The 129645-nt window shown below is 38.9% G+C and overlaps 5 protein-coding genes across 5 annotated transcripts; 2 read left to right on the top strand and 3 right to left on the bottom strand.

The window, feature by feature from the left end:
- Positions 1–28390: 28390 nt before the first annotated feature.
- On the bottom strand, positions 28391–51703 carry LOC132136092 (cytosolic phospholipase A2 zeta-like). The gene is made up of 15 exons (XM_059547219.1): positions 51492–51703; positions 50295–50412; positions 49709–49734; positions 46876–46987; positions 42053–42195; positions 41769–41970; positions 41433–41538; positions 41217–41387; positions 40932–40997; positions 40788–40841; positions 37575–37700; positions 31189–31332; positions 29788–29865; positions 29560–29714; positions 28391–29137 (listed from the first exon to the last, which is right to left on the bottom strand). Exons 3-15 carry the CDS (start codon positions 49732–49734, stop codon positions 28955–28957), a joined length of 1566 nt encoding a protein of 521 aa, XP_059403202.1. The 5' UTR covers positions 50295–50412; positions 51492–51703; the 3' UTR covers positions 28391–28954.
- Positions 51704–57757: 6054 nt separating this feature from the next.
- LOC132136075 (cytosolic phospholipase A2 gamma-like) lies at positions 57758–69437 on the bottom strand. Its single transcript, XM_059547218.1, has 14 exons — positions 69283–69437; positions 68741–68766; positions 67131–67242; positions 66406–66548; positions 66122–66323; positions 65743–65848; positions 65512–65661; positions 65152–65278; positions 64631–64677; positions 59128–59214; positions 58867–58944; positions 58639–58793; positions 58042–58207; positions 57758–57967 (listed from the first exon to the last, which is right to left on the bottom strand). The coding sequence occupies exons 2-14, from the start codon at positions 68764–68766 to the stop codon at positions 57804–57806; spliced, it is 1563 nt and encodes a 520-aa protein (XP_059403201.1). The 5' UTR covers positions 69283–69437; the 3' UTR covers positions 57758–57803.
- Positions 69438–77543: 8106 nt separating this feature from the next.
- LOC132136059 (cytosolic phospholipase A2 gamma-like) lies at positions 77544–82975 on the top strand. The gene is made up of 10 exons (XM_059547217.1): positions 77544–77556; positions 77673–77807; positions 78115–78168; positions 78244–78291; positions 79818–79943; positions 80431–80589; positions 80875–80952; positions 81030–81184; positions 81680–81767; positions 82794–82975. The coding sequence occupies exons 1-10, from the start codon at positions 77544–77546 to the stop codon at positions 82973–82975; spliced, it is 1038 nt and encodes a 345-aa protein (XP_059403200.1).
- Positions 82976–96596: 13621 nt separating this feature from the next.
- Positions 96597–101065, bottom strand: LOC132140091 (large ribosomal subunit protein uL10). The gene is made up of 7 exons (XM_059548904.1): positions 100931–101065; positions 99870–100045; positions 98703–98790; positions 98468–98614; positions 97788–97973; positions 96925–97065; positions 96597–96803 (listed from the first exon to the last, which is right to left on the bottom strand). The coding sequence occupies exons 1-7, from the start codon at positions 100982–100984 to the stop codon at positions 96645–96647; spliced, it is 951 nt and encodes a 316-aa protein (XP_059404887.1). The 5' UTR covers positions 100985–101065; the 3' UTR covers positions 96597–96644.
- Positions 101066–109137: 8072 nt separating this feature from the next.
- LOC132140089 (vitamin K epoxide reductase complex subunit 1-like protein 1) lies at positions 109138–127827 on the top strand. The gene is made up of 3 exons (XM_059548903.1): positions 109138–109414; positions 116239–116348; positions 127012–127827. The coding sequence occupies exons 1-3, from the start codon at positions 109224–109226 to the stop codon at positions 127236–127238; spliced, it is 528 nt and encodes a 175-aa protein (XP_059404886.1). The 5' UTR covers positions 109138–109223; the 3' UTR covers positions 127239–127827.
- The last annotated feature ends 1818 nt before the right edge of the window (positions 127828–129645 follow it).

The following is a 129645-nucleotide window of genomic DNA, read 5'->3' as shown; positions in this document are numbered from 1 at the left end:
TGCCACATACAGTACATAGGGCATGTAGCATAAAGCTAATGTAGTTTGCAGCACTCTTCCCTGGTTAGGCTTTTCTTAAAACCAAAACAAGTACAAGTACACGTGTGATGAATGTGTAAAGAAATATCACTCCAGTAAAAGTAGATGAACTGGTTTTAAATATTTTCTTGAGTAATAGTACATAAATACTTCATTTTCTGTACTTATACTAAAAGCAATGCTCAATGAACCTCAACTTAGAAATGTTTATGCAATTTAATATTTAAATCCTACTGCTCAAAATTGCTATTAAGGACAGATGGGTCTAATGTTTGACCTTATGTATGAGCTCAGTCTTATAATTATTAAATATCAGAGAAAGAGAGGGAGAGAGAGAAAGAGAGAGAGAGAGAGAGAGAGAGAGAGAGACATGAGAACATGTCCAAATTCTATGGGCCTACACAGCTTAACATTTCACAGCAGGGTAGTGGAGTAAAGAGTGTAATATTATGCTTTGTTATGTAGTGAAGTAGGTTTCTCAAAATAAAAAGTACAGATACTTGAAAAATGTACTTAAGAACAGCTAGTACAATGCTGCAAAGTCCAGAAAATAAATGTGGTTTTCCCTGGCTGCTAGGATCCTCAACTGAAAAGTCATGTTACTTACACAAACTGCAACAGTACTGTTTGTTATACAAATACAGAACATACAGCATAGTATAACTCAGTGGGTACCTAATTAAATTGGTGGACAGCAACTTTTTTGAAAATTTCCAATTTCATCACTGCATTCCAGAGAAACGAATGTCTTATGGCTAAAAATCAATGACTTCCATCACATCGTTTCATATTACTGTACATTCTTCAGGAGAGGATAACAGGAGATTTTGTTTTATTTTAATTTATTTATAATTATCTTGCTGCTTTTTTTCTTGTGACCACCAGAGGTTACACTAACTTCAAAAAACATTGACAGATAATTACAAAAACTGTAAACAGATAAGAAGCTAGAAAGAAATCCAATTAAACACAAGTGCAAATGCTTTCATTTAAACAATAAACATCTAGAGAACTTGGAGAAAGCATCCAATAGCTTTCCTATTTATCTCACACTGACAATTTCAGTAAAAAAAATAAAATAAAATAAATAAAAAATAAAAAATTCAAATGAAATGGCTTTTTTTTTTGCCTTTTTAATGAAGTGATACTGCTAAACTACTAAACCAAATCACTTCTAAATGTTCAAAGGCACAAACACTCCAACCGTGATTCACATGCCTCTGTTTAATGTTTCCAACTGTGGAGGCAAGTTCAGATTGTCTAGTTAAATGAAACTAAAATATTACCTATGTTCTCATTTAAGTGTTTAGGTTCATTTTAGTTTTTTAACTAACACTAAACTAAACTCATTTAAGTGTGCTACTCTTTCTTTTCTTTCTTATCTTATGGAGGTCGCTGGAAAAAACATCTTAAACAACAGAGAGAAATTGCTGGAGCAGACTGATGCAGTCATTGACAAAAAAGACAACTGATGACAATCTGAATACCAGTGGCATGTAGCACTCTGGAATCAAGTCCTTGTTTGTATTTAGTTCCCTGTCAAGAGAACTTCGAACTGCGTCCTCTCAGGGGACACTATGGGGAACACCTCGTCGTGACCCGTGTCTGAAGCATACTTTGAAAAACGCCAATGTGTTGGCCGGCGACAGCCTCTGACGTCACTACCAGCATGACTATAAATACGCGCCCGTAGGACCCGTCACTTATCTTCATCGTCTTCATTGACTGTTTTGTTTGAAGCGTGCATCTGAGAAACGACCAAAATGGTAAGAGCGATCTATTATTGTTATCATGGCATCCACTAGCAAGGCGTTTAAACAGTATGTGCATCCGTGTCAGCGTTATTTGACACCTGATGACACACACACTCTTTGCATCTATTGTTTGGGCAAAGAGCACACGCACGATGTCCTCGAGGGGGCAATCTGCGTGCACTGTGAGCGTTTTTCTGTGAAAAAGCTCCGCTCTCGTTTGTCCCTCTTTTCGAGGAAAGAGGGACAGCCATCTGGATCCCGCGGCTCAGGACCCGCCGTTGCCGAGGCACGGAGGAGAATGAGCTCGTGGGTATCACAGGTGGATCTCGCTGAGGAGTGTAGAGAGGGACTTTTCCTTTCACACTCTCTGGCGGCAAACGAGAGTGAACTTCAGGAGGAAGATGCGTTGTCATTAATCCATTCTGACACTGAAGTTAGTGCTTTGCTGGGTTTTACCCATAAAGAGCAGGAGATGCCTGAGAGTGGCGAAAAAGCTGAGGCTGAGCCTTCTCAATCCTCCTGCCCTGCGTATGGGGAGCTGTTAGAGGTTATGGATCGCGTCACGGCAAAATTAGACTTGCCATGGAAGCGTGCCAGAAAGGTAACGTCGCGAGATCGCCTCGATGAGCGTTATTTGTCTGACCATAGCCCTCCAGCCCAGGTGAGCCTTCCATTCTTGCCTGACTTACATGCAGAAGTCGAAAAGGAATGGAAGAGGCCGTTTTCCTCTCGCATCCATCGGTTTCAGCATACGAGTTATGTTAATGTCAAGGGCATGCACAAAAACGGCTATGAGAGGATGCCCCCTGTAGAAGAGACACTGGCTATCTATCTCTCTGTGGGGGAAACGTCCTCTCTTAAATCTCCCTCTTTGCCATCTAAGCCCCTCCAGGATACATCACGCTTAAATGGCGAATCATACGTTGCAGCAGGTCAGGCTGTGGCTTCGTTGCACATGATGGCAGTGCTTCAGGCTTACCAGGCTGACCTGCTGAAGGACCTGGATACAGACGAGGGCCTTTCAGCTGACCAGGTAGCCGAGCTGCGCCGCACCACAGACCTCTCTCTCCGGGCTACCAAGCAGGCCGGCTCCGCCATGGGTAGGTCTATGGCGGCCATGGTGGTAACGGAGAGACATCTGTGGGTGAACCTGGCAGACATCGGGAGGGAAGAAAGGGGTTTTCTTCTCGATGCTCCGGTCTCGCCTTCTGAGCTTTTTGGTACCTCCGTCGAGATGGTGGTCGAAAAGTTCAGGGAGGCAAGGGCACGCTCAGCTGCCTTTAAATCCTTCATTCCACGAAGGTCCAGGTCCGAGCCCGAACAACAAAGGGGTCCTGGCCCATCTCGATCTGAGGATCGGAGACGGGCGCAGAAGGCTAGTGTTGCGGCTCGCGCTCCTCCCCCGCCTAAGGGCAGGGGCAAGAGGAATCGCGGGTCACGAAGAGGTAAGCAGGGTCTGAGGGATGTGATTCAGACGAGGCAGCGTCCTCGTCCGGATTGGAGCGATACCTAGTAGCTCTGGATGTTTTTAACTTCTGTTTTAACTTCTGTTTTTATCCTCCCCTGCCTAATTCCCCTGTAGCCACCAGCTCTCCACCTGATCGAGGTTAGGTGGAAAGTTTCTCACATAACAGTCTCCTTTCCTGGACCTATGAGGTTTTGGTCGGTTCTATGTTCCTAGTAACCACCTTACTGACGGTCCGGACCAGAAGGGGGCGCCCCGTAAGCGGGACTCCAGTACAGGAGGGTGGGTGAGTACGTAACCCTTTCTTTACCTGCTTATGGGTGTTATGTTGCTGGTGGTTATTTGTCTACTAACATACTCTGTGAGTTTCCTTTACGACACCCACCGTGGAGTGAGACCTACGCGTGGGAAGCAAGCGCTCTGCGGTTGTCCATCCCACACCCACCTCCCGAGGAGCCTGGCTGATCGTCAGAACTGGCACATCACTGCAGGGAATTTCATGGATGTCCGGCCAGGTCACCCTGAAGGGCCGCCTGGCTGCTTGGCGCATCCGGGAAGGTGGAAGTTACGGAATTCTTCTGTATGTACTGCCTCAGGTAATGCTCCCCTCGCTTGAGGGTTGGAGCTCACCTCTCCCATGCGATCCAGCGCCTCTGCGATGCTTAGGAACCTTTCTGTACACACGCTAAGCCTGTGTACTTTCTCAAAACCACATGGTAGTCAGTGTGCATGTGAACACTTTGCGCACTGTCTAAAATCCACATAAGTGGTAAGTGTGCACGCAAGACTCTGCGCACTTTCTGAAATCCACATAAGTTGTAAGTGTACACGCAAGATTTTGCACACTTTCTGAAATCCTGTTCGGTAGGGGTTACGCGCTCCGCTTCGTTCCCTTTCTTAAGATGATTAGCCCTGGGTTCCATGGGCTTCATTCAACCAGTGTGTATTTGTTATACACCTCAAGCATCGCTTCCCTCAACACGAGGGGCTGTGTGGACGTACTGTGGTTATCAGCTAGTAGGCCTCAGCAGGCCTCCCTGGAGGTGAGTTCCAAATTACTTTCAGTTTCCACTTAAGGTGGTTATCTGGTAACAGGTAGTAGGCCTCTCTAGGCCTCTCTGTAGGTGAACTCCCACATATTTTGGTTATCAGATAGTAGGCTTCACCAGGCCTCTCTGATGGTGAGCTCCCACATACTGTGGTTGTCAGGTAGTAGGCCTCACCAGGCCTCCCTGGACGTTTATCTCCCACATACTGTGCGTTTCCACTAAATAGCATATTGTGTTTATCAGATAGTAGGCTTCACCAGGCCTCTCTGAAGGCGAGCTCCCACATACTGTGGTTGTCAGGTAGTAGGCCTCACCAGGCCTCCCTGGAGGTTTAGCTCCCACATACTGTGCGTTTCCACTAAAAAGCGAGCTCCCATGGTTTGTGGTTGTCAGGTAGTAGGCCTCACCAGGCCTCCCTGGAGTTGAGTTCCAAATAACTTTCAGTTTCCACTTAAGGTGGTTATCTGGTAACAGGTAGTAGGCCTCTCTAGGCCTCTCTGTAGGTGAACTCCCACATATTGTGGTTATCAGGTAGTAGGCTTCACAGGCCTCTCTGAAGGTGAGCTTCCACATACTGTTGTTGTCAGGTAACCTTTCAGTACACACGCTAAGCCTGTGTACTTTCTCAAAACCACATGGTGGTCAGTGTGCACGTGAACACTTTGCACACTTTCTGAAATCCTGTACGGTAGGGGTTACGCGCTCCGCTTCATTCCCTTTCTTAAGATGGTTAGCCCTGGGTTCCTTGGGCTTCATTCAACCAGTGTGTATTTGTTATACACCTCGAGCATCGCTTCCCTCAACATGAGGGGCAGTGTGGGCAATTCTCGTGGTAGTTTAGCAGCGCCTCCCTTTTTTCTAAAGAAAAGGGTCGCCTATGAGCATGCTGCTCGGAGCTCGGAGTCCTCCTCTCATAAGGAGACTGAATTCTCGTTTTTTTCATTAGAGCGCTCCAGTACTACATACTGTTTTGAGACGCACTGTGAGAGCAGACATCCTGCTGAGGCAGGGGCTGAGGCTCGGGGAATGGCGCCTTCGCACCAAGGTGTTGAAGAAGAGTTAGGAGAGGTTGGCCAGATTTGGGTGGATCGGTTTTTGCGGCTCGAGAGAGCATCGCATTATCCCCTCTGGCTTCCTCTGACTCATCCAGCTCCATTGGGGCTGGACGCCATGGTACAGACGTGGCCGAGGCTTCATCTGTACATTCCTTCCTCCAATTGCTCTGCTCCCGGGCCATTCCATCTACGAGCTGCTCTATCAGAGTGCCACGAGAGCCCCTCCTTAGAACAGTATTTGTAAATCCATGTTATGGTAAGTGTGCATGTGAAGTCTTTGCACACTTTCTGAAATCCACACTGTGATAAGTTCGCACGGTAGTATTCTGCGTTCTTTCTAAAATCCTATATGGTAAGGGCTTCGCACGGCTGCTTCGTGCCCTTTCTTGAGTTGGTTTAAGCCCCATTCATCTTGGGCGCCACTCCACCCAGGTATCCTCTGATACCTATCTAGAACAGGGCGCCGCTACTAGAGTACGGTTGGGACAGCTCTTTCGGCAAGTTTTGCGAAAGCTAGCAGTAGCCCCTGTGTGACAGGCAAGACTTGGTAGAAGAATTTGCTAGGTTCTTAGCCGTATCCCTTTAAAGGAATCTTTTGTGATTCCAAGCCTTCAGCTCTACCCCGGGCCAAGGCCCTACAGGTAAGTTGGGTATGTAGCCTAGGCTTTTGGCCATAAGGGATAATGTCATAGACAGCCATCGAAACCATCCCAGGGGCAACTCCCTGTGAAATGGTAGAGTTGGTACTTAGTGTTTGCCATGATTCTGGCCTGCACTCCCCTCAGCATGGCGGCGTGGGTATACTGTTCCCCATAGTGTCCCCTCAGAGGATGCAGATCGAAGTTCCCTTGACAGGGAACTTCTCAGGTTATGAATGTAACCATGGTTCCCTGAGAGGGAACGAGACACTGCGTCCTCTACCTCCCTGCCATGCTTCGGACACAAGCTTCAGGAAGAAGATAAGTGACGGGTCCTACGGGCGCGTATTTATAGTCGCGCTGGTAGTGACGTCAGAGGCTGTCGCCGGCCAACACGTTGGCGTTTTTCAAAGTATGATTTAGACACGGGTCACGACGAGGTGTTCCCCATAGTGTCCCCTCAGAGTGTCTCGTTCCCTCTCAGGGAACCATGGTTACATTCGTAACCTGAGACGTTTTTTCATGTTCCAGTTACACTTAATATTGACAAATTTTTCAGGTTAAATAAACATGTCTTATACTATCAGAAAAAAACAACAATTATTAACTATATAATTGGTCTGTTTATTAAAACGAAGGATACATTTCAAGTTAGTGATTTTTAAGCATTTATACATTTATTCAAAAATAAACAACTATAAGAAATTTCATGTTAATTAAGCTGTTCTTTGTAATAGTCAACTTATTTTTGGACTATATACCTTTATTTCACCAAGCTGATTGATTTCTCACTAAAAACAATCTCACAGATTATGTTTCCTTTCAAGGGAACTTCGAACTGCGTCCTCTAGGGGTCGCTATGGGGAACACCTCGTCGTTACCCGTGTATGAAGCATACATTGAAAAACCTGACGCCACTACCAGCACGACTACGGATAAATAGGTGCCAGGAGAACACGTCATTTTCTTCTTTGTCTTCACTGACTGTTCTGTTTGAAGCATGCATCTGAAAGAAATGGTAAGAGCAATCTTTCCCTGTTTATCATGGCGACTACTAGCAAGCGTTTAGACAGTGTGTGCATCAGTGGCAGCATTATCTGACACCCGATGACACACACAATCTTTGCATCATTTGTTTGGGTAAAGAGCACGCACGCAATGTCTTTGAGGAAGCAATCTGTGTGCATTGTGAGCGTTTTTTCAATGAAAAAGCTCCGCTCTCATTCGTCTCTTTCTGAAAAAAAATAAATAAATAAAGAGGACAGCCATCTGCTTCCTGCGGGTTCAGAACCCGCCGCTGCTGAGGCACAGAGGAGAATGAGCTCATGGGGATTACAGGTGGATCTGGCTGAGGAGTTTTAGAGAGGGACTTTTCCTTTCTTGCTCTTTGGACTTGCCATGGAGGTGCACCAGCATGGTGACGCCGCGAGGTGCGCTAGCAAGGTGAGATCGTTATCGAGAAGTTCGAGTTCATTTGAGCTTGAACTTTCCCTAGGTGTTTGCAAACAGTGATGAAAGTTTTCGTGGGCGGAGCCTATCTGGTGGCAGAAAATGAAAGTAGCGGTCTAAGGAAGCCATGGAATATAAGAACAAGAAAAGGGAAATTTTGAGTATTTATTTTAAGATTTAGACTTTTACTCACATTTCCTAGATTATATTTCACAATTCTGATAAGAAAAATCCAGTCGCTGTTCTCTCTTTTCCCCCTCGGCTCAGAATCATAAGGTTATAATCCTACACCTCTGGCTTTTCCCCCTCAAAATTGACAAACTTGCAATTGTTGAGTTAATTTAAGTTATAGAGTCCACACTAGGAGATATAAACTTGCATTTGGGAGAAAAAAAAGTCAGACATGTGAGATAAAATAGGTAAATGTTACAGGTTTAAATAGCAGGGCTAATAAAAAGTGTCCCCTATGAACTGCATATGAGAAAATTATGTAGACCTATTGTTTAAATCAAATTTATGCTTTAAAAGTAGGGTAAATCATAGAAAGTTTCATCCATGGTCTGTCTGTTTAAACATCTGCGTTTAGCTTAAAATGGTGTCTTTGACGAGGGTATTTTATAAAAATTATTTGCATTCAGATTCTGACATTCAAAGCACAGCAATACATTTTTTCGTTTATTCCATGGATTTTACCCATTTACATCCACTTATTCCCAGTGTTTTTCACCCACAACAATGCGTGCGCAGCTGCAAGTGACGTAATTGTGATGTATACTCCAGATTAGTCTATTCATTGATTACAGGTACATCTCAATGAATTAGAATGTTGTGGAAAAGTTAATTTATTTCTGTAATTCAACTCAAATTGTGAAACTTGTGTATTAAATAAATTCAATGCACACAGACTGAAGTAGTTTAAGTCTTTGGTTCTTTTAATTGTGATGATTTTAGCACACATTAAAAAAAACACCCATTCACTCGTCTTAACAAATTAGAATATGGTGACATGCCATTTAGCTAATCAACTCAAAACACCTCCAAAGGTTTCCTGAGCCTTCAAAATGGTCTCTCAGCTTGGTTCACTAGGCTACACAATCATGGGGAAGACTGCTGATCTAACAGTTTTCCAAAAAGCCATTAATTGACACCATTCACAAGGAGGGTAAGCCACAAAAATTCATTGCCAAAGAAGCTGGCTGTTCATAGAGTGCTGTATCCAAGCATGTTAACAGAAAGTTGAGTGGAAGGAAAAAGTGTGGAAGAAAAAGATGCACAACAAACCTAGAGAACCACACCATTATGAGGATCGTCAAGCTAAATCGATCCCCTGAGGAGCAGTTCCACTCATTCTCTACTATAGGAGAGGAAGAATTGTATAAACTTATTAAATCATCTAAACAAACAACATGTATGTTAGACTCTATTCCATCTAGGCTCCTAAAAGAGGTGCTTACAGAATTCATAGATCCTCTTCTGACTATTATTAATTCATCATTGTCATTAGGATATGTCCCCAAAACCTTCAAACTGGCTGTTATTAAGCCTATCATCGGAACCACAACTAGACCCCAAAGAACTAGTTAATTATAGACCGATCTCGAATTTCCCTTTTCTGTCAAAGATACTAGAAAAGGTGGTATCCTCACAATTATATTCCTTCTTAGAGAAAATGGTATCTGTGAGGATTTCCAGTCAGGATTTAGACCGTATCATAGTACTGGGACTGCTCTCCATAGAGATACAAATGACCTGCTCATACCATCTGATCGTGGTTGCATTTCTCTATTAGTGCTATTGGATCTTAGTGCTGCGTTGAATAGACTAGAAAACTTTCTTGGAATTAATGGAAGTGTATAAGAATGGTTAAAATCATACTTATATGACCACCATCAATTCGTAGCAGTGAATGAAGAGGTATCATATAGATCAAAAGTGCAGTATGGAGAACCTCAAGGCTCAGTACTAGGGCCATTACTCTTAACGTTTTACATGTTAACCTTGGGAGATATCATCAGGAAACACGGTGTTAGCTTTCACTGTTATGCTGATGATACTCAGCTCTGTATTTCTACACAGCCCGGCGAAACATGCCAATTTGAAAAACTAACGGAATGCATAGTCGATATAAAATAAAACTGGATGATGTTTAATTTCTTACTGCTCAATTCTGAAAAAAATATATATGATTATAATGTGATGAAAAGCATTTTCTTGGTGCACTTGTCACTTATCCCTATCAAATAAACTGCACTTATCCCCATCAAATAAACTGCAAATAATATGTATAATTGATAAACTAAACCACTAATTTTACATTAAAACACCAGTTTTTTAACTTAACTGAAGTGCCTTATGGTGGGATAAGATATAATGCTGAAACAATTTACCCCACAGCCTTTGGCTCACTTAGCCCCATAGCTGCCATTTTGGAAAGAAAAATGCTACTGTATCTTACCAGTTCAGGCTAATATTTAGATAAATGATTTGCATGGTTTTATATGTTGCTAAATCACCTATATGTATCAGCTATTCAGTAGTCACTTGTATTATGAGAAATATTGAAAATCTTTGTTGAATTGTGTTCTGCTGAGGAAGTGGTGTATCCCATTTTAGGGCCACAAGAACCAAAAGTCTTTAAACTTGTAAAACTGATTTGAAGATTTCTTTGTTTCTGGTCTGAGTATATAAGGGAAGACACAAAACATTACTTTGGGGAATGTGTAGTCAGAAAAACCTCCATGCAGTGTGTGAGAGTCTTTGGTCCAGAACTTTCACTGATGTGTGTCTCTCGGCTGTCAGGTATGATTCAAAAATGTAATTGTGGTAAACACATTGTGCCCACAGAGCACACTGTATAGTTGTTTGTGCTACTACATGTGCACATAGGCTAGTTAAGTTTGCTGTAAGTGTTCTTTGAGATACTTAGGTAAAAGTTGTTGATGCTATGCATTTTACACCATGTGTCTTGACTATGTTAAATTTGTTTGTCTCCTGTGTGGAACACTTGGCTATTTTTCATATAGTTTGTGGCGGGGTGGAAGGAATACGCAGGAGTAAACTCAAGTGTAAAGCCCCGGAGGGTGGATTTTATTATACAGTGAAGCGTTGCGGGGGTGATGGCTGTGATTTGGCGTGCATAGGTGCTCTCACTCGGGTCCAGGTGCAGGTGAGTCGGTGGAGTGCTCGTGGCAATGTCTTCCAGTCACAGGCTGCTTTCTGGAAGGCAGAGAGAGGAGACTCAGTGTGCTAGCTCGTGGAGAGGCTTCTCACCCTTTTCCTGTGTGCATGATGTTTATATGAGGCCCGGCTGATAAGAGGCAGGTGCAGGTGATCAGCCTGTGATGAGCCTTGAGCCGGTGCTCCTCGTGAATTACCAGGGCGACGCTGATGTCAAATCGGGACGCTCGTCACAGCCTCCCCCCTCCCCCCCGCCAAGTGTTGTTCTGATCTGGTGGAGAAATATTTTGTTATAACTCTTTTTGTAATAACCTAGAACGATGTCTAAGACTTGATGGCTGCTCTGTCATCACTTAGGAACCTAGGTGTGCTATTTGATAGCAATCTTTCGTTAGAAAGCCACGTTTCTAGCATTTGTAAAACTGAATTTTTTTATCTCAAAAATATATCTAAATTACGACCTATGCTCTCAATGTCAAATGCAGAAATGTTAATCCATTCGTTTATGACCTAAAGGTTAGATTATTGTAATGCTTTATTGGTTAGTTGTTCTGCACGCTTAATAAACAAACTCCAGCTAGTCCAAAATGCAGGAGCTAGAGTCCTAACTAAAACCAAGAAGTATGACCATATTACCCGGTTCTGTCAACACTGCACTGGCTGGCTCCCTATTAAAGATTGTATATATTTTAAAATCTTGCTTATTACTTATAAAAACCTGAATGATTTAGCACCTCAGTATTTGAACAAGATCTTATTACATTATGGTCCTCCATGTCCGCTGTATTCTCAAAACTCTGGCAACTTGATTATACCTAGAATATCAAAGGCAAATGTGGGCAGCAGATCCTTTTCCTATTTAGCGCCTAAACTCTGGAATAACCTACCTAACATTGTTCGGGAGGCAGACACACTCTTGCAGTTCAAAGCTAGATTAAAAACCCATCTTTTTAACCTGGCTTACACATAACACACTAATACGCTTCTAATATCCAAATCCATTAAAGGATTTTTAAGCTGCATTAATTAGGTAAACTAGAATCGGGAAAACTTCCCATAACACCAGATGTACTTGCTACAATGTTAGAAGAATGGCATCTATGCTAATATTACTCTGTTTCTCTCTTATTCCGAGGTCACCATAGCCACCAGATCCAGTCTGTATCCAGATCAGATGGTCACTGCAGTCACCTGGATCCAGTACGTATCCAGCCCAGATGGTGGATCAGCACCTAAAAAGGACCTCTAAAGCCCTGAAGGACAGTGGAGACCAGGACAACTAGATGAGCCCCAGATACAGATCCCCTGAAAAAAGATATTGTCTCAGGCGACGACCGGGACAAGAACACAGGAAACAGATGATTCTTCTGCACAATCTGACTTTTCTTCAGCCTGGGACTGAACTGCTGGTTTTGTCTGGTCAGGGGAGAACTGGCCCCCATAATGAGACTGGTTTCTCCCAAGGTTTTTTCTCCATTCTGTCACTGATGGAATTTTGGTTCCTTGCTGCTGTTGCCTCTTGCTTGCTTAGTTGGGACACTTCATTTATAGCGATATTGCTGACATGATTGCACAGATACTATTTATATATATTGTTCACAGAAACATGGCTCAGCAACAGCGTTCCAGATGGTGCTATTCAGCTCGATCAGCTGACATGCTATCGAGCGGACAGAGCTCTCGTTGAGGGAGGTAAAACCCGCAGTGACGGGCTTTGTGTTTACATCAATAATGCATGGTGCCGCGATGCTGTTGTGGTCTGCAAACACTGCTCAACCCTGGTGGAGATTATGATTATTAAGTGCCGGCCTTTCTTTATGCCGAGGGAATATACTGCCATACTGCTCATTTCGGTTTACATCCCCCCGAACAACAACAACTGCAACAGGAACGGTGCACTAAATGAACTGTACCAGCACATCAGTGAGCAGCAGACAGCCCACCCTGATGTTTTTCTCATCATAGCTTGGGATTTCAATCGTGCTGACTTAAAGAGTGTGTTTCCAAAAATACACCAACACATTAACTGTCCAACATGAGGTAATAACACTATAGACTTTGTTTACACCACACAGAGAGGAGCTTACAAAGCCCTCCCTCTCCCCCACCTCGGAGCCTCAGACCACATGACTGTCATGCTAATACCTGCATACAGACCGCTCATTAAAGTTGTCAAACCAGTTTAAAAACAGATTCAAGTGTGGCCGGAAGGATCATCAGAGGCTTTTCGAGACTGCTTTGACACAACTGTCTGGAATATGTTTAAGAAGGCTGCCGCATTCAATAACACCACTGACCTCAGAGACTCAGAGACTGTCACTGCCTACTTCAACAAGTGTATTGAGGATGTTACAGTCACAAAAACCATCACTGTCCAGGCCAACCAGAAGCCGTGGATGACAGGGAAGGTCTACAGACTCCTGAAGATGCGTAACGTTGCCTTCAGATCTGGAGGTGAAGTGGGCCTGAGTACAGCCATTACTCAGTACTCACTTAGTCAAGCTGTTGTTCCCACATGTTTCAAAACTATCACCATCATTCCAGTCTCGAAGAAACCGTCTCCATCCTGCTTCAATGAATACTGTCCTGTTGCACTTACTCCCATCCTCATGAAGTGCTTTGAACGGCTAATCATGCCCCACATAAATCTATCCTCCCCCCTCCCTGGACCCCTTACAGTTTGCATATCGGTCCAACCAGTCGAATGATGATGCCATCGCCACTGCTGTCCACTCAGCACTCACACATCTGGACAAAAAGGACTCATACATTAGAACAATGTTCAAAGACTTCAGTTCAGCATTCAACACAATCATACCTCAACAGCTCATTCACAAAATGGTCCAGCTGGGGCCCAACACTTCGCTGTGCAACTGGCTGTTGGACTTTCTGACTGGAAGACCTCAGGCAGAACAGGTCGGCAGCAACACATCCAGCACCATCACACTGAACACTGGGGCCCCCCAAGGATGTGTGCTGAGCCCCCTTCTCTTCACTCTGCTGACCCACGATTACACAGGAGTGAGGTGAGACGCCTTGCCGGATGGTACAGTGGCAACAATCTCTCTCTGAACGTGGAGAAGATGAAGGAGATTGTTGTTGACTTCAGGAGAGTGCACACTCAGCATACCCCTTTAACCATCAACGGTGCGACTGTGGAGAGAGTGAGCAGCACCAAGTTCCTGGGTGTGCACATCAAAGAGGACCTCTCCTGGACAGACAATACCGCAGCACTGGCCAAGAAATCACAACAGCGTCTCTACTTCCTCCGCAAACTGAAGAGAGCCAAAGCCCCATCCCCCATCATGTACATCTTCTACAGAGCCACCATCAAGAGCATCCTGACGAGCTGCATCACTGTGTGGTATGGAGCCTGCAACACATCCTGCCGGAAGACTCTACAATGCATAGTGAGAGCAGCTGAGAAGATCATTGGTGTCTCTCTACCCTCCCTCCAGGAAATTTACGGAAACCGTCTCACTCATAAAGCCCTCTGCATCACAGGTGATCCCACCCACCCGTCACACAGCTTTTTCAGTCTGCTGCCATCAGGAAGGAGACTGCGGAGTTTCCAGGCCAGAACCAGCAGACTGAAGGATAGCTACATCCATCAGGCTGTCAGGAAGCTGAACTCACTCCCGAACTAGCCCCTCCCCCTTCCCTCTTCAGCCCCAGGCACCACTGAACTATGAACACCCCCCCCCCCCCCCCAGATCCCACATCCATCATCCCCAGGTCCTTCCACTCCCCCTTCCCACTAACATACAAAGACATGCACCAGTCACTTTGTGCAGCATGGGTCTGCTTACTACCTCATTCAGCATGGAACTGATGTCATTCTACCACCTCATCAGTCAGTTGAAATAAAATAACTGCCCTTTGTCACTTTAATCAGACTGAATAACCCTTTTTGCACTAAAAATCTTTTTATCTGCACTGTTTGTTCACTTCACTGGTTTGCACTCTATCGGCTATGTGCCCTTGTGCTGCTTTATTTGACTTTATTATTATTTTTATTATATGTCTTTTTACATGCCATTATTGTATAATTGTATCTTATATTCTATATTTGATCAATATTTTTATGCTCTACTGTAAGTGTTATCTGTATGCACCGAGGGTCTGAGAGTAATGCAATTTCGATTCTCAATATGTACGTACTGTACATGTGGAAGAATTGACAAAAGCAGACTTGACTTGACTTGACTTAAACTGAACTGAGCTGCATGATGACATCACTGAATTCAATGATGGATTGCCTTTAACTATCATTTTGCATTATTGACACATCGTCTTGTTTAAAGCAATATATAAATAAAGGTGACTTGACTTGACATGAGAGCAAGTTTTGTATTTCATTTGTAAACCAAGGTCCTAGAGTCTGGAGGAAGGGTGGAAAAGCTCATAGCCCAAGTTGCTTGAAGTCCAGTGCTAAATTTCCACAGTCTGTGATGATTTGGGATGCAATGTCATCTGCTGGTGTTGGTCCATTGTGTTTTTTTGAAAACCAAAGTCACTGCACAACAAGCGCTACTCTACATCTACTACTCTACAATCATCAGTGGCAAATCTTTTAAATATAAAAAACGTACTTACAGTCTGTGAGTCAGAATCAGATCAGGAAACAGTCCTCCATAAAATGCATTGCACACATCTGAATATTTGGGTTGAAATGTTCTGGAACAGTGTTGTAAATACAACTTAACCACTGATTTCTGTGTCCTCTTTTGGAAGGCCAAACAAAGTACTAAGTTGTACAAAGTACAACAATACTGCAACAAGAATAAAAGTTAAGTCTTCTTTCTTTGCGTGAACATTTTGGCGGCAATATGCCACAAATCTTCCCACATAGTGATGGAGAGATGGGGGGGGCTTGTTTAAACGAGGCATTTTAGGAGGGTGTGGTTGACCCTTAACTTTTATAAAAAAATATCTCTTTGGGTTTGAGACTTTAGTCTTTGCAAATCTTCTTTATACACCAAGAGCGTGTAACATTTCAAAGAGAAAGGAAAAATATAAATTGCATCAATTGACGACTTTAATGCAGCCTCCTCATCTACATAATCTCATATAAAAATGCGTTTTTGTTATATTTACCATGTCTGCATGACGAAAATTAAAGTGGTCAGGTGAGAAAAAATAATCGTTTCCATTTTCATTAAGATTATGTTTCTTACCCCGCTGGCAATTAATTTAACTTGTTTACTGCAGGAAACAAAACTAAATATTGCATATATTTTTTCTTATAGAAAGTACATCATGATTTAAGAATTTTTAGACATTTGTATTTGAAATAGGGCCAAAATCTCAGCAATAAAAGCCTTTTTTTTTTTTTTGCAGCATGAATGAATGAATTAGGTATTTAAATACTGCTTAAGCTTTAAAAAGGGGTAGGAGACTGAAATAAACTCTTGGTTTACCGAAGAAAACCTGCTCCCCACCAGGTTACTATGGTAACTCATCGAGAGGTTTAGTTTTGTCTTTTATTGGAACAGAAAACACTGAGTTTCCCTCTTCTGGGGTTAACACACTCTTGGGTTTCCAACAAAACCCACTTTCTGGAATACACCTCACCTGTCATGTGTGTTGTTCTGATATAAATGCACGAGTTGTCCACTCTCTGAAAGTGCAGTGTGGTATATGGTGGAATACTCCTGCTCTTAAATAAAAGAGCCAATCTTTAACTGGCTGGTAAAGTCATGCGCTTAGGCCTGCATGGGCGCAAAAGGTTTTTAACTTTTTTTTTTACTTTTTTTTTTTTAAAAGCTATATGAGCATTAGAAACAAACTTTATGAGACAGTTGTCAGATATAAATGTATGCTTATATAAATGCTTTTTGAAATCAAATGACCAGGACAAATTTTAGGACAAAATTTTCCACGACAAAACCATATTTTTAGAGAGCAGTTTATTACAGTAGGTGGCCAGCCTATCTGGGCCTTACCGCCGTGCGTACGCCGTAACTGTAATTCAATCGCGTGTTAAAATCAATCGCGAAACTACCGCCAGGTGGTGCAAAGGGACGGATTGCGAAATGAATGTAATTGTAAAATGAGATAAAAGAAGGAAGTAAAACAACAATAACATTATGATATAACATTGTAACATGTAAAAAAAACATAATTTTCTTTACAATTTGTTAATTTATAAAATGTAGGATAGTCTTAGGCTACAGTCTACTAAACAAAAATTAAAAGAAGACCTTAAAACAAAGGATCATATGCATGCTATTTTTATTAAACAGTTAATAAATATAAGGCCTATATATATATATACATAAGCTAAATGTTTTAATTTCATTTTCATTTCGGTTCATTCTTGGTTTAAAAAAATCTTCAGGTTCCATATGCAGAGCGAAATGGGAACGGTCCAGCATTTAGCAATAATTAGTATTAACTCTGTTATTATTCTTGATTTTTCAAACTACCAGCATTTTTTAATTATGCCTTATGTGTGACCAAAAATTAAGTATTATTTGTTTCAGCTGTTTGATCGTGCTGGTGCCTCGTGCACATATTCACTGGAAACAGCAGTCGTTCACCAGACATTCGGCATGAGCACTTTGACATATTGTTAATTATGTTTTTTTTTTCTCGATACTGAAACGTACACAGCCTATTTACCTCATGAATAATAGTTAAGCTTCAAATGGGCAACATCACAAATATGGAAACGTTTGATTTCTCCCGATTGAGAAAGCCCAACCTTACCTTGTGCTTGGCTTTAAATTATTATTATTATTTATTATGTTATTATTACTAAGCCTATATTATTATATACTGCAATTATATTTATCCATTAGAATTATATATTTTTAATTATTGTTTTGTTCTGATAAATTATTTTTTTCATCTCACAAACTCTAATTTATTTTTTAGCGTGTTTAAAAAAAAACATGCAGCAAACGAAAATAGGTGATTGATCCGTTAAAATGAAACCTATACACGACTCATATTTTTTTCCTCTGACAAACTTTTTTTTTAGCGTGTTTAAAAAATAAAAAATAAAGAAAACATTCAGCAAATGAAAATAGGCGATTAATCCGTTAAAATGTGTTACTCTTGGTTAACAGTAATTATAATTATTTTACTTCAGAACAGAGCCTGGGGCTAATCTAGGTTATCCATGTTTTTTTTTATTTTTTTTATTGCACCTGAAAATGACTTTGTTCATTACATTCACTTCACGCGATCTGGCGCAGATCAGCCTCCCGCAAAGCTCAGCTGTGGATTATTTAAAAATGTTTGATATAAAGCAGTGGTTCTCAACCCGTGGCCCGTCACGAATTCAAATAAGGCCTGCACCACCTGCTCTTCTCAAACAGCCACACGCTGTGGCCAACAGACCGTGCAAAGCCCCGAGCTCGCCTCGCTCGACACCACCAGAGAAGTAATGGGGCCGCGCCCCAGATCTCACCGAAGCAAAGCCTCACTCATTCCTGCCGCGGCTCAGCCCTTCACCGTGGCCTTTCCGGCCGCAACGCAGTTCGAGGCTGCCTCCACTAGTAGCGCAGACGGTGCGTTGCAAATTAATATTTTCAGGTGAAGCTGCTAAAATGCAGGTGAAGCTGCTAAAGTTTGTTAAACGATGTTATGACGTAATTCTGTCCGATGTGGATGCCATTTTTATCCATGAAGCCAACAAGGCATTTTTTCAGAGTTGTTATCCACACCGAAATGTCTGAACCCATTAACGTTACACCTGCCTTACTGTGCATGTCCAAACCTCACTCAGATGATACAGACATAAGTTTCATTAAATTTTCTGGCAGGATCAATTTATTTATGGAAATATTTCACCATTTACTGGCGCGATCACTCAGAATTGATCTAAAACACAACTGCCCTCGTGTTTTCCGCAGGACAGCAATCGTGAGTAAATTTTCTGTTGTCTTTTAGGACTGTAATATGAAAAGCATGCAAAATAATTTTTAGAAACCATGTGAAAGTGAATAGCACATAACTGCAAGTTAACTGCTATAAACATGTTTATTGGTAGAATGTGTTACAAGACTAAACATGCTTCATTTTCAAAGCCTCTGTTTCTACAGTCCATACTACAACGTGAAAACAGCATCTTCAGATTTATCCACTCTGGAGAGCGTTCAAAGGCTGGAAGGCCAAAACGAGAGGAAAAGATGTTTTTCAACAGGAACATATTAATGTGGACAAGGCTCGAGGAATTGTCTAATGTTTCTAACCCCTCTACTTTCCCGCAGCCAACATCTACAGCAGCCGAAGCAAGCATAAGCTGCTTTTACTTGCAACACTGGCCCGAACATCCCAGTATTTGCATCCTGGTACTTCTAACCCCCCCTTTTTTCTTTTTTAGTGTCCTCCAGCTCAAGTAGCAGACATTAGCATAAGGCTGCCACTGCTAGCAGTGCAGGCTACTCAGGTTAAAGACATCACACACTCCAACCCCTTCGCATAGCCTACAGCTACAGCAGCTGAAGCAAACGTGAGGCTGCCTCCATTTGTAAAAATGCCCACAACTCTTCCGCTCCCTCATGCTATTAATAAACCATTTTCTGTTCAGCGGCCTCCAGCTCCCGTAGTAAACACTAGCGTGAATGCTGCCTCCGGTAGTAGTGCAGGTTGCACATAGGTTCTTCAGGATTCCCTTCCTGTGACCAACAACACGTGAAGCAAGTGCGAAGCTGCTTCCACTTGCAACCCAAACCCTTACTTTCTTCCTGCTGCTACTTACCTCCTTTTTCCTTTTCAGTGGCCTCCAGCTCCCGTAACAGACGCTAACGCGAGCATGCCTCCGATAACAGTGCAGACCCATCCACAACCCCTTTTCCGACAACCCTCTCCCCTACTCATGGCCTGCATATTGGCGCAGGCCCCTATACCTGCCGTTCACCTCCTCTTTCCCCCTCTTTTCATCCACTTCCGAAGCCGTCCCAAGCGTGAGCACGTCTCCGCAGGCGGCTCCAGCAGCTATCTTTCCTCCTCCTCTCTTGCTCCCCCTTCCGTCTCTATGTTCCGCCCTACCCATCCCTCCAACCACCCTTGGCTCAGGCCCCGTTGTCTGCCATTCCCCTCCTTTCCCCTCTCTCTTCCACTCCCAGAGCTGTCCCAAGTGTGAGCATTCCTCCGCTAATGGAGCAGGCCCCAATGCCCGCCATTTACCCTCTCTTTATTCCACTACCAGAACCGTCCCAAGCGTAAGCACATCTCCGCAGGCGGCTCCAGCAGCTATCTTTCCTCCTCCTCTCATGCTCCTCATTACTTCTCTGTTCCGCCATACCCTAATGTCTCCATATAAAAGAAGATCACCGAACCCTCATCAGCCAACCCCCTTAACGCCAGTCCATCCCTGTTCACTCAAACTCGTGACCCACCATAACTAACCCTCTTTAAACATCCCCTTATCCATCCATAATAGCCCATCCTCACTCCAGCATCCCAGCAGTGCCTGCTCCTGCAGGAGCCTCTATCTGTATTTCTCCACTGCCACAGCAGTGTCTGCTCCAGCAGGAGCGTCCATCTGTATTTCCCCGCTCCCGCAGGATCCTTTTTTCCATATTTCCTCAGTGCCGCAGCAGTTCTCGCTCCCGCTAAAGTTGGGCGATATGGTCATTTTTCAAATCGTCAGTCTGTAAGATCGACAATGCACGATATTATCATGCATGGGTGGAGCTAAACCCTTTGTTCTTGACAAATCATAACTATTGGATGTTTTAAACCGCGCAGGTGCGTGAGAGAGAGCCTATGGAATCACCAATAATCAAAAGCCGCCGCCCCCTCCATCGGTTTCGGAGGATTTCACCAAAATCACTGGTCCGCTTCTACATGGCCCTCCCAGCCGTTAGATTTTCCCCAGCCATTAATATACTCACCCCTTTTCGCGCTATATCATCTTGTCCTGGCAGCCTTTCTGTGGGAAAAAGAATGGTCCAGCATCGTTATTCACTGCGATAACGAGGCTACTGTACATTGAATTAATAATGGCCTTTCTCATTCACCCACCTTAATGCCCTTTCAAAGACGTTTAATCTGGATCTCCGCTAACGATCAGTTCATCATAACCTCAAAACACATTCCTGAGGCAAGTTTTACCTTTCAGAAATTCAGGCTGTTGGCACCGCAGGCGGAACCACTCCCAACCCCAGTACCTCCTTATTCAGAACTAATATTCCTCTGAATCATCCTCTGAGACCCCTTCTCGAAACTTCAAGAGATTCTATTCTCCAAGCCATTTCCCCAAGTACCCTCCAATCATACTTAACAGCATGGAAATGTTTTAAAGCATTCCATTCTGCCTATAATCTGCCGTTCCCCGATTCTTCCCTGCTCTCTATCACTTCATTTATTTCGCACCTCAATGCTAACAACTCATATTCGGTTCATCCTCACCCCTAATAGCCAATTCACAGACTCCCTTCTCATCAAAGGCATTCAAAGAGCCCACCCCACGCGCCCAGACACCAGGCAGCCCATAACCTTTGAAATCCTGACTAAATACATTTCCACGCTCCGCAAAGGTTACCATTCCGTCCACACCGCTCGTACGCTAGATGCCATGTTTATCCTAGCCTTCTTCGGCTTTCTCAGACGCTAAGAGCTCACTACCACTTCCAGCTTTAAACCGAACATCCACCCCACCATTTCTGATCCAGCAGTCCTGGACGATGAAGCCATGTCATTTCATATAAAGCAAAGTAAGACAGACCAGACAATGAAGGGCCACTTTATTTATATTTTTAACCTCCATTCACCTATTCTCCAATACCAAACTCTCCTAGCCTTCCTTCAGCTCAGGAAATCCCAAGCTAAATCCCTTTCCGACCCTCTTTTTCACAGATGACTCCAGCCGCCGTCTCCCGTTTTTTGGTTCTAAAAACGCCTAAAGTCTGTCTTATGTCTTTCTGCTATCTCAGCTGATGATTTCTCCAGCCATTCCCTCAGAATAGGTGCAGCCATCACAGTGGCTCAAAATGGCCTTTCCCAACATCAGATCCAAACACTCGGTCGCTGGTCATCAGAAGTTTTTAAGAGCTACATCCGATCAGACCGCTTAAATCTCAAGAAAGCCCACCAAACCCTCATCAGTCACCAGTTTTTCCCTAGCCATCTCCATTTCTCATTTCCCGCTCCCGCAGGAGCCTTTCCGCATTCCCTCACTACCACAGCAATGTATGCTCACGCAGGAGCCTTTCCATATTTTCCTCACCGCCGCAGTAGTGGCAGCTCCCACAGGAGCTTTTCCGTATTTTTTCACTGCCGCAGCAGTGTCAGCTCCCACAATAGCCTTTCTGTATATCCTCACTGCTACAGTCATGTATGCTCCCGCAGGAGCCTTTCAGTATTCCCTCACCGCCGCAGCAGTGTCAGCTCCCGCAGGAGCCTTTCCATATTTCCCTCATGTGCCGCAGCAGTGCCAGCTCCCGCAGGAGCCTTTCCATATTCCCTTACTGCCGCAGCAGTGTCTGCTCCCGCAGGAGCTTTTCTGTATCCCCCAATGCCGCAGCAGTGTCAGCTCCCGCAAGAGCCTTTTCCATATTATCCTCACTGCCGCAGCAGTGTATGCTCCCGCAGGAGCCTCTCCATATTTTCTCACTGCCGCAGCAGTGTATGCTCCTGCAGGAGCCTCTCCATATTTTCTCACTGCCGCAGCAGTGTCAGCTCCCGCAGGAGCCATTCCGTTTTTTTTTTCACTGCCGCAGCAGTGCCAGCTCCCGCAGGAGCCTTTCCATATTCCCTTACTGCCGCAGCAGTGTCTGCTCCCGCAGGAGCTTTTCTGTATCCCCCAATGCCGCAGCAGTGTATGCTCCCGCAGGAGCCTCTCCATATTTTCTCACTGCCGCAGCAGTGTATGCTCCCGCAAGAGCCTTTTCCATATTTTCTCACCGCCGCAGCAGTGTATGCTCCCGCAGGAGCCTCTCCATATTTTCTCACTGCCGCAGCAGTGTCAGCTTTCGCAGGAGCCATTCCGTATTTTTCCACTGCAGCAGCAGTGACAGCTCCCGCAGGAGCCTTTCCATATTCCCTTACCGCCGCAGCTGTCTCTGCTTCCACAGGAGCTTTTCCGTATCCCCCAATGCCGCAGCAGTGTATGCTCCCGCAGGAGCCTCTCCATATTTTCTACACTGCCGCAGCAGTATCAGCTCCCGCGGGAGCCTTTCCGTATCCCCCAATGCCACAGCAGTGTCAGCTCCAGCAGGAGCCTTTCCATATTTCCTCACCGCCGCAGCAGTGCCAGCTCCCCCAAGAGCCTTTTCCATATTATCCTCACTGCCGCAGCAGTGTATGCTCCCGCAGGAGTCTTTTCGATCTTCCCAACTGCCGCAATAATCGCATCTCCAGCGGGAGTTCCCATCTCTCTCTTTCAAGTGGACACTTCCACGGAAGTCAAATAGACACTGCCGTAACATTTATACACCAAAGGACGCCCAGCACCCATATAACATTTAAGCACAGCTTTTTGGGGGGATGTAAATTTGCGTATCTGGCTGCTGTCCCGTTCTAATTGCTTTTTGGGGAGCACTTGGGCTAAGTCGAACTCCGAGCTCAGGGTGTGCCCCGGGCTCGGGAGTCTTGCCGGGCTCGGAGCTCTACCCCTGGACAGCACGCCAAATATGCATAACCTTTATTTAATTATAAGTAAATGCGAACTCGTGAAGTGACGTTTCACAAACGAATTTCGGGAGGAGTGTGCACGGATAATTAACACGGCCAGTTCATCATCATCAGCAATTACACTGGTTACCAATCAGCTCGAGAAAACGCCTATAAATAATCAAGTACATCCTACCTTCGTTATCTCTCGACTTTCAGAATCCCTCCGCCACCCCGATCTCGCACCTTCAGCCAAGTGTCTACCCCCAGCTCAGGTAGAAAAACTCAGGGGAGCACTTGGGCTAAGCCGAACTCCGAGCTCAGACCCCTCTCCCCAGACGGGGGGGGTGCCCCGGGCTCGGGAGTCTTGCCAGGCTAGGAGCTCTCCCCCCGGACAGCTCGCCAAATACGCATAACCTTTATTTAATTATAAGTAAATGCGAACTCGTGAAACATGTACAAACTGTGAATAGTCGCAGTATCAGTATTGAAGGAGAAGTGCTGGATTTTCGTTTTTTTTTTTTTTGCCCCGCAACTCACTTGAAGAAGTTCAGATAAATAGAAACACCATACACTATGTAACAATCCTTAATTGAAGAAATGTGGCAAAATATCTCTGGAGAGAACCTCATATTATTAAATTCAAAAGTGCTTTCCATATTTGGATCAAAATAGGCTACATTTGTGAACGCACATTTTCTGAAATGTTGCGCGTCAGGCAGGGCCGGCTTTGCCGACAGGCGACAAAATTGCAGAATTAAAAAAAAAAAAGGTTAATTAAATGTATGTATCGTATTATGAAAGCTGCGCACACGCTGTACACTTTTACTGTGCACTGTCCACACTGGACTTGTATTTATCCATTTCTTTTACTAGATTTACAATCCTAAAAAACGACTGAGTCACTCTGACAGCTGCTCAGCAACCGGGAGTGGCGCGAAAACATCTGACAGCTGGTTTTAGTGCTTTAAATGATGGGGTAAATGAAAACACGTAATAAAATGAAAACACTATAACTGCTTTTCCTTGAGGTGAGATCTTAATGCTTCTCTATTGTTTTCTACTGTATCCTTCAGGTTGTTGCCTTTAAAAGAGTTGTTGTGTGAACATTTAAAATAAAAAATGAATAACTATGGAATAACTGTGGAGTTTCTTTTTCCCGGGGTAGGCGTGACGTAAAAATCGTCATTGGAGAGTGTGTGCAGAGGCTCTGAGCAGACGACCGCGCGGACAGGTGCGCGTGGTCAGTAGGCTTCAAAAGCAAAATTGCACATGTGCAGGCAGAGTGAAGAAGCTCATTGCTACTCGAACCTGTGCAATCCGTCAATAAAAGAATATAAAGTAAGTCAGATGTGCAATAATTCTGGGCAATTACAGAGCGGACCATCAGCCTGCGCATTCAGAGGTATAAATTGAAGAAGTCTGCATCCGCGCTGGCCGTGTATGCGTCCTGATTGCTCATGCGGAAAGTATAACACAGGAGTTACAATTGCAACTTCTTTGTGTTACTCCTTTCAAGCTGAATCTCACAAAATTGGTCAGCTCCCGACAGCATCAGATGTTTTATTTATGGGGAGTAGAATTGTTTATTTCAATGAATGTAATAGATTATATATCATAATAGTTAGGCTATAATATTATAAATCAGGTTGGTTTGGATTGCTGACGTAATATGTAAATTATATGCGTAGATTTGCACTTAGACCATAGTGCGGCCCGCTGGAAAAAAAGGTTGAGAACCACTGATATAAAGGTGGCTGTCCCATTTTATACAGGAATTGTTCATTTAAAAAAATCTAATTATATTGTTAGTTCTAATTATATTGTTAACACAAGTTCATTTAGAACTTTTTTTTTTACTTATAAACTCCTTGAGAATTTAAAGTTAGTTTAATAGTATTTAAATTCAAGTTTAAAAAAAGGTTTTAATTGCTTAAATTATTTTTATTCATTAATAATATGTTATCATGTTTATTCTTGTAAAAAATACGTGTTTATTCTTTAGGAAAACAAGGGAAAAAATAAGGGACAATCCGAATATTTGTTTTGCTTTACCTATGAAAGCTACAATTATTAAAAAAAAAAAATAATAATAATAATAAAATAATGTCAATAAAAAATACCATTGGCCTGAGTAATTTTGACCATTATAGAATTGTGACTTTAAAGATTAGTCATTTAGGTGGTAAAAATACTGTGAAATTAATAATGGCATGGCTTTTAGAGCATAACAACTGAAGGTTTATAAACATTAGCCAATAAAGCATTTTTTTAAACAACGGAACTTAAAGTTGTGAACTAAAATATTATTTCAACCATACAGCATGTGAATAAATAAAATGCATAATTTTCATAACATTTCATTATTCATAAAATGCATAAGGTTTCTGGTGTTTGGATTTGTACTTCAATATAATGAGCTCCAAGTTTAAGAATAGCCCTAGACTAGTTTCTCTCTCTTTCTCTCTCTTTAACAGCATTAGCTCAATGATATACGTTTTCCTTCCGTTAGAATTTTCCTGCCTTGCTAAATGTTGGGCTCATGAATGATCAATAAGTTGTATTGGCCTCAATCTGGTTCAGTAAAGTCAAACCGCAGACAGTGAAGCTTGCATCACTGAGCGCGCGGGACTCGCTGTGAGGCGGGAACAGAGGATTCCACTTGGTCTTAAAGCCTGCCTCAAACATCCACGATCACAAATAACAATGATTTTCGTAAAATAATGATTAATTATTAATTGATGATTTGTTATTATCTTTATGGTCTTGTGAAAATAATAATATGGGCTGCGAGAAAGTTATGAATACAAAGAGTAGTGCTGCTGAGTGCAGGCATGTAGCCCAGTAACACACCTTAAGATTTCACAATTCGTTTTCGTTTAAAAAACATTTCAAGCTTTCTGTAGATATATTTTTAATGTACCTATGTGAGACACCACAATATTATGTTAGTTAAAAAATTATACATTCATTATCATGAAAAAATGAAAGTGATGAGACGGCGCCTCCCTGTCATTAATGCACATTAATAATTTTTGCACAAACACTTGAATATGAGCTTCTTATCACGAGTAAAATTCATGCCAACAGCCAACATATTTAGCTTGATCAGAAGGTTGACTGCAAGAGTACAGCGGGATGTTAAGAGTTTGTCTGTTTCTTTTACTGATTATTTTAGGGTCACAATAATGCGTTCAAACAAATGTAATCTTACAGTGCTACTACATTATCAGCATGCTATCTGATTTTGAAATCTTGAAGAAGTTAATCGATCTGTTTAGATAAAATAACAAAAATATACTGTTATTTTCATCACAAACAAAATTTTCACAGCAGAAAGCAGCAATTAAAGATGTAATGCTTACAATGTTATTAGTTTAGCATGTGATATAGGGAAAAAGTTGACACAAAATAACTTAAGCCACTTTGAAACTCCACTGTTATTTTTTTTATTATTATTATTTTATATGCTTTGTTATGAACATAACATTTCAAACATACTGAAATACTTTATTCACGGAGTGAAGGCGGAGTGTGTTTCTGGTATCAGTGCGCGTGGAGGGGAAGTTGTTGCTGCTCACAGACTCTGCTGCGGAGTGAGAGAGATGAAGACCCGACGAAATGAAGACTACAGCGGCTGCACAAGCACAGCACATCTGCCAAAAATCAACCTGCAGCGAGTGAATGGTTAGATGCATGATGGGCTAGTATTAAAAAAAATAAAAAATAAAAATAAAGGTCTTTCCAGCATTTAGGTATAACAGTACTGTTTTTTTTTAAATCATCTTGTTGCAGTTATAAATTTGTCTGCTAAATGAATGATAAAGAACTATATTAAAACTTGTTTTGTAAAATTTCTTCGTCATTTGAATATTGATTTAAAATCGGTTTAAATCATAAATCAGATTTTTTTTTCTAAAAATTTTTTTAGGCTATATGATATTACCCTACTTTAAAAGGTTCCCTTTAAAATCACTTTAGTTGTCAATTACTAAAGCTTTTTTTTTACATTGTGTGAATGTTGTTGATTATAATGAGAGAACTTGAGTTTAATCGTGAGGACGTTTTATTAATTCTTTAGAGTTTCAAAGATTTAATCGTGCCGGTTTTAGGCAAATTAGGCCTAAATAATGGGAACGAAATTATACAGTGCTTCACATTTAAACATGCAACAATTTCTTAATCAGTTTACAGACAAATGTCTTTTTCCCAATAAGTTATGTCAAAATAAAGGACAGGTAACGAATAACAAAAATGCATGTGGTTTTATTAAAGGAAAAAATATATTTATATTTAAAATATAAATTAAAATATAGGCATAATATATTAAAATATTGACATTTTGCATATTAATCCATGTAGCCTACCCCCCTAAAATAGGCTACCACTTTTAATGCTCCGATGCAAAGTAAACCACAATTTCTTTTGAATAATATAACGGATAATTAATATAATATAAATAATACAGCACACCTTTTAAATGTGTCAAATCTAAAATATGGTTTAATACCATGAAGCTTAGAAAATATAAGCACAGACTCAGGCACAGGCTTGACATTTATCCTGCTTGAATTCGTTCTAAGAAATGCACATAACTTCATAAATACCAAACTTTCATCTGTGAATATTAAATATTAAATATTTAAACTATAGTGTTTTTCTTTCATTTTCCGTGACTGAAGCAGTCAAATGTAACACATCAGCGAGGCAAAACTGACGTCTATTTGTGAAAATGTGCTTTGATGCGCTTGTTTGATAACTTGTGGTTAAAGCGCCTCTCAGCGGTCAAAAGCTGCAAATGCACTTTATACCGCCGCCGCCGCAGTACGTGCGGCGGTAAAAGAGGCGTTTTCGATGTCTACTTAGTGTAATTCATTACAGAAGCACACACAGTTGCTTATCAATGATTGTCTATTTCTTGCTTAGTGAATATCAAGCATTAAGGAACAGACTCAAACTTGCAGAAATGTGTTTTAACATATCAAAGAGAAAAGGGCTGTGAATGAAGATAAACCCCGCCTCTTATTTCCATGCACCGCATCCTGGAATATACGGTGTTAATGAGAAGCCTAGTTAAAACGTAAGTCAACAGCTCAATTAGACGTGTCACGTCACATTCAGGCTTGAAATTACTTGAAATCACTTTAGCTTTTAGGGAGAAATCAGTTTGGTGAAATAAAATTACATGACACTTATAATGTTTACTAAGTTTTAATGACTGATAATCCACAAATAATTTGACTACTGAAAAGAACAGCTAAATGACAAATATGAATGGAATATGTCATTTCTTATAGTTATTAGTTTGGAATAAATGTAAACATGATTGAAAAGCACCAAGTGAATAAGAAATGTACTTTGTTTTAATAAACAGACAATTATTTTGTTGTGTTTTTCTACTTGATGTTGTAAGAAATTTTCATTTATTTAATTTTATTTAAAAGATGTGTCAACATAAAGTGACAAAGGGTATGGGTTTTACTTACACACACACACACACACACATTAAAACAATCAGTAAGGACTTATTATTCAACTCATTAGTTGTGTCCTTTCTGCCCAACAGCTGCACCTATCTGCTCCAGCAGTTTCTCTCTGTTGTTTGAGATGTTTTTTCCAGCGACCTCCATAAGATCAGTGATCATCTCAGTGCTGTAAGGACCTTGTAAGGTGATATATTTGTTCCTCCACATCTCAATGTCAACTGAGGAAAGAGTAAAACATTTAAATGAGAGCATAATTGATTTTTTTATAGATTTTTTCAAAGTCTGAACTTGCCTCCACAGTTGACCACATTAAACAGAGGCATGTGAATCACGGTTGGAGCGTTTGTGCCTTTGAACACATAGAAGTCCTTTGGGTTCTTCAGGTCTTCACTGGGAATGTTGACTTCAGGGAAAGGGATGTTTCGTTTCTTGCAAATCTCAGCAGCTTCTCTCACTGTCTGCAGTGGTAAGGTTTGACAGTATCACTTCATTTAACAAACATTTGAGTTGATATTGAAGTTCATATTCACTGAAATCATAAATCTGAGATTAATGGAAATGCTCTCTCCAGGTATTATTGATAAATATTTTTAAAAATGAAATCATATACACTTGTTTTACTGGTTTTCTTTCTTTTCTTTTTTTTTCTTATTAATAAAATTCTACACAGTACTTGTAATTATCTGTCAATGTTTTGTAAGGTTAGTGTGACCTCTGGTAGTCACGATGAATGTCATGAGGAAAAAGCAGCACAATTATTCCTGTTGTATTCTACTGAAGAAAGAAAGTCATACAGGTTTGAAGCGGCGTAAGGGAGAATAAATGATCATTTATGTGTTATATGTTATATGTTAATGTGTTATATATTTATATATAATACCATAAAAGGATCGCCTTCACTGAAATCCAGGGAAATGATGAGATCAATGTTTCTTTCTTTTCTCAGCACTGAGAAGTAGGGTGAGTTCAGCAGCAGTCCGGTGTCTTCATAATCTCTTATCTCACTTTCCAGAAGAGTAGAAGGCAAGGTTTCATCTGTTGGATCACAGCATGAAATGAGTGTATTTTTCACATTGAATTACAAATTTAAAAACAGGTCTGTTCTCACCACTGATGTTTTGTAGAAAGCCATATTTCCTGCCCCAGATCCACCGAGCCATGCATTTCTGAATGCTTGTCAAAAGATCTGTAAAACAATTGCATAATGGTTCTCTTGATGTTTCACTGTCCTTACAAAAAATTAATTTATTCAAGTGTACTATTTGTATACTTCTTTAGAATAAAAATAGGAAAGGATGCTTTTAGTTTACTTTTTATGACCTTCACAGAAATGGGGTTTATGTACTCCTCAGAAATATACTTAAAATGACATTTAAGTATACTTGACTTATACTTACAAAAAGTCTAAATATATTTGAGCTATAATTGTGCTCCTATAATTCGTGTTTTCATTGTTATACAGTAAAGGGGGCGAGTACACATCCTCTGTATAGAATTTCCAAAAAAACAAGTGAAGAAAAAGAAACAATACACACTAACACATGTAATCTAACATTATCTTCTGACATGAAACAGCATCAAAACTGTAACATTATGGAATAAAATGTAAAGAGGTAATAATTACAGTCAAGCTTTGGGTTGTTGATAAACTCCATGTAGGTTTTGATTATCATTCTGAATCCAATTCATATTTTTTTTCAGCTTTTTGTTCAAAATTTAATTTTTTTATTTTTTATTAAATTTCTCCACATTTAAGTGTTAAAATGTTTTTGTTTACAAGCAGATACTCTGTTCTTTCTTTGGATGTTTTTTATGTTCAGATAATCATATAACAAACTATATACAAATTAAAACCTAAACAGGGGACATAGTAGTATACCTAAAGTACTGTACGATGTAAAGTTTACTTAAAGAAAACTTATAAGTATACTTTCAGTATAAAACTACTAAACTAGTAGTTTACTGAGTCTATACTTCAAAGTGTACAAAGTATTTAATTAGTAAACTATCAATATATCTATTAGTTCACTTTTAGTATAATTGCAGTACAAACTACAAACATAGCGGTAAACTAGTTGTGTACTGTTAAGTTTGCTACTGTTATACTTAAAGTATACTTAAAAGTATACTTTTATATACTAGAAAGTGGGCCAATTTAGTCCCAAGGAGTATTGAAACAGTACACTTAAAAGTATACTTGCTACATTAAGTATACTTAAAAATATACTTTACTTAATAAAATTTACATTTATGAGATGCTTTTATCCAAATTGACATGCACTGCATTCAAACTTGAAGTCTACGACTTTTTGGTAAGGGTAGTTTTCTACAGCTTTATGCTTTAAAGCACCTACATAACAGGTTGTCTAAAGAAAATGATCTTTTGTGGCATCAATCTGTTTTGAAAATCTTAGAGTTAATGCTTCTCTATTTACACATTAATCTTATTAGAGAATCAGAAATGAAATACATTATACAAATCAAATAAATTGTAAAGATGTCAACTTACCGAAAGGCCACAAACTGAAACAGTGACTCAAATTCTTACACACATCTTCAGTGTGTTCATTCATATAGCATTCTGCAGCTTTTTTATCTTCAAGATTCAGTTTTTCTATAGGAAAAATGAGCTGATGTTTGCCTCCACTGAGCTCTGTAAAAGAGAGAAACATGTACATTATCGAGTTCTTGTTATTTGGCAAAGTATGATTTCAGTTTGTGTATCTTGTGTTAATAAGTTTTTTGGGAGAAAAAGAAAAACTGATGTTTTTGCACTGGTGTTTATCTTACACAGTTTTGCAGTTTTGTCAATTAGGTTGAATTTTATTTTTTACTGGTTATATTCTTTTCTTTAAAGCCATGACAGCTTGAAACATTTTAAATATAGGTAGATGTGAAATACTGCCTTTTTATTTTAAATGGTATTGTAAAGAATTAAAACTCCATAATCATCGGGAAGAAGGAGGCGGGAACCGGCGGACAATCAAACAGAAACTTTAATAATCAAAATAAACACAAAACAGCGCAATAGACCCTCGCGGATGACTGTCGCGCACAAATAAAAAGCACCGCTCACGGTGAACTGCGGTAACCTGGGGGTAAGACAGACGAGGCGAGAGAAAAGGAGATGGAAGGAGGAGCGACAGAGACGAAAGAGGGGAGAGAGAGAGAAAAAAAAAATTCCGGTTCTCAGACGCACTGCTGCTCGGCCCTCCACCAGCTGGGTGATCTCCTCCGCGGTGCCTGGCGGTGGCACTGGACTGCCCTCGGCGGACGGCACGACACTCCTCCACCGCCCGGTGGACGACGACGGCTCCTCCGGTTTTGGGCAGCCAGCAGGAGTCCCCTGTTCCCTGCTCCACCCCATTCCGGCGGATGGCAGCAGGCTCCGGCCCCCTGGTGAACGGCGCCGACTCCTCCGCTCCCTCACGGACGGCAGCCGCCCCTCCACATCATGGGCGGCCGGCAGCGAGCTCGCCGTCCCCGGTCACTCACTCCAGCCCACCGCCTCAAGCTTCCATGGCGGCACACTTCAGCAGCGCGTCCCTCCTTCTCTCGGGTTTTCGGCACCAAATGTAATGAATTACAGAAGAAACAGTCGAGCTACAGAGAAGGACAGCAGCTTGTGAGTGTTTTGCCTTGTTTTCTCATCAGACTAGTGTGTGATCGTCATTGCTAGGAATGTTTTTGGTTTAAATTGTGTGTGTCTTACCCTGGTTAATACGTGGTGAAAGTGGCGCTTGGTTTTGCATTTGCCTATCGCGGGACTGCCTGGTTTCGATCTGCTAAATAGTGAGGTGTGGCCAAAGCCAGTGAAAGTACTTAATTAGCTGTTTAGAAAGCACTTGTCAGAAGAAACAGTCGAGCTACAGAGAAGGACAGCAGCTTGTGAGTGTTTTGCCTTGTTTTCTCATCAGACTAGTGTGTGATCGCCATTGCTAGGAAAGTTTTTGGTTTAAATTGTGTGTGTCTTACCCTGGTTAATACGTGGTGAAAGTGGCGCTTGGTTTTGCGTTTGCCTATCGCGGGACTGCCTGGTTTCGATCTGCTAAATAGTGAGGCGTGGCCAAAGCCAGTGAAAGTACTTAATTAGCTGTTTAGAAAGCACTTGTCAGAAGAAACAGTCGAGCTATAGAGAAGGACAGCAGCTTGTGAGTGTTTTGCCTTGTTTTCTCATCAGACTAGTGTGTGATCGTCATTGCTAGGAAAGTTTTTGGTTTAAATTGTGTGTGTCTTACCCTGGTTAATACGTGGTGAAAGTGGCGCTTGGTTTTGCGTTTGCCTATCGCGGGACTGCCTGGTTTCGATCTACTAAATAGTGAGGCGTGGCCAGCTGACTTCAATCACAGGTAATCAGGCTAATACAAAAGCGCTAAGTTTCACCGCGGCAGCGGTCGCGGCAGCCCTCGTGTGAGCCCTCCTCGTGTGAAGACCGACGAGTGTAAAGACAATCGACTCTACCTGCGCGACTCCACAGAGCAAGGACACCGACAGGGCACTTGAGTATTGCTTTTCACCTCTTTCTTTACTTTTTGTATACCTTGTTCTCAAATATCTCTTACACTTTTAGTCACTATGTGCTTTCAGATCTCTACTATCACTACTAACACTCGGAGAGCACGCTCTGTACGTCGCAGGAAGGCCTGTCTGACAAACCTACGGCCTGTCCCTCTGACCTCTACTACTACACTCTCTATTCCAGTTGGTCTCTGGAACTGCCAGTCTGAAGTTAACAAAGCAGACTTCATTTCTTCTCTTGCTACTCATTCCGGTCTCAACCTCATGGCACTGACAGAGACTTGGATCAAACCTGAAGATACTGCCACCCCTGCAGCCCTCTCCACTAATTTCACTTGTTCCCACACTCCTCGTACCACTGGGAGGGGTGGAGGGACAGGTCTCCTTATATCAAAAGAATGGAAATTTGATCTTCAGCCATCACCTACAGGTGCTGGTTCATTTGAATCACATGCCATTACTGTAACCCACCCTGTTAAAATCCACTTTGTGGTCATTTATCGTCCCCCAGGTCAATTGGGAAACTTCTTGGAGGAGTTGGATGTGCTGCTATCAAACTTTCCTGAAGATGGTACTCCTCTGTTACTGCTTGGTGACTTCAACATCCACCTAGATAAAACCCAGGCTGCTGACTTCAAAACTCTGCTCACCTCATTTGATCTCAAGCTAGTGTCTACTACAGCGACTCACAAATCAGGCAACCAACTGGACCTCATCTACACGCGCTGTTGCTCTGTGGACAATTCTTCAGTTGCTCCACTGCACACCTCAGACCATTTCCTCATTACTGCTAACCTAGCACTTACTCCTGAAGTGCCTCACACTCCAACGCAGGTCACCTTTCGACGGAACCTACGCTCACTCTCTCCATCTCGCCTATCTTCTGTGGTTTCATCCTCGCTTCCTGCACTCTCTCAGTTCTCTGCTCTGGACACGAACAGCGCTACGGACACTCTTTGCTCCACTTTAACATCTTACTTGGACAAGATGTTTTGCCCACTGATGTCTAGACCAGCACGCACTGCCCCATCTGACCCCTGGCTGTCTGAGGTTCTCCGTGAACATCGCTCTAAACTCAGGGCTGCAGAGAGGAAATGGCAGAAATCAAGAAACTCTACAGACCTCAGTGTGTATCAGTCTCTCCTCTCTTCCTTCTCTGCAAATGTCTTCACGGCTAAAACATCCTACTACCACAACAAAATTAACAGCTGTTGTGATGCTCGGACACTCTTCAAGACTTTCTCTTCTCTTCTTTATCCGCCGCCACCACCTCCTCCATCGACTCTTACAGCGGACGACTTTGCAGTTTTCTTCACAAATAAAACAAGATCCATCAGCGGCCAATTCTCCACACCGCAGACTGAGGACAACTTCACAATGACCGACGCACACTATTTCTCCTCCTTCTCCCCACTCTCAGAGATGGACGTCTCCAAACTTCTCCTGTCCAATCATCCTACTACTTGTCCACTTGATCCGATCCCCACTCACCTCCTTCAAGCGATCTCTTCTTCAGTCATACCTTCGCTTACTCACGTTATCAACTCCTCTCTTCAGTCTGGAACATTTCCCTCAGCATTCAAGCAGGCTCGGGTAAGCCCACTGCTCAAGAAACCATCTCTAAATCCAGCGCTTCTTGAAAACTACAGACCGGTATCCCTTCTTCCATTCATTGCAAAGACACTTGAGCGAGCTGTGTTCAACCAGTTTTCTATGTTCCTTGTACAGAACAACCTCCTGGACAGCAACCAATCTGGCTTCAAAAGTGGCCACTCAACTGAGACTGCTCTGCTCTCGGTTACTGAAGCCCTGCGACTAGCAAGAGCAGCTTCAAAATCCTCGGTACTCATCTTACTGGACCTTTCTGCTGCTTTTGACACTGTTAATCACCAGATTCTCCTGTCCACCCTCAGAAAGATGGGCATCTCTGGAACAGCACTCCTGTGGGTTAAGTCCAACCTCTCTGACAGATCCTTCAGTGTGTCTTGGAGGGGTGATGTTTCAAAGTCACACCACCTTGCTACTGGGGTTCCTCAAGGCTCAGTACTTGGACCACTTCTCTTCTCAATCTACATGACATCATTAGGATCTGTCATTCAGAAGCATGGCTTTTCTTATCACTGCTACGCTGATGACACCCAACTCTACCTCTCATTCCAACCAGATGACCCGACGGTAGCTGCTCGCATTTCAGCCTGTCTGAGTGACATCTCTAGCTGGATGAATGACCATGACCTTCAGCTTAACCTAACGAAGACAGAACTCCTGGTGATTCCAGCTAACCCATTGCTTCATCACAACTTCTCTATACAGCTGGGCTCATCAACCATTACTCCTTCGAGGACAGCTAGAAACCTAGCAGTTGTGATGGATCATCAGTTAAGCTTCACAGACCACATTGCTACAACTACCCGGTACTGCAGGTTTGCCTTATACAACATTAGGAAGATTAGACCCTTCCTGTCAGAGCAAGCAACCCAACTTCTTGTCCAACCTCTTGTTCTCTCCAGACTGGACTATTGTAATGCTCTCCTGACGGGCCTTCCTGCATGTACTGTCAAGCCTCTGCAATTGATCCAGAATGCAGCAGCGAGGGTTGTCTTCAATGAGCCAAAAAAAGCTCATGTTACTCCTCTCCTCATCAGGTTACACTGGCTACCAGTAGCTGCTCGCATCAAATTCAAGGTACTGATGCTAGCCTACAAGACGACCACTGGCACGGCACCAACTTACCTAAACTCATTGGTTAAATCTTATGTGCCCTCCAGAAGTTTGTGCTCTGCAAGTGATCGACGCCTTGTGGTACCATCCCAAATTAGTTCAAAATCACTCTCACGGACCTTTTCCTGGACTGTGCCCAGCTGGTGGAATGACCTCCCAATCTCAATTCGTACAGCTGAGTCTTTACTCATTTTCAAGAAACAGCTAAAGACTCATCTTTTTTGCCTGCACTTAACCAACTAACACTAGCACTTTTCCTTTTCTTGTCTTTTAATTAAAAAAAAAAACCTACCTACACATTCTATACTAGACTAACTGAGACTTGTCATGGCAATTGTATACTGTTGTTGCTCTCTTGTTGACCTGACTGCTTTTATTGTTCTCATTTGTAAGTCGCTTTGGATAAAAGCGTCTGCTAAAATGATTAAATGTAAATTAAAACTCCATAATCATCGGGAAGAAGGAGACGGGAACCGGCGGACAATCAAACAGAAACTTTAATAATCAAAATAAACACAAAACAGCGCAATAGCCCCTCGCGGACGACTGTCGCGCACAAATAAAAAGCAAACACAAACTAAAACCCAGGCCTGGTCCTCTCTCGTCCTTCACTGTCGTCGCTCCAATTTTATATCTTTCCATCTCCTCCGTGGGACTCGAGACCGGTGGGTTGAGCAGGTGTCGCTCATCTCCAATCACTCCACCGGCCTCGCTCCTGTTACCACGGCCCTCGGCCCCGCCCCACTCGTCACATACCCCCATCGCCCCTCGCAGGCCGGGGGGTACCCACAAGACTGCGCTCTACCCCCCCCCCCCCCTCCGGGGGGACTGCTCATTGTGACCTGCGGGAACCTGGGGGTAGGACAGACGAGGCGAGAGAAAAGGAGATGGAAGGAGGAGCCACAGAGACGAGAGAGGGGAGAAAAAAAAAAAAAATTCTGGTTCCCAGACGCAATGCTGCTCGGCCCTCCACCAGCTGGGTGATCTCCTCCGCGGTGCCTGGCGGTGGCACTGGACGGCCCTCGGCGGACAGCACGACACTCCTCCGCCGCCCGGTGGACGGCGATGGCTCCTCCGGTTTTTGGGCAGCCGGCAGGAGTCCCCCGTTCCCTGCTCCTCCCCGTTCCGGCGGATGGCAGCAGGCTCCGGCCCTCTGGCGAACGGCGCCGACTCCTCCGCTCCCTCACACACGCCTGCTCGATGGCACTGCGGATTCACCATAGCGGCGAGGGATCTTCAGCAGCGCGTCCTTCCTTCTCCCGGGTTTTCGGCACCAAATGTAATGAATTAAAACTCCATAATCATCGGGAAGAAGGAGGCGGGAACCTGTTCCCACGGCCCTCGGCCCCGCCCCACTCATCACAGGTATGTTCTGCCTTATTTTCTTTCATTCTGCCTTTCAACTGTCAAAATGATCTGGGTGATCTAGGACATTATGAACCACTGAACAGTTTGTACATCTGTCTCTCACAGTTTGATTTAAATGGCATCAAATTATCCTCTCAATGTTCAATAGACCCATATTTTTTTCTGGACAATTACCATTATTAGGAAATAACAGACGGATATATTCACTGCAGTAAGTGTGATAACCGGACTCTAAAATGAACTAAAAAATAACTAGTCTCCTTAATATGAATTTTAACACACACTTACCGTTCAGCATTGTTCTGATGGATTGATCAAGATCTGAAGGATCTTTGCCATTCAAAACATCGAGATTCATGTTAGCAAGATCCATGAGAACCTGGAAACCCTTTTCTGCAGATGGAGCTTTAGGATCTTTTGAAGAAAACACACAATGAACAAACATGAACACACTGCTGAATGTCTTGAATGTAAGTGCTTTACACCCCCAAAATCATCATGCTATCATGTTAGATATCAGAAGTTTCCCACAAGCAAACATACACACATTGTGCTTAAGCCATTTAAGATGCTTTGATTTGAAGCTAAAATGAATTTGATGACATTCTCATAATCTATTCGGTAACACTTTACAATAAGATGCATGAGCAATACATTTGTTAAAGTATTTATTAAGTTAATAATGTTAGTAAAAATACAACAGTTCATTGTTAGCTCAGGTCCATTAAATAGTATTAACAGATACAACTTTTGATTTTAATAATGTATTAGTAATTGGTTAAATTAACATGGGCTAAGATTGATAAAAGATTTAGAAGTATTTTTCATTTGAAAATGAAACTAAATTGTGAAGCTTCTTTCTTTTCAGATTCTTACAGCTTTATCATAATTGGCTGTATGTTATCTTATTGGGAGAAAACCAGTAGTTCTATGTGAAATCAGACATTTGAGCTCCCCCATATAGTCAAAATGGCATAATCAATAACACCCTGTGAAAATATTCGACTGTTAGATTGGTAGTCGAATCAGACTCCTCGAATCAATGCATCGATTCATCAACTATTCAGGGTCACCCCTATAACAGATACATCTTTTGATTTTAATAATGTATTAGTAATTGGTTAAATTAACGTGGTTTACAATTAATAAAAGATTTACAAGTATTTTTCATTTGAAAATGGAACTAAATTGTGAAGTGTTACTAGAGTATATGTTTATATTGTTACGGGTTAGCTGGTGTGTAAGGAAGGTGCCCGAGGAAGACGATATACCAAAAGGTACTTTTAATGATCGAGGGAGAATAAGGGCACATCCAACATAATACATAAACTTAACTCAGGATACAACATTACAACAATAATCACGGACGAGGAAGAACTAAACAGACAGGGTATTTAAGCACAAGGGAGGTAATCAGGGAAATGGAGACAGGTGGGGATTAATCAATTAACAAAACAAGAAAAGGAAGATGACCAAATAAGGAAACAGAAAATCACTGAATGTAACATATAGCAAGTGAATTGGAATAAATTATGGATTATTAACAGAGCTGGGCGGATTAATTTTAGCACAAAATTAATTTGACACAAATTGTAGTGAGTAACGTAATTCATTGCAATACACACTTTAGGTAATATAATCAGAATACTTTTAGATTACTTGTGATCTTTTGACCAATGACATTGATTTAAATAGAATATTAGCGTACCATATTGACATAAAAATACAAACGTAAAAAAATACATTCCATTCATTGTTATTAACAACATAAAGTGAATTTACCCTTTAACGCTGCTGGCGGGACACCTCCCACATAAAATAATAATAATAATCAGATTACTAAGCAACCCCTAAAGGGTATAACACAAAATAGCTATCATTTTAAAGCTTAGAAGGCTTATAGAAATACATTCATTTTTAATTAATGTAATTATTTCTCTCTCAACTCTTAACATGCACTGAGCAGTCCCTCTAAACCAGAGTGTACTGTGGGCAGGCAGGTTGGACTTGCAAAAATATTACTAAACATTTTTCAAACCACTAACTTGATCAACAACAAAAAAGGTGCATTGAACATTTAGCAAGCATAATGTAAAACCTAAAGTGTTATTTATTTTATTTTATTTTATTTTTTAAATATTCAGGTATCATTTTAAAGCATAGAAATGTAGCTTTCAGATGCATCCAACCATTTTAACCAGCTCCTAACCAGTGATGCCTAGTTCCTCTAAACTGGAGTGTACCACCAGCAGGCGCTCCCTACCGAAGAAATAATCAGTAATCATATTTTTCAAAATGAATGCCTTGATCAACACAAAATAGGTGTCATTTGAAAGCTTGGAGTCTGACCTTTACAGTGCATTGTACTGTCACTTTAATGAACTCCTAAGTAGAGTTATTTGCGGATAAATAGAAAAATATGTTGTCATAATTTACTTTTATTTTTTGGCATGTATTCTATTAATATGTCGGAAACATTATACAGCTCAGATAGTCATGTGTCATATGTCATTTGAAATGTCCCATCGAGTAGAACAAGTATAATCGTTTGGGGCTTTGACTAAACATGAGTCAGGCATTATTTCAAATTCAAAACTAGAATTTCTGTCAACTGTCAAGGGCTAAGAGAAAGGCTACATTGGTTCCAAATGCTGTAACTTCATGATATCACCACAAAATTTAATTCACATACAGCACACATGTTGGGGAACATTTTTTCTCAACATGAGAATATTCAAATGCAAAGAGGTTGTCCCCCTAAAAATATAGAATGGTTTCTATGAAACGATACCTACCTTCCTCCTTGCTACGGTCTTGGAATTATGTATCATTATTTTTTGTGTATGGCACTCCGAAAAATGAAACATAAACATCAGTGAGGCAAAAATGTCCTCATTGCTTAAAGGGTTAAACATTACATTATGTAAAACTTTCCCAAACCGGGGTTTGTGAAGGAACTACAGGGTGCTTATGAGTTTAATGAAAAGCTAATAATTAGATCATAAAAATGTTACATTAAATAAATCATTTTAAAATCAAAAAAAATAATTAAAAATAACTTACAAAGAAAATTTAATATTTGATTTGTTTACCTGCATGTCATGTGACCATAACCAACATCAGAGAACCGTGAACATGCAAATGTGATAATTTATTATGAAAATATTCATTTTAAAATCTCAGGTACTTAAAGTAAATATATTAGGGTGAAAGAGGTTCAGATGACAACAAAGTCATATTTTAAAATGTGATATAATCAATTTACAAGTACTTAGTTTTAGGAATCTGATTACATAATCCAGATTACATGTAATCAGTTACTACCCAGCTCTGATTATTAACAGTATTAAATACCAGATTAAAAATTATCATCTTTATAGCTCATCTTTTATTTTTTTCAGCTTAATAGAGTTTGACATTTCATTTGGCAGCGGGAAGCACGAACAGTACGTAGAATCTAAAGATAAAACTTATCCATAAATAAATGCAGAAATACTTTACCTTTCCTTGTTTCCTTGTTTCTCGGCCATTTAGAAGATAATTTTTTAAAGAAATCTGGGGAAAAAGTAATATATAATCAGGTTTCACATGAAATGAAATGACTGAATACTTTCGGCAGAAGTGAATCTTCAAATGCAGCTTCACCGTTTATTTTTTGCCAGAGGAATTTCTTAATTTCATCTTCATCAGCTAAAGCGCTGCCACACAGAGCTGCAGGAAATACATTAATGTATAAAAGTGTTTACAATAAATAAATTAGAAACATGATTTTAAAACAGAATATGCAATATAACAATCTATTGCATGTCATTTGAACCCTTAAATTATTCCGAATATTTTTTTTCTTAAAATCACTCTGTAAATATCACTGTTCTGTTAAATTTATACATTTTTTAGCATTTCTAACTGTCCAGTAACAAAGTTTGTTACCTTGCAGGTACAGCATGTCCATTTCATCCTGAGGTTTTGTCTTTGTGCCACTGTCAAACTGGCTGCCGAAGCTGGAGGTTTTCACAAATGCCCCACTGAGAGAATAACCTGCTTCAAGTGGACTGATCTCAAACCAGGGGTCTGCAGACAGAAAACACCACCATATAACAGCTGACACGAGCACAATAACTCACTTTAATTCTTTCAGACACAGACCTTCCTCGTCCTTGCACTGTTTGGATTGCTTGTCGATCACTGTGTAGATGGGAAACGGGTCTTCTTTGTGCTGGTCCCACTGATCTGACAGTTTGCATTTGTCAATCTGAAGAAAAAGAAACATCTTTGAGAAACTTACAGAATGGAGTCCATAAGAGTGAGATTTTGTAAAGAGAATGAATACAAATGAATCACCAATTTTGCTTAAATTCAGTTCAATTCAGACTAGCCTTTAAATCTCAGATTTTCAATCTGGTTCCAGGCTTTGGACCTTGTTGCATGTACAGTATGTTTGCTATAGCAGCGGATGGTGAATAGTTATGAATAATTACAGACCTCTTTCACATATGTTGTGATGGCCATCACTGCCCAGACGTCAGTCAAGCTGAAGTGGTCTTTCCCATAGTAATATTTCTTTAGTTTGTCAAATTTGTCTTCCCAGCTGACTCCTGGACCGCTGAGTCTCCTGATGATTTTGTCCTTCACAGTTTCTAGTTTGGTGGACCAGTCTGGTTCTTGGTATAAGGAGGCCATGCACCTTGAGAGAAGAACATACTGCCCTCAGTTTTAACATTCAACCCAATTCAATCTCTGTGTTTGTGGTTTCTCAGGGTTTGTACCAGGTGGACCCAGAGACTCCGCTCAGATAAAAAATGCAGTCCAGAAGACCCGCTTTATCAAGCTGAACCAGGGATCCCAGCAAACCCACCATGGCTCTTTGTCCTCCTCCAGAACCCAGTAATGCAATGTTTGGCACCGCATCCTGAAATGCACACAGTTTCACTTGGGAAACACTTGATGTTTACAGTCTCTGCACTGGCTACCTATTAAATTCCGTATCAGTTACATAATATTATTACTTACCTATAAGGCCCAAAATGGTTTAGCTCCTGCGTACCTAACTAGTCTTCTACCATGCTAAAATTAATCACGCTCCCTAAGGTCACTAAAGGAGGTAGAGCTTTTTCACATTTGGCTCCCAAACTCTGGAATAGCCTTCCTGATAATGTTCGGGGTTCAGACACACTCTCTCTGTTTAAATCTAGATTAAAAACACATCTCTTTCACCAAGCATTCAAATAATGCATCTTATTTTTTTTCTGATCAAAAGTACATTATTATTCTTTAGCTTGGGTTAAACTAATTAATTTTACTTGGTTGGAACAGCAGCTATGCTAATTATGTCTCTATTTGCTTCTCTTTCTTGCCATGGGATTGACATCCTATGGTAACTAGGATTTACACAAGCTCCAGTCTGTGTCCAGAACACCTCTCAAGAGATGATGCCCTCTTAGAGACCTCAGATGATGCCAACCCTGAAACAAACAGAACTACCAAATTTTGCTAAAAGTTTGATTGCATCATAAAATTGCTTTTGATAGTGTTCTTCGACTGTTTGATTACATCTTTAATTGATTTTCCCAGACATTTCTGCCATATGCAAATAAACTGAAGGTCACCACTGATAAGCTACTACTAAATATTGTAGAAAAATTTCTGTAAAGTTCCTTTGCAACGATTTGTATTGTGAAAAGCGTTATACAAATAAACTTAAATTTAATTGAATGTTCATCAGCAATAACGCCATTAATCATTTTAAGAAAAAACAGTCAGGTTTTACAATAGGTTAAAGATAATAATAATTAACAACAGACTCAGCCCAAACAATGAAATTCAACTGGCATTTATTTTTTAGATCCAGATCCGTTTTCAAACCGGCAAATCCACGTTACAGTCATATCTGTTTCAGTGCTCTAACATAGATCCAGCCCGGGCCCGGTTTCAGTAGGTGGGAACATTAATCTCAAAGCAGATTTGGGCCATATCTGTGGAAACGAGCATGTCCCTCCGTGGTCCCTGTCTGCTGGCCCCCTCCTGGGAGTCCGTCCTCCACCGGAACCTCCTCCCAAGTTCCCACCCACGCCTCCCTCTGTTGTTTCTACGGTGCGAGGACGCACCTACCGGGAGGGGGAAGTAATGTTACATATCTGGACTCAGTTTGTGTGTTTTTGCCCCTGTGACCCAGTTTCTGTCTTCCGTGTCTGGTTTGATTAGTTTCCAGGTGTGTCTCTTCATTTCCCCATGTGTTCCATGTCCCTGTTAATTTAGTCATGCCATCCACCTGTGTTTCCCCAATTATCCCTTCTACTTAATCCTTGTCCTTTTGAGTTCAGTGTTGTCGGGTCTACTAACTAACCACTCACTTGCTACTTACCTGTGTCTTCCTCTGTGATCCATGTTTGGAGAATGCCTATGTTGGATAATAAAGCCTTGTTTCGTTTATCCTTCGGCTCCGTGTTCCTTCCAGCAGCGTAAACGGTAACAGTATAGCCCTCAACTGTAAAATTTTCAAATTGAAAAAAACTTCAAACTTTCAGGCCATGCTTTCTCAAGCTAGCCAACCTAAATTTTGACTTGAGAAAATTTATTAATTTAGTTGATGTTAATGCTGGTTATAATTTAATCTCTTAGGTAGTTTACAGACAAAGCAAATAACACTTTTTCTAACACCATGCTATAATATATTTAAAAATACATTTAAAATATTTTCCTTGTATGGCTCTTCTGCCTTTCTTCAAAATGATTTAATTTTGCTTTAGTATTGTTTGTTCTTTTATGCAAATTAGGTGTCATGAACTGGAGTGCATTGTCTGAACAATACAACCTGAGTTCGCGGGCGTCATGTTCTCTGACCCAGTGCCTCCGGTGCAGTGAGATATTTAAAGACTGTCCACCTGTGTGTGAGGAATCGCAGGAGGAGAGTCCTGTGTGGGTTTTATCCATTCAAAGAATTTGAGGGCTACTGCTTGACTTATTGTTTTATCAGTGATGGAGGTGAATTTCAGATTTTTTTTTCTTGTCATATCTATAGTCTTAATCTATATTTGTATATACAATTATATTTTCTGTTTTGTTCTTTGAAATAAATAAAGAAAAGATCACTGTCAGTTTTTTTTTTTTTTTGGAGGCACCTTGCATAAAATGGGATGCAGACACTGAAAATATACTGTATGTAGTCAACTGAACTTAAAACTACTTTACTGGCTTAAATGTTTCACATGCAGAATTGCCAAAGCAAAAGAAAAATGTCCAAATGTATAGTTAAAAAATAGATAAACAAGAACCATAGCAAAAGAAAGATTAAAATAAGAAAGGCAGTGGTTTACACTTAGAACAAATGTGTCACGTTCGGTGTTATGGAAAACACAGGAGAGAGAACCAATTGCGAGTACGTCTTTAATAAAGGGAAATCCAAAGAGAATACACAGTCCAGGCAGGGTCAAAACCGGTAAATCCAAACATAACATTAAACAAGGCAAGGCAAGGCAAGGCATTGACGGACATGAATTAACATTTAACATTAAACAAGGACTCCGTCACTAAGACTCAGACAGACCAGGTATAAATACACCAAAGGATGATGGGGAAACAGGAGACAGGTGGGGAACAATCAATTAACTAAACAAGGAGGAAGGTGACCAAATAAGGAGACAGGAAGTGATAAATGATAAACACCGGGGGAACTGAGGACACCTAGTGGAAACCCAGGGAACACAACCCAGACACTGTGACAAAATGGCTATAGATTCTATTTATACTATGTTAAAATAGCAGGATTTTCTGCTATTTATATTGCTTATTGCAAATAGTGGCAATTATTTGCACCTCAGTATTGTAGTACATTATAAAACAGTATGCAATAATGAGTGTAAATTATAATTTTATAATTTATAATTTAATTTAAATTATTAAATGGATGCCAGCATATTAGGACAATGAAGCCCTCCATCAAAACTGTTTGATTATTCCCTTCGTTTTAATTTAAAATAAATGTTTTTCTGATGTGATTTGAAATTTGAAAAGGTAGGGAAAAAAAGGCAGATTCGGACCGGATCGATTGCATCAAATTGTGACCAACACACGTTTTACCATCTGCACTATTAGAGCCGACGACTGTACTTTATCTGTTTTAATTTTGACTAGCTCAATAAGAAATATAAGGTACCATTAAAGTGTAATATTACAATATACACAGTGAAGTAAAGTGCAACAGAATGTTAATATATTGTAAGATACTACACAGATATTACAGAATAAACTTTAATTCCGTATAATTTTACCTCAGATGAAACATGGTTAAACATGGTTGTTTTTCCCGTCTTTTTTACACCTTAATGTTCTTTAATACTTTAACATTTTATTAGAGTTTTCTTTTAAGTATACGCATCGTTTTAATGCACGCACGACCCGAAAACAACAAACGTCATCACGCAATGCAAATTACAAGCGCATGCACGGTAAACACATATGTGACGTACATATGTGACGTACATACGTGACGTACGTACGTGACGTCACCGCGCTACAGTCTGCAGCGAAGGGTGTCTCAGCTCCGGCTACAATGTTCTTCCGCAAGACGCAAGCAGTTCTGTTTATTAACCGCTAGAGCGTCAAAAGTTACCGACTGTAGCTTTAACACAATCAAAATGGTATTACATACTGCTTAGTTAACACATTTTCCTTAGTAGTTAACACTAGTGTAGTTACCTGTTAGTTCTACAATAGTTCTTCATTACTTATGCAGTAAGTAAGAAACTTGAAGCTGGCGAGTCAGAGGGCTTGCATTTCCCTTGAAAAATGACATTGCGTAAAACTATTACATCTAAAACCAATTCAAGCACACATTCGAAATAACTGTTGCATAACAATTTCCCTGTGGCAATACAGGTTATTTTCATTCTCATGAGAATTGTCTTTTTTTTAATCGTATTAAATATTATGTATAGTAATTACTTGATTACAATACTTGTACTTCTTGGGGTAATGTTTTATATACATTTTAATTTAGCTTTTTGTGTGATGTTCAGTTATTGTCTATAAATTGTCTAAGAGCGTCATGTAGAATAAAAGGGGGTCAGATGTGAGCCAGATCTGGGCCAACACTATGTTGCTGTTTGGGGTGGCTTATGGACACTTATTCTGACACAAGTCACCCTTCATTTACTTTTTAATTGTAACGTAGAAACATGCATTTTGTGTAAAGCTGCATTAAAATATGTATTGTGAAAAGCACTACACAAATAAATGTGAATTGACTTCTAGATATGTATTCTACTAATTTGTGTGTGAAGGCATATATATATAAATACTGTAGATACAAAAATTAGCTGGTCCAGATCCAGCATGGTACTGGACCAGATCAAGAACAGAGCTGGACCATATCTGGCTCACATTTGGGCCAAATCACCATTATGATTGGGGGCTGGCCCAGTTCTGGTCCAGATGCGGAAAAACAGATCCGTGCCAGTATTGACCAAAAGACACTGGCCCAAGTCCATTGCAGAGATCAGGCCCAGAACTTCTGAAGGGTGTGGGCCAGATGATTTTTGTGTAATCTGGGATTACACCGCTAATAGTAAACATAAAGTATGAGATTTTTTACCTTACTGCAGTGTATCTTGAGTTTCTGCAGGCTTTGAAAAACTGTTTTTCTCCGTTCAAATACAAACTCTTCCTCCTTTGTATGTAGAGAGCGTGCAATTCTCACCTCAACACTGCAGTGGAGACATAGACAGACATTCTGATATTTCATAAAAAATTTTTTATTTAGATTTGCAATCAATTAACTCAGAAATTAATTATGAAAAGATCACAGAATGATCCAGTTTGTAATAGACATTAACTGTGTTTATTGTTAAATTATTTAACCCCCTCGAGACTGTAATAATTTATAGATGTAAGCTTTTCTAAAGATTCAGAATTTTGTATTTATTTATAAAAAGAAATTGCATCTACAACAGTCTAGCCGCAAATTAAAAGGTATAATGTCAATATATATAATGTGATGTTTTTGAGGTATAGAATGTTTTTGGTAATACAGCCATGTAATAATTATTTAACCCCTATTCAAAATGGCTTTTTTTAAGTTGCTTATTTGTACAATATGGTACAAAATTAAAACACAATTAAGCCTTTGGAAATTCTATGACATGCCACGTTTCCACCGCAGGAACTTTACCCAGGAACTAGGGACTTTGGTCTGGTATTTGGTGTGTTTCCACCGCAGGAACCAGGAACTAAATAAAGTTCCGGGTAAAAAAAATGCCCCTCAGAAAGTCCCTGCTGGCGAAGTAGTACTTTTTCAAAGTTTTGGAACTTTCGGGGGCGGGACTTGGGCACTAAACATCCTGATTGGTTGAGTTCACGCAGCATTGGTTGAGTTCAACCACCATTTATTTGGATAATTTTTTAAATATTACTGTTATTGTGTCATGAAATGTAATTTTAAAAGTATTTCAGGCGAGAATGTAGTTGTTTAAAACTCAAACCTGTGGTTTATTTATACAGACAGAGCCTATTTAAAAATGTGTTTCGCCGAACTCGGAGACGGTGAGCTCCATGCGATCAGCGGGAGCTCAGTGCTTATGTATCCGCAGAGAGCAGCCTCACCTCGGCTAGACCTTCTGATGTGTGCCGCTGGCTTTGATGTCTCTTTAGTGGTTAAACATAAAATATAATTCGTTTTGGGTAAATCTAACAGGTTATCTTTAGACTGTATTAAATTTAACTATATGTTAAAATGAAAATAAAAAAGGCAAATTTATATAATATTTTGTTTCATTGTAATGGCTGTATATATACACATATCCCTGAACTAATTACATTTCTGCAGCTGTTATTATGTTTAAATGAAATGTTCCGGGTAATTTTGGTGGAAATGCGGCATAACATAATTGAAAACGAAAGGAGGCAGTGGTATTTGATTTCCCACCTCGTTTTATTGTAAATGTACAGTGAGGAAAATTGCAGTAGCCATTGTCAGCTGACTAAAGTTATCAAGTACGCTGCTTTTTGCAGAATTACTGGATTTGCATCGTCGCAGACACACTCCCGAGTCGAATGCACAAAGTCTGAACTGTATTGAGAAACACACACAGAACTAAGTGACAAGTCTATTTCCCTAATCTTCCCGGTACTTTAGATCGTGGTGGAAACACAGAAAGCAACAGGTCTGGGGGGGAAAAGTTCCTGGTACAAATGTTCTGGGTAATTTTGGTGGAAATGCGGCTTAACATAATTGAATTACAGTAGTTTGAGCTATTGGGCTGATTATACATGAGGCAACCTTTTGAGCAATGTTGCTGTGCAACTTCGGGCAATGTTGCCACCAACATACAACCAGATGAAACACAGGGCCCATGGCCGATCTAAAGCATCCAAATAGAAATCTTTTATTCATTCTCAATGGTAAAGTTCCCGAGTAACATTGCTCAAAAAAAGTTGTTGTCATGCAAAATTGCTCAAAAGGTTAACCCCCTTGTATCATCAGACTTAGACATGCATAAATTTAGTCCATGCATGTGCTAAAGTTGAGTAGCACATATGGCCAAGAGCTCTCACAAAAGCTACAGAGAATAAATGGTTTTTGTTCAGAGAATAATTGGGGCCACAGTGGATACCGCTGGTATGCTCTTTGAAGAGGTACCAGCATGTTCCATGGGCTGCCCAACTTGATCGGAGGTGCTGGAGGAGTGGTGGGCCCCCGAGGGTTGGTTCCCTGAGAGGTTTGCCACCACTTATCACTCTAGTGAAGCCTAGCTCTTTTAGGGAAATTTTCCTTTAGTGCTGAGAGGCGCAGGGGAACTGGCCTCTTGAAGTGCTCATACTGCTCGACACATAGCGACCACTGCTGAAGAACAGTACTGTCAACTCAAGAAGCTTCCAAGAGTGCATTGAACTTGTAGCTCACTCAAAGATACTAGATGGAGCAGAATGATGTAGCCTGATAGTTTGCCTGTCCTGGACCAGGTTAGTTTACCAGCAAAATTGCCAGAGTGACTGATCTTGAGCTATGGTAATTTTGCTTTATGAAACCAAATCAAGTTAAAGTAAGTCAGGCTAACTGAAATAAGCCTGCATTATTTGGTAAACTTGTTTTATAAAACAGCCCCCTGGTGGCCAACTAAGGCACACCAGCAGAACAGACAGAAGCTTCTTAGAGCTTAAAATGTAAAATTTGCACAAAATGTGACTTTTGGTGGTTGATTAATTTTGTACATGAATTTGTAAACCCAATAAGATTTTTTTTTTTCATCAACTTGTTCATCAATGTTCTCAGGTGTGTGTTAATAAACCTTCACTAATAGTTTACTGATGCTTAGTTTGAATGATTTTATAAAACTTTGTTATTGGCAGCAAAATGTCTTGCAGGTAGAGGGGGTTGAATAATTTTGATGGCAACTGTATAATGCTGGAATCTGAGCAGGATTACAGACCTTTCCTGGAGTTTGGATGCAATCATCTGTAAAACAAGCCAACATTTAAGTTACACAGTTCTACCTTAAGAACTTATTGAAACTTATTGAACCACTTAAAAAAAAATAACTAAATAAATAAAGTTGCTAACAGTGGTATTTATTTATTCCTTTACATTACATCTACATTAAGTCATTTAGCAGCAGGGTGACTGTTCTCACCTTCTTACACGCAACGTGCCACGATTGGTCGATTATGTACAATACCTACCTGCATGTTACTGGTCAATTACTTTAGATGTTTTAGGCAATATATATATATAAATGGCACATATGGCCACCCTATTTAGCATCCAAAATAAATAAGCTTTCCATTGATGTATGTTTGTTCAGATAGGACAATATTTGGCAGAGATATTTGAAAATCTGGAATCGGTGGGTACAAAAAGATAAATAAAAAAATATAGAGAGAAAATCGCCTTTAAAGTTGGCCAAATTAAGTTCTAAGCACTGCATATTAATAATGATAATACATTTTTATATATTTACAGTAGGCACATTAAGAGTTTGAATTTGCTGTTGTAAAAGCTTTAAAACATATACTCACCGTTCTTGTGTTGTGTTGTAAATATATAACACCAGCAGCTGCTTTCTCTCAGATCAGGCAGAAGATGTTCTTTTATAAGACTCTAGATTTCACCACGAAGGGTGGAGATGAACGTGGACTTGAGATAAAAAAAAAAGTTATTTGATGTAATTTATTTGTAACTGGAAGAAAGGGTGGAGCGAAAAAGCTTAATGTGAAAACCATTGAAAACTGTTTATAATAAAGTTTATATATTTATAATTGAATATTGATTTAATAATAATTGTATATTTCATATATTAAAATATTACATTTTTAAATAAATGATTATTTTTAAATTTTAATTAATAATACATATTTATATCATATCTTCAGAAATCATTCTAGTATACTGATCTGCTGCTCAAAAAACATTTCTGGCCGATATTTTTGTGGAAACCATGATAGTTTTTCAGTTTTCTTTGAATAGAACCATTTAAAAGTCTTTGCTGCAACTTTTCATCAAATGAATCTGAACAGAGTTTTTTATAACAATAAATCTTAAAATATTTGAAAAGGTTTATAAAACAGAAAAATGACCAATTATAAACACATTACTAAAACCCATAAGACCCTTTTGTGCAGAACAGAAATGAAGATATTTTTAACAGATGAAAAAAATAATAATACACACACAGACTTTATAGGTCCACATCTGATCAAACTTAAGTAAAGTTAGTAAACCCGAAGTCCCTAGATTAACTTGTTCAAGTGTGCTGGACTAGGTTGGAGCAAAACTCTGCATATAAGTGAAGCTTGAGAGACAATGTTGAGATCTCCTGCAATATGCTCTGAACATGAAAGTTCAGAGAAGCAGGATGACTGCTAGATTGATGACGCACAACACTGGCGTCCAGTCCTGGGTATGGAGCACCAACGTTCTGCAGTGTTTCTATTGATACTTGATCAGCAGCTCAGGTCTGCTTAATTTGGTTTGGAGCAAAAATCTGTGATCAGGACTAGATGGCAAACAATACTGAAAGGAGAAAGACAACCAATATAATGATGTTATGATCAAAGTTACACATTTTTGATTTTGAAAATGCACAAAGATGAGAAGAAAGCAATGTGTTTAAAGAGAACTTTCAACCCACTGAAAAATATGAAGCAATATTAAGTTAGACACATTTTATTTATTTTTTTATTCTTATTATTATTCTTTAAATAAATTATAATTACCTTGTGGCTTATCAATGATTTTCAGTCTCTGAAAGAGATAATTATTTATTATGATACTCTTGTAAATTAATGATGTTCATTCCAATTTAATTTAAAAAATAAAAGACATAAATATATGTTGTAGGATCAGATGATCCAATAAATATGAAATTTCCCTCCCCCGATCAATTCTTAGTTGGGAACTGTAACAATGAACCAGGTAAAGTAGAAATTTATTTTGATGATATTCACTATTGATAAGTACTGGAGCCGCAAAGTTAAAAAAAACAAAAGAAGAAAGAGCAAAGCCGAGGAAAACTGGACAAAACATCGGCTGGATCATCATGGGATTATTTTTAGAAAAGGAAAATAATAGGAATATAATAATAGGAATAGGAAACAGGAAGTTCTGAATAAGAAAATTATAAGAATGCTAAAGGAAATTATTGATTTGACTAATTTTAATTTAGAGGTACAGTCTTTAGCAAATGACCTATGAGATTTCAAAATGTACATCCTCTTAATGCTGCAAACAGGTGTTGCTCAACAGTTAAAACTGCCACGTGTGTGTATCTTGTGTATGTTGTACAATCGTTTCGCGATGCATTTTGCAACATATTGTGTTGCAAGATGATAGCCTACTTCTTTCCCACGTTATGTTATTATTTTATCTCAAGAAGTGTTATGTAGTTGAGAAACTGCTCAACTGCTTGTCCAATGACTTTAAGATGTTGTAATTTAGATTAAAGTAGAGATAGATTAGCTTGTTTCTTTGAAAAGATGCTGCAATAATTACAGTATTTCCCACAGACTTGCACTCTGTGCCGGCATATCTATGCAAGTTCCTTCTCTGCTAGCAGGAGGAGCTGTTGGAGTGGTGGAGATCGAGCTTTCCCTGGTTAAACTGTACACAAAACAGCGATCTCACAAACGCTGCTTTATCAGGAATTACATTCAAGTAGAAATAAAATTTACATCCAACATTTTCTGAAGACAGTCGGTTTCCTTTAGAACTAGAGTGAGATAAAAACACCCGCACCGGGTTTTGGTTTTAAAACGTGGAGTGCTCATGTTTATTCAGCGAAGTCAAAACCTTTTAGAAAATCTTTTTGTGGTGGTCAGTTTTGATATTGTGGCAGTGTGATTGTCACAAATAAATCAAAAATGTATGGGAAACATCGAATTCCATTTGAATTTCTGAAAGAGCTCAAAATAAATCAAATATAACAATTTATCATCAGTCAGGTAAAATTGTATCATTCCAATTACATAACGAAACAATTAGAAGCCAATTTAGAATGGATAATGCAATTATGAATCACACTGTAGCTGCGAGGCAACCTGCATAGCATCAACAACTTTTTACCTAAGTATCTCAAAGAACACTTACAGCAAACTTAACTAGCCTATGTGCACATGTAGTAGCACAAACAACTATACAGTGTGCTCTGTGGGCACAATGTGTTTACCACAATTCTGGACCAGAGACTCTCACAAACTGGGTTTTTCTGACTACACATTCCCCAAAGTAATTTTTTGTGTCTTCCCTTATATACTCAGACCAGAAACAAAGAAATCTTCAAATCAGTTTTACAAGTTTAAAGATTTTTGATTCTTGTGGCCCTAAAATGGGACACACCACTTCCTCAGCAGAACACAATTCAACAAAGATTTTCAATATTTCTCATAATACAAGTGACTACTGAATAGCTGACACATATAGGTGATTTAGCAACATATAAAGCCATGCAAATCATTTATCTAAATATTAGCCTGAACTGTTAAGATACAGTAGCATTTTTCTTTCCAAAATGGCAGCTATGGGGCTAAGTGAGCCAAAGGCTGTGGGGTAAATTGTTTCAGCATTTTAACTTACCCCACCATAAGGCACTTAAGTTAAGTTAAATCTCTGAATTATAAACTGGTGTTTTTATTTGATATTAGTGGTTTAGTTTATCAATTAAACATATTATTTGCAGTTTATTTGATGGGGATAAGTGCAGTTTATTTGATAGGGATAAGTGACAAGTGCACCAAATCCTTCTCTGATAAGAACAAGAAAATGCTTTTCATCCCATTATAATCATATATATTTTTTCCACCTGTAGTCCCTAATGGTCCCTAAACATACCTGCAATTATAGAATCACCCATAGGCTATATCCGGTTTTCACCCACCTGTTTGTGTTCACTTAAGTCGTATTTATGTGAGATACTCCACATGATGGAGGTTTTGACAGCTGTGTGTGCGTTTGACAATAAAGGCGAATGGGGGACACACTCCGAAGATAGCAAGTGTAGTGGAAAATGCCAGGTACACAGAGCGACAGAGAGAGGTGGAGGTTCCGGATTTAAATGCAAGCTTGTCTGGAAGACACTGCATTAGCTGCCTTTACATGGACCCTACAAATCCGATTGTAATAGGACTAGAAGCAAAATCAGAATAAAAAAGTCACATGTAAGGGGTGGTTTATTCCTTTTTTAATCCGAGTGTGAGAACATGTAAAATCAAGTCAGTTCCCCTGTATAGATTTTAAAATCTATACAATGTTTGATAGGTAGCCAGTGCAGTGTTGACAGAACCGGGCTAATATGGTCATACTTCCTGGTTCTAGTAAGAACTCTAGCTGCTGCATTTTGGACTAGCTGGAGTTTGTTTATTAAGCTTGCAGAACAACCACCCAGTAATGCATTATAATAATCTAACCTTGAGGTCATGAACACATTAATTAACATTTCTGCATTTGACATTGAGAGCATAGGTCATAATTTACATATATTTTTTAAATGGAAAAATACAGTTTTACTAACGCTAGAAATTTGGTTTTTAAAGGAAATATTACTATCAAATAACACAAATAGGTTCCTAACTGATGACGAAGAACTGACAGCGCAGCCATTAAGTCTTTGACAGCATTCTAGTTTATTACATGCAGAGTTGGTATGTTTCTCCAGGCCTCTAAGAAATATAGAGCTGAGTATCATCAGTATAACAGTGAAAGCTAAACCATGTTTCCTGATGTTATCTCCAAAGGGTAACATGTAAAGCGTGAAAAGAAACGGCCATAGTACTGAGCCTTGAGGTACTCCATACTCGATCGATATAATACCTCTTCATTCACAATTCACAATGAATTGATGGCGGTCATATAAGTATGATTTAAACCATGCTAATGAACTTCCATTAATGCCAGCAAATTTTTCTAATATATTCAAGAGTATGTTGTGGTCAATAGTGTAAAACGCAGCACTAAGATCCAATAGAACCAATAGAGAGATAAAACCACAATCAGATGATAAGAGCAGGTCATTTGTAAGGAGAGCAGTCTCAGTACTATGATACGGTCTAAACCCTGACTGGAAATCCTCACAGATACCATTTTTCTCTAAGAAGGAATATAATTGTGAGGATACTACCTTTTCTAGTATCTTGGACAGAAAAGAGAGATTAGAGATCGGTCTGTAATTAACTAGTTCTTTGGGGTCTGGTTGTGTTTTTTTGATGGCACTCTTAATAACAGCCAGTTCGAAGGTTTTGGGGACATGTCCTAATGACAAAGAAAAATTAATAATAGTCAGAAGAGGATCTATGACTTCTGGAAGCATCTCTTTTAGGAGCTTAGATGGAATAGGGTCTAACATTCATGTTGTTGGCTTAGATGATTTAACAATTCTTCCTCCCCTATAGTAGAGAATTACTGGAACTATAGTGCACTGTCTGATGGGATACTGTAGCTGACGGCTGAATGGTTACAATTTTATCTTTAATAGTATCGATCTTTAGTTAAATATTATCGACTTTCAGCTGTGAGTCCCATAATGGGGGGTTCTGGCTAACAGGTTAAATACTCTCATCAACAAACGACTGGTTTAGGGTGAGGGAAGGGTCACATTTACTACTTTTTTTTTTAAGCAGCACTGCACAATAGTTAATGTGCAGGTCGTAGCTAAAGATAAATATTATGTAGTAGATACATATTATGTGTGCTTTTTAAAACAGCATACAACAACAGCGGGAAACTGCACATTCAAGCAGTGTGCACATGTCAAAAGAGTAAATTCAATCAGAAGCTTTTGACATATAAACGCATATATCAACCTGATCACTTGATTTAGTGTTCATGTAAACACTATGTTTGGATTCGTCGATCAGAATGAATTCCTTCCGATGGAAGCAAAAAGTGTCTCGCACCTATTGTTGCAACATCGGTCCCAGAAAGAGTCTTCTCAAAACACTTCTTCTACTTGCTCAGATCATCCAGTCGTACAGAAATTTGGAAAACAAGACAAAATACGTTTTTTTTAAATAAGTCACTTAAAGATGACTAAGAGCTGAAATACGGCACTGTCCGGGAAAAAACGGGACATCAGGTCACCCTACTTTTATATAAAAGAGCCAATCAATCATCGCTAAAGTCGCACACTTAGGCCTACACATGTCAAAGTCAAAGTCACCTTTATTTATATAGCGCTTTAAACAAAATACATTGCGTCAAAGCAACTGAACAACATTCATTAGGAAAACAGTGTCAATAATGAAAAAATGATAGTTAAAGGCAGTTCATCATTGGATTCAGTTATGTCATCTCTGTTCAGTTAAATAGTGTCTGTGCATTTATGTGCAATCAAGTCAACGATATCGCTGTAGATGAAGTGTCCCCAACTAAGCAAGCCAGAGGCGACAGCGGCAAGGAACCGAAACTCCATCGGTGACAGAATGGAGAAAAAAACCTTGGGAGAATCCAGGCTCAGTTGGGGGGCCAGTTCTCCTCTGACCAGACGAAACAAGTAGTTCAATTCCAGGCTGCAGCAAAGTCAGATTGTGCAGAAGAATCATCTGTTTCCTGTGGTCTTGTCCTGGTGCTCCTCTGAGACAAGGTCTTTACAGGGGATCTGTATCTGGGGCTCTAGTTGTCCTGGTCTCCGCTGTCTTTCAGGGATGTAGAGGTCCTTTCTAGGTGATGATCCACCATCTGGTCTGGATACGTACTGGATCCGGGTGACTGCAGTGACCCTCTGATCTGGACACAGACTGGATCTGGTGGCTACGGTGACCTCGGAACAAGAGAGAAACAGACTAATATTAGCGTAGATGCCATTCTTCTAATGATGTAGCAAGTACACAGGTGTTATGGGAAGTGTTCCCGGTTCCGGTTTACCTAATTATTGCAGCCTAAAAATCCTTTAACGGATTTGGATATTAGAAGCATATTAGTATGTTAAGTGTAAGCCAGGTTAAAGAGATGGGTCTTTAATCTAGATTTAAACTGCAAGAGTGTGTCTGCCTCCCGAACAATGTTAGGAAGGTTATTCCAGAGTTTGGGCGCCAAATAGGAAAAGGATCTGCCGCCCGCAGTTGATTTTGATATTCTAGGTATTATCAAATGCTCATTTGCTTTTTTCTTTCTTTCTTTCTTTCTTTCTTTCTTTCTTTCATTATTTTACCTTTTTTAAGATTTATGAGCATAAGAAACTAAATTTACTAGATTTATCAGATTTAATTGGTGATTTCAAATATGAAATTTAATCAAGAGGTGAACAACTTTGAGAATGAGATTTTTCCACATTCACATATTTTACAATAATGAGCTTTTGTGCTGTTTGAAATCAAATGACCAAGACAAAACTTTATTTTTTACAGACAAGTTTATTAATTAATTGAACAGAAGCACACATAGTTGTAATCAAGTCTGTAGTAGGCTATGGTTGATTTGATTATCAGTGATTATCTATTTGTATTGCTTATTGAATGTCAAGCATTAAGGAACAGAATGAAACTTGCAGAAATGTGTTTTAACACATCAAACTTATTTCCATGCACTGCATCCTCCCTTTTGTCTGAATAAACAAATTATGGTGTTAATGAGAAGCCTAGTTAAAAGGTAAGTAAAAAGTTCAATTAGTCACGTCACATTCAGTCTTGAAATGACTTGAAAACACTTCCTTCTAGCCTTTTAGTGAGAAATCAGTTTGGTGAAATAGAATTACATGACACTTACAGTGTTCACTAAGCTTTAATGACTGATGATCCACAAATAATTTGACTACTGAAAAGAACAAAATAACAAATATGCATGGAATATGACATTTCTTAGAGTTATTAGTTTGAAATAAATGCAAACATGACTGAAAAGCTCTAAATTGATGAGAAATATACTTTTTTTAAATAAACAGACCATTAGTTAGTTGTTGTTTCTCCTTGATATTGTAAGTAATATTTCATTTATTTTGTTTCATTCAAAAGATGTCAACATGAAGTGACAAAAGGTATGGGTTTTATGTAAACACACACACACACATTAAAACAATCAGTAACGACTTATTATTCAACTCATTAGTTGTGTCCTTTCTGCCCAACAGCTGCACCTATCTGCTCCAGCAGTTTCTCTCTGTTGTTTGAGATGTTTTTTCCAGCGACCTCCATAAGATCAGTGATCATCTCAGTGCTGTAAGGATCTTTAAAGGTGATATATTTCTTCCTCCACATCTCAATGTCATCTGAGGAAAGAGTAAAACATTTAAATGAGAGCATAATTGATTTTTTTATAGATTTTTTCAAAGTCTGAACTTGCCTCCACAGTTGACCACATTAAACAGAGGCATGTGAATCACGGTTGGAGTGTTTGTGCCTTTGAACACATAGAAGTCCTTTGGGTTCTTCAGGTCTTCACTGGGAATGTTGACTTCAGGGAAAGGGATGCTTCGTTTCTTGCAAATCTCAGCAGCTTCTCTCACTGTCTGCAGTGGTAAGGTTTGACAGTATCACTTCATTTAACAAACATTTGAGTTGAAATTGAAGTTCATATTCACTGAAATCATAAATCTGAGATTAATGGAAATGCTCTCTCTCCAGGTATTATTGATATTTTAAAAATTTTAATTATATACACTTTTGTTTTAATGGTTTTCTTTTTTTATTATTATTAATAAAATTCTACACAGTACTTGTAATTATCTGTCAATGTTTTGTAAGGTTAGTGTGACCTCTGGTAGTCACGATGAATGTCATGAGGAAAAAGCAGCACAATTATTCCTGTTGTATTCTACTGAAGAAAGAAAGTCATACAGGTTTGAAACTATGTAAAGGAGAGTAAATTATCATTTATAAGTGATCTAATCTTTTAAATTATATTATAGTACTGTATGTGTTATATGTTCATATATAATACCATAAAAGGATCGCCATCACTGAAATCCAGGGAAATGATGAGATCAATGTTTCTTTCTTTTCTCAGCACTGAGAAGTAGGGTGAGTTCAGCAGCAGTCCGGCGTCTTTATAATCTCTCGTCTCACTTTCCAGAAGAGTAGAAGGCAAGGTTTCATCTGATGGATCACACCATGAAATCAGTTTATTTTTCACATTGAATTACTAATTTACAAACGGGTCTGTTCTCACCATTCAGGTTGTGGAGAAAGTCATATTTCCTGCCCCAGATCCACTGACCCATGATTTCGCGAATTCTCATCCACAAATCTTTAAAACAAATGCATAGTGGTTCTCTTTTGATGCTTCACTAGTTTTCTACAGCTTTATGCTTTAAAGTACCTACATAGGTAGAAAATCAAAAGTGAAACACATTATACAAATCAAATACATTGTAAAGATGGTTCAACCTACCAGTTAAAGGATTTGCTTTGAGGATATAACACAACATACCACACACATTTTCAGTGTGTTCATCCATACAGTGTTTTGCAGCTTCTTTATCTTCGAGATTCAGCTGCTGTTTGTCTCCATCGAGCTCTGTAAAAGAAAGACATTTGTACAGAACATTATTGAGTTCTTGTTATTTGGCAAGCTATAACTGTAGTTTGTTAAGTGTGATAAGTGTGATAACCGGAGTCTAAAATGAACTAAAAAATAACTAGTCTCCTGTACAGGTGCTGGTCATATAATTAGAATAACATCAAAAAGTTGATTGATTTCACTAATTCCACTCAGAAAGTAAAACTTATATTATATTCATTCATTACACGCAGACTGCTATATATTTCAAATGTTTATTTATTTTAATTTTGATGATTATAACTGACAACTAAGGAAAATCCCAAATTCAGTATCTCAGAAAGATAAAATATAACTTAAGACCAATACAAAGAAAGGATTTTTAGAAATCTTGGTCAACTAAAAAGTATGAACATGAAAAGTATGAGCATGTACAGCACTCAATACTTAGTTGTGGCTCCTTTTGTCTGAATGACTGCAGCGATGCGGCGTGGCATGGAGTCGATCAGTCTGTGGCACTGCTCAGGTGTAATGAGAGCCCAGGTTGCTCTGATAGTGGCCTTCAGCTCTTCTGCATTCTTGGGTCTGGCTTATTGCATCTTCCTCTTCACAATAATCCATAGATCTTCTATGGGGTTAAGGTCAGGCGAGTTTGCTGGCCAATTAAGAACAGGGATACCATGCTCCTTAAACCAGGTACTGGTAGCTTTGGCACTGTGTGCAGGTACCAAGTCCTGTTGGAAAATGAAATCTGCATCTCCATAAAGTTGGTCAGCAGCAGGAAGCATGAAGTGCTCTAAAACTTCCTGGTATAGGGCTGTGTTGACCTTTGACCTCAGAAAACACAGTGGACCAACACCAGCAGATGACATGACACCCCAAACCATCACTGACTGTGGAAACTTTACACTGGATCTCAAGCAACGTGGATTGTGTGCCTCTCCTCTCTTCCTCCAGACTCTGGGACCCTGATTTCCAAAGGAAATGCTAAATTTACTTTCATCAGAGAACATAACTGTGGACCACTCAGCAGCAGTCCAGTCCTTTTTGAAGTGAGACACTTCTGACGCTGTCTGTTGTTCAAGAGTGGCTTGACACAAGGAATGCGACAGCTGAAACCCATGTCTTGCATACGTCTGTGTGTAGTGGTTCTTGAAGCACTGACTCCAGCTGAAGTCCACTCTTTGTGAATCTCCCCCACATTTTTGAATGGGTTTTGTTTCACAATCCTCTCCAGGGTACGTTATCCCTATTGCTTGTAAATTTTTCTTTTCCTTCCCTTCGCCTCTCTATTAATGTGCTTGGACACAGAGCTCTGTGAACAGCCAGCCTTTTTTGTAATGAGCTTTTGTGTCTTGCCCTCCTTGTGCAAGGTGTCAATGGTTGTCTTTTGGACAACTGTCAAGTCAGCAGTCTTCCCCATGATTGTGTAGTCTACAGAACTAGACTGAGAGAGCATTTAAAGGCCTTTGCAGGTGTTTTGAGTTAATTAGCTGATTAGAGTGTGGCACCAGGTGTCGTCAATATTGAACCTTCTCACAATATAAAAATTTTCTGAGATACTGAATTTGGGATTTTCCTTAGTTGTCAGTTATAATCATCAAAATGAAAAGAAATAACATTTGAAATATATTAGTTAGGTGTAATGAATGAATATAATATACAAGTTTCACTTTTTGAATGCAATTAGTGAAATAAATGAACTTTTTGATGATATTCTAATTATATGACCAGCACCTGTACACACAACATTGTGCAAAAGCCATTTAAGATGCTTTGATTTGAAGCTAAAATGAATTCGATGACATTCTCATAATCTACTCAGTTACACTTAACAATACGATGCATGAACAATACATTAGTTAAAGTATTTAATTAGTTAATAATGTTAGTAAAAATACAACAGTTCATTTTTTGCTCAGGTCCAATAAATAATGTTAACAGATTAGGGGTGTCCCCAACTAAGGATTTTCATAGTCGAAGCAGATTTTTCGAATCTTGCCGATATTCGACTGATAGTTGAATCATATGTTTGGGGATGGGGTAAAATACATTAACAAGAGTCAAGTCAGACATTCGACTAACATAATAACTGATGTTAACATACAGGGAAAATGTGTAAAGAATACCTTGCACATATAAACGGGGTAAATTAAGTTTTATGTTTTGATGAACAGATAGCTAACGCTTAACATCGGCGAAACCATAACAGTTTTATTTTATAAGTTTTTTTTACAATAGTGCTCTTATTATAAAGTTAGCTTAAAACGTTAGCAGTTCATGTTCTGCATTTCTGTTTTGAGCTGCGTGCGCTGAAGATGACTAGTAGAGTGACGCATTTGATAGCAAGTTTTAAATCAATGGGATTCAACTCATATTTTCATATAGAATATGCTTCATTATTATACAACATAACATTAATATTAAGACTTATAGGCTATTTGCAAAAAGAGCCTGAATGCACATGAACATATGCGGGGCTCTGAATGCAAACTCCTTTTGTGGACGCGTTCTTTACGAAACAATGTGCAGAAACACGGCATCTAAACTCAAATTCACAGCGTTTTAGTATAATGGTCTTCTCATTATAGTAGTATGTATATAACAGTCCCAGTCATAGTTATTAATATTCTGCATTGTAGTTTGACCTGCTCATGCTGTGCACTGAAGAGATATCACCGTAGTACTACAATTAAGCGCTTGACTCAAAACCAAATGCATCTTATATCAGTTAAATAATATATCCACGATATATATATATAGACCGGCTGAAATGTTTTGAAATCACTTGTACCCTACATGTTTGAAAAAATCCATTCTCTGCCTGTGTCAGTTTGAGTCTTGGTAAAGTTTAAATCCCCGCCTCCAAGATGTCCTCTTTCGGTCACGGATTATGGGAAGTGAAACATAAATCTATAGGTGTGGTTGGATTTATTCACGCACTTTAAAATATTAATTTGAAGCTTCTTTCTTTTCAGATTCTTACAGCTTTATCATAATTGGCTGTATATTAACTTATTGGGAGAAAACGTACTCGGTTACTAAACGTAACCTTGGTTCTCTCTAGAAGAGCGAACGAGTACTGCGTCTTAGCTAAGACGCTACGGGAAAAGTCTCTCTTCAGTATTTCGTGAAAAGAGACTTTTCCCGTAGCGTCTTAGCTAAGACGCAGTACGAGAGAGCTCTCGTAAGAGAACCTGTAGTTCTATGTGAAATCAGACATTTGAGCTCCCCCATATAGTCAAAATGGCATAATCAATAACACCTTGTGAAAATATTCGACTGTTGGATTGGTAGTTGAATCAGGCTCCTCGAATCAAAGCATCGATTCGTCGACTATTCGGGGTCACCCCTATAACAGATACATCTTTGATTTTAATAATGTATTAGTAATTAGTTAAATTAACTTGGTTTACAATTAATAAAAGATTTACATGTATTTTTCATTTGAAAATGGAACTAAATTGTGAAGTGTTACCACAGTATATGTTTATATCAAGTGATATGGAATAAATTATGGATTATTAACAGAGCTGGGCGGATTAATTTTAGCCTCTTACTGATTCCAAATTATGACACAAATTGTAGTCAGTATTGTAATCAATTACAATACAGATTTAGATTAGATTACTTTTGAGCTTTTGACCTGCATGTCATGTGTCCACAACCAATGTCAGAGAACAGTGAACATGCAAATGTCATACATAATTATAAAAATGATCTATTTTAAAAACTGAGGTGTGCTTCAAGTAAATACACTGAACAAAATTATGAACGCAGCATTTTTGTCCCTATTTTTCATAAGCTGAACTTAAAGATCCAAAACTTTTTCTATGAACACAAAAGGCAGATTTCTATCAAATATTGCACACAAATCTGTCTAAAGCGGTGTTGGTGAGCACTTCTCCTTTGCCGAGATAATCCATCCACCTCACAGGTGTGGCATATCAAGATGCTGATTAGACAGCAGGATTATTGCACAGGTGTGGCTTAGGCTGGCCACAATAAGATGTCACTCTGAAATGTGCAGTTTTACTGTATTGGGGGGTCCGAAAACCAGTCCGTATCTGGTGTGACCACCATTTTCCTCACGCAATGCAACACATCTCCTTCACATAGAGTTGATCAGGTTGTTGATTGTGGTCTGTGGGATGTTGGTCCACTCCTCTTCAATGATTGTGTGAAGTTGCTGGATATTGACAGGAACTGGAACACGCTGTCGTATATATGCTGATCCAGAGCATGACAATAGTTGACATGTCCGGTGGGCATACTGGCCAAGCAAAAACTGGGATGTTTTCAGCTTCCAGGAATTGTGTACAGATCCTTGCAACATGGGGCCGTGTACTATCATGCTTCAACATCATGGGATGGTCGTGGATGAATGGCACAAAAATGAACCTCAGGATCTCATCACGGTATCTCTGTGCATTCAAAACGAAATCAATAAAATGCACCTGTGTTCGTTGTCCATAACATACACCTGCCCATACCATAACAGCAAATTGCTCACCCACACCACGTCATACACATTGTCTGCCATCTACCCTGTACAGTAAAGAGTAAAGAGAATACCTCTCCAAAGTGCCAGATGTCATTGAATGTGAGCATTTCCTCACTCAAGTCTTTTATGTTGACGAACTGCAGTCAGGTCGAGACCCTGATGAGGACGACTAGCATGCATCTGAGACTGTTTCTGACAGTTTGTGCAGAAATTCTTAGGTTATGCAAACCGATTGTTGCAGCAACTGTCTGGGTGGCTTGTCTCAGACGATCTTGGAGGTGAAGATGCTGGATGTGGAGGCCCTGGGCTGGTGTGGTTACACGTGGTCTGCAGTTATGAGGCCAGTTGGATGTACTGCCAAATTCTCTGAAACAAGTTTTGGAGACATTCCTGTAGTCAGCATGCCAATTGCATGCTCCCTCAAAACTTGCGACATCTGTGGCATTGTGCTGTATGATAAAACTGGAGATTTTAGAGTGGCCTTCTAATGTGGCCAGCCTAAAACACACCTGTGCAATAATCCTGCTGTCTAATCAGCATCTTGATATGCCACACCTGTGAGGTGGATGGATTATCTCGGCAAAGGAGAGGTGCTCACCAACACAGATTTAGACAGCTTTGTGAACAATATTTGAGAGAACTAGGCCTTTTTTGTACATAGAAAAATGGGGGCAAAAACAAAAGTGCTGCATTTATAATTTGGTTCAGTATATATTAGGTGAAAGAGATTCAGATGACAACAGAGTTTGTGAATTTGTGGATTTTAATGTGTTTGAAGACAAAAGCCTTCAAAAGATAGAAATAAATGGTTGAAAAACCTACTGAGTTATAATTCAAATAAAAATGTATGTGTTCATCAGTAGTTAATGCAATGTTGAAACACTTCTTAATCGTGAAAAAAAAATATTTTTTTTTTTACTGACTAATGACTGGTCTCTGTGTGATCGTCCACAAAACTAAAGTCTTTCTGAATGTAGCTATACAAGCAGTACACTGTTTTAAAAAAAGGAACATTTAAAAGATGAAAGAGGGATTAGGGAGAATCAATAAATTATACATATTTTATTGCTATTGTGTGAATAATATTTAATCTAACTGTTGTCTGACTATGAATATTTTAAAAGGTAATATGTAATATAATACATTTTCAATCTGATTACATAATCCAGACTACATTAAATCTGTTACTTCACAGCTCTGATTATTAACAGTACTTATTACCAGATTAAAGAATTATCATTTTTATATCTTATCTTTTATTTTTCAGATTTATAGAGTTTGCCCTTTCATTTTACAGCAGGAAGCTCAAACAGAACAGTAGAATCAAAACATAAAACTTATCCATAAATAAATGCAGACATACTTTACCTTCCCTTGTTTCCTGGTTTCCCCGCTCTTCAGGATATAGTTCATGAAGGAAATCTGGGGAAAAAGTCAAATATAATCAGGGCTAACATGAAATGAAATGACTGAATACTTTCGGCAGAAGTGAATCTTCAAATGCAGCTTTACCCGTTATTTTTTGCCAGAGGTATTTCCTAATCTCGTCTTTATCAGCTAAAGCGCTGCCACACAGAGCTGCAGAAAATACATTAATGTATAAAAGTGTTCACAATAAATGAATCAAAAACATGATTTTAAACCAAAAAATGCAATATAACAGTCTAATGCATCAACATGTCATTTGAACCCTTAAATATTTTTTTTTATTTTTCTTAAAATAACTCTGTAAATCCGTATCTCGCTGTGCTGTTAAAATGAACTGTAATGTTGCAAATATTAGTACACTCTACTGTTACAGACTTTGTTACCTTGCAGGTACAGCATGTCCATTTCATCCTGAGGTTTTGTCTTTGTGCCACTGTCAAACTGGCTGCCGAAGCTGGAGGTTTTCACAAATGCCCCACTGAGAGAATAACCTGCTTCAAGTGGACTGATCTCAAACCAGGGGTCTTCTATGCCTGCATACAGAAGACATCAGCATATAACAGCTGACACGAGCACAAAAACTCACTTTAATTCTTTCAGACACCAACACAGACCTTTCACGGTCTTGCATTCTTGGGATTGCATGTCGATCAATGTGTAGATGGGAAATGGTACTTTATTGCACTGGTCCCACTGCTCTGAGAGTTTGCATTCATCAATCTGAAGAGAATATAATATATGGAACATAATCTCAGAAAAACTTAAAGAATGGAGTCCATAAGAACCTGAAAATCTTCATTTTTACAGCAGGTAAGATTCTGCAAAGAGTATGAATACAAATTAATCACCTATTCAGCTATGCTTGTGTTCAGTTCAGTTAAATTCAGATTAGCCTTTAAATCTCAGTTTTCAATGTGGTTTCAGGCTTTGGACCTTGTTGCATGTCTGTTTCCCATAGCACAGGATGGTGAATAGTTATGAATAATTACAGACCTCTTTCACATATGTTGTGATGACCATCACTGCCCAGACGTCAGTCAAGCTGAAGTGGTCTTTCGTTTGGAGATACTTCTTCAGTTTGGCCAATGCGTCTCCCCAGCTGACTCCTGGACCGCTGAGTCTCCTGATGATTTTGTCTGTCACAGTTTCTAGTTTGGTGGACCAGTCTGGTTCTTGGTATAAGGAGGCCATGCACCTTGAGAGAAGAACATACTGCCCTCATTTTTGACATTCAACCCAATTCAATCTCTGTGTTTGTGGTTTCTCAGGGTTTGTACCAGGTGGATCCAGAGACTCCGCTCAGATAAAGAATGCAGTCCAGAAGACCCGCTTTATCAAGCTGAACCAGGGATCCCAGCAAACCCACCATGGCTCTTTGTCCTCCTCCAGAACCCAGTAATGCAATGTTTGGCACCGCATCCTGAAATGCACACAGTTTCAATTGGGAAACAGTTGATGTTCATCAGCAACAACATCATTTGTTGGTCATTTCAAGAAAAAACAGACAGTAAGATATTAGACATTTAATGGTACACAGACAGTTTGGTATGCAAAAACTATACAACTGCCTCTATTTTTATTAAACAGTGGTTTACTGAACAAAACACGGAAGGATGGAAAATCTACCTTAAACTATGTGCTGTATGGAGCCCAATTACTTGCCCATTACAATAATATTAAAATGTTACAATTATAAAGGAGTAGTGTTCATTTTTGTCAGCTATTTTTAATTTAGTCTTAGTCCTGTGTCAAATAAAAATATAATATAGTCCTGTTAATATAGTCCTTATTACAAAATATATTTACGTTTTAAAAGTTTAGCGCCCTCTAGCGGGCGTAAAAATAATGACAGTATCGTGTTGCATCAATCCAAATGCGTGCTTATTTAATTGCAATGTGTGGACTTTTTACACCGATCTCACAGTAATTCGTACATATTTTACTAAGTGTGTACTAAGTGTGTTTTACTTCATTACTACTTCATGCAAACTACATTACTTACCTTACTGCAGTTTATCTCGAGTTTCTGCAGGCTTTGAAAAACAGTGTTTCTTCTTTCGAACAAAAACTCTTTCTCCTTTGAATGCAGAGAGTGTGCAATTCTCACCTCAACACTGCAATGGAGACATACAGACATACTGATATTTTTATTTTATTTTAGATTTGCATACAATTAACTCAGATGTTAATTATGATGAGATCGCAGAACGATCCAGTTTGTAATAGACATTAACTGTGTTAAATTGTTCAACCCCTGGTGAATATAATAATTTATAGATTTACGCTTTTCTAAAGATACATTTGTTTTTATTTTTATTGCATCAAAAACAGTCTAGAAGCAAATGTTTTGAGCTACAGTATAATATGTCATAATTATTCAACCCCTATTCTAAATGGCTCTTTTTAAGTTGCTTATTGTACAGTATGGTACAAAATAGTCTTAGAAGAAAAATAAGCCTTTGGAAACTCTATAACATAACTGAATTACAGTAACTTGAGCTGTTGGGCTGATGATAAACAGGACGAAACATTAGCGTTGTAGATACTATGTAGCAATATGTACTTAAACTGAGGTTACATACTATGTAGCCTACACATATAGTTACTATGTAAGTACACAGGTATTAGGGACATTGCTTTCATAATTAATGTTTCTCAGTTGCTTTGACACAATCTTTTTTGTTTAAAGCGCTATATAAATAAAGGTGACTTGACAATATAAAGTATCAAGTTTTGATTTTTCATCAACTTTATGTTCTCAGAATTACTAAAATCTGTTAAAGGCACAGTAAGCAAGATATTTTTATTAAAATATCCAAAAACCACTAGAACAATGCTATATATTTTGCTGACTTGTGTACTAACATTATACCAAATGTTTCAATTAATGTTTAAATCATTGTGTCGTCTGCCATTGATGTCACACACCCTTGATTTCCTGTTTGGTTGAAGTTAGTAGAAAACATGGAAACACCAAAGACGCTTTTATATGTTATGCGTTTTGTTGAACTGGTGACAACCACACAGAATAGCATTGTAACAGAATTTTCAAATCTATTGAGTATGATGAAACAGCACTGCACAAGGATTGGAAGTGGTCGACTATTGCATAATAATTCCACACTCAGTCACGGCGTTATCAAAGGCCCTGTCCCAAATGAAACACTTCATGTGCACTTGCGGTCTTAAGGACTACAATGGCCACCCCACGCATGCGTCTGCTAAGTCCTCGAGACCATAGGGTGTCCAATTTGTCATTTTAGCATGTAGAAGGTTGGTCATGAGCGCCTCCTTTGTGGGTTTTATGCAACCTCGATCCGAACTTCTGCTGAGCCTACACTGGATCGAGCTCCGCAGCAGACTTTTACCTGACAGTCAAAGAGACATTACGTCACGAAAGTGCGGACTCAAGAGGAAGACCGAAAGGGTTTATGGTGCCATTTGGGTCAGGGCCAAACTACGCCTTTGTTTTGTATACACGCCGTCTAGCGGCGAAAACTTACATATTGTGTAACATTTTTATAAAATGTTGTTATTGCCAGCAAAATTTATTGCTGGTCAATAATTTTGAATGCAACTGTATAATGCTGGAATCCGAGCAGGATTACAGACCTTTCCTGGAGTTTGGATGCACTCATCTGTAAAACAAGTTCAAAGTCAAGTTACACCATCCTTTCTGATATTTAAATTATTAAACCACAAATAATGCTAACTTTTTTTTTTTTTTTTTTTTTTTAGAATGACATTTAGATGAAGACATTTTCGCAGACAGTTTTATCTAAAGTGATTCACAAATCAGAACAATAGAAACAATCAAACTGACCCTGAACCACAAACCTAGCCATAAGGGTTAATTTTTTGGTTGAGAAAAAAATTGTTTTATACATCATCTAAAACAATTAAGCTTTCCATTGATGTATGTATTTTTTTTAGATAGGACATATATACAACAGTTTGAAAATCTGGAATGTGAAAGTTCAAAAAAATCTAAATATTGAGAAATCTTGTCCAGTTGCCTTGTCCAAATGAAGTTCTTAGCAATGCATATTACTAATGATAAAACATTTTTTATAGATTTACAGTAGGTAATTTACAGAGTAATTGAATTTTTAATTTAATTGCCTGTTATAAAAGCTTTAAAAATATATACTCACTGTTCTTGTGTAGTCTTTTAAAATCCGGGGATTCCCCAATAAAAACAGCAGCTGTTTTCTCTCGGATCAGGCAGAAGATGTTCTTTTATAGGACTCTAGATTTTATCATGAAGGGTGGAGATGAACGTGAATTGGGCTTCAGACCAAAAAACAAGTTCTTCCATGTAATTTCTTTGTAACTGGGAGGAGAGGGTGGAGTAAAAAAGCTTAATGTGAAAACATGGTAAACCGTTGTAAATTTTATAATAAAGTTTATATATTTGTAATTTAATATTGATGTAATAATAATTTAATATTTCATATATTATAATATTTAATTGCTTAATAAATTATTATATTTTACATTTAATTGATAATAAATATTATATAATATATTACATATTATAATATAATATAATAGACAATATTTTTATATTGTATACTGCAACTAATGTCACAGAGTTTATTTTGGATTTAAATTTATAGATTTCAGCATTTGTCTTAAGAGAAGGTGACATAAAAACTTTGTTGGAAACTTGCAATTGTACTGTAGTAGACAGCATATGACGACTGGAAAGCTTAATTTTGATTTGATACAACAAAGCATGCATTTTGCCTTCATTTGTTAAAGTCAGCGTGAGGACTTCAGCAAATGGACACAAAATTGATTAAACCTACTTCAAATCGATTTACAGAACTGTACTTAATGACAGCTGTGTGCAATAAAATGAATGCAACCTTGCCTACTAAGATATATACTGTATATATGAATGGTCATTGTTCAGCATTGTACCTTTATGCCTTTATGATTTATTTCTACTTTACATATTTATGTACATTTTTTTGTCTTACATTTGTTGCAGTTTTTCTTAAAAAAAAATCCATCTTTTAAAAAAAGGCTATTACTGCATTTATAAAACCCTGATAATAATCATACACATGCACGCACACACACACACACACACACATATATATATATATATATATATATATATATATATATGTATGTATGAATTACAGCTCAGCTCCTTCTTTACCACGACAGACCGGTACAGCGACTGCATTACCTCAGAAGCTGCACCGATCCGTCTGTCAATCTCACGTTCCATCCTTCCCTCACTCGTGAACAAGACCCCAAGATACCTGAACTCCTCCACTTGAGGCAGGAACTCTCCACCAACCTGAAGTGGGAAATCCACCCTTTTCCGACTGAGAACCATGGCCTCGGACTTGGAGGTGCTGATTCTCATCCCAGCCACTTCACACTCGGCTGCAAACCGTCCCAGTGCACGCTGAAGGTCCTGGTCTGAGGAGGCCAACACGACAACATCATCCGCATAAAGCAGCGACGAAATCGTATGGTCCCCAAACCGGACACTCTCCGGCCCTTGGCTGCGCCTAGAACTTCTGTCCATAAAAATTATGAACAGAACCGGTGACAAAGGGCAGCCCTGCCGGAGTCCAACATGCACCGGGAACAGGTCTGACTTACTGATCGCAATGCGAACCAAGCTCTTGCTCCGGTCGTACAGGGACCAAACACCCCTAAGCAGGGGGCCGCCGACCCCATACTCCCAGAGCACCCTCCACAGGATGTCGCGAGGAACACGGTCGAATGCCTTCTCCAAATCCACAAAACACATGTGGACTGGTTGGGCAAACTCCCATGAACCCTCCAGCACCCTGTAGAGGGTATAGAGCTGGTCCAGTGTTCCACGACCGGGACAAAAACCACACTGTTCCTCCTGAATCCGAGGTTCCACTATCGGCCAAATTCTCCTCTCCAGTACCCTGGCATAGACTTTCCCGGGGAGGCTGAGAAGTGTGATCCCCCAGTAGTTGGAACACACTCTCCGGTCCCCCTTCTTGAAAAGAGGGACCAGTCCAGAGGTACTGTCCCCAACCGCCATGCGATGTTGCAGAGGCGTGTCAGCCAAGACAGCCCCACAACATCCAGCGACTTGAGGTACTCAGGGCGGATCTCATCCACCCCCGGTGCCTTGCCACCGAGGAGCTTTTTAGCTACCTCGATGAGTTCAGCCCGGGTGATGGACGAGTCCTCCTCCGAGTCCCCAGCCACTGCTTCCTCAACAGAAGACAAGTCAGTGGGATTGAGGAGATCCTCGAAGTATTCCTTCCACCGCCCGACGATATCCCCAGTTGAGGTCAATAGGTGCCCATCTCCACTGTAAACAGTGTTGGTAGGGCACTGCTTCCCCCTCCTGAGGCGTCGAACAGTTTGCCAGTATCTCTTCGAGGCCAACCGATAGTCTTTCTCCATGGCCTCACCGAACTCCTCCCAGGCCCGATTTTTTGCCTCCACAACTACCCGGGCTGCAGTCCGCTTGGCCTGCCGGTACCTGTCAGCTGCCTCCGGAGTCCCACAAGCCATCCAGGCCCGATAGGACTCTTGACTCCTTCTTCAGCTTGACGGCATCCCTTTCTTCCAGTGTCCACCACCGGGTTCGGGGATTGCCGCCTCGACAGGCACCGGAGACCTTACGGCCACAGCTCCGAGCAGCCGCAGCGACAATGGAGGTGGAGAACATGGTCCACTCGGACTAAATATCTCCAGCCTCCCTCGGGATCTGGTCGAAGCTCTGCCGGAGGTGGGAGCTGAAGATCTCTCTGACAGGGGGCTCGGCCAGACGTTCCCAACAGACCCTCACAGTACGTTTGGGTCTGCCGAGTCTGTCCAGCTTCCTCCCCCGCCATCAGATCCAGCTCACCACCAGGTGGTGATCAGTTGACAGCTCCGCCGCCCCTCTCTTCATCCGAGTGTCCAAGACATATGGCCGAAGGTTTGATGACACGACCACAAAGTCGATCATCGACCTCCGACCAAATTTCAAATTTTATCTTCAAATTAATGTACAAACAACAAAGACAAGTATAGTATTTTCTCATATTTGTTTATTGGCATTTTTTTAATGACTGAATGCCAGTATCAATGATACCAATACTGTTTCCTCCATAAAATCGCCCTCCTCCCATTAAATCTTAACATTTATTAGAATTTAAAAATAACTTATAATTTAAGTGAACTTAAAACAATCTTTACATAAAAACATTATAATAAATGTCATATTTACCTGTGTCCTTCAGCAGAAATATACAGAAATTGAAGTCATTAAACACTAAATTCTAAATTAAATATATATATATATATATTAAAATATTATCATTATTTTTTTTGTCCTTTGATTGATAGACATCACAGCAATCGGTTTATTAGGTTTTTTTGGCTGTTGTTTCTTTAAGAGCTGCCGCTGCTGAACGTGACACGGATCTTGCATCATATTTTCTCTCAGCACTTTTTATCTTTTCTAACCATACTTCAAGTTTAAAAGACTCTATTAATGAGCTGACAAGTTTAATCGTGTGTGTTAGATGGGTGGGACAGTGCTGGGCTGCTCCAGGACAGTTTTGAAAATCATTTCAGACATGTTGTGTAATATATATGTAACAATATAAAAATATTCGTTGTCACGGGAAGGAGGAAGATTTAAATGAAAACTTTAATAATAAAATAAAACCAAAACAGCCCCTCACGGACAACTGCCGTGCACAATAAAACCAAAACAAAAAATAAAACCAAGGCCTGGTCCTCTCTCGTCCTTCACTCTGGTAACTTCATCACTTAACAATTGGGTTCTATCTCTTTGTCCTATAACACGGGACTAAATGAGTTCACAGTTCAATTTATTTGCTGCCACAACCTTTGTTTAGCCCAGTTAGGTCCGGGATAGGGAGTCTGAGCAACAACAACCAGAATAATAATCTGAATCAGAATCACCTTTTATTGCCAGGTATGTTTACAGAATGTTACACTGTTACACAGTGTAAAAGAATGACAGTGACAGAACAAAAAATGGAAATGGAAGTAAGCAATAAAAAAATATATATGTACAAATTAACAATTGTATGTACAGACTGTTTTGTATTTATGGGTATATTATGTGCAAACTGAAATATAGTATAATATTTCATTAAATCAGGTAATATATTCATTATCAGGATATACATTTGTTTAATAATAATTACGCTCACTACACCAGGAGCAGTCCCTAATCCCTTTTTAGACTTCAGTCAATTTGCATCAGTTTGCATCCTTGCAAATGACATTGTTCAATTTCCAATAGACCACACAAAAACGCAAACCACCATCCTTTTTACGTATGGGAACTACAGGTGCAGCCCATGGACCATCTGAAGGTTGAATAATACCACGTTCTTGCATCTGTTTAAGATTGTCAGCCACTTCTTGTTGCAAGTGAATCAGAACTCATCTTAATAGGCCCTTGCATCCCCAGAAGCGGCCCTGGTTTAAACCCCCAACCATCCAAACCCAAAATCTCTTGTGTCATGATACTGGCCACTGAAAATTCTGCAACCAAAACAAAGTTGCATGTGGCTTGTCTGAATAGCTGATAGCCTCAACGAAGCTACTGTGACACCTCTTCTTAAGAAACCTTCTCTTGATGATAGTAATTTTAATAATTTTCGCCCTATCTCAAATCTTCCGTTGTTACTACAGCATTGAAGAAAACTGTGTTAATTCAGCTACAGTCTTTCCTTAGTGCAAATCATATTTTTGAAACTTTTGAGACTCTTGTTTCCTAATTCTGTTAGACTTAACCTCGGTTTTTGATACAGTTGATAATAAAGCTCTTTTATTTCCACTAGAATATTTTGTTGGCATCCAGGAAACTGTTCTGAGCTGGTTCAAATCATATTTAACAAATAGAACTTTCTCTGTCAGATTACACAATTTTCCTTCTTTGGCTGCTAAGCTTTCCTGTGGAGTGTCACAGGGTACTATTCTTGCACCCATTCTTTTTTCTTTGTATTTACTTAATTTGGGCTCTATTTTCAGAAAGCATGGGGTATCATTTCACTGCTATGCAGATGATACCCAAATTTATGTGTGTGTGTGTTCACTGCTCTGTGTGTGTGCATTTCGGATGGGTTAAATGCAGAGCACGAATTCTGAGTATGGGTCACCATACTTGGCTGAATGTCACTTCACTTTTGTCACTCACTTTTTATCTACCTTTGAAACGAAATAAACATGCTGCTCTAGAATCTCTTTTTGCATACCTGGATGAAGTGAAAATGTGGTTCTCTCAATTTTTTTATTTATTTCTGAATTAATCAAAAACCGAGATTATAGTCTTTGGCCCCAGTAAAATTTCAGGGAGCAGAAGTATTGAACTGGACTACCTTTTTCCTTTTACTTCTTTTTTGTATTAAAAACTTATCTGATCAACTTTATCCATACAATCCTACACAAAATCTGAGGTCTGGTGATCAAAGACTTCTCTCAGTCCCCGGATCTCGGTTAAAACATAGAGGGGATAGAGCCTTTGCATTTGCTGGCCCTAAGATGTGGAACAGCCTTCCAGCCTATATCAGATCGACACAGTCTTTACATGTTTTTAAATCATCTCTTAAAACCTATTCCTTTTGTTTGGCTCTTAATCTATTTTGAGTTTATGGTTTGAATCTGTGGGTTGTCATGTGTTCTATGTCTTTGTCTGTTTAGCACTTTGGTCAGCCGTGCTTGCTGTTTTTAAATGTGCTACATACAAACAAACTTGAAACTTGGATACTAAATGCTTTTGTGATGTAAAGTTCCCTTTAATCCATTCACCACTATCACATGGTTGCAGACATTTGGTCATGGCAGCATTTAGACTCTGATAATTAGCTTTATCATTTGGAGTCAGCCCAATGTAAACATCTCTTGCCTTGCCTGATAACAATAAGGACATTAACTTAAGTTAATGCCGCATCCCAGCCATTTACTTCAGCTGCCATCTCAAACAGCTCAGACCAGTCTGCCCATTCACGGTCTATTGCTGTAAAAGTTTCTGGCATAAAAACAGGGTGCTGAAACTGGCCGGTTTTTCTTATAACTCGGGACTAAAGAAGTTCACAGTTCAATTAGTTTAGCTTGTTTTGCTCTATTCTTTTTCTATTCAATAATTTTTCTTTCTGTTTTCATGTGCATCAAATATAATGGCATGGCAAACGTGAAAAAAATCACACTTGCATTGCTGCAAGTTTTTTACACAATCCTTAACACAGTTTACGTCACCCTCACACATAAACAAAACCCTTCAATAAAATATAATACAATTACAAACAATAATAAAACCAATTTGACCGATCGAATCAATTTGTTGATCTGTTCCTCACATAAACTGGCGTCCAAGTATACACACACCAACACAGTCTCTGATCGCAAAGAGTGCACTGTACATTAAAAAAAAAGAAAAAATTTTAAATTAAAAAAATTAAAATCTTGCTTATTACTTATAAAGCCCTGAATGGTTTGCCCTTTAATGCCCTTTAATTTGAGAAATCATATTTTCTCATGTGTTTAACTAGAGAGGGGTTAAGGGAAGAGTTTAATTTCAGTTTTCTTTTAACGCTAGGTGAGGTATTTTCACAAACCCTCAGTTAGAGTTCCTTTTGTTTTGTTATTTTGATTATTTTCCCTCCTGAAGCCTTATGTTTGTATCCCACTGATTAATTTAAAATAAACCTTGTATGTCTTTTTATATTAAAAACTGGTGAGATGATTTACAACCCGAATTCCGGAAAAGTTGGGACGTTTTTTAAATTTTAATAAAATGAAAACTAAAGGAATTTCAAATCACAATTTTTTATTCACAATAGAACATAGATAACGTAGCAAATGTTTAAACTGAGAAATTTTACACTTTTTTCCACTTAATTAGCTCATTTAAAATTTAATGCCTGCTACAGGTCTCAAAAAAGTTGGCACGGGGGCAACAAATGGCTAAAAAAGCAAGCAGTTTTGAAAAGATTCAGCTGGGAGAACATCTAGTGATTAATTAAGTTAATTGATATCAGGTCTGTAACATGATTAGCTATAAAAGCTTTGTCTTAGAGAAGCAGAGTCTCTCAGAAGTAAAGATGGGCAGAGGCTCTCCAATCTGTGAAAGACTGCGTAAAAAAATTGTGGAAAACTTTAAAAACAATGTTCCTCAACGTCAAATTGCAAAGGCTTTGCAAATCTCATCATCTACAGTGCATAACATCATCAAAAGATTCAGAGAAACTGGAGAAATCTCTGTGCGTAAGGGACAAGGCCGGAGACCTTTATTGGATGCCCGTGGTCTTCGGGCTCTCAGACGACACTGCATCACTCATCGGCATGATTGTGTCAATGACATTACTAAATGGGCCCAGGAATACTTTCAGAAACCACTGTCGGTAAACACAATCCGCCGTGCCATCAGCAGATGCCAACTAAAGCTCTATCATGCAAAAAGGAAGCCATATGTGAACATGGTCCAGAAGCGCCAGAAGCGTTAAAGGTTTTAGAGCAACATATGCTTCCCTCCAAACAACGTCTATTTCAGGGAAGGCCTTGTTTATTTCAGCAGGACAATGCAAAACCACATACTGCAGCTATAACAACAGCATGGCTTCGTCATAGAAGAGTCCGGGTGCTAACCTGGCCTGCCTGCAGTCCAGATCTTTCACCTATAGAGAACATTTGGCGCATCATTAAACGAAAAATACGTCAAAGACGACCACGAACTCTTCAGCAGCTGGAAATATATATAAGGCAAGAATGGGACCAAATTCCAACAGCAAAACTCCAGCAACTCATAGCCTCAATGCCCAGACGTCTTCAAACTGTTTTGAAAAGAAAAGGAGATGCTACACCATGGTAAACATGCCCCGTCCCAACTATTTTGAGACCTGTAGCAGAAATCAAAATTGAAATGAGCACATTTTATGCATAAAATTGTAAACTTTCTCAGTTTAAACATTTGCTATGTTATCTATGTTCTATTGTGAATAAAATATTGGCTCATGTGATTTGAAAGTCTTTTAGTTTTCATTTTATTAAAATTTAAAAAACGTCCCAACTTTTCCGGAATTCGGATTGTAAATGAATGAATGAATGAAGTAAAGTCCCTGGTGCAACCTTCCGAAAAACTTCAAACTTCATGTTGTAAACTCAAGAAATGTCAACACATATTTTGAGTGTCACAAAGCCTTTTCTTTAGACATGTGCCAGTGGAGGATTCACTGACTATCTTTAGAGTTCTATCAGGAAGTCATGAGCTCCATGTTGTACATTCCTCAGAAAACTGCCCTTATTAAAAAAAGGGCCTTTTAATTTTTACATTTGCAGATTTATTTTAAGCAAACTTTACTCAAGACATGTTGAGCAAATGCCATCACTGAAATTTTTTTAGTGATTACACTGTAAAAATATATTCTCTTCAGATTGACGAATGCATCTACACAGTGATCGACAAGCAATGCAAACAGCTTGAGGAAGGAGGTCTGTGTTTTTGTCTGAAACAGACTGAGAGACAATGTGTTCGAGTCAGCTGTTATATGGAGGTGTTTTCTGTCTGCAGACCCCTGGTTTGAGATCAGTCCAGCTGAAGCTGGTTATTCTCTCACTGGAGCGTTTGTGGAAACATCCAGCTTCGGCAGCCAGTTTACAAATAAGATGAAGAAGCAGGATGAAATGGACATGCTTTACCTACAAGGTAACAAAATCTGATGCAGGACTGCATTATAGTGTATTATTATTTGTAATACCAATTTACAGTGCATTGTAGACTATTGAAGTGGCCTAGAATAAAATACATCAATATTCTCATGTGACATCCGTAGTACTAGCTAATTGTCAAGTAAAAACTAAAATGTAACAAAGAGGATGATTTAAAATGTAAAAATTCATTGAAAGAAACATGTGAGTTGTATCAACATAAATCTTTATGGAAATTACATTAACAAGTTGAGGGGGACAAAATTGGTTTCATTTATTTTAAAGTTATTTTTTTTCATCTCCAGCTCTGTGCAGCAGTGTTTTAGCTGATGAAGAGGAGATCTGGAAGTGGATAAAAGGTACAACAATTTTGAAACTTGAGAATTTAATTCCGCTTAAAAGTAATTTCACTTTCATTTGATTTTGTTTTTCAGCTCTTTTATTACCTGAAATAAAAACGGCATCAGAGAAAACGAGACAAGGTATAGAATTTTATTGTGTTTATTTATTGATCAGTTCCATATATTTTCAAATTTATATATTAAAAAAATTGTGGCCACACACATTCAAGCTACAAGCTGAAAAATTAAAGGTACAATTTGAAGTGAAGTGAAGTGACATTCGGCCAAGTATGGTGACCCATACTCAGAATTTGTGCTCTGCATTTAACCCATCCGAAGTGCACACACACAGAGCAGTGAACACACACACACACACGGAGCAGTGGGCAGCCATTTATGCTGCGGCGCCCGGGGAGCAGTTGGGGGTTCAGTGCCTTGCTCAAGGGCACCTAAGTTGTGGTATTGAGGGTGGAGAGAGAACTGAACATGCACTCCACCCACCCACAATTCCTGCCGGCCCGAGACTCGAACCCACAACCCTTCGATTGGGAGTCCGATTCTCTAACCACCAGGCCACAACTTCCCTGTTGTCATGTGGTTTCTACGTCAGTAAAGGTGGTAACAATGGGTAACTAACGTCATTGACAGGCAACTGCACTACCCTGTGCCATTTGTAAGATATTTGCAGTAAAATATCCAAAAACCACTAGGCCAGTGTTATATATTTTGTCCAGCTGATTACTAACAATATCTCTAATGTTTTCAACAACTTGTAAATCATGAGAAAATTCCCATTCTAAACAGTGACACAGGGTAGTGCAGTCGCCTGTCAATGACGTTAGTTACCCATTGTTACCACCTTTACTGACGTAGAAACCACATGACAACAGTGTCGTGGACAAATGCGGAAGTAGCTTCACGACAAACTTCAACTAGAAAGAGATGCCGATCTCGCTTGTGTTTTACTCGACAGGTGACTTGTTTTGATTCGTATCTTTACAGAAAACGTATGCTATTATAACGATCAACAAGATTAGTATTATGGGGCATACGCGCCAAACGCGGGGCATCACGTCTCTAGACCCGCGCGGGGATGTGTCCGATCCATAGTCTGATCGCGCCTTTGCATTGACTTTGTATATAATCTACTCGCACAAATAGTTGAACTTGCGTTAAATCCATGATTTATCTTTCCGTCTGATTGATGGCCGTCAGCGGTTGGATAGAAGACAACAAATCCCATCATTCCACGCTCCTTCTTAGCGTCATCAAACCACGCGATTGTAATTATTTTGATAGTGTGCCCTCTAGTGGAAGGTCCTACAACCTGTACCTTTAAGTGTCATACTCTAAAACGATCCAATAAAAAGGTCTTTTCACTTGCTAAAATGTATCACCATCCTTGACATAAATATTGTTTGTATGATTGTTTCTGGTTGTGGGGAAACAAGTGCTATTTACTGTAAAATCAGTTTTGAAAATGAAATTGTCAACTCTAAACCTACTCTGAAACTCAGAGTTTGTTCAGCTAGGTTCATGCAACAGGCCAAAGGTGTAGACTATATATGTATTTGACAGTATTAATAACCTTTAAGGGTAAAGTCGCCTTTGTTGAGGAAAGGAGACATTGTGTTAATGTTTATTTAATATTATGTTTCCTTCAAAAGATCCACACTCCCCACCTATAGACGAATGTTACCAGGTGCTTTTGAACCTTGTGGACATGAACCTCACTGTGCTGAAAGGCACTGATCCTTCTGCTCTTGATCAGTCAATCAGAACGACACTGACTGGTAAACTTTTCCTCTATTATCTGTAGTGGGGCAGATTGTCACATTATATTGGGAAAATTGACTCAGAGGGCACCTGCTGTTTATTGACACTGGTTTGAGGAGAATACTTTTTAGTTATCTTTTTTTTTATGAAAAGCTGTCTAAAATAGAATAGCCATATTTCACATCATATCTGTGTTTAACATTTTTCATCTGTAAGTCTGTTAGGAAAGAAATCTGCTAAATTGTCAATTTGAATGCAAATGTAAAATGAACTATAGTCTATTTAATGTCTTTTTAGGTACTCTAAATAGTAAAACAAATCTGAAAAGCAAATTTTGAAAGCATAAAAATGGATAAGGTAACATGCCATGATATCAATCAAACCAGGTGATTTTATTTTTCTTTTTTTTTTTTTTTTGACTAATTGTAAATGAGGCTTTTACTGGAGATGCAAAAACTAAAATAGGAACAAATGATTAATGCATATGTCCCCCTCTTTTTACAGACCTCTCTGGAGGCAAAAGTCAGCTGATTTATCAATTAGAAAAACTGAACGATGATAAAACTGCTGGTAAAAAAGCAGCCAAACAGTACATGATGCAGTACACCATGGATGTATGCAACTATTTCAGTTTGGAGCGCAAGCTCAATTCCTGGCCATTTGGTAGGTTGAACTGTCTCTAACATCGATTCATCCATCCATTTTCCACAACGTTTGTCTCATGCAGTTTTACAGGGATGCTGGAGCCTATCTCAGAGTCATTTTAGTAGCTAAAATCGCAACCGTTCACAGACATGTTTATTTTCTAAGCTAAAAAACTTTGCATGCATGCACCATGTAGTCAAGAACCTTACACAGCCAAAATAATTACTGACAAGACCCTAAGAACCATTAACTGAGCCCAAGAACTCAAAAACTGTAATTTTGAGGAGTGTGATTGTTTTGCAGATCTTTTGATTAGCATTTGTAGATGCATTGCTCAGTGGATCTGGGGCAGGCATTATAACTTCCTCCACAACATGACAGGTGAGAACAGACCCGTTCATTATCTGGAAATTCATTGTGAATAATAAAGAGACTCATTTCACGCTGTGATTGATTAGATGAAGCAGTGCCTGCTGCTCTTCTGGAAGGTGAGACGAGAGACTATATAGACGCCGGACTGTTGCTGAACTCACCCTACTTCTCAGTGCTGAGAAAAGAACGAGACATTGATCTCATCATTTCCCTGGATTTCAGTGAAGCCGACTCTTTCACGGTATTATATACTTATTTAATTCTATACAAAGTATACATTCTCTCATAAAAGTTTGTTTAAAGGAATACATCCCCTAGACTTCCCTCACTTTTAACCAACTTTATTCGTTGTTCTGAACCAATCAAAATTCTTACTTCTGTGGAACACAAATAAATAAATAAAAAAACTTTTCCTCATGCATTCATAGTGATCAATAGACTGTAGACCATAACCTAAAATATACAGAAAACTACAAAAACACTGACCGATAATTGCAAATGTTGTGCATCATCTGACCAGATAAAAACAAGAAAGAAAGAAAACCTTTTAAACAGATTTCATTCTATGTGGCATATATATTCATGAGTTTTGTAATATCTGAGCTTTCCATCCATCGGGATTCCCATTCGTCTCTCAGCTGGTGCCTGATGGAAGTATAGGCTACACATGGGGTAGGTTTAAGTGAATAACTTCAATTTCAGAAAAAAGTGATACTGTTACACTTTTCCACTGCAGACAGTGACACAAACCGCTGAGATGTGCAAGAAACTGAAGATCCCTTTCCCTGAAGTTAACAGTGTTCAGAGGCAAAGACGCTCCAACCGTGATTCACATGCCTCTGTTTAATCTGGCCAACTGTGGAGGCAAGTTCAGATCTTCAAGCCATCCTGAATCTGATTTAGGGTTCTTACACATTTCCCATTCAAAATTCCAGATTTGTCTGTAGATTCTTCAGACCTAACAGCTGATAAACTGTTAACATGTATGTTACATTCCGATTAGGCGTGCATTACATGCCAAATAATTGTGAAAGATTGTAGCGATACTGTAGCATATTCAAATCAAGTTCAGTGTGTAAAATTTGAACTGCCATGCTACAGCAAATATAGGATTATGCTTGATGTGCTTTCAATGACAGCATTTTAAATATTCATATTATAAGATATATAATAATATTGTCACTTATAACATTGATTTAAAATGTCACTCATTCACTGCACACATGGGTTCTCTTGAACTGATAGCATGCTTACATGATAAGAAGGAACCTAAAATGCTTTATAACCTGTATATACTCACCTCTGACACATCGGTTTGGTGTTGTATATGAAGTTAATTCGATGTTGCTTTTAAATGAATAACAGTTTTGCTAAATGGAAATACACACCTTTTATTTATTTTATCTAACATACAATATATTTTGCACAGATGATTTTTCTGTCGTATCATATAAATATTAGTGGTGTCAAAATTAACGTGTTAACACAGGCTTTTTTTTTCAGTTTAAGGCGTTAAAAATACTATTTAACGCAATTATTGCAGGGGCTTCTGTCACTTTTTCTCTTGACAAGTTAATTTATTCAGTACTGCCAACTTAGCAATTTTATTGCTAAATTTACCAACTTTTTAGACTACCCTAGCAACATATTTAGCTATTTTAAAAATGTATTTGGCAACTTTTGATAAGTGACTCAGACAAAAAGGCACACATTCTTTCATACTAACAGCAGATTGTGTCTTACTTTTACAGACTTTTCTTGAGTCAGGGGCACATTAAGATCAGCTTTACAGTAGACCCCCTGTAAAGTACTAAAACCCTGCTGATTTAAGTGTGTTATTATTCCATCAGATAAAATTGATGCCTGGAGGAAGAAATATGGCACCTCTCAGGTTCCTTACACCGCTGAGATGATCGCTGAACTTCTGCAGGTCTCTGGGAAAAACTTCTCAATCAACAGAGCCAAACTGCTGGAGCAGATCCGTGTGGTCGCCGAGGCTAAATATTTCCAGGCACAAGCACGACAAATTTAAAGTTGGCTCGAAATTCAATCTGTTTTTTTCTAAATGCATGTTATTGATCTATTTTATTTTTTGCTTTATTTTGCATTTAAGTTTATTTCAGCTTAATGTATTTTTGCATGTTTCATTCTGTTTCTTCATTGCTTGATCTTCACAAAAAAGGGGGGCTTATGGAATACTTATCTGATCATTAATAATCAAATCAACAATACCACAGACTAGATTACTGCTAAATACTGTATTACATTGCTTCTGTTCTAATGAATTAATTAAATATTCTCTAAAACATTACATCTGCTTATTACAAAAAATTACAAAATGAAAAGCATTATTCAGGGCCATGCAGAGACCTTTAAGGGGCCGGTGCTCAAAGTATTAAAGGGGCTTTAAATAGGACTGTGCTCCTTAGATACATGTATCTGTATGGATTTATACATTGTTCATGTGTTTTTCAAGTCATTTTTGCAGGTAATAAAGTATATGAATAATGCAGTGCTAATTGACATATCATTCAGTGTAGAAACTAAAAAATATTTCCTGTGGGTTTTCTACTGTTACAATTAAAATAAGACATTGGAGATGCCCAGAGGTGTCAAGTAAACGAACTACAAATACTTCGTTACCCTCCTTAAGTAGAAATTTGTGGTATCTATACTTTACTGGAGTTATTATTTTTCAGCCGACTTTTTACTTCTACTCCTTACATTTTCACGCAAGTATCTGTACTTTCTACTCCTTAAAAATAGGTTCGTTACTGCTATTTCATCTCAACTTGTTTTCGTTCTGGCTTGTCATCATTAAAAAAAAAAACGATAAATTGCGCCATCCAGATGGAGTGAATTTGATTGTGATTGGATGAGAAGTATAAACATATACCATTGTAAGCGATCCATCGCACCCAGGCGGGAAGGAAGTCGACCGGAAGTTGAAGTCGGCCGGGTGCCGCCATCTTGTAGCAGAACTTCACTTGCGTTAGCATCCCATTGACTCCCATTCATTTTGGCGTCACTTTGACAGTGAATAACTTTACATCCGAGGCATTTAAAGACTCCATTTGTCCATTATTTATTTCTAAAGATACACAATAGTGTATAAAGGGCTCCATTGCCTTCTATGTTACATTATGGCCCTGTAGAAACAGTTTTTGTAAAAATAGACTAACGATTGCGTCATAACCACTCGACTCTCTGTCACACAGTGGAGAAATTACCATACAGACAGGAGGAGAAGCTCGCAGGCAATCGGGGAGACGTCAATAGAGAAGCCCATAGATACAAGCCCTGGCGTTACAATTTAAAATACTATACAAAATAATTAATCAGAATACTTACTCCTGCTCACTCACGCCAAAGAACTCCCCGCTCAAGCTCGCTGTCTCTGCAAGATTAACGATGGCAGTTTGCACGCACAGCTACTAGAAGATTTACATCTGTCAGACAGGTTGCTGACGTCATCAAGCTTAGTTTGAGTCTGCGCGTCAGAAACGGAAGTGCTAAAAATTGCTAAAAATGGGCTTCACTTGTCTCAATTGAGTTCCAATGGGGTCGCTGTGTCCATTTCTTTTACTGTCTATGATCGCACCTGCACATGACACAAATCACATCAGACTCCAGCAAGGACATAGCCAGTGTTGGGTTCGTTTATCAAAAAATATATTTCTTAAAAGTTATTATTTCTCAACTTATCCTGTTTGCCAGCACCCCCCATTGTGGGCGGATATTCAACATAAAACACACTCACAAATGAAAAATGTTGAAAAATAAAACAAATAAAGAAAAAGGCACTTGTTATAAGTTCCGCCTCCATCAGCTGACAGGTGCGTCAGAGCGCGTCACGAGCCGTCATGAGAGAGCGCCAGAATTCAAATACAGTGTTGCCAGACGTTAGATAATTATCGTATTTGTACGATGTACGATCAATAATGAAAAAATCCTGTAATGTACGATAATTTTAGATTTTTATGAAGATTTCAATGTAGGTAGTCGCAGTCATAGGGCTTCTTTACCCATACACGGGCTCGGCTCATTACAGACACTCCGGGTTCACACCGCAAGCTGCAGCAGAGCAGAGGCAGTGCGTTAGCAGCAGGTAGGCGGAGCAGAAGCAGCGCGCGCCTATTTTGCTTTCACACCGGCAGCGGAGGTAGCGCGCAACTGAACAGCGGATTTTGGTCAGAGTACTCTATAATGGGTACGTTCGCATTGCTTTATTTCCATTTAAAATACATTTAAATAAAAATACTTGGCAAGAAGCTTTTTTAATTAATAATTTCATTGTTACTTTTGTTGCATCTTTGTTTTGCTGTCTTTGTTTTCCGTGCAGTACGTGTTATTAGAAGAAAGGCCATCGCGCTATATTTGTTATTAAGGAGAATATGAAAAAGACGCATACTTAGGGGTCATCCCATTAACCGACTTAGGAGAGAACATGGTGCATATTACCATCTTGTCACTGGGTTTGTTTGCAATCAAATTTACCAAAGGACGCCCTGAAAACCAATTTAATAAACGGTTTTAAATTATGTGTATATTGTAAATAGTTCACAGCCTTGACTTCCTGCTCATCTTGAAATCAGCATTTACTTGTTTATTATATATGCATGTATCACCTGCTTTTGTTATTTGTGTGCTTATGTGTAATTTAGAAATTGTAAATAAATGGTTCCAATTGAATCAATTTTGAATCAAATAGCCTATTGAGTTGTTCGCTCGTGTGTCAGCAAAAGCGTCAAAAACACTTTAAAATTACTTACCATCTGCAATAAGAGCCGCTGCAACTTCATCCCATGCTTTTTCCTTCTCCTGCAAGTCTATGTAAAGTACATTGTGGATCATAAAGAACTTGATATTTCTCAACTTCCACGATGAGACGAGTGTCATCCATTATTGTCTTTCCAGGTGCACTCACCGCCTGTGACACCACGTGCTGTTGTTTATGATTGTCAGCACGACATCCGTTCTTCTGCCAATATATAGGCCTAGTTATAAGAATACGACTACTACTAATAATAAATAAATCTCCAAGGCTAAACTAGCAATATAAATTATTTAAAGTTGTTTTTGTATTTCGGCAAAAAACTTTATTTTTGGATAGAACTGTAAGTACTTTAACAGATTTTGTAAAAAAAAAAAAAAAAAAAAAAAAATTATAAAATAATAATAAAACTAAAAATTATAATAAAAAAAATAGAAAAATGTGATTTTAAATATCATACATTGTTATGTAATTTGCTAAGAACACAGTAGATATCATTAATATAAATTTTGTGCAAAATTCCTTTTTCGTTTCAGTAGCCTACATGTGTATTTTGGCCCTGATCATTGTCACTTTATCTTCTATACATATTTTTTTATATTAATTTTCTTTCCTAACATCCAGTTCTTGTTAAAACACCCTATATGTGCTTTTTTGTGCATTTAGAGCACTTTTTGTGTGAAATCATATTTATTTTGTCCATCAAATGTGTACTTTCACTTTAACTGAGCGTCAGCAGCGCAGCAAAAACAGACCCAGCGCCGAAACGATCGCGACACTGCTGCTTCTGCTCTGCTTCTGCTGCGCTCTGCCGCGCAGCCTCTGCGTGCGGTGTGAACGCTCTCATCTGTTAACATAGGCACCGAAAAAAATACGCGCTGCTTCTGCTCTGCTGCAGCTTGCGGTGTGAACCCGGCCTAAATGCGTTCGTGTGCACCTCAGGGAGGGTGGGTGCCCTGCTTTAAAGCCAACGATCACTAGTTGCGGTCCATGACAGCAAGAACCCCTTCAATATCTGGCAACACGCAGTCTTCCAATGACAGCGGTTCAGATGTGGAGTTAACTGCACCACGCCACAACAGATAAATTCCGCCACGCAACAGAGCAAGTGTTAAAAATAATTTTAATATGTTTTAATATGCGCCGCGAAGCAGACAGTCACTGAAAATAATGGGATAGTATTTTGTCTCACTGCTTCCGTCCAACAATACGCCTTGTTATATATTGTGGTAATTTGCAGGTCGTGTCAAAATGTTGTTGGTTTAGAAATAGATAAATAACTATTTTGACTCATGTAAGATAATTTTCTTCCAAATACGATAATTTTGATTTTCTGGTATGATACTTGGACATTTCCAATCTGGCAACACTGTTCAAATATACTATCTTCATCTTTTCTTTCACTTTTCTTTTTTTTGTAGATCGTCTCATTCTGTTTGTGACTGTACGCTACAAAACCATGCCGTTTTTTCTTTTACTACCAAGACAGTTTCTTAAGCGTGAGTTATTCCTTAACGGACACAAACAGTTCTGTCGCTGAAGAACTGAACCGTAAACGAATGAATTATGATCCATATTGCAACGTTATTGTTCCGTTGGACTAAACGTGCTTCATGGGATGTCGTTCAGTGGACCCTTACCTTTCTAACTAAACCGGGATTTACAGCTGTGGATGTGTTTATGACTCTGGTATGTACTGCGTTTTTATGCTTAATGTTTTGATGTGTACTTCTTACACAAATGTAGCAAATACAGTCTTTATAAGCTTTCCATTGAAAAACAGCGACCTGTCGTTGATGGTTCAGGCTTAGATCTTTATAATCATGTAAGGCGGTATATATATATATATGGGTTGTCCACAAGGTGTCCCCATAACGCTATTGAATTAAAACAGATTCAAGTGCCTTTAGCGTTGTTTGGGCCTCGTCATGTACCGTAGCGTTGATATAGGAGTATTGCGTCATCTTTTCCTCAGTTCATGTTGTCAACGCTATAGGTAAGCCATGTTAATGGTAGTGGGGAAAATCAATGTAAAATATAGTTGTTGTTTTCGCACTAAAGATCAGTTAATTAAGATATTTTGTGTTTTAAACTGTATAAGACCTAAATGCATATTAATAGAGAGTTGAAATGGTTTGTTTTTTTTCCTGTAAAATGTGATTAATGCATGGTGGATAATGTATGATAAAACAAGCAACACAAGCTTACTGTTGAATAGCATATGCATTGAAATATGTTATACTTTGCTGGTTTAAAACTTAAGTTGAGTTCATGTTGTCAACGCTATAGATGCCGTGCTATGGAATAAACGGTCAAGCCACAATCCTGAACCACTCTGTGTTTGAGTCTCCGCTTTCTACCACCACCCACGAACATATAACACAACGCAGAGCAACGGAGGTGCTAGAGTCCAGTGAGCGTGTGGAGAGAGAGAAAAAGGGTTACATCTTTGGTGCCGTGACCCGGATTGTGGCACTTCTAGACCGAAGAGGAAGAGAATTCTACAGCAGTGGTTTGAATACTGAACTATATTAACAAACTGAAATTCATAACAGGACTGGTGATTTTGGGGTTACATATCTGCCATCACAGCTATATCCTTTACAGTCTGCTGGGTAACTTAACTGTTATTTAACTGTTTTAAATATTTGCTGTGATGTAAAACTTATTTGATAGTTTTATTGAAAAGTGAGTTTTTTTTTTCTATTGAGATTTGGGAAACTATTTACTGAAAAAGGTTACTGTGCATCTGCTTAATACTCAGTGAGACTTTAGTTTAAACCGTTTAAGTTTAAACTTTTAATTTTAGTTGAGGAGCAGTTAACTTTCTTGGATAAGCTGGTTACATTTTCATTGTGCTCACCTCACTGAAACATATAGCTTACTTTAGAACAAATTTATTTATGTGGGTTTGCATTATTCTACATAGATTCAACATCTCTTAGAACCTAATTACATTGCATTACATTACATAACCTGCTCGTACATATTAAACACATTGTGATTTTAAGATGTCGCAGACCTATGCAAACTCCCCACAAGACATACAGTGCTCCTCCACTAGTGCATCTAGTCACCCAACGCCAGCGGGGCATGTCACCATTGGCCCACCAGCCCCTATGAACGCGCCCTATGCTGACCAGTATGTGACGCCAGCCCATGCACGAAGGTTGACAGGCCCTGGGGCCTCAGGGCAGGTACCGGCACTTTGTTTCGACAACAGCCCAGATGCAAGACCAGGTGGCCAGATAGATATGACGATTGATGCCTCTGTTCGCAAACGCAGTAGACATGGGCCCTCGGAAGCTATGCCTTGGCAAGATTCCCTACATCATGTCATTGTTGAGAGGCCAGTTGTGCAGCAGTCGCTCCAACCCTACCCAGTTGCTGTGCCACATCCAGCCCAGCCTATTAGGCCTGGCCCCCAGGTTTACCCAAGTTATTCATATCCCCCATATGTGCCCGCGCAGAGTCTTCCGAGCCCACCAGTGATGAATACTACGGTTAAGCACGTAGCTGCTGAGCAGGCCTTTCAAGTGCATTCCCCTGAGGCCACATTTCTCACAACTCCAGTTCCAGGCTATAGTGGAGCAACCCCACTAGCCCCATCTGCAAATGCATGGGCTCCCAACATAACTCAACACAGCCCTCGGGTATCGTTAGACCAGGCAGCCACTGATGCTCCTCCTGAGCTATCTTCTCAACGGACAGTGATTCCAGCTTCCCACCTCAACATGCATGTTGACGCTCATTCTCCATACCACCCTTCTCCAGCCCCCCCTGTGCCTGCATCTGCCAGCCAGTATGCCCATCCACACATGACACAATTCATGCCCCCTGCTCGAGCAGTCGCCAACCAGTGCCTTCCTATGACAGCCTATGGAGGTTTCATGCAAACTCATCAGGTGAAAAATGTTCAAGTCTTCACAGGAAATCCAGACTGTAAGATACTGGTGGAAGACTGGATTCGCGACATGCAATATCTCTTGGAGGCAATAGAGCTCCCAATGCACCTCCGCTTCTCCACTGTTGTGCGACACCTGGGGGGTGAAGCCCGAAATCTCATCCTTAACTTACCTCCACATGATCAGACCCCTGAGAAAGCGCTGGAGGAACTGCGGGCCGAATACAGTGACACTCGAGGATCCCTAGATCCTCTGGCTGACTTCTACGAGCGGAGCCAGAATTCAGGGGAGTCTGCCTGTTCTTATGCCATAGCACTGGAGGCAAAGTTGAGAACAGTAGAGGAGAAGCAAAGAGGAAGTAAGCCCTTCCTGGATCGAGATAGCAAACTAACACGGCAGTTCATGAGAGGCCTCTCCGACGAGGAGGTGTACACCAGAATCGCACCAATGGCACCCAGGCTCTTCAGCTTCCGAGAGCTGCAGGCAGAGCTCCGAAGTCTAACTAGAGAAACTAAGAAGTTTCAGATGCGTAGTGCAGCAAAGAAAACGTATGCTCAGGTGCATGTAGCATCAGGAGGGGGTGGAAACACCAAGATAGATAGGCCAAAACACACATCTGAATTATCAGAGCTGACAGAAATGGTTAAGAAGTTAGCTCTCATTCAGGAAGAACAAATGGCTAAGCTGTCACAACTAGAGTCGAGAATGACCTCTTCTCCCCTTTCCTCCCCATTATCTGTCCAACCAGCAAAGGGAAAAGTAAGCCAGAGTACAAGTTTTGTCTGTTACCGGTGTGGAGAGCCGGGCCACACAGCCAGAGTGTGTCGAGCAGTGCTTCCAGATCAGAGCCCAGCTGAAGCTCAGCAGCCTAATGTTTCTGCTGATGGACACATGCACTCTGCTCAACATTTAAACGCTTAGTACCCATGGCAGCGGGGGCATCCATGGGTACACAGCAAGGGCCCCACCCACCTGTCAAGAGGATTTGCACTGAAGGAGGGGAAACACCACTAGTTGGACCCAGGAATGAAGGGGAAGTAGAAGTCAATGGAAAGGCATGCAGGGCTCTAATTGACTCTGGCTCGCAGATCACCAGTATTACACACAACTACTGGCAGAGCCACCCAGCTCTAAAAATGAAGCAGCTACAGCCTTCTAAAATACAAATAGAGGGTGCAGCAGGTCAGACCGTGCCGTATCAGGGCGTCTTACACATTGACCTTAAAGTGCTGGGGAAAGAGCTCAAGGCTGTACCTACCTTCGTCGTTCCGGATTCTGACTATCGATCGTCAGTCCCTCTGTTGGTGGGAACCAATGTCATTCGAGCCTCCCGAACCCATCTTCAAGCAGCTTATGGCCCGCAGTTTCTGTACCAGGTCAAAGAGAAGCATCCAGAGTGGTACACAGCCTTACTGAGGGTGGGAAGCGCCGAGCAAAGTGAAATGCATGGCGTTGTAGGCCCTGCTGTTTACACTGGCTGTACAATAAACATCCCTGGTGGAAAAGAGATGGATTTAATGTGTAGGATTAAAACTGGTCCCCAAAGGAAGATTTATACAGCCCTGATAGAAGGCCATCCCTCCTTGCCGCTCCCCCAGGACATCCTGGTGGCCAAAGTGCTTGCAAATGTGTAAAGAGGTTGTGCTCCAGTTAGAGTGATGAATCTTTCCCAGCGAGTCATTACAATCAAAAGACACACAAATCTGGCCAGCGCAGTTCTTGTGGACAAGGTGGTGGAGTTCCCAGATAAAAAGCATGGCGAAGCTGGAAACAAAGGGGCATGTCTAAGTCTAGACCAAGTGGTGGCTAGCTGCAGGGTTGACCTAAGTGAAGCAGCGGTTGAAAGTGAGGACCAATGTGCTCTACTCAAGGATCTGCTGGATAAAAACGCAGATGTGTTCTCCCAGCATCCCATGGACTATGGTCACACCACAACTGTACAGCATGAGATTCCGCTGGTTGACCCGAGGCCTTTCCGACTGCCGTACCGCAAAATACCCCCCTCCCAGTGGCAAGATGTGAGGCGGTTATTGATGGACATGGAGACAGCAGGAGTCGTTCGCCCCAGTAAAAGTCCGTATGCATCCCCTGTGGTGGTGATGACCAAGAAGGATGGATCACTTCGATTATGTATCGACTACCGGAAGCTCAACGCCTGCAGCACCCGAGACGCATTCCCTCTGCCAAGGATAGAGGAAGCTCTAGAGGCTTTGGGGCAAGCAAAGTACTTTTCCACCCTAGACCTTACATCGGGCTACTGGCAGGTAGAGGTCGCAGAACATGATAAGTACAAGACAGCATTCAGCACTCCAATGGGTCTGTTTGAGGCCAATAGAATGCCTTTTGGGCTGCAAAACGCACCCTCCACCTTTCAAAGGCTGATGACATCCTGTTTTGGGGACTTAAATTTCAATTTCACCCATCTACTTATCTACCTTGACGATATTATAATTTTCTCGAAGTCCTTTAATGAGCATCTAGAGAGGCTCCAGCTGGCGTTTGATAGACTTAGGGAGCATGGTTTAAAATTGAAACCCTCCAAGTGCCAGCTTGTAAGGAAGGAAGTGCAGTACTTGGGTCACTGGGTGTCAGCAGAGGGCATCAAGACAGACCCAGAGAAGATCAGTAAGGTCAAGGAATGGGTGAGGCCTACTAATCGTATGGAAGTGCTCCGGTTTTTGGGGTTTGCGGGCTACTATAGGAGGTATGTTAAGGGATACTCTAACCTGGCTGCTCCATTATACCGCCTTACCTCCGGTGACCCTAGAAAGAAGAAAAGAGGGATCCAGAAAAGCCCAGGCCCTGACCTGCCATTTCTGTGGACTGCCGACTGTGAGGAGGCCTTTCAGTCTTTAAAAGATAAGCTGATAAATGCACCAGTGCTTGGCTATCCAGACTACAGTCAACCCTTTCTGCTGCAGACTGATGCCTCAGGAATGGGGCTTGGTGCTGTGCTAGCGCAGGTACAAGATGGAGTGGAAAGGGTCATTGCGTATGCGAGCAGAGGCCTAAGCCCACCTGAGACGAGGTATCCAGCACACAAGCTTGAGTTCCTCGCGCTCAAGTGGGCCGTGACAGATAAGTTCCATGACCACCTCTACGGGCGCAAGTTCTCTGTTCTGACCGACAATAACCCTCTGAAATATGTAATGACCTCAGCCAAGCTCGACGCCACAGGTCAGCGATGGGTTTCTCATCTCTCCATATTTGACTTTGACATCCAGTATCGGAGGGGACAGGACAACTCTAACGCTGACGCCCTCTCACGTATGTCCAATCAGGAAGTGGCGGAGACCCTGCAGTCATGCCCGCAACAGGTGAGGGCGGGTGAACAGAGACATGAGGAGGCACATACCACCCAGGAGCCTGGGGAGGGCTCAGGAAAGTACATAGCAGCAGTCACAGAGGAGCCTGAAAGCGGTCAGTCACTGGAGGCCAGTGAGGCGTATGTGGATGTGGGGATGGAGGCTCTACCTGCTATGACCACACAGGAGCTTCGAGTGGGACAGAAGGAAGACACAGTTATCGGTCCCATCCTCCACTTTAAGAGCAAAAACCACAAACCAAGCCACAGCGAGAGGATGAAAGTGGGCACCACTGGGGGCCTCCTCCTAAAAGAGTGGAGGAGGTTAGTGGTAAAAAAAGGGATCCTGTACCGCAGCATCAGAGACTGCCATAAAGGGGTGGTGGAGCAACTAATACTACCAGAGAGGCTGCGTGAAACTGTCAAAACAGCCCTTCACAATGACTCAGGGCATCTGGGATTTGAGAGGACACTACAGATGATAAGGGAAAGATTTTACTGGCCAAGAATGTTTCAGGAGATCAAGGCTTGGTGCGAACAGTGTGAGAGGTGCTGTCTTAGGAAAACTCCCACGGTCAATGTCAGGGCTCCCTTTGTCAGTATCCATACCAGTGCCCCCATGGAACTGGTTTGTGTTGACTTCTTAAAGCTGGAGAAGTCCAAGGGTGGTATGGAGAATGTGCTCATTGTTACGGATCACTTTTCTCGTTACGCACAGGCCTACCCCACCAGGGACCAAAAGGCGGTCACAGTGGCCAGGGTCTTGTGGAGGAATTTCTTCTGCCGTTTCGGTTTCCCTGCTAAATTACACACAGATCAAGGCCGTAACTTTGAAAGTGCAATAGTGAAGGAGCTATGCAAGTGTATTGGGACCACTAAAACCCACACCACACCCTACCACCCCCAGGGCAACGGGACCACCAAAAGATTCAACCGTACCCTAATGAACATGCTGGGAACACTGGATCTGCATCTAAAGCCCCGGTGGCATGAGTATGTAGATTCAATGACACATGCATATAACTGCTCGCAACATGACTCCACTGGATATAGCCCATACTACCTTATGTTTGGTAGACACCCCAGGCTCCCAGTGGACCTCATCTTCGGGTCCACCACAACAACCCCGCCATGTGAATACAGCGAGTATGTCCAGGCCCTGCATGACACCCTGTCGCAGGCCTATGCCCTGGCTAATCAGACCTCTCTGCTGGCAAAAAGACAGCAGAAAAAGTATTATGACAAAAAGGCCAAGAGTGAAGAATTTAGTTCTGGGGATAGGGTCTTAGTCAAGGTCTGTCATGTGGAGGGGATGCAGAAGCTGGGAGATCGATGGGAGAGACAGCCATATGTTGTGGTAAAGAAGCAACCTGGTTTGCCTGTGTAAGTGGTGCGACGAGAGGATGGGGGAGCGGAGAGAGTGGTTCATAGGAACCTTTTGACGCAGTGTATGTTTCTCCCAGTGGAACGAGAGGAAGGAGTGATCATAGAAGGGAGCGAGTCAGATGGTGAGGCCTGTGGGGCAGGCATTGAATCAGAGGGTGAAGAGGAAACAAGGAGTGACAATTCAGAGGAGATGCTGGACAGAGCCCTAATTGGAACCCAAGATAAAGAGTAAGAGCAAATGGGCAAAGAGGAGGCTGACTTGTGGACAGAGGAATCAAGTAATGGAGAAGGAGTGCTTGTGACTGGTAGTGATGCCGCCCCCACTCAAGGGTCCAACCCCCCAAGAAGAAACCCGAGAAGGAACTGGCATCCCCCAACTAAACTCTCACTGGAAACCCAAGTGGTGAAATTGGAGCGTGACCACCAAAAGATAGAAAGAGGGAGAAAGTTGTGGTTGAAGGCCAGAAGTAAGAGGAGCAGCAGAGAACACGTAGAACCATACTGCATGCACCCCGATAACAGTTAGCTACCCACGCCTATCACACACATCAGGTGCTATTCAATCATTCACAACATGTTTTTTTTATTATTGTTGTCATAGATTACACCACCCTGGAGTTTTGGTTAATTAGATGGCTGGGACGCCATCAATTAAAGAAGGGGTGGATGTAAGGCGGTATATATATATATGGGTTGTCCACAAGGTGTCCCCATAACGCTATTGAATTAAAACAGATTCAAGTGCCTTTAGCGTTGTTTGGGCCTCGTCATGTACCGTAGCGTTGATATAGGAGTATTGCGTCATCTTTTCCTCAGTTCATGTTGTCAACGCTATAGGTAAGCCATGTTAATGGTAGTGGGGAAAATCAATGTAAAATATAGTTGTTGTTTTCGCACTAAAGATCAGTTAAGATATTTTGTGTTTTAAACTGTATAAGACCTAAATGCATATTAATAGAGAGTTGAAATGGTTTGTTTTTTTTCCTGTAAAATGTGATTAATGCATGGTGGATAATGTATGATAAAACAAGCAACACAAGCTTACTGTTGAATAGCATATGCATTGAAATATGTTATACTTTGCTGGTTTAAAACTTAAGTTGAGTTCATGTTGTCAACGCTATAGATGCCGTGCTGTGGAATAAACGGTCAAGCCACAATCCTGAACCACTCTGTGTTTGAGTCTCCGCTTTCTACCACCACCCACGAACATATAACACAACGCAGAGCAACGGAGGTGCTAGAGTCCAGTGAGCCTGTGGAGAGAGAGAAAAAGGGTTACAATGACATAGTTTGTCAAGATTAAATTTGTCCCGTTTAATTTAATCCATTCATAAACAATGACACGTGCGAGGGGCGTTGAGGTGCAGGCCAACAGGTTTTAAATTTACATTTAGCGACTTACATTGCATTCAAGATAACAATTTTCTAACACGTGTTCCCTGGGATTCGAACCCCCAACCTAGCGCTTGCTAATAAGTTAGCGTTTGCGATTGACGATGATGTGATAAGTATGCTATACAAACGTTGTAACTCGTTAAACGCTTGAGTTGATACTTCAACTTCTATAAAAGTCTTTTTAAACCCTAGTATCTATACTTCTACTTGAGTAATGAATGTGAATACGGTTATACATGAAGACTAAACTGATGCATTTTATAATAAATATACCTTGTACTCTAAAAATCAGCATTACTTTGTAAAATGTTATGTGTGACAGTTCAATAGCACCATGTTTGCACCTAATGCTCAAAATGTTTCTGCAGTTTGACTAAACCGATATTACAACTACAGTATTTTCCAGAATATAAATCACTTTTTTCATAGTCTGGCTGGTCCTGCGATTTATAATCAGGTGAGACTTAAAATTAATTTGACATGAACCAAGAGAAAACATTACCGTCTCCAGCCGCGAGAGGGCGCCCTATGCTGCTCAGTTCTCCTGTAGCCTACACTGAAAACAGAGCGCCCTCTCGCGGCTGTAGACGGTAATGTTTTCTCTTGGTTCTAAATAAATGTGACTTCTAGTCCAGCGGGACTTGTTTTTTTTCCTCATGACGTATTTTTGGACTGATGCGATTTATCCTTCGGTGCGAATTATAGTCCGAAAGATACGGTACACGTGATTGCTTCCCATCAGAAGTACTGCTAAACTGTTCTTCTAATGCAAATAAAACAGTTATGTCGTGTTCTGGATGTCAAATGCCTGGGATGCAACCCACTAGGGGGCCGCGGCCCACAGGTTGAAAACCACTGCTCTAAGGGAATAAAACGGAGTCACAACTGATGTTTCCAGATGTTTTATTGATGTTAAACTGATGCTGACAGTAGTTTAATCAAACAGGCCGAAGCCCATATCCTCATCAGACTCCTCAGACTCCTCTTTGGGAGCCTCCTCTTTGGCCGCAGGAGCTGCAGATTTCTCCACCGCAGCCGAAGCAACCGGAGCAGAGACAGCGAAAGCAGTGGGATCAGCCAGATAGGCCTTGACCTGCAGAGGACAGACACATGCTCTTAGCACCAGTGAAGAAAAACAGTATCTGAGATAAAGCGTCCACGTCAGGGCTGTTCATCCCAACAGATGCAGACTGATCGACAGAACTGAGCTCTACCTTCTCAGCCAATGGGAAGGAGTAGTCCGTTTCCACGGCGACAGAAAGGACCCTCTTGTATCCGTTGATGATGGAGTGAGGGATGGAGGCAAGCGTGGGGTATCCGATCTGCAGACACACACTGGCGATGTTCCTCACACCCTGAACAGAGAAGAGATGGACGAGTTACACAGACGGCAGGGAATAAACACTGAAGTGGGGATGACAATTAAAATGAACACCTAAAATAAAAAGTAATTTTACGTCGATTTAGACATTAGAATGTAGATCACGCAATTTCCATTAAACAGGTTTGATATTTTAAGATCGAAAACATTTCACTTTAAAATGAATGGGTGAAACTACAATGGAAAATGTTAAAGAAACAAGATTTTAAAAATTTACATTTAAGCTTTTTACATTATATTTAATGTATATTTCTGAATGAGAAATTTGAAAAATCTAACTGAAATGTTAAAACATGTTTACAGTATACATTAATAATTTATATACTAAATATAAACGTGTATTTTTAGTTTTTAATACAATATACACAAGTACATATATTAAAGTTTAGATTTATAAATAATTTTATAAACAAAGAAAAATAATTTTAATTAAAATGAAGTATATACTTAATTTTAAAATTCTTTAGCTTTATCAGATGTCTGAGACCAGCGTCCCTGTGAGCTGTGGGATGTAAACACACAGGGATAGAAGGAAACCGGTTTATGTGTGCAGGGGGAACGACAAACCAGCACTGACACAGCCGGCCCATAACTGATCCTGCATCTTCACAAATACAATCACCCGAGACGCATGACTGAGATCTAGCATCATCTTGAGCATCTTTCAGGTCAATGAGCAGCGTGAACCGCACTGACCTCCAGGAACCTCTTGTGCAGGGCGTCTTCAGTGATGTCCAGCACCTCGGGGCTGTAGACGCTGCCGTTATCATACACCTGCTGGATGATCAGCCCGAAAGAGAAGGGCGAGATGTTTAGCATGTTGAGCAGCGTGGCCTCGCTGGCGCCCACCTTGTCTCCAGGTTTGATCAGCTGAACATCGCTCTGTGGACACAACAGGACACTCGGTTTAGCATTATTCACATAAATTCAGACGTGTCTGAGACCAGCGTCCCTGTGAGCTGTGGGATGTAAACACACAGGGATAGAAGGAAACAGGTTTATTTGTGCAGGGGGAACGACAAACCAGCACTGACACAGCCGGCCCATAACTGATCCTGCAGACAGCAGCTGAGGCTCGAACGCTTAAACTTGAACGCGTGTTAACAGCTGAATTTCTGAATGTCTTCATTCATGGGAGGCCAAAATTGTAAATGAAAACCAGATTTGATTACCGTATTTTTCGGACTACAAGTCACACCTAAGTAGCATCAGAACAAAAATACGTAATGACGTGTTAAAAAAAAAAAAAACTGGACTAAGTCACATTTAGAACCAAGAAAAAAAAAACATTACAGTCTACAGCCACGAGAGGGCGCTCTATGCTGCTCCGTGTAAGCCACAGGAGAATACAGTAGTAGCCCATTCCTGCGACTCACCAGGATCTCAATGGTTCCTCTGGAGATCTTGGTGGTGATTCCCAAAGCCTGGAAGAAGGAGGTCTTCTCCGGACCGAGTCCGGTGTTCTGAGCCGGGACGGTCACCTCACACGGGGCGATGGCTCCAGCACGGGCAGCAGCGGGCACCTATCAGCACAGCACAACAACAGCTTCATAAAGAGATGCATTCACCCCCTGAAGAGCCGCAGACATTCAGTCGCTCAGTGACACTCACTTTGTTTGCCAGCAGCAGATCCCGGACCTCAGTCAGATCCTCCTTGGTGAAGACGAAGCCCACGTTCCCACGGATGTGAGGGAGCAGCCTAAAACACACGGGAGAAAATCAAACATTCACCTGGAATTATTAAAACTGATGTTTAGACATGTGTCTGATGCAGAATGTCTGAGACCAGCGTCCCTGTGAGCTGTGGGATGTAAACACACAGGGATAGAAGGAAACAGGTTTATGTGTGCAGGGGGAACGACAAACCAGCACTGACACAGCCGGCCCATAACTGATCCTGCATCTCTGGGTTAAACCGCATTTATAACGGCCTGATGAGTGACAGAAGGACTAATGCTTACAAGTTCCTTCTGATGAAGTCATGTGTTCACAAATCAGTTTTCAGGAATGTGTCAGATATAAGGAAATACATAACGGTCCCTCATCAAATTTGAATGGGTTTGAATTTGCATTAGCTTTAAATGTAAGTTTTACTGACAAAAGTAACATTCAAAAGATTCAAATTTCTGTAAAATCATGTGGAAAAAAGCAATTTACTAATGTTTTATAAAAGGGAGGGAGAAAACTGCATTTACCTAGAAAATCTGTACATTTTAAATAAAAAAAGTAGTGCATATAAATATAGTGGTAGTATGAATACATTCCAGATTCACTTCAAATTAAATGCAAAAAAATTAAATCTCAAGTTGCATTCATTGGCTTAAATGCACATTAATAATTTGTCAAATTTAATGACAAAAGTAGCACTCAAAAGTAGTTTAACTCATGTAAAATCTGCAAAAGGGAAAAATTCTAGCATTCCTTTTAATGTCAAAGAGCGTAAACGCTCTCAAATATTCTGTGGCTGTTCAGATTATGCAAAAAAAAATGAAAATGAGCTAAACTAACAGTTGTAATGTGGCTCCGATCCAGACAGGAATCATGTGTTTGAGGGGTTTTTCTGCTGATTGAGGGAGAATACAAGACTGTCAACTTAAAACAAAAATGCTACTAAAAGCCTAGCTTTGTCAAAAAGTGTGACTAACTCAAGCAAGAGACAATATTTTAGGAATCAGCAGATCAATATTAAAGCAGGGCGGTGTTATCACTTTATAAAGACTGCACTCTTTAAAGACTTGCTCTACCGTGGGTCATCATTGGGCCCAGCCGGACACCCACCTCTCCAGAGACGGGTTGTTCTCCAGGTGGCCACGGATGGCCTTCCTCATCATGGTGTTTTTGCCCATGAGCACGACGGCCTTGCCCCGCAGGGACAGACGAATGGTCTGCATCTGCTTGGAGCCGACATTGTCTGCGCCCACGATGAAACACTTGGGGAAGTCATCCAGCAGTTGCTGTAAACAAGGAGAAGTACATGTCAGAAACATAACCTGATGGAAACCATGATCTAACATCCGAGATCGAGCGTCACTACAGACAGGGAGAGCAGGAAAGAGTTAAGTACAGCAACCGGGGAAATCAGGCATTTAGAAATACTTATTTAACCATTTTAAATCTAATTCAGCTTAAAAAAAATATATATTTTTGTACTTCCTTTAAAATTACAAAGTTCCAAATTTTTAAAGTATATAAAATAAATTGATTATAAAAAATATAATTTATTCAAAGTAAAAAACTAATCATGAGGCAAGACTTCATTTCTAACAATATTTTAACAATTATAATTTTGAAATATCATGGATTTATTGAACCCCTCCTCCATAAACTCCAAACTAAATAAACATTAACCAATTTTTACATTTGATTCAACTAAAAGAAGAGTAGCGAGTTACAAGTATTTTTGATTCACTTTAAAATGTATTAAAAGGTCAAAAAAAGTTAGAGAAGGGGGAAATCATGCATTTAAATTTTTTTTTTACTACATATAGTATAAAGTTTAATCCTGCAAGGACTAAAGCACTTATTGAACATTAAAATTAAAAAAGCGGTCAACCTAGAAATGTAGCTACTTTTAAATAACTAAGACTAAACTTCTTGAATCAAGTGATAAATGAAACAATCAACACTTTGGATGGGCATCCTGAAAGGAGAAAGATCAGCTCAACCGGATGGGTTCATAACTCATGTCTGAGACCAGCGTCCCTGTGAGTCGTGGGATTCAGACAGACAGGGATAGAAGGAAACAGGTTTATTTGAGCAGGGGGAACGACCGGCCAGCACTGACACAGCTGGACTGTAGATGACCTGCTGAAACTCTTATAAAATCACAGAAAACTCACGATGATCTTCAGGAAATAGTTGGACTTCCACGTGGTCCTGTCTTCCCTGGGCATCTTGACAGTGCTTCCAAGGATCGGTGAAAAGCCGGTTTAAAGACAAGACTGAAAAATCTGGGAAAAAAAAAAATCACATGACATTTAGACATGCATTTTGTCACCTTGGAGCAGTTTCGAGATAGAAAAGGTCATCTTGGACTAGCTCTATTAGACAAGTCTTTCTTTTTAGAAGATCTACTGGTAAGCCATTCAATTAAAGTTTATTTGCATAGCGCTTTTTACAATACAAATCGTTATAAAAAGCAACTTTACAGAAAATTATGTTTCTACAATATTTAGTAATAGCTTAGTAGTAGTAACTGTCAGTTTGTGCACGTAAGACAGGAATTTTAGAAAAATTAATACAAGATGTAGTCAGCCAGACGGTGAACATAATATAATAATTATATGATGCGTTCACACTTGTAGCAATATTTGTTAGTTCCGTTTGTTGATTCAGGGTTATTCAGCCATGCATTACACATACACAAAATAGCTAAATTATTAATAAGACACATTTTATGCCAAAGTCAAAGAGTTCTACCTTGAAACATTTTAAGAGCATATACATGAAACAATAGTGCTTTAATTATCATCTGATGGTCTTAATTTGGAGAGGTGTCTGAGACCAGCGTCCCTGTGAGTCGTAGGATTCAGACAGACAGGGATAGAAGGAAACGGTTTTATTTTAGCAGGGGGAACGACCGGCCAGCACTGACACAGCTGGACTGTAGATGACCTGCTGTAATAATCTCGACACATATTGCACACAATATAACATACACCGTCATATAACAGCTAATAAAACATGAAAACACGTGGCGCGCAGGCCTATGCTAATAGGCTAATGCTAACTTCTTCCTCAAACTACTATTTTTATGCACCGATTGGGTGCTAATGAGGTTCACTAGCGATTCTTCACACATTCATGACTTCTGAAGAACTCGTGCGGTCAGAAATATCGTGTAAAACACGGAAAGTCGCACAAGACGACAACACCTCACCTTACGGTCTGGACGCTTGAAAGAAAGAGAGTACGGAAGTAAGCGGCGCGGTATTAGTACCGGTCGAACATCCAATCAGAATCGCGAGGAGGAGGCGTGTCTATGCGCTGATTGGTCAACAGCCACGTCTATCACTCAGCAGTTCATTTACGGTATATTCACCACAGCGCCAAATGCAAAAAGGATGTATACAATTTTTTCCTCCTTCCCTTTTTCTGTATGTTCTTTTGATGCTTTTATAAATGTAATTAATAATAGCTGAAAAAACTGTGATCATTGTGTTACTGTTTTTGTTATGCAATAAAAAAACAGTGTGCACACATGCGAAGAATAATTCATTATTATATTATATTGTAATTATAATTTAGTGTTCAGTTTATCCGTGCGCTCAAACTCCACAAAACGTTATTTAATAATATCGCATGTTTTCGCATTTTCGCAAGTGACCAATCAGCTGCGACATCTGCACAATGACGTGTTCATCAGTGAGAGTACAGTATGTCATGCTAATGCCTTGTTTTGGACGTGTACCTTTCTGGAAATGTATTATGATAATATTAAAAAAAATTGGACGTAGTTATAACATATTTTGGACGCAGTACAACAGTGTTAAAGGGTTATTCCACCCTAAAATGAATGTTTTCTAATGAATCACTTACCCCCATGTCGTTCCAAACCCACAAAAGCTTAGTTTGTCTTCAGAAAACAATTTAAGATATTTTGGATGAAAACCGGGAGGCTTGTAACTTACTGTCAAGGTCCATAAAAGTATGAAAGACATCATCAGAACAGTCCATCTGCTATCAGTGGTTCAACCGTAACGTTATGAAGTGACAAGAATAGTTTTTGTAAGCGAAGAAAATATAAATAATGACTTTATTCAACAATTTGTCTATCCAAATCACTGTGGAGCCCTTTGGAGAACTCAATTTCTTTGAGTTTTCAGTGCAAATATTTACTCATCCTTAAAACAAGATACATTTACTTCAGAAGCAAAATAAAGATATCAAGTCTGGTTTTCATGCCCGAAACAAGAACAAATTTCTCTCATTGGGTAATGAAAACTTTCCCCTTTGAATTAAGTAGATTTCTTTTTTACTCCACTAGAAGATTTTTGTTCTAGATTTAACCATAAATTGACTTATTTTTGATTAATTTATTAAAAAACAAGACTTATGTCATTTTGCTTCTGAAATGTATCTTGATTTATTAATCTTTTAGACATTTGGACTAAAACCAAGACAGAAACATAGAGGTTGAACATTTGTGCAGTGTGAGAAGTACACTATGAAAAGTTATTTGATATTCTGGTGTTTAGGGGCAGATTCTATTGTATTCAAGCTACTCTAAAATAATTTTATTGAAAACTAATGGAGATTTGTTGAAAACGATAAGACTTTATAGAATTATGTATTATGTTCCAATAATCGTTTTCCTTAAATGTTCTTAACTTGGTTTAAAAAGGTCTGAAAATGTAACTTCATAAAACCTGTGCCCATATTACAATAATAAAACATAATCCTGATATAATAATAATCAGCCAAGGAGTGAATATCATTTAGTAAGTCACATACAGTGACACTTAAATATTAAATACTTTTGGTAATGTTGTAACCTGATGATCATTTGAAACATATTTACTCGTTTTATTTTGTTTTTAAAACCTTGAAAATCATATACTTTCAACTTATTCCCAGGTTCAGATAAAAAGCTGGATACTCAGATGCTTATTAGAAACATAGAGAATACAAACACCACAAAGAGGATTGTGCAAATATATTTATTAGCATTTGTGTTCCATTACAGAAGTTAACGAGTTGTGTCTTCGGATTTCTTAAGTCGGTGAAGTTTAAGACGTGACACACACACACACACACTGCTGCAGGCGTCACGTGACAGCGACAGCAGCAGAATGTGGAACAGAAACAAAAACAATCATTAGGGAAAAGGGCAGAACAGACATTTGGACCAAGATCCGGTTTCACTTATCCATCTCCAGTATGTGCCGCCTGAATCTGTAACGCATAATAATACATTAAAAATTAATATTCAAAATAAAATAAAAAGGCAGGAATGCACATGAAAACTGAATGGGTGTTGGTGCACAAAGACGGTGGAGGAGGACGTGTCTAGACAATAACATGCACGCGCATTACCCTCACTTCAATGCATTCTCCTCAGGAGGTACAGCTCTTGGTTCTCCTGCGTTTGAGTTCACTGTTCAGCAGTTTTTCAGCTATTTTTCTCTCGTGTCCGGCCGGAGAGTGGCGATTAGTGTTCAGCTCGATCTCCTTCTTACTTCTGCCTTTTCCTCCAGCGTGGCAGGAATATTCCTCCAGGTTATAATAGTCATACTCATCGTAATGCGCTTCTTCGAACGACACAAATCTGTCGATGTCGGTGGCCATGATGTGATTATAACAAGTCTCTCTGCAACACGAGCTCTTCCTGCTAGTCTCTTCTGTGAGTAAACAACGCCGCTGTCACGCGGTTTTCTGAAACACGAACGTCACGTGGGTTTCAGGGGCGCTCGGTGATTGGCGGAGAGTTCCAGCGTGCTTGTGATTGGCTGCGGTTTGGTGCTGTTCGATCATTTAAAACACTCTGATTGGCTGACAGTTTTTAACCTTGGGTCCATGAAGAACAAAGCCCACTTCCGCATTTTCCTTTATTTATTTACACAAGAACATGTAACAATAACATTTAAAAATATTATTTTTGATTACAAAAAGAAAAAAAGAAATCGGAAAAAGTATCATCGCTTTCCAGTGCAGACTTGCAATTCAGTATGAAATAAACAAAATTAGTTTGCTTCGCAACTAACGTTATTTCATATTGAATGCATTGACATGAATCCTGACTTTATTTTATATATCTAAATATAAATATGTAAAAGTATATATAAGTATAATTCCTACCATCAACAGCGTTTGCTTTTTAAAGCTAGTTTGCTTTTGCAGCGTTTCCATCCAATGGCAAAAAACTTCTAAAGTTTATATAATAATGCATATTCTGTTTATGATTGCTGATTTATACCTGAGACCAAACAAAACACACTTTTTTATATGACACAGACCACATGGTTACATACAGTTGGTTTCCAGCATACAGTAACACAATAACACCCATTTCCATGCTGTATCTCCAATCTGTTTGCATATATATTTGAAGTATATCTGTAGCAATGATTTGTCACAACATGTTTGGCATTCTTGGTTAAAGACGTGTTTCTTTCACAAATGACAACAGACAACTCAGAAGACTGAAGGAGCATGTATCATATAAAATGCAAGCAGTTTCACTTTAACATTATTTACACCAACATTATGTACATATGTCATCTGAATTAAAGTAGCATTTCAAACTGTTGCATAATATAAAATACAACATACAACACAATTGCACTTGCATGCAATACAAACAATGGATTTCACATTTAAGATTCAGACATTTCTTTATGCAAGCAGACATATTATACATGCACACACACACACACACACACACACACACACACACGGGTCAAAGACATTAAGATGTCCACATCAAAAGAAATTTCAGTGACTTTATATCCAATAGAAAGCACATTAAATGTAAGTAAAGTGTCTACTTTAAAGGTATCTAGTTTTTGGAGAATAAAATGTCAAAATTTGGTTGAAATAATGTCAAATTGTCAAATTTTATGTTTAAATTCAAACATGCTCATTCTGATGTGTACATATTAAATTATATAAAAGAATAAGGAAGCATACGGTGTTTTACATGAGTTAAAAATTATTACGGACAAATGGGAAAAACCTAGGATAGTGGCAAATTTTTACAAATGTAAAATTACGACTAATTAGTGTTTGGGGTAGAAGTAATTAGTCTTTTAATATGTTGTAAAAAAATTATTTTGTAAATATGCCTGACTGAATGACATTTTAGTGGGTTTCTTATGTGTGATGCTTATGATGTATATTTTTTGCTCAGAAAAACAAAAACAAAATTGCAATTAAATTAATACATTTTATGATTAAACCCTTTTTCGTCTTTAACTCCTATATACATTTATTTGATCAAAATACAGTAAGAACAGTTCAATTCTGAAATATTACAATATAAAATAACTGTTTTCTATGTAAATATATTAAATGTCATTTATTCCTGTGATGCAAAGCAACAAATTGGCAGTGGAAAAAAAAAACTAATTTTACTCAATTTAAAAAAGAACTGCCACACATTTGTTACAGTTGGGTGTTTGCTAGCCTAGAAATAAAGCGCTCGAGGAGGGTCTTGATCAAATGAGGAGTTTACTGAACATCGAAGGAGATAACAGACAATATACAACACATTAACATTGTTAGGTTAGGACGGTTAACATCATTACATCAGGTTAATCACGGACGAACAAGAACTAAACAGACAGGGTATTTAAGCACACAGGAGGTAATGAGGGAACTGGAGACAGGTGGGGATCAATCAATTAACAAAACAAGAAAAGGAAGATGACCAAATAAGGGAACAGAAAGTCCATGAACGTAACAACATTAAAATAAACAAGAAATAACAAAGAAAAAAAATATATATATATATATTTATATATATATATATATATATATATATATATATATATTTGTATAATAATTTCTAACATGTTTTTGGACATATGATTATCTTATTGCTTTCCTTACTTATTGTTTTTGCTTATTATTGTATTAGTTTAACGCAGTGGTTCCCAACCTTTTTCAACTCGCGGCCCACACAACCAAACACATATGTTTAGGTGGCCCACTGCAATAAACAAAATAAATAAATAAATAAATAAAATAAAATTGACCCCGCTATTGTTGGGTTAATAACTTATCACTCAGAAGCTAGACTGTTAAAGGTGCTCTAAGCGATGCCGGGAGTCGTAACTTCTTGTTGACGTTCAAATTGTTGTCAAACAAAACGGAGGCTAGCTAGACCCTCCCTCCTCCTCATCCGTGCACTAACCCCCCAAACCCCACCCCCAAATCTTTCTTGTCGGTTATTGGCTGGAACAGTTTGTTATGTTTTGTGGTGTGGGTGAGCCAAGTTTGTTTTTCTTGTTGTTTGTGGAGCCTGTGGTGTCTAGAGAGACCCCGTTTTTTTACAGTGTGTTCAGGGGACAAGCAGCTAGCGGATAGTGAGGAGATGTTTGCTGTGACAAAAAATGTTTTGGCCTAAAAAATGTGTGACATCACTTAGAGCACCTTTAACTGTATTTAGCTATTGAATGAACTAGGGCTGTGCGATATGAAAAAAAAATCTATCGCAATTTCTTTGATAAATTTTGCGATTTCAATTTAAGTCAAAATAATCACTATAGTAAAGGTCTAACAAAATTTATGGCAAAAAATATATAAATAAATAAATCCCGTGTCCATGGACTTTTTTTTCTTTTTTGCCATGCATTGTTCATAGAGCTCATTAATTGTAGCGGTGCCTCAGGTGTTGAAATAGATTTGTTATACATTATACAGGTTCACGCATACTCCGTTTGCAGTGCGTATACAGTATGTGTAAGCAGTGCAGAAGCAGCAGCGAGAGAGCGTTATTGTAACGCGAAAGCACATTAAAATAATGTTCTTGCTCAGATACACGCTGCTCTCGCATGTCTCCTCTCACTTAAACTGCGTCCTGTGCACTCACAACTCTCTCTATGCTCATGTGTTAGATATTAATTATTTTCGTACGTTTTTATCTCTAGCCTTTTACCGCACGCAGTGTGAACGATCTGATCCGTTACTATGGGCTCGGAAAAAAGGCGCATCACAGACAGTGTGTGAACCTGGAGTTAGGCATATGCCCAGTCTGTTCTGTTCTCGCGCTAGGGGAGTTGCATTCTGATTGGATCGGATAGCATACTGCGGGAGGTCAGGGCCGCGGAAAATCATGCTATAAATTTAGAAATCGCGCACGCTCAAAGCGTGATTTTATGATGATTTCTATTAATTGCACAGCCCTGGAATGAACTGGCAAATAACCGAAAATAACTCGGGCTGGCACCGCTCAGCAAAACGGGAAAACCAGATCCAGGCAGAGCTCGGCAGCGGGTAGACAGTCAGCGGAGCAAGTAGTCAGGAGGAAACACAACAGCCATTTATGCATGTTTGAATTTGTTGTTTTGTAGCATATGCAGCAAAAATATTAATTGGTGGTTTATTCTTAAACCAATCAGCAAGCTCGAATAGTGGAAGCATAGTTACAGTTTAATATTTATTTTTTTTGTTATTTAATTATATATATGAAATTATTTATGTTATGACTTAGACATTTTTACATATATTAACAAAATTATTATTTTGCAATACCATCCCGACCCGCGAACCACAGGTTGAAAACCACTGGTTTAACGTATTATTATCGCTGGGGATTACCAGTGCTATTTTATTTATTTTTTTATTTTTTTATTTTTTGGGAGATGTTGAAGCCTCAGTAAGGGATAAAACTTTTACCTTTTATTTAAAATACCCAGTTTCTCCAAAGATTAAGGAGAAACATTACGGAATTATGTTTAGTATTTACCCTGTTTGTGATTTTATACAGAAAATATTTGATTTTGAGGTAGACCTGTGCGGCTTCTGTTCTGCTTTTCCTGAAACACTTTATCACCAATTATTTTATTGTGAAGTTAATTCTAAACTCTGGTTTGATATCCATAGTTGGTTATCCGTAAAAGTTTGTTTGCAAGATGACCTCTTTTTTTAATTGTGATATTGTCACCTTTGTTTTACTGCTAAACATCATGTTCATACAAGCAAATGGAAAAATGTATAAGCCCTCCTTTAATATATTTCTTTGTGAGGCCTGTGAAAATGTTTCAGAGCAAGTACTTTAAAAAAACTAAATAGAAATCTAAAACTCTTTAGCTGCATCCCAAATGACGCACATGCACTACTCATGCACTATATGAACTCAACCATATATAGTATTTCTTTCATAATCGGTGTCTGTTGTGATAGTCTGCATAAATAAATAAATAAATAAATAAATGTTATAAAAGGAAAATAATAAATAAATGATGTGATAAAACAAAAATAGTTCATTTGAAATGTAATCCTGAATTATATTTTAAATTACGTTTTTTCCCTTTATGTATTTATTTTAAAAAAATCGCCCACTTCAACCAATCACCGGCGTCAGCCACGCCCCGGTGTTGTGACACGTCTCGAAGCCTTTCCACGCCGCGCGCACGCCCAACGGTCGAGGCAGGGGAGGCCGCGCGCGCTTGAGCAAAGGCCGGGAAAATAATGGCGGCGCCCGTCTTGCGAGTGTCCACCCCTCGCTGGGAGCGGATAGTGCGGCTACTCGTGTGTTTCTCAGGAATCCTGTTATCCCTGTACGCTTTCCACGTGGAGAGGGAAAAGACCCGCGACGCCAACTACCGCGCAATGTGTGACTTGAGCAGCTCCATCAGCTGCTCCAAAGTCTTCACGTCCAGGTGAGAGAGCGAGTCTCATAACCTAGCGAGTTCCCTAACTAGACAGCGAAGACACTAGGACTCAAGAACCTAGACACAGCTGTCAAAGACGCGTTCGAGCTCTCTAAAACAGCGTTCTGACCCCTTCTGAACGCTTTAGCACATTTCGTGATCGTTCTAAGATTTAAATTTGCCCTTGATGACCAGAAAGTGCTGTCTAGAACTCCCAATCTCTTGACACACAGCGGGAAAATCGCTTCGGGCCGCTGACTGGCTGAACATCTAATAAAATAACACACCCGTCTCACATTTATAGTCTGTTCTCATAGCGTCTCTTGGTTTGACACAAATGTACACATAAATATGAATGAAATAACGTAATTCTAAAGCTGTTTATGAATGTGGCTTTTGTCTTGTGGGGAAAAGCACAGTGCGATAGCAGCTAATGCTAACACTGCTAATGAGTGAATGAGCTCTTTATCAGTCGAATACTACTAATAATGCACTCATAACTTCATAAACGTTTATTTTCTAATCTCCTGGACTGGAGTGTGGTCTCGACGTGAAATCAGAGCCACTCATTTATTAGCAGTAGTCACAGTAGTTTCATGCCTGTGAGAGTTTTCTTCATGTTTTGTGTATGAAGTTTTCCAAGCCCTTTTAAATGCAGGAGTTTAATCGTCTATTGATGTTTAAGTATGAGAAGTGAGCTGAAGAAGGGTTTGATCAGGGTTCAACTTTGTTTTAGTAACCTTTGAAATCAGTGTCATTGATTTGAGACGTCAGTTCCTGATTTTATCACTAAAGGATCCACCCTTAAACATCACCAAACCATTAAACAAGTCATTCAGCAATTATTTTTAGTGCTCAAATTATCCTGGTAATATTTAGTTAATACTTAGAATGTATTAATATTACATGTGTGTATATATATATATATATATATATATATATATATATATATATATATATATATATATATATATACACACACACACACTTAATATTGATTTAAATATATATAGTTACTGAATATATTAAGTTTAGTGTAATTCATAATTAATATAGTGCATACATGTATATATTATGTTCACAAAATATTAACAAATGTATGTTTAGTAAATGTGTAGTTTATATATATATATATATATATATATATATATATATATATATATATACACGCATGCATTTTTCATATATTTATATGTACACTAAATATATAAAATATATATTTTTTACTTGTTATACACTATATTACTGTATTTCGTTGACTTGTAACCACATGTGCAATGAATAAAGTTGAATCTAATATTAACTTCAGTGTGTGGAATATATACACTAAATGTTAATTTAATTGTATATAAATAGTGCATGTCTTCAGTTAATTTAGTGTGTGTATATATATATATATATATAATATAGAAAACGTGTAGCTAATACTTAATATATAAATATATATAATTTTATTTTCATATATTTAGTGTATATAAAAATACATATGTATATATAAATATTTACTATATATGAATATTTAGAAATGCATGTTATTTTTTATATATTTTAAATATAAAGGAAATATTTTAGAAATATATATATATATATATATATATATATATATATATTTTTTTTTTTTTATACACTGTATATTAACACATACACTTGTATATAATCAATAATATAAAATAATGTAAATTTGCAGTTTAAAGTGGTCATATGATGCTTTTTTTTTAAGAACATTATTTGGTGTAACAAAATATGTTGACATGCTTTAATGTTCAAAAGACACATTATTGTTCAAGTACTGTACATTATTGTAGGTCCTCTATGCCCGCCTCTCTCTCAAACCTGTAGTTGTCTACAAAGCTCCTCCTGACAAGAGCAGTCTGCTCTGATTGGCCAACTGACCCAGTGCATTGTGATTGGCAGAACACTGCAAGCTTTCTTTGGGAATGTAACGCCCCTTTCCATAATCACAAGCTTCATCTTTCAAAATAAATGTATAGACCGTTAATAATGTCCTCAGTTTTACCATCAGTTCAAGCTGAAAGAGGAACAGAGTAGCTTTCTCTCTCTCTCTCTCTCTCTCTCTCTCTCTCTCTCTCTCTCTCTCTCTCTCTCTCTCTCTCTCTCTCTCTCTCTCTCTCTCTCTCTCTCTCTCTCTCTCTCTCTCTCTCTCTCTCTCTCTCTCTCTCTCTCTCTCTCTCTCTCTCTCTCTCTCTCTCTCTCTCACACACACACACACACGCGAACACACACACGCGAACACACACACATGATGCACAGATAAATGGAGAACAAATCACATGCTTACTGAGATCATATCAGCATAGATCAGCTGTTCTAAGGAAAGATTTTTGATATTTTTATTTGATTTGTATTTTTATTGAGATGACATGATCCAGATGGTTGTCTTACAGATCTGATATTAATATCTGCCACATAATCTGTGAATCTGTAGATGTGCCCACTCAACTTGAAATAGGCTAAACAGTTCAGCGTCATGCATCACACTCACTTATGATATTACAGTCACGTAGATAAAAAGGCTTTGTGTTGGCATGTTTGAGTCTGTCGAATTACTTCAGATAGCTTCTGATTGTGTTGTTTGCTCACAGCAGGCAAAAGCAGGGAAAACAACCAAACTAAACTCCAGCCGGGTGAAGGTTTTCAGGAGCGTTACATAATCAGGCTTAGGGGCTGGCTCTTAAAGGGAACCAACTTTTAAAAGAACCGACTTCAGATAATCAGGCAACCTGAGCTGATCAAGATCTTTTGCTATTCGTTTTGTTGTTATTCATTTGCAAATGTTCACTCCATTGGGAAAATGCACAATACTGCTCATTGAGTTTTGACTGTGCTGATGTCTAAAGGTTTGTGAAAGATTTTTCTGAGTGTGGGTTAGAGACGTTTTGTGCTGTAAAACAAAAGAAAATTGAATCTCAATGACTGGAGTTGCCAGACAAACCAAAGACAGAGTCAAAATCAATGCCAGCTTCTATAGCTGTACGTACGTAGCTTGTTTGATACATTTTCATAAGAGTAAACTGTAGTATTTAAAGATTAATCAGAGTGCAGAAAGCTTGAAAAATGCATACATGCCCACACTAAATCATAGAAGAAAACAGTATTATTTTGGTGCATGTATACTGAAAGTCCTTCTGTCACACCTGTTGATGTAGAAACCAAAAATAGAGTGATTTTAGCATTAAGAAATAGTTTAAAACCAAAATTCTTTGTTAGGAACTACATTACCCATAATCCTGCACAGAGATCCACCAATCAGAGCCATCGCTGTTACTGTGGCAATGAAAATCACTTTTAAAAAGCTTGTCAGTGACCATCCAATCCCATGAAGCATAGCAAGCGTTTGAGTCACTATAATCTCCCAAACGAGTTATATGCATACTGATTTTATGCCATATATTTGTTTTTATATCGCATTGTTTCCGATTTTATTGTTTCACATCAATAGTTTCATATTGTACAGTTGTTCAGTGTGTGGTTTAATAACACATTAGCTAACCTTTTCAATCTAGTATGCATACTTTGTTTTCTAATCAAGCATTGTTCTGTGGTGATTCATCTCTGAGCTGGTTGGTTTGGTTGAAGGCTAGTTATTGAGGATCTGTTGAAGAGAGTGAACAAGGAAACATTATTGTTCCAGTTATTCTCCCACGGTCTTTTAACTGTTTTTTTATATGTTGTGCATACCTTATGTCTCATGAGATGTTTCTCATTAAATTGGAGACTATATGCTGCATGTCTAGTTTGCAGACTTCACTTGCTAGTAGGGGTGTAACGGTACGCAATAATCACGGTTCGGTACGTACCTCGGTTTTAAAGTCAAGGTTCGGTTCATTTACGGTACAGTAAGGGAAAGAAATGCAAACATTAAACTGCAGGTTGTTCATTACTATAAACTTTAAACTGTTTTTTTTTTTAAACAATTTGTTTACATTAAATACTTTTTATTAAAATATATAAAAATTAGAGAATAAAAAATAAAATACTAGAATAAGAAATAAAATACTGCTGCAAAGTTCTCCACCAAATAAAATACTCTCAGTCTCAAGCCCATATCATATAATAAAATATAATGAAAAATATAAATAATTAACTATGATTACAGTGCAGCATTACCAATCCCAGCTTGTAGGCCTGCTCATATTTAAAAAATATATATAACTTTTCCAAAGTGTAAAGTGCAGCATCAACAGTTTCAGTTTTTAGACCTGCTCAGATTTCGTTATTGCGTTGGACCGATCGGAATTAAGAGCAAAGGTCTGTTTAAATGCCGACGGGAGCTGCGTTTGAATTACAACCGTTTTTTTCCTAGTTGTAGTGATGTTCACACTCTCGTGATGCCTTTTGAAAACCTTAGGCCGGTGACACACTGGCATATTGCACCTGTCAAACACTGTCAATACTGTTGACGTTGTCTTTTATCAGTAAGCTTTATATTTATGCTCAACATGAAGTATAGATATTGTTGTCGTAAAGACAAGATCCTGGTCTGTCGGCGGCCTCCCTCTATGTCACCTACAGTAGCAGCAGTGCGTCAGCGCCGCGTCAGGCATGATTCTGGTGTGTAAAGACACAGAAAACGCGAGGCAGCCGTCACACAACTGACACGCAGCAGAAACGCCACGCTCACGCCACGCAGCAGTGTGTCACCGGCCTCAGAATCAGCTGCAGGGCGGGATTTGCGCTGAACGCGGAGACTTCCGCTACTTAATATGTTCGTTTGGAAACACGAAAATGTATATGTTCCGCAAACAAAATACTGCATTCGGTCATTCGGTACACACGTGCACCGTACCGAAAGCCCTGTACCGAAACGGTCCGGTACGAATACACGTACCGTTACACCCCTACTTGCTAGTAATCGTGATTCCTCATGTTTTTGTCGTGTTGGATACACTACATTCTTGAAAATAACAAAAAGGTTTTTCACAGCAACATCATAGAAGAACCATTTTGGGTTCCCTAAATAAGATTTTTTTTTTTTTTAATTTCGTTGCATAAAGAACATTTTAATAAAATAAAGAAAATTTTTCCGCTATAAAGAACCTTGCTGAAAGTTTCCACGGATGTCAAAGTTTCTGTCACCGTGTCAGTTTGGCATTCAAAAGTCAAAAAAGCTTTAATATGAATGCTCAGTGGAGTGATAATGCATACTAAAAACTAGGGATGTATGATTAGTTATTAACCAATATAAAAAATAAAAAAAAAATACCGATATACATTTCTTTTTCAATTCTTTCCTGTACAGAAATGATAAACAAATGGTTTTTAATTTTGGTTAGTTTTGAGCAAAAAACGTTATTGTTAGTTAGAACTAATAAACATTATAAAAGTTATTTTTTTAATGAGAGTACATTGAAAGAGGCTGTGTGCTTGCAGGTTTGAGTCTACTGAATTGCTTCAGCGAGCTTCACTGAAAGCTTATTGAAAATAACTATCTTTTGAAAATATAAATATCAGCGTTTTTTCCCCCTTCAGACAGGTGCAGTTGAAACCTTAACATTTAAATATGTGGATTTAACATTAATCTATGATCTAAAGCAAAAAAAAATCTAAAAATCTTTAAGAGCTCCTTGTATTTATTCATAATCCATTTGAAAAAACATATTACACAATAATTAATAAATCTGTATATATTAAATATTTTAACTTACAAGTGTCTTTTATACATTTTTATTAATGTAAGCTATAGCTTCTGACCTTTTATGACATCAACTACTGCTCTATTTATTCAGAAACACAAATCTCTTGATGTAATTTGTGTATTTTACTTTAATTTCATTACAAGTAGGCCAACAGCGCCCCCTAAATTAATGAAACACTTTACCAGATGGCCATTAGGACCCTTGGGAGGCAATGTTTTGCTGCTGTTGCATGCGCTAGTGATCGTTGACTATGGATACATCATTCTGTTCATGCATTCTCCAATTCAATGCTGCAATCCAAAACAGTGAATCAAACCAGAAAGAATCGAATTTCTAAACCGAAACCATTTCATGAGGAATAATTGGACATATGGTGGAGATCGGGCTTGACCTCGAGTGTTGGGCAGCGTTAGGTCTTTGACGAATCCATTGGCAGGAAGTTGTGAAATGGAAGCTACATACCTTTTTCCTCTTCAGGGATAGTTAATAGAAAAAGTTTCAGGCTTTTCAAACACTTACATGCTGATTTTGGTATTCAGAATCCAGTCGTGCGTTCAAAGTCACACAAAACATTATAAATGGTGCTGCAATGGATTAAGTCTTTAGCCAATTTTCAAAATTGTCCATTTTACTTCTTAATGCTAAAACCAGTTGTTTGGTGATTGTCAGCCAAAACAAAGCCCCCTCCCAAAAATACAATATGATTTTCCAGCCTTTTAAGATACTTTTGTTTTGGACAATGCATTGTGAGCTCAACCAATGGGGGGAAAAAATGGAGAAATGTTGGTTATATTGTCTTAATGCTGAAAAATATCAAACGTTATTGTAATTAACATGCATGATTTTATCTAATTGGCTAATTATGTGTGCTTGTATGTACTTATGCTGGAATTGGATGTGACTGGTAACCACCACATTTATCCTTTATTAGTATAATTTCAATCAATTTGGGTCAGAAATCTCCATTCGCACTGGTAAAAGGAAACTGCTTTTTATATTCTGCGGTCTTGATCATTGTATGGTTTGATTTAGGCCAATTATTCTGTAATAATGTGCTTGTATTCCCTCGAGAAACCCGGAGCGCTCACACATGATATCAGTGTTTATTTTTAGTTCCCATCTCATGTTCTGCTTCTTTACTGGTTCTCTCTGTTTGTGTTTTCATATTTCCTGTAGATGGGGTCGAGGATTTGGACTGTTGGGTACCATTTTTGGGAAGGACAGTGCAGTAAACCAGCCAAACAGTGTCTATGGAATCTTGTTTTATATCTTTCAACTGTTACTAGGTAAGAACAGCATCATGTGCTGATAATGACGGTTTAACATCAGCAGGTACTTTCTAGGGATGAACCAGTATAGAAAGTATGGCAGATATAACTTAAATGTTGATTTATGGCCAAAGTGTCATCGCGTGTGGATCGTTTTATGATCGTCTGTTTTGCATCAACTTCCATTTTATTTCCACTTGTTATCTTCTCAACTGCATGATTTTCTGTATTGTTGCAAGATGTGAACGGTATTATCTACAAAAATATATCAGCTATGCATTAAAAGTTGGATATATTTAGTACATCCAAGTTTACCTACATACAGTTTACCCACATAAAGCAATATATACTATATGTGACCCTGGACCACAAAACCAGTCATAAGGATACATTTCTCAAAATTAAGATTTATACATCATCTGAAAGCTGATAAATAATCTTTCCATTGATGCATGGTTTGTTAGGATCAGACAATATTTGGCTGAGGTACAACTATTTGAAAATCTGTAATCTGAAGGTGCAAAAATAAAAAATAAAAAAACGAAATATTGAGAAAATCATCTTTCTTTCTTTCTTTCTTTCTTTCTTTCTTTCTTTCTTTCTTTCTTTCTTTCTTTCTTTCTTTCTTTCTTTCTTTCTTTCCTTTTATTTCGAACAACAACCAGTAAAATAAGAAAAATAAAGTAAAAAATGAACATACAACCATTGTATTACCACATAAACGCAATATCAAAAAAATAAAAAAAATATTTTTTTTTTACATGTGTTCGAAAAGGAGTGGGATGAAGCAAAAAGCTTGTTATTTTCTCACCCCTTATATAACCATACAAAATTCCATCATATATGAATTATCCCACCACATACAACATATCCTTATTGAACAACAACCATTAAACAAATAAAATAAATAAATAAAAAAATAAGAAAAAATATCTTTAATCACTTTTAACCCACCCTCATTATTCTTGTTCCACCTCATAACCTTTTAGTTACTCGATTTTATACAACTTTTTAAACTGTTTAAAGTTTGTACAGTATTTTAACACTTGTTCCAACTTATTCCACAACCTCACCCCACATATAGTGATGCACATACTTTTCAGAGTAGTTCTTATTCTGAGCTTTTTAAAGTTTTTAGGCGGCATGACATCGTTTTCTCCACAGCAACAACAAACAATTCAACCTTGCAATAAATGCCTCCCACGAAGCGTCAGTAAAGTATCTGTCTGAAGTATTCCTTCCACACGTTCAAATTTCTTTAAAGTTGTCCAGATGAAGTTCTGAGCAATGCATATTACTACTCAAAAATTAAGTTTTGATATATTTACAGTAGGAAATGTACTTAATATCCTAATGATTTTTGGCATAAAAGAAAAATTCATAATTTTGCCCCATACAATGTATTTTTTGGTTATTACTACAAATATACCCCAGAGACTTAAGACTGCTTTTGTGCTCCAGAGTCACATATAGCAAATCTCTGTTGTGTGTCGCAAAATATAAACTCTTTTATTGACCAGCTATAATCTGCTAAATGAGACGATAAGCCATGAAGATATTATTTAATGTAAACATAAAAGTTATTTCTACACAACTGCTTTGAGACAATTTGTATTGTGAATATACAAATAAATTTTACTCCGTAATTATGAAAACAAGATAACCGAGATAAAATGATTGTTGTTTCGATTCAAGATGATTGGCATGTTCAATTCCTTTTAGGTTTGATTTGGGTGCTCTTCGGTCCAAGGTAGAACATTTAAAAAGGGCGTGTAGAGATGCCCTGCATGCCCTGAAGAAGGCCTCATGCCGCTACGCGTGGGCATTTTAAAGTTGTCCATTTAGGACATGTCATTTTTTCATTAAAGACATTTTAATTAAGGAGTGCCTCGGCTATCAGAGATTTCTTTTCTCTACACGCCCTTTATAAAATGATTGTTGTTTAGTAGTTTTCAGGAAGTTGTGAAAGTGCACTAAAACACTTTCTTATTTTTATTTCATGAGTTTGTATTTATTGTTTTTATATTATTTATTTAAATGTGTAAATATAATGCATTTTTACATGTATTTAAATTATTACAAATGATCTTTTACAATTTTATTTATCAGTTATATTTGACGTTTCGAGAATTTCACCTTTTATTGAAAATGTTTCTTAAGTACAAAAAAAGTTTCAAAGTCAGTAATAGTGCTAAACAATCATGATCTCCATACTGACCTTGATTTATGATTTTTTTAATAATTGAGCAGCCCTAGTTTAAACACGAGCACACGTGGTGTTTACAGCCTCTCAATCTACATTTATTTCAATTCCATTTATTTCAAAAAGTCTTGAAAAAGCAGTGGCAGCACAGGTTCACGCTCATCTTAGTAATAATAACTTGTATGAGTGTTTTCACTCGGGTTTCGTCCTAAGCATAGCTTTGAAACTGCACTAGTGAGAGTAACGAATGACCTGGTGATGGCTGCTGATGGCGGGTTGTTATCTATTCTTGTTCTACTTGACTTGAGTGCAGCTTTTGTCACATTTTCACACAGTATTCTCTTGCATCGACTACCTGGCATTGGTATCACTGGTATTCCTTATGCCTGGTTCACTTCATACCTTTCAAACCGCACACAGTTTTTACAACTAAAGAAGTTTCATTCCCAACCTTCTCCTGTTAGCTGTGGTGTCCCCCAAGGCTCTGTCCTAGGCCCCCTATTGTTCCTAATTTAACTTCTCCCACTCGGCAATATCTTTTCAAAATTCGGTATTAAATTTCACTGTTACGCCGATGATACTCAGCTTTACATTTCTACAAAGCCTGATTCCATTCTCCCTCCCGCCTGTCTTACCAACTGCCTTCATGAAATAAATGTTTGGTTTTCTGCCAATTTCCTCAAACTTAATGCCAGTAAGACTGAAGTACTCCTCATTGGTACTAATTATACTCTCTCTAAGTCATGCAGTTTTTCATTATCCATTGATGGTTCTCCCATTTCCATTATTTGCTGTTATTTTCTGTTTTAATATTGTTACTGTTGTTACTTGTTGTACGGTGACCTTGAGTGGTTTGAAAGGCACCTTAAATAAAATGCATTATTATTATTATTATTATTTACTATCGTGGGAATAATGATAAAACTGTTAGATGAAACCGTTTTTGACTCTATCTAGGTTTATTTGTGTGAAATTGTTAAAGTTCACATTAATTTATGCAGTGTACAGTGTCTGCCATTAACCAGAGATGAATATTAACATGTATCATGTCCTGAGACAGATACTGTAAGGCTCTTGAGAGTAGGGCTGCACGATATTGCGATATTTTATTTTTCTGCGATATATATTGCGATATGAAATAGGGCTGGGCGATATACAAAAAAAAAATGGTATCTCGATATTGTCAATTTTTTTACGATATTCGATATATATCTCGATATGTTTGCATTTGCATTTAAATAATAAAAAATAAAACGTGATTTTCTTTTGCCCATTAAAAAAAAACAAAAAAAAAAACATTTAGATTAAACAGCTAATTTAAGCAGTTAAAAATCTAGACCAAAAGATCACTTACTGCTTTTTATTAAATGAATACATGTAGGCCTATATGTAACTGAAGCAGTGCAAATTAAGTAACAGTTACAGAAAGTGCATTCTGTCAACTTTTTAGTGCATGCAATTCACAATTTAAACTATGCAACTGGGATAAGTATTTTATTTTAATTATTGTAACAAGTTTTTAAGCTAAGAACACAAGTCTGTCAACTGTCTGTGGTTTTAAGAGAAGCTCTGTGGAATGAAACTATGTTCCTACTTACACTAAAAACCCTCTTAGATGGGGAGCTAGTTGCTGAAGCACATAGCTATTTCTTATATATAAATATATATTAATGAATACCAAAGACTTTTGCATTCTCTCGGTCTATATTATGGAAACTGGTAAACATATCAGTGAAATTCCCCAATAGTAATTCCAAATAGCCATAGCCTATGTTTCTCTATTCAAACATCAGCGGTCGAGTAAGTGCATTTATTTTGCGATCACAAACGCAAACAATACAGTTGAGATCTCACGACAGAACACAGACCGGCTGAACGACGCTTTAATTAGATCGCTCAATTCCAGCTTGTTAGTGTTTTCAGATTATCGTCGGCGGCTCTTCCGCAATGAGGAGTGAGCACGTGCGCATGGTTGCCAGATTGCTTAAAATAAGCAAACACTGGGCAGAAAATGTATCCTTGTAACAGTGGAGCTCTGATTCGGAGATTTAAACTCTTGTTATCTGGCAACCGCTATCATCACAGCTCTCGTAGTAGAGGGGCGTAGAGCAGTCAGCAGTTACAGGTTCCTTTTTTGGACATTCGGCGCGTTCTTTTGGGAAAGTATGCTTGAATTTGTAATATTCGATATTCCCGATATATTCAAATTGTACATCGTCGTCAAAATTATTCCGATATTATCGCTAATATTCGATATATTGCCCAGCCCTAATATGAAATCTAATCTAATTTTTTCTTACAAACAAAAATGGGGTGAGCACACTTACATTCTCATGATTAAATGATTTAAACACCGACACCATCGTGTCAATTGATTAATATGTGCGAGGGAGAGAGAGCAAGACAGGGCTCGTGTTGTTTGATGACGGTGAGTGTGCGGCCTTCTTCTCGCGCTCTCGCGCTCTCTCACTCACGCTCTCTCTCTCTCTCTCTCTCTCTCTCTCGCACATAGAGAGCGTGTCCGGTTATAGTAGGAACATTACTGTCTGTAATCTGAATAATCACCCTCACTTGTCCATGTCTGTCATTACTGACCGCTGAGAAATCTAAGCGTTTCAGTGCGATAAGACACGTGTCAAACATTCACAACCTTAGTTTAAACCCTATAAGTCTCTTGTCGTATTCGTCTCTTCTCTGGACAGCTTTTGAGTTACAGCTGTATTCAATTTCTCTTATAATTGTCATTCAATTTGTCTGGGTTAATACCGTTAGATAAAACTACACTAAAACATTTTTTTTTTCAAATGAAATAAAGCTAAAATAAAATATAAATATTAGATGATAATCAAGCTACAAAATTTACTAACTGGAAATAAAAAAATAAATTAAACTGACACATAAATAAATATTAATTGAGCTTAAATAAAAAAAGAAACATGACCAAAATGCATTAAAAAATTTCTAAACATTACACAATGAAAATATACAAATAAACACTAGTTCATTATATTAATATAAACCGTAGTAATATAGCCTAGTATAAATAATATTAAAATAACACTGGTCTGTAGAGATGTGCAGAAGTACATTTTCAGGATTGACTTTATTGATTTATTATCGGATCAATAAGGTTGAGTTAAGGAAGCCCTGTATGGTTTTCTGGTTTAGGTTTGTTTGTTAGGTTTAAGAAATGATTGATCATCTTTCTTCGTCATATGGATGCTAAATGCAACCCTTTTAATATTCAGCCCAAAATACATTTTAATTTGAGAACTTTTTCTTTTTTTTAAGCGCTTTTGCATTGTGACATTTATTTTCATGATAATTGAGCACATACCCTTCAGTTCTTATTTCTGTTATGTGAATAAAATATATTAACATTTTAGAGCATTTTTTTATAACAGGAGCATATGATTTATTATTTAAAAAATTAGATTATTGCCATTTATTTATTATTTTTAAATTACTGTATTATAGTAATTACAATATAGTAAACAATTACATACAATTAGTAAAATCCCACAATTAAAACATCCTAAGCTTGGGGGAAATTTTGCTTAATTGTTAAGCAATCGACACACACACACACACACACACACACACACACACATATATATATATATATATATATATACTGTATATTATAGTAATGCAAATCTCATTTTAACATTTTTGTGGGATCCGCTGAAATAACTACAACCTGAATTTGCACAAATTTATCTTCACTACTATAATCATCACAAACAAACAGATGACATATATGATAATAAGAGCATGAAATGTAATTTGTAAATTAATTCAGAAAAATTCTAGCTAAATAAAAAAATCTAGAGAAACTCGTCGGCCTCACTAGTTGGTTTGACTAGTTGAGCATCCCTGCAGACGTCTGCCTCATCATTTCCCCTTTGCTTTTTCCCTCAGCAGTCATGTGTGCTTTGCTGACTCAAGTTCCTCTGCGTGTTTGGCTCTTCTGATCTGTCCTCGGGTTTATTGTGCTTCTAAAACTAGACACAGTCAAGTCTTTCTTCACACTATTGTGTGTGACTTATCTTCACACTACCTCACACCCACAAAGCGGAAGGAGATATAAACGCTGCGTCCGAAATCGCATACTGAAAGGAGTCAGCAGTGTTTTGATTTGAGGACGCGTGCAAACGTAAAGAAAACGTCGTGGTGTGTGTCCACTGCAAGATAGAGCTGGCATACCTTAACTAGGGCCCTATGATTTCCGCGATGCAGAAAACATGGAGGGAATCACGGAATCCAGTCATAAAAACAGAATTTACAGTTTAACGCGGAATGGCACGAAAATTTGCCAAATTATGAATGAATTAATTAAAAATAGGTCATTGCACTTACATCAAATCACGATATGGACTAATATCTGTAAATATTAAGCCGGAACAGTCTGTTTAAATATGAATCCTGCATGTTCTGCGTGTCTGTGTTAATGAATGGAGCAGAAGCACGTCTTCGTTTATTTACACACACTGAAGCGCACGTGACGCTCCGGTGATTTCACCGTCTGCTGTCACTAAATAAGACGTGAACACATGAACAACATCTCCAGAACTGCTCTGACAGTCACTTCATGAGCACTTGACCGTTTGATTTGAGTAAAACTAGCCTCACATCACATACACAGAACTGTAAAGGTACGTCAACCCGTCAAAATAAAAGTCCGGTTTAGTTTAAAGAAAAGTATTTTCCAGAGATGTATTACTATAGTTCAGCAGAATGTACATAGCCTACTACTACTACAAAAAAACTAAATTTTTTTAGGTTTAATCACACATTTCTTCAGTGTTTTATTTTTAATAGTGAATCCCCTTTGTTTACCAAAAAGTTAGTTTTCAATAATTAAAAGATAAATTAAATTAATGTTTTATGTGTTTAATGTTTAATGTGCATCTCAGAAAATGCTTTATTTAAACCCTAACTGAATGGCACTTAAACGCACTTAATTCATCTGTCAACTTTCTTGTCATTGTTCACAGTACAAGTACAGACAGAGAAACAATGGGTCATAATTAAATGTTTATTTTTGATGTAAGCATTGCATTCTATGCATTTAAAAAATAATTTTTTTTTTTTTTCTAAAATAGGAAACTTAGTTGTTCATTTTAAGACACCCAGGAGTCTTATTTTCTCTTGCATAATTAATATTGCTCTTTAATTAAGCAAAAACTCATTTTATCCGATTACTCGATTAATCGATGGAATTTTTTGTAGAATACTCGATTACTAAAATATTCGATAGCTACAGCCCTACACTGGTTAATTTTGAGATTTTGCTTCCATTACTTATCTTTTTTTTTTTTTTTATAAATGGAATTCAAATACCCCCCCCCCCCCATTTATTACGCTAAATACACACGCCTTTAGATTTCAGTTATAATACATAGTTAAAGAGTTTTTTCTCCACTTCAGAAGCACTCACATGCTATTTTATTCCTCTCTATATTCTGAAGGTTTTTACTTAGGGGTTTGTTTATGTATCATTCGCCTGCTTTTATTCGTGTACTTTATCTATTTGCGTCTGTAGATTTCGATTACAGTACATAACTGTAAAGGTCGCAAGTCTTTTCTCCACTTCAGCAGAATGTACATGCAACAAAACTTAAAAGTTTTATTCTTGTCTATATTCTGAAGGTTTTTCCTGAGGGGTTTGTTTGTTTATTTATCATTGACATTGATTTATATAACATTTCATTCCTAAAAACATGGCAAATACACATTTTTTTAACGAAATGAAACAAAAATTTGAACCAGGCTTTATCCAGTTTTGTTCTGGAAATGCAAATTAGTGCATCTTTGATGTTAATTTTTAAAGGGGTCATAACCTGGGAAATCAAATTTCCTTTGATCTTTTGACATATAACAGGTCAATGTACTATAAAAACTTCCTGAAAGTTTCAAAACTCAGAACTTTCTCATTACAATACAATACAGTTTTAATTATCAATTGTGTTATTTCCACCTGCTTTGAGATGGAGCAGCGTTCACTACACAGAGACGTAGTTCAATGCGAAGCTATGCAAACAGCGTTCATAATCGCAGAACGATTTCTTCACTTTCATTATCGCTTGATTAAATCGTCAGCGTGATTATAAACGTGATTTTGCGTAGCTTGTCCGTGAACTACGGATCTATGTAGTGAATGCTACTCCATCTGAAAGCACGTGATGGTATTTACTACTAATCACAGAACCAGCTTTACTCAAGACAATGCGCAAGACAATCACATTCGTAAAAATGTTTAAAAGTATTTTTTTAAAAGCAGTGAAAATATAAGACTTTCTCTACAACATCATTGTATTTTTTTTTGTCAAAAACTATCAAATGAAATGGTGAAATGCTCTTAACAGCTTCCAATTTCAGTTAGACATGGCCTTTAAAGGCTGCTGTCTATGTAGAGTGCACTAGGTTTGAAACACAGATCCATCCCATCTAGCCTAGAATCAGCAGACACTTGGAGACCAATTTAATTTCTAAAACCTTTCATGTTATTTATCTCCACGACCTGAATCTCAGTTAGTTCTGTCCTTGTCTGCTCCGTAATGTGTGTGATCCTGATCCGTTTGTCCTGCTAATGAAATTTCATGACTGAATAGCAAGACTGTGCCAGAGCGTGTTGAATGCCCTTTGTTGTGGAAATACACTCCTTTTTCTGAAGGGCTCAAGCAAGTGATGAGTGGAGCAAGGTCAAGCTTGAGTCATGCTCCGCCCCCTTTCAAGCCACGCCCACTTCACACTATAAAGTTACCTGCCTTTTAAAGCAGCATCCTAACTCCAATGTAACCTCATAAGTGAGTGATTTGGAAGACATCTCTGTTTGTGTGTTATAGAAATATAAACGCAGCCTTGGTGACAATACAGGCGTCATTCTACAATATTCATTGTTTTGCCATTGTTCAGTGACCGGTGAATGACACACAGTAGGTTTTGCTTGGAATTTTTTTCTTGTTAAACACTAGCGAGATCTGAATGTCGGTGTGGTTTATAATAAGTAATCATTGCTGTTAAAAGAACCCCAAATTCTTATTTTGCTATGATTCTACGAACAGATCAAGAAATCTGTTTTAAATTAGAAATGAACATAATATATTGGGCATTATAATTGTAGTAAATATAAGTGATTTATAATTGCTGCATTGAAAGTTTTACTATTAAGTATATTTTACTGAACTGTCTTGATATTAGATATTACGTATTAGACAATCCTATAATTAGACAACAATTCTATTCAGAAATTTCATTTATAGATGTTTTTATAAAGGTTTCACCTGGATTTTTTTTTTTTATCAAATATTAAACTAAAGGATTTCATATAGTTGACTTTATGATGTTGTAAGTATATATTATTATAATTTTCTCTCTCTCTCTCTCAAATATAGCTTTTAATAATATGGCATTAAAATAATAACAAACTAAAACTATTAAATAAAAGTATAGCTAATTTTTTTTAAGTATGTTTTATTTTCATATTATTTTATTGTATAGATTGCAGTATTTTATGATTGAAGATGAAAACAGTAATAAACTGTGTGTGTGTGTATATATAAGTAATAATAAACTAAAAAAAGTGTACAAATCGCTTCCAAAATAAGTTTGTGTGCTGTATATTTATTATGTATATAGAAATACATAAACATACATTTATATTTAAAAAATAAATAAATAAAAAATGTGTGTATAAACAAAACCTGTATATATACATGCATGTGTGTGCATTTATAGATTCATAATAAATATACACAGTACACACATACAAACAAAAACTTTTATTTTGGAACCGATTTATACATTTATCATCACTTATTATATATATGGGTTATATATATATATGGTCAGAAATGATACTCACTGGTTTTTGGACCCCCCAATATAGTAAAACTGCACATTTTAGAGTGGACTTTTATTGTGGCCAGCCTAAGCCACACCTGTGCAATAATCATGCTGTCTAATCATCATCTTGATATGCCACACCTGTGAGGTGGATGGATTATCTCGGCAAAGGAGAAGTGCTCACTAACAGCGCTTTAGACAGATTTGTGTGCAATATTTGAGAGAAATAGGCCTTTTGTGTACATAGAAAAAGTTTTAGATCTTTGAGTTCAGCTCATTTAAAAATGGGGGCAAAAACAACTGTTGCATATATAATTTTGTTATATAATGTTATATTGTAAAAAAAAATATAACATTAGACAAATATAAACCAGACTTTTTTTTTATAGTATGTTGTTCCATAAATATAGCTTTAATGCTGAATGGTTCTAAAAGAAAAATGGCTGCATAATTTTTTTTTTTATCTTCCTATAATATTTTTATGCCACTACTTGTACCTCTGAAGAGTATTCATGTATATTTGATGCACTTGCTGTGGTAGTGAACTCTCTGCAGTGCTCTTGTTGTTGGTGTTGTTCTTCAGTGGATTAACCCTTGTGTGTGTGTGTGTGTGTGTGTGTGTGTGTGCAGGTTTGACGGCCAGTGCGATGGCGGCTCTGATTCTCATGACCACCTCCATCGCGTCAGTGATGGGCTCCCTCTACCTGTGCTACATCCTCTACTTCGTCCTTAAGGACTTCTGCGTCATCTGCATCACCACATACGCACTGAACTTCATCCTGTTTGTGCTCAACTACAAGCGACTGGTTTACTTGAACGAGGCCTGGAAGCAGCAGCTCCAAGCCAAGCAGGACTAGACACACAAAAACACAGCAATGACACAAGTATAGAAGGATAACCAATCATCCAACACGTGGGGAAAATGGGACTTCTGGAAAAATCTGTGACTTGTCACCAGGAGACCTTGCTTCCAAACAAATGTTCATTCTGTTGTGTGTGTGTGTGTGTGTGTGTGTGTGTGTTAAACAAGGAAAGAAAATGTGTATCTTTAGGGGCCACAGATCACAGGTTCATTGCATTGCAAGGAAAGATTGGAAACCAGAAACACACATCTTTATCCGCTTTGATTTCTCCTTGGTTTTCTTTGTTCCCTGAGATGAAAATGAGATTTGCGTTTTGATCGAGAGAGAGAGAGCGGTCGGAAAGCACTTACGAAACAAACAGAAGAGGGTGTCCTTTCCCTGAGGAATAAAAAAATGTAGGAAACAATGTGAGAAATTCTGTTTACTTGAATCCACTGGGAAAGTGGTTGCTCTTTGGACTGTATTTAAGGGTTATAAAGGGTAAACACAAATGATCATGAGGCTAATGTAACGCTCGCAGACATGATTCCACAGAAGTGACGGCTTGCTATCATTGAAACGACAAATAAAGTGTAATTTGTTTGTTTACAGATTTTATTTTATTTTTTGGAAGAGGACCATAAAACACGGACGAATGTGTGTAGATCAGATTTGTCTGACTACTTTTTTTATTCGTTTGTTGTGCAGTTCTGTAAATAGCTGCCGCAAAGCAATATTCCAGTCCAGATTAGTTTGTGTTTTACTGTTGAAACATTAAAAGTTGCCTAATCTATGGCATGTCCGTCACTTCCAGCGAGTGCTTTCAACGGGGATTTGTGTGAGTGTTTTAGCATTTTACTCATCTTAAGGGGGTCTTGATCCAGAATAAATACTGCATTTGTTGTGTTGGAATTGAGATGAAGTTGTCAAGTCAGCAGACTTAAGAATTATTTATTTCCCTGCCAGCGATTGTAACACCTGATTTTAAAGAATTACTTTGGGGGGAAAAAATGAACATTTGCTGAAATCCTACTCGCCCTCAGTCTATCCAAGATGTAGATGAGTTTGTTTCTTCATCAGGTTTGGAGAAATGTAGCACTGCATCAATGTCTCATCAATGGATGCTCTGCAGTGAATGGGTGCCGTCAGAATGAGAGCTGATAAAAACATCACAATAATCCACAGCACTCCAGTCCATCAGTTAACATCTGGAGAAGACAAAAGCTGCGTGTTTGTAAGAAACATATCCATCATTATGACGTTTTAACTTTAAAATGACGCTTCTGGACGAAATTTGTAATAATAATAACCCGTCCTCTTGTGGAAAAAATCTCCTGTTGCCTCTCACATCATCACAGATTTGTTTAGAGCTGTTTAAACTGTGATTGATCTGTGCAGATTTCTCTCCTGATTCACACCAGAACAGTTTTTCACTGGAGGAAGCGTTATTATAGTAGATAATGCTGGATTTGTTTCAGGTTTTGTCTTCTCCAGATGTTAACTGATGGAGTGTTGTGGATTATTGTGATGTTTTTATCAGCTGTCTGGACTCTCATTCTGACGGCACCCATTCACTGCAGAGCATCCATTGATGAGACACTGATGCAGTGCTACATTTCTCCATGAGCAAACAAACTTCATCAGAAATGTATGTTGGTGGTAATTCCAGCAATTTCAGATTTAAAAAAAAAAAACAGTTTCAGTGTGATGACAGACAACATCAAATTTAGACTACTTTTTTATTGTTGGTTTCAAACGTACACTAAGGTTCCTTATTGAAGTAAACCGAGATTTCACCCTCTCCCAGGTTTCCACTCTTTGTGCTTGAGTTTTTAGGTTTATATTGTCTAGTCCAGTGGTTCATGGTGGAATCAATATCCAGTGATGTCCACTTCACAGGGTCCTCCACAGTCGAATAGAACAAACATCTGAAGTCATAAGAGATGCATACAAAATGTGCAGAGCGCTGGCATGTGAGGAATGCAACTGAGCACTACAGAGCCAGCCCATCACACTTAAAGCTACCGTTTCTTATCTTGTGTTTAATGGCTGATTTTCACACGAGTGGTACAAGAAACATCCCATGAGCTGCATCTACTGTACTACTGTTATGTAATTTACGATACGTCGGTTACCCAGAAACCCCTTGACCTTTCCGTGAAATTACAAGTACCCACAATTCTTGATCCCCTTCACTTCTACCTCTCAGTATTTGTCTCTAGCTGTTTTAATGCCAACGGATGCAACAGAAGAGTCATAACCTGCCAGTTTTATTCCCTCTTAAAGTTTTATTTGGCGTCAGAGTTTTCCGTGTGTGTAATTGAATCCGCAATATCGCTGATGCACTTAAAAATAAAAGGTTTTGTTGGCATTGATGGTTCCTTAAAGAACTTTTAACATCAATGGAATCTCTCCATTCCAC

This window comes from Carassius carassius, chromosome 4, assembly GCF_963082965.1.
Source record: "Carassius carassius chromosome 4, fCarCar2.1, whole genome shotgun sequence".
NCBI lineage: Eukaryota > Metazoa > Chordata > Actinopteri > Cypriniformes > Cyprinidae > Carassius > Carassius carassius.
The sequence above is the reverse complement of the archived record's forward strand: the minus strand, read 5'-3'. Positions and strand labels throughout refer to the sequence as shown.

Coding starts and splice junctions, on each gene's coding strand:
- LOC132136092 (XM_059547219.1), bottom strand. CDS start 49,734: ATGATTGCATCCAAACTCCAGGAAAG. Junction 41,388..41,432: donor ACAGTGCAAGGACGAGGAAG/GTCTGTGTCTGA, acceptor TGCTCGTGTCAG/CTGTTATATGGTGGTGTTTT. Junction 40,842..40,931: donor CCTCTGGCAAAAAATAAACG/GTGAAGCTGCAT, acceptor CTTTTTCCCCAG/ATTTCTTTAAAAAATTATCT.
- LOC132136075 (XM_059547218.1), bottom strand. CDS start 68,766: ATGAGTGCATCCAAACTCCAGGAAAG. Junction 65,279..65,511: donor GGACATGCTGTACCTGCAAG/GTAACAAAGTCT, acceptor TATTTTCTGCAG/CTCTGTGTGGCAGCGCTTTA. Junction 59,215..64,630: donor GGACGATCACACAGAGACCA/GTCATTAGTCAG, acceptor TTTCTTTTACAG/AGCTCGATGGAGACAAACAG.
- LOC132136059 (XM_059547217.1), top strand. Junction 80,590..80,874: donor GCTCAATTCCTGGCCATTTG/GTAGGTTGAACT, acceptor ATTGTTTTGCAG/ATCTTTTGATTAGCATTTGT. Junction 80,953..81,029: donor CTTCCTCCACAACATGACAG/GTGAGAACAGAC, acceptor GTGATTGATTAG/ATGAAGCAGTGCCTGCTGCT.
- LOC132140091 (XM_059548904.1), bottom strand. CDS start 100,984: ATGCCCAGGGAAGACAGGACCACGTGGAAGTCCAACTATTTCCTGAAG. Junction 98,791..99,869: donor AACAACCCGTCTCTGGAGAG/GTGGGTGTCCGG, acceptor CGTGTGTTTTAG/GCTGCTCCCTCACATCCGTG. Junction 97,974..98,467: donor GAGGAACCATTGAGATCCTG/GTGAGTCGCAGG, acceptor TTGTGTCCACAG/AGCGATGTTCAGCTGATCAA.
- LOC132140089 (XM_059548903.1), top strand. CDS start 109,224: ATGGCGGCGCCCGTCTTGCGAGTGTCCACCCCTCGCTGGGAGCGGATA. Junction 109,415..116,238: donor TCCAAAGTCTTCACGTCCAG/GTGAGAGAGCGA, acceptor TATTTCCTGTAG/ATGGGGTCGAGGATTTGGAC. Junction 116,349..127,011: donor TATCTTTCAACTGTTACTAG/GTAAGAACAGCA, acceptor GTGTGTGTGCAG/GTTTGACGGCCAGTGCGATG.